This window comes from Nerophis lumbriciformis, linkage group LG06 (genome assembly GCF_033978685.3).
Source record: "Nerophis lumbriciformis linkage group LG06, RoL_Nlum_v2.1, whole genome shotgun sequence".
Taxonomy (NCBI): Eukaryota; Metazoa; Chordata; class Actinopteri; order Syngnathiformes; family Syngnathidae; genus Nerophis; species Nerophis lumbriciformis.
Genome location: NC_084553.2, coordinates 38,571,793 through 38,705,364, shown reverse-complemented (window position 1 = coordinate 38,705,364; position 133,572 = coordinate 38,571,793). Strand labels below are relative to the sequence as shown.

Sequence of the window (133,572 nt, the reverse complement as noted above, 5' to 3'; positions counted from 1 at the left end):
CGTGCCCGAAACACCTCCCTAGGGAGGCGTTCGGGTGGCATCCTGACCAGATGCCCGAACCACCTCATCTGGCTCCTCTCGATGTGGAGGAGCAGCGGCTTTACTTTGAGCTCCCCCCGAATGACAGAGCTTCTCACCCTATCTCTAAGGGAGAGCCCCGCCACTCGGCGGAGGAAACTCATTTCGGCCGCTTGTACCCGTGATCTTGTCCTTTCGGTCATGACCCAAAGCTCATGACCATAGGTGAGGATGGGAACGTAGATCGACCGGCTCAGCTCCTTCTTCACTACAACGGATCGATACAGTGTCCGCATTACTGAAGACGCCGCACCGATCCGCCTGTCGATCTCACGATCCACTCTTCCCCCACTCGTGAACAAGACTCCGAGGTACTTGAACTCCTCCACTTGGGGCATTATTTTTTTGTATGAATAAAATTTGCTGAAGAAAATACCCCACTATTTGGGTATGATTGCAATTTGGTAGTCAGAATGTCATACAGGAATGTTTTTTAAACTGCTAGTCATTGATCTGTGAAAATAAGTATAGTAAAAATGAAATGCACATTTTGAAAGTCTTTGCAGTTTTCAATAATCTTGCAAACAAGGTACAGTTACTAATCGATAATTTAGCAAAGGCATTCATAAACAACTTAACATTGTGCATTATTTACTCTTCTTGAGTTTAAACAGTTGAAATAAACAAGCTTGTTTACCTTTTCCAGATGACAATGCTGATCTCTTTATTTGGTACAAACCGACCCCAGGTAGTTGTGATTACTTACAAATGTCCAATGTTCTCCAGGAAGCAAAATCAATTCACATTTAGTCTGTAGTTGCAAGTTGATGCTCTTGTTTGTGTAGTACAGTTGTTTCATTTTGCTGTAATTGCGCCTCTACAAGGTATTGTACGACAGATCAGCTGTGGTGATATGACTGACATCTTCTTGCAGGACTTGGTATTCACAGATGTTCGATGTCCTTTATGCGGTGGCTGACCGTTTAGCAAAGGCATGTGTTTAACTTAACTCTGGTACTTTTGTTGACAACATTGAATCAGTAAACTTTGCCAGCGTAGCGTTCTCCTCTGCTTCTTGTCGATGTAGCAAGCATTCATGTATCATGTAGATATCGGCGAAGCAGGATCCAGCTGACCGACAGCAGCCGTCACTGCTCGCTGAGGACGGCCACTGCTGCTTGCTTTCACCTCACAGTCTCCAAGACACAAAAAAGTCTCCCATATCCACGGGAAAAGTCACTAGATTTGTCGCTAGTAGCTGTTGACAAAAAAAGTGGCCAAGAGCATTGGCAACACTGTCAGTGTCATCATTGAGTACATGTTTCGCTACAGGATGGTATTTTAAACTTGATGTGCACCGATGATAAAAACATTTGTCGCTTTAATACCAACAATTTACCTTAGTTTTATCCAAAGTTCTATTTTGAAGCGAAATTAGTCACCTCTCATTGTGATCACAGACTGTGTAACAAATGCGCACGTTTGTGATTAATGTGATTAGTGATTAATCATCATTCATATTTGATAACGCAATAATTAATTTTTTATTAATCCTGTGCGCTAACATGTTAAGGTTGACAGCCCTAGTTTACACACGCACACACACACACACACACACACACACACACACACACACACACACACACACACACACACACACACACATATATATATATATATATATATATATATATAATATGTAGGGATGTCCGATAATGGCTTTTTGCCGATATCCGATATTCCGATATTGTCAAACTCTTTAATTACCGATACCGATATCAACCGATACCAATATCAACAGATATATACAGTCGTGGAATTAACAGATTATTATGCCTAATTTGGACAACCAGGTATGGTGAAGATAAGGTACTTTTTAAAAAAATTAATAAAATAAGATAAATAAATTAAAAACCTTTTCTTGAATAAAAAAGAAAGTACAACAATATAAAACAGTTACATAGAAACTAGTAATTAATGAAAATTAGTAAAATGAACTGTTAAAGGTTAGTACTATTAGTGGACCAGCAGCACGCACAATCATGTGTGCTTACGGACTGTATCCCTTGCAGACTGTATTGATATATATTGATATATAATGTAGGAACCACAATATTAATAACAGAAAGAAACAACCCTTTTGTGTGAATGAGTGTGAATGAGTGTAAATGGGGGAGGGAGGTTTTTTGGGTTGGTGCACTAATTGTAAGTGTATCTTGTGTTTTTTTATGTTGATTTTAATAAAAAAACAAAACAAAAAAAACGATACAGATAATAAAAAAACGATACCGATAATTTCCAATATTACATTTTAACGCATTTATCGGCCGATAATATCGGCAGGCCGATATTATCGGACATCCCTAATAATATGTATTTATATATATATATATATATATATATATATATATATATATATATATATATATATATATATATATATACCTGTTAATCAAATTCATTAACAGGTTTTAAAAATGGGTTAAAATCAAGTCGCGGATTCAATGTCAAAAAAACAAACATGTGCAGCAGATCATAAGCAATAATTGTTTGACCAGTCGACTAATTGAAAAGATATTCGCTGACTAGTCGACTATTACAATAATCGTTAGTTGCCGCCCCTTCGATGTTTCTCTCCTGTTTTCGTGGTTTTTTAACCTTATTTTTAGCTGACTTTTTGTATCTGCAATGCAAACACATACTTTTCCCCGGTGTATAGAAAAAACGAGGTATAATGTCGTTACATTCTTCTCAGTGATGTAATGTAGCAGAAGGCGGCTAGAAATACGTTAGTGGTAACATTTTATATGAAGCGCTCTGTCATTCAATAATTGACATTTTACATGCGCTTCTTCATGCAAAATGGGGCCATGGATCGCGGGATTGTGGGCGCAAAATTAATGTTTTTCAGTGGGTGCAAATGTCCTGCTGGTGCCTTTGCACAGAAAACATAAACAATCACTTTATTTGCACTTATGAGCAATTTGAAGTTTTGAGTTACCATGCATGTTTTTGGTACATGAAAAAAATCAATGCAAACACATGTAGACTCCACACAGAAAACCACAAACCATCTGGGTGTGATCAACCATCCATTTTCTACAGCTTGTCCCTCTCGGGATCACGGCGGAGCTGGAGCCTATCCCAGTTGCACTTGGGTGGTACACCCTGGAGAAGATGCCACACTGATGCAAACACTGATAGAGAGACAACATTCACACACTAGAGCCCATTTTAATCAAAATGGATACATTTGTTTTCATTTAAATGCAACGCAAAGTGCTTTATAGAATACACAAATAATGACGCCCCTTCCTTCATACACACCATCACCAAACACACTTGTGATGCCATGCTGCCTCAAATTGTACCTTAAAATAAAGAAGGGCTGTCAAAATTAACGAGTTAACTCATATAAATAATCACAAAACAGTATCACATTAATCATGTACGCACTTAGCTTAATTATGCAATTTGACCGTAAAAGCTCTTTGTGATGATGTCTCTGGCTCGGGTTCTTCTTGGACCACCAGAAAAGGCACAACACTCTCAAATGCAGCTTTTCCAATTGTTTTAATTTTTCCTCACGCAATGTCTTTTGACTTTTCAGCTCTTTCTCCCATCCGATGTCTCTCCTGGCTTTTCAGCTCTCTCGCTCATGTGTCCTTGCTTTCCAGCTCAACCCCCCTCATGGTCTCCGACGCTGCTAATAAAAGGAACAGGTGATTAGATAACTCGTTCCAGCTGAGTCATCCACTCACCTGTCTGCTGCTTCATGGCCGGCCTCCGCACACACCCCGCCCGCAGGGAACGCGTGAACCACGCCCCGCTCCACATGCCTCCACCGCCAGTTTCAGGCCGGGCAGCCGTCCGGCCGCGCCCACTCCCCCCTATCCCCTATAGCCGGCCGAGAGAGGAAATCGGCCACGGCCATCTGCGCGCCCGGCCTGTGGACCAAGTTGTAAGGCTGTAATGCCAGATACCACCGGGTGATCCGTGCGTATGTCTTCATGCGGTGGAGCCACTGGAGCGGTTTGTGGTCTGAGCAAAGACTGAAGGCACGCCCCAACAGGTAGTAGCGGAGGGCCCCGACCGCCCACCGGATGGCAAGGCACTCCCTCTCCACCGTGCTGTACCTTGCCTCCCAGTCCGAGAGTTTCCGGCTGATGTACAGCACGGGGCGGTCGACGTCCCCCACCCGCTGAGACAGCACCGCCCCCAGTCCCCGGCCCGACGCGTCCGCCTGCAGACAGAAAGGGATGTCAAAATTAGGCATGTGCAGCACCGGCTCCTCGCAGAGTGCTGTTTTTACCTTCTCAAACCCCCGCTGGCACTGCTCCGTCCACTGGACCAGTTCTGGAGCACCCTTTCGGGTGAGGTCAGTCAGTGGGCCGGTCAAGTCCGCGAACCGGGGAATGAACCGCCGGTAGCCCGCCAGTCCCAAAAACTGCCTCACCTCTTTTTTTGTCTTGGGGGGTGGACAGGCCGCGATTGCCGCTGTTTTGTCTACCTGCGGCCGCACCTGTCCCCCTCCCAAGTGGTACCCCAGATACTGTACCTCCCTCCGGCTAACCGCGCACTTCGCCGGGTTGGCGGTGAGCCCCGCCCGCCTCAAGGACTCGAGCACCGCCCCCACCCGCCGCATGTGTTGTTCCCAGCTGCTACTCTGGATGATGACATCATCCAGGTAGGCAGCCGCGTATGCAGCGTGGGGGCGCAGCACTCGGTCCATGAGACGCTGGAACGTGGCGGGCGCACCGAACAAGCCAAACGGAAGTGTCACAATTTGGTACAAACCGTCCGGAGTGCAAAAGGCCGTTTTTTCTCGGGACTCTGGTGACAAGGGAATCTGCCAGTAGCCCTTGGTCAAATCCAGTGTCGTGAAAAATTGAGCAGTGCCTAGCCGATCCAGGAGCTCGTCGACCCGAGGCATTGGGTACGCGTCAAACCGTGATTGTTCATTCACCCTGCGGTAATCCACACAGAACCGCACAGTCCCATCCTTCTTCCCAACCAGAACAATGGGACTGCACCACGCGCTGTGGGATTCTTCTATTACACCCAACTCAAGCATGGTTTTTAATTCCTCCCGAACTACTTTGCGCTTGTGTTCGGGAAGCCGATATGGCCAAGACCGCACCGCAACCCCCGGGCTGGTCTCAATATGATGTCGGATGAGATCCGTGCGACCGGGCCGCGAGGAGAACACATCAGAGAAGCGCTGCTGTAACTCAGCCACATCCGCCCTCTGCGCTAATGTGAGCTGGTCGTCACAGGACAGCCGAGGGGCCGGGCCAGAGCGCGGGACCTCCGGCCCCAACTCCTCCTCCTCCTCCCCCACTACTATCACCATGGAAACAGGCTCCGCCTCTTTCCATGCCTTCAGCAGGTTCAGATGGTAAATCTGAGTGTCTCCGCGTCGGTCCGAGCGCCGAACCTCATAATCGACATCACCCACTTGCCGTGCGACCTCAAAGGGTCCCTGCCACTTTGCAAGTAATTTGGAGTTTGAGGTTGGAAGCAATACAAGTACTTTTTCTTCCGGTGTGAATTTGCGTAGTTGGGTCCCCCTGTTATACGTGCGCCGCTGACGCTCTTGGGCACGGAGCAAATTCTCTCGTGACAAGTGCCCCACCTTGTGGAGTTTTGCTCGCATGTCCATGATGTACTGAATTTCATTTTTGCTGGAGCTTGGACCCTCCTCCCAGCTTTCTTTAATGACGTCCAGCACTCCGCAAGGCCTCCGGCCGTACAATAACTCAAAAGGTGCAAAACCAACGGAGGCCTGGGGTACCTCCCGCATCGCAAACATTAGGGGGTCCAACCATTTATCCCAATTCTGTTTGGCCTCGTGCATAAACTTACGGATCATGGTTTTCAGCGTTTTATTTAATCTCTCCACCAGCCCATCCATTTGCGGATGGTATACGCTGGTGCGGATCGCTTTAATTCCCAGTAACCCGTAGAGTTCCTTTATCGTGCGCGACATAAAGGACGTGCCTTGGTCAGTCAGAATCTCTTTCGGGATTCCAACTCGGGAGATGACCTGAAACAGCGCTTGCGCAACACTCTTGGCAAGGGCACTGCTTCGGGATAACGCGTCGCGTAATCCACCAGGACTAACACAAAGCGGTATCCCCGTGTGCTCGGGTGAAATGGTCTGATGAGGTCCATCCCAATTCTCTCGAACGGGACCTCCATGAGCGGTAATGGGCGCAAGGGCGCCTTTGGGGTGGCCGCTGGGTTCACCAGCTTGCAGTTCGGACAGGCAGCGCACCAACGGCGCACGTCTGCTCGGAGGCCTGACCAATAGAATCGGACCATTACCCGATTAAGTGTTTTATCATACCCTAAGTGGCCAGACATGGGATTAAAATGCGCCGCCTGGAAAACCATTTCCTGGCGGCGTTTTGGCACCAACAATTGGATGTGTTCCTCCCCGGTTTGAGTGTCACGGTCCACTCTGTATAATCTATCCCGGATAATTGAAAAATGGAGGAATACCCGCGCTTTCCCCGGGCGCACCAGCTGACCGTCAATATAATCCACCTGGTCCCAGGCCTCGCGCAAGGTCTCATCATGGGACTGCTCGAGGGGAAAGTCCTCAGTAGGTTGCCACCGGGGGGGGGGGGGGGGGCTCCCGCGACGCCCCCACCGGTTCTCGCTCGGCAGTACCGGATGAAGCCGCGTCGCCGCTGAGAACCGCGCGGATACTCCCCTCGCAGACTGTCCGTGAACGCACCCCCACACATTGTGTCACCAAATGGTTAAATCCCGGCCAATTCGTCCCTAGAATTACGGGGTGCGCAAGTTGCGCGCTTACGGCAACCTTAACCTTATGCTTTTGTTCCTTATATACAATTTCCACTGGCACCATAGGGTACTCGTGCACACCCCCATGAATACACCTAATTTTCACCCGTGTCGCCTGCCTCAACGCCCAGGGCCAAACCAGGTTTTGGTGGATCATGGACTGTTTGCAGCCCGAATCCACCATCGCCCGATATGTACCCCCTTGTACCCTTACCGGGACACAGTACGTCTCCCCCAGATCGGGGGCGGGTGCTGGAGGCCCGACAACCCGCATCACCTGCCCCACCTCCATCATGGAGCACTCCCGGGGCACGTGTCCGGGCCGTCCGCACCTCCAGCACACCGGCCCTGGGGTTTGAGGTGTCATCTGCGAGGGAAGCCCTCTCCCCGCAGCGCCGGCACCCTGGAATGAACAAATCGGAGATATTTTATGACCCTGTGTCCCCCCCTTGTCGTCTGTCTCTGGGTGGGTGTGGGTGCGTGTTCTTTTTTTATGTCCGTGTGGGGAACCTGTTCGCTGGCTCTGGGTGGCTCAGGCTGGCGTGGTCGCCGCTGCAGATTAGATAACTCGTTCCAGCTGAGTCATCCACTCACCTGTCTGCTGCTTCATGGCCGGCCTCCGCACACACCCCGCCCGCAGGGAACGCGTGAACCACGCCCCGCTCCACACTCTTTTACCCTAAGTCTACAACCGGTGGCTCTTCTACCTCCTTGTTGTGGCTCCCTCAGATTTGTTTTAACCCCGGAGTGAAAAAAAGTTTGCATTTTTAAAAATAGTTTTATAATTTCCGGTTGTCTGTGAGGTCATGAATGCACACAGGCTGAATCCTGAGGCGCAAGGAAGGCAAGTAAAAGAGACTGAAAGCTTGTGTGTTCAGTTCAGCTTCTTGTGTGTGCAACCCCTTGGGTAAGTACCGTATTTTCCGCACCATAAGGCGCCCTGGGTTAAAAGCCGCGCCTTCAATGAACGGCATATTTCAAAACTTTGTCCACCTATAAGCCGCCCGGTGTTGTAAGCCGCATCTAACTGCGCTAAAGGAATGTCAAAAAAACAGTCAGATAGGTCAGTCAAACTTTAATAATATATTAAAAACCAGCGTTCTAACAACTCTGTTCACTCCCAAAATGTACGCAAATGTGCAATCACAAACATACGTATATCAACATGGACAGAGCTGCGTGAAAAAAGCCACCCGGCCTCTTCGCGTAAACTTAAACTTACCTTAACCACTCGCTCATCTTTTCTTCATCCATCCCTTCGAGTTAGCTTTTATGATGACGCCGGCTGGAAAGGTCTCTTTTGGCAAGGTCTTCCTTTTGAATATCATCATGGGTGGAAGTTTCTGGCCAATAGCATGGCAAGCTAGAACCACAGTGAAGGATGACTTCTCATTCCCTGTGGTGCGAATATTCACCGTACGTGCTCCCGTTGTATCCACAGTGCGTTTCACAGGAATATCAGTTGCTGTGAAATAGTAATCCGTGTGTGGATGGAGAGATTGCGTCTTTTCATGAACCGGATCCCTGACGCTTAGTAGGAGCCATTTTGTGGTCTTTACAGATGTAAACACACAAAGGAAATGAAACGTACGGTGATATCCGCGCGCTTTTTCTTCTTCTACGCGGGCGGGTGGTTGCTTACAGTAGAAGAAGAAGCGCTTCCTGTTCTATGGGGGCGGGTGCTTACCTTGGCGGTTGCTTGCGTAGAAGAAGAAGCGCTTCCTGTTCTACCGGGAAAAAAGATGGCGGCTGTTTACCGAAGTTGCGAGATCGAAACTTTATGAAAATGAATCTTAATATTTATCCATATATAAAGCGCACCGGGTTAAAAGGCGCACTGTCAGCTTTTGAGAAAATTTGTGGTTTTTAGGTGCGGCTAATAGTGCGGAAAATACGGTAAGCTAACCATGAATACTAACCAAAAAAGAAAAGGAAAACAAGTTTAATTTCACATGGAAAGGTTGCTTTTCCTGTAAAAGAAAAAAGATGAAAACTTTTAAAGTGTATAAGCTGTGTTACGTTTTGTGACTGCTATTTTTCTTTAGTGGAAGAGGCGGCAAAATGTCATACGGTTATACGGTCAGTGATAAGATAAAAGTATACGGCGGTACAAAAATGATTGAGGAAACGAAACCCAAAATACAGCCTGAAATGAATTTAGATAAAACTGTGGCTTCCTCCCACCTCCAAAAACATGCACCTGGGGATAGGTTGATTGGCAACACTAAATTGGCCCTAGTGTGTGAATGTGAGTGTGAATGTTGTCTGTCTATCTGTGTTGGCCCTGCGATGAGGTGGTGGAGACTTGTCCAGGGTGTACCCCGCCTTCCGCCCGATTGTAGCTGAGATAGGCTCCAGCGCCCCCCGCGACCCCGAAGGGAATAAGCGGTAGCAAATGGATGGATGGATGGATGGATGTTACTACTTTTTGTGCAAATAAATGTTGTACATTCAAATAAAACATTTAAAACGCTCCTGAAAGACATTTTAACAATAAGATTGCATTTGTGTATAAATATCGGGGTCTTTTCTTAAGGGGGTTCGGCGTGGGTCGTTTGGTAAAGCGGCAGTGCCAGCAATTTGAGGCTTCCAGGTTTGATCCTAGCTTCTGCGATCCTAGTCACGTCCGTTGTGTCCTTGAGCAAGACACTTCACCCTTGCTCCTGATGGGTCATGGTTAGCGCCTTGCATGGCAGCTCCCACCAGCAGTGTGTGAATGTGTGTGTGAATGGGTGAATGTGGAAATAGTGTCGAAGCGCTTTTAGTACCTTGAAGGTAGAAAAGCGCTACACAAGTGTGGAAGGGGGCGTGGCCTGCGGGCCTGCCGCGGAACGGGGCGTGCCAGAACCGGCCTCGAAGACAGCGACAGGTGCGTAGATGGCCCAGGTGGGCCTTGTTATCTAATCACCTGTCTCCTTTATTAGCAGTAGCCGGGATGAGACACGTTGTTGGAGCTGGAGCGAGAGCGAGAAAGACACGAACATGAAAAGACAGTTGCTGGAAAGCAAAACTCCTGCACTAGTTTATAAAAATAAAACAGAGTTGTAACGCTCTCATGGCAGTGCATGGTGGTCTGAGGAACCCACTGGAGGGCAACCTCCACAACAAGTATAACTCATTTACCATTTAAGCATTAATTTAATTATGCAGATGAGTAATCTGTGGTTAACCTGTGGTTAATCATGATTTCAAAATGTGATTAATCTGTTAAAAAAATTATAATTTGACAGCCTTAAAATAAAGATATTGTCTTTATCATCTTTGTCATCTATTTTACAAATAACCTGATGTCCTACACTTCACTACTATAGGGTGAAAATCTCCCTACTGCTACTTCAACGGGTGCCAGCCTTGATCAACTGAATAATCAGCGTATCAAAAAGTCTTGTAATTATCTAGTAGAAAGGGAGGGGTAAAAGGTCAATTTGATCAACTATTCTGCTGTTTTCTTTGAATAATTAGAGCTCATTAGCCCCGTCCAATCCAATTATCTCCTTCTCTTTCCGTCTGGCTCGTGCACTGTCTGAATTTGGCAATGACCTTTGTTGTGTGTGTGTGTGTGTGTGTGTGTGTGTGTGTGTGTGTGTGTTTGTGCGTGTGTGTGTATATTCATCCATCCATCCATTTTTTACCGCTTGTCCCGCTCAGTAACAAAGAAAAAGTGAGGCTTTGAGGTAAGTGAACAGAGTAGTGTTAAAATGTTGCAACACAACCTGAGTTACGGTCTGTCTGGACTCACAGGAAGATAAATATATCATGGACTTTCACACTCTGTTAGACACAGTTTATAACCTCTGAGCCAATATAATTTTTTACAACACTATTAACTATTTGTCCATTATTTCAATGATTAGTTTAACCAAATACATGTGCTGGTATTCATGTATAGGGCACTCATTCAAACACAATTAACATTTAGTCTACGTCAATAAAAAGCTACACATCCACAATAATAAACATATTCTTTATTTCATACTTATCAAAATAGAGCAGTTACAGAAAACAAAGTAATATTACAGCTGTTAAAATGTTTGCCTCCCTTGAAAAACTGTCTACACAGGACTACATGCATATTTGAAAGGAAGTTCACTTTTATTATATTAGGATTTTTGCTGAGATCTGCTGACCAATTAAGGAAATTGCAAGTCACTTTCTATTGACTAGTTTTCAGTAGGGGTTTGGCTGTCTAAAGTGTCCATTTTATTTATTTAAAAAAACAAAAACTATTGTTATTTTACACTTTTCCTAGATGGGGCCCCTGTAGTGGCTGCTGTTGGCAGGAGCTCTGTGCTCTTGTGTCATCTTTTGTGTTTCATGTGTTATTATATATATGTATATATATATATATATATATATATATATATATATATTTATTTTATTTTTATTTTTTTTCTCCTTTTGGTTGGGGACCCTTTGGGACTGTGTGACAAGGGGTGGCACTTTCGTGACTTCTGCTGTGCTTTTTTGTGGACTTCTGGATCTGCCTCCCGGGAGCCTTTTGGCCATGGAGACCAGCTGCTGGGTCTCTGCCACGCCAGAGTCCATTTGGAGAGACTGGAGGGGAGGAGATGCAGATGAAGAGACAGGGCTGCGGAGCTAGCACTGAGCGCCGGGACGGACAGGCTTCACAGTGTCTTGGCTGAATGAGCAGGTATCGGACACCGCGGTCTCTGTAGATGCATCCTCGCTCATCTATGCAGACTGGACACTGGCCGAGAGTCAGTGGGCGGCCGAGGGTGGAGTCGGCTCTCTTGGTTGCTTTGTTGGGTCTGCTCCTGTCTCTGGCCATGCTCCCCCCACCCCAGCAGACGATGGCGTGGAACATCGCAGAGGCCACCACAGCATACTTGCCAACCCTCCCGAATTTTCCGGGAGACTCCCGAAATTCAGCGCCTCTCCCGAAAACCTCCCGGGACAAATATTCTCCCGAAAATCTCCCCATTTTCAGCCGGAGCTGGAGGCCACGCCCCTTCCAGCTCCATGCCGACCTGAGTGAGGATAGCCTTTTTTCACGTCTGCTTTCCCACGATATAAACAGCGTGCCTGCACAATCACGTTATTCCATACGAGGCGTCCGGCATACCCCCGATGAGCATGGTGCAGATGGAGAAGATCTTCTCGGCGTCCGTATTGGCGCACACGTTGCCAAAGCCGATGCTGGTCAGGCTGCTGAGGGTGAAGTAGAGGGCGGCGATGTACGAGCTGCGCACCGACGGGCCGCCGACCGTGTTGTTGACGTAGGGCATCACCAGGCGTTTGCCCAGCTCATGGAGCCATCCTTGGGGAAGAGACGGGAGGACAACAGGGTGACAAGAACTAAATCATCCAGACTAGAGATAAATTGTATTATTATGTTTATCTTACTTAAAAACAAATATATTTATTAATTAAAAATAAAAATAAAAATACATTTTTACTATATTTTGCTAAAAACATCACAATTAATTATATTTTTATTTGTATTTTTTCTGAGTCCTTATTACATCCAGCCATAGAATTATACATTAAAATAAATATATTTAAAATGATTAATTTTAAATGATCATAATAATTCATTTAAAATGACCATATTTAATTATTAAAATAATTGCTTGTTTATCAACAAAATTAGCATTTTATTCATTACATTTTGAAGCTCTCAGAAGCCAAATTATGTTATATTCCTTAAGATTTATTTATGCAAGTTTGAAGTATCAATTATCTAAACACAGTTTTGTTTGCATATTTTCAGGATGTAGATATATCGATATATATATATATCTACATCCTGAAAATATGCAAACAAAACTGTGTTTAGATAATTGATACTTCAACTATATATATATATATATATATATATATATATATATATATATATATATATGTATGTATATATATATATATATATATATGTATGTATATATATATATATATATATATATATATATATATATATATATGTATGTATGTATATATATATATATATATATATGAAATACTTGACATATATATATATATATATATATATATATATATATATATATATATACATACATATATATATATATATATATATATATATATATATATATATATATATATATACAGGTGAGGCCCCGCCTCACCTGCCATCATGGAAAGAAAAAAAATATAAAAAGAAAAAAAATTAATTAAATTGTTATATGTATCCAGTGATTATACTATAAAGTTATTTTCCATTTAACTTCACCAGTTTTAGATTATTTTTATTCAAAATCGCTGAATTTTCACATTTGCCGTTCAAATACTGAGAAGAGACGGTGCGGTGATCAGCAGCCAGTTGAGGCACGTCACTCAGTTGTGCCTCAACATGGATTGCGGACTTGGCTAACTGCTGGCCTGCTGTGCAGTGAGACCGTATTGCTATATGAACTATATTATACATTTCCATAGTTTAGTTAGCTGAGGTATATAATGTACAGTGTATTTTGTCAACAACAATAACAATAACGTTTTTCTTGTGCTGAACAATCATAAAACTGCTGTGAAGACTCACTGGCTGAGGCTCGCAGTAATCCCGCCTCCTTGTGCCGGTTAATGCACCCCCGCCGTAGAATGCACCCCCCGACGGGAGTGCCCCACCAACCAAAGCCCACACCCAAACCCCCCACGTGCAAGACCGAACCCACTCAAAAAAGTCACCCAACAAGAAGCCAAAAAGTGCAAAAACAACAATGCTTGCGTTGGAGGAGCCGCGAACGACTGCAGGGCCACAACATTAGGTACACCTGCAGACTGCAGCACGGATTTAATATTTCATTCATTCACAACTCCTCCAACACGAACATTATTGTTTTTGCACTGGCTTCTCATTAAATAACTTTTTTAAATAGATTCAATCTTGCACGTGGAAAGTTTAAGTGTGGGCTTTAGTTGATATAACACTCCCGTCGGGGGGTGCATTCTACGGCGGGGGTGCATTAATCCAGCACAACCATAATGACGTTTTTTTTATTAAATGTGCTTTTTTGTGTGCTACAGTTTGTATGTGTAAAGTTAAAGTTAAGTTAAAGTACCAATGATTGTCACACACACTAGGTGTGGTGAAATTTGTCCTCTGCATTTGACCCATCCCTTGATCACCCCCTGGGAGGTGAGGGGAGCAGTGGGCAGCAGCATATATACTGTATATATATGTATATATACAGTATATATATATATATGTATATATATATATATATATATATATATATATATATATATGAAATACCTGACTTGCTGAATTCAAGCTGTAAATATCCTCCTCCCCTCTTAACCACGCTCCCAACCACGCCCCCCCCCCCGACCACGCCCCCCACCCCCCACCTCCCGAAATCGGAGGTCTCAAGGTTGGCAAGTATGAAACTTTGGAGGGAAAATTTGAAATATGACATTATTTTATTGACCTATTATGATTAAACAAAAGACATTACGGCCAACTATATGTCAAATTATATTGTTAATGGTGGATAGGACATATCAAGTTGTCTTTTATTAAATGCAAAGTGAGCTAACAAGCAATTGATCAAAAACAAATCCTTCTTCATTCTTCTTTTAAAAAACACTGATTGATAACTGCTGATAAAAAAGGGCTATATCACAAGGACTATTACATTCACCCTCGAGTCCGGAGCTGTAAAGACCCACTGCCAGGTCAAGTGGAGGGTGTTACCCCCGAAGTACATCGGCCCTGGAGGAATGTCTCCCCTGGACCCCTGCGCTCCTTGACTACGGTCTGGAAGCCGGAAGCAGGAAAGGTGTATCATTACCGTTTACCAGAGGTGTGGACTCGAGTCACATGACTTGGACTCGAGTCAGACTCGAGTCATGAATTTGATGACTTTAGACTCGACTTGACAAAATGTAAAAAGACTTGCAACTCGACTTAGACTTTAACATCAATGACTTGTGACTTCACTTGGACTTGAGCCTTTTGAATTGACATGACTTGACATGACTTGCTACTTTCCCCAAAACCCAAAGATGAAAAAGTTATTCGGGAGCGCTCCGTATTTTTCATTGTGTACTTGTCTATCAGCGTTGCGTGTGTCAGCTGGTGTGGTCTCAGTACAACAGTCAATCAAATTAGATCTACTTTGTTTTCATCACACAGCATTCATCCAATCAAATTGCAGGACAACCAACGAAGAAGACATGTCCAAACCACACGCCAGCGAACAAAAAATGATACCTAAAATAATTTTGTTTGGGTATAAAAATTACGAGGTGTCAACACAAAACGGTTTGCAGTATGCAACACATGCGGTTCGAAAATTACTGATGGAGAGGCAACAACTTCCAACTTCGTCCGGCATTTGAAGTTGCACAAAGAACGGTAAGTTTTGAATGTAAGATAACGTTTATTGGCTAAGTAACGTGACTTTTATTTGCTGTGTAGTTAAATCAGTGAGGCTGTAAACTCACTGCTAACGTTATAACGTTATTGCAAACACGGGAATCTGTTGCAGTTCACTACCTTATTCATACTTTTTGTTCAGTGATATTTTTAAGCAGGGTTACGTTAGTCAATATATCACACGTAACGTTAGACGGCGGTCAGCAGCACCGCGTATTTTAGCCACCTAAAAAAAGACAAAAATAGTAAAATAAAGGTCAGTTAAAATGTATACTATATTATGAATATGTGTACCGTTTTAGCTAGCTTTCTGACATACTGTTGGTTGTTTACCTCTGTGGTCCCCAACCACCGGGCCGCGGCCCGGTACTGGTCCGTGGATCGATTGGTATCGGGCCGCACAAGAAATTTTTATTTTTTATTTTTATTTTTTAATTAAATCAACATAAAAAACACAAGATACACTTACAAGTAGTGCACCAACCCAAAACAACTCTCTCCCCCCTTTTGTTCTGGGCATTGAACATGAAGACTCTTCCTTCACTGTTCCGAGTGGCCATGAGAGTCTTGGCAGTGCCTGCCTCCAGTGCTCCAGTGGAGCGAGTTTTCAGCCATGGTGGCATCATACTACGCCCCCATCGTGCACAAATGACTGACAGACTCTTGGCTATTTTGGTCTTTTGCAAATGCAATGCAGCATAGGGCCCTGACATATAAAAAGTACAACTTTTTTGTTATGTTCACGTATATGTCATGTTTTTTCAATGTTAACACTTTTGTACAAATAAGTACATTTGCACTTTATTTTTCAATGTGTTTGTTCTGTAAAGGAATGAGTTAATGTTTAAAATGACTGGTTAATAGTGCTATTATAAAGTGCAATGTCAGCACAATTTTCTTTCCTGCAATTTAAAATGCACTTGTTTTAATAAATAAATACAGCGTTTGAAAAGCATACACAATCTGTGTTAATATATTAGTCTGTGGCTAAAAGGACTTGAAAGGACTCGAAGCTCAAAATGCAGGACTTAGGACTTGACTTGAGACTTTCCAGTCTTGACTTTGGACTTGACTCGGGGCTTGCCTGTCTTGACTCGGGACTTGACTCGGACTTGAGGGCAAAGACTTGAGACTTACTTGTGACTTGCAAAACAATGACTTGGTCCCACCTCTGCCGTTTACCATCATGTTGTGACGTGGGGTCGCATTTTACTGCGTGGGTTGGTCTCCCGGGATGCAGACGGAACTCCGGACGGCAGGTGGGAGTATGATTTATTGTCCATAAATCATTCAATGAGATACAAAATACAGGGAACATTGATTGATTGATTGATTGAAACTTTTATTAGTAGATTGCACAGTTCAGTACATATTCCGTACAATTGACCACTAAATGGTAACACCCGAATAAGTTTTTCAACTTGTTTAAGTCGGGGTCCACGTAATCAATTCATGGTCATTCAAAACAAACAAAAGGGATGTGTGCTGATTGCACGCGGAAGATAAGACAAAAACTTAGCGCAGGATTCTTCAGTCAGGAAACAAGAAATCAACCTACGTGACTGTTGCATACAGCAAACAACGAAGCCAGACCGAGTGTGGCGCACAATGTGAATAAATAGCTCTCTGATTCGTGCCCGGCAGCAGGTGAGCATGCCGAACACTAATCAGAGGCAGGTGAAACCAATCAGCACCCATGGTAACCAAAACAAACCCAGGGGTGCACAAAACAGGAACTCAGGGAGTCCAAAACTAAACAGAACATGACTAAACAAAACATGACGGATCATGTTTTGTTTAGTCATGGACTCGGATGTTTTGTTTAGTCAAGGGAATAAGCGGTAGGAAATGGATGGATGGATGGATGTACTCGCAGGTAATTGTCTTGTGGTGTATGAGGTTGGGTTGAATAATATTTATTAAATATTATTTAATCAAAGGACATTTTTATTTGAATAACATTAAAACATGAATTAGGAACATGATTATAACATTATTATAACATGATTATACAAACACACACATTTTTATTTATTTATTTATTTTTAAACTCAAATTGAAGCAGTTTAATAGTGAACGTTTTTGCCAGAAAAAATGTGTACAATTCCGACGTAAACATTTTTAAATAATAAAAAAATGTTTAGATGTCATTCGAAATACAGTACCGTATAGTTTCCGGACGTTGTGGTGACGTCATTTCCGTGTGCGAAACTGGCATTCTGGCGCGCGAAAGCAAACTGACAAACATGACAAGAAGCTAGCTAACTCGTCGTTAGTTGTTTCGTTGGATTGCTGTTTAGGTCCTCGCTAACCGTACAAAAATAACGTTCGCGATGTTGGCTAATCAAGCATTGAAATAGTCTTGTCATGCTAATTGCATACATACGAAGAAACAACCATTGTCATCATGAACAGAACCAAACTGAAGATACCTAAGGTGGGTTCACATCTGCGACTTAAACTCATTTTACAACACCACTTATGTCTTTCTTATTATAGTTTAGAGGAACGTTACTGTTACTAGTCACAGACACTAGCTAAGAGAGTTGTCAATATTCACCTGGACTAACGTGCTATTTTTTTTTTTCTTAGGTGACAACAAGGGGGCAGAGAAACATCTCTACCTTTTTCGTCTGTCCAAATAAGGTGTATATTACTGCATTTATACTGAAACAACACAATTTGTTTGCGTACTGTGACTGTCCTTGTCAGCAATATTTTTCATGGAGTTACATTATACATCAATCATCAATCTAAGTTTATTTATTTAGCCCTTAATCACAAATGCCTCAAAGGGCTGCACAAGCCACAATGACAAAGAAGACACTTCGTTGAATCATGCACTTCATGAAAATGTTACTGTTTGTATTTTTATAATAACTCGTTATTTAAAAAATAACGAGTTAACTCGTGATTAACGACAAAAAATAGCACATTAAACATGTTTATACGCAGATTAATCACACAATTTATTTTGATCGCACATGCTCCTCTGCCTTAATTGTGGCTCGTTACCTGAAAGGTTTGCTATATGGTCAATGCATGCGTCAGTGCAAAGATGAGTGAGGAAACTCACTTCAAAATAAAATCTGATTGGATTTTAGCTAAAACTTACCATCCATCCATTTTCTACCGCTTGTCTCACGTTTTTCGCAAATAAATCAATTATATTTATGTAGTGAAGTGAATCATATTTATATAGCACTTATTCTCTCGTAACTCAAAGCGCTTTACATTGACAAACCCATTGTCTACATTTAAGCTACATTCCCACCGGTATGGGTGGAACTGGGAGCAAGGTGGGTGAATTGTCTTGCCCAAGGACACAACGGTAGTGACTAGGATGGCAAAGGTTAAGTTTATGACCGGCTGTTCCAGACGCACATTCAAGTAAAACATTTAACAAGGTTCCAGGATGAAATTGCATACAGTTAGTATGTGCCCAAACATCAGGATCTTTTTTTTAAAGTTAATTTAAATTATATAAGCGAGTGATTAATTTAATTAATTTGAAATTCAAAATAGTGTTTAATATGATTTTGAAATGAATCATTTGACAGCACACAATATAATCAGTTTGATATGATTTCAGGATTTGCCCCCTAAGTCACCAAGAAGCAGCTCTGTGCTCTGCAACAATGACATGCCAGCCAAAGATGAGGGTGTCTTCGTGAGTGCATCTTGCGCTCCTTTAAAGAGGACAATCCTCAAGGATCTTGAGAATCTTCTTCCATCCTCTCCGGACCTCCTCGTGGTTCCTGAGACCCAGACGAGTCAGGTTATACCTTCATCTCCCAGAGGAAGCCAAAATGATGTGAAACCTGAACCCAGGAGAGAAGCATCAGTCGTCAGAAAACCTGTCCAGTGGTCCTCCATCTGTCCAAGTCCTCGCTCCAAAGGACTGAGTGTAATGGCCGAGAGAGAGACGGGTTCATCAAAAAGACTCTTCAGCCCTTCTGATGAGCTCCATGATGCAAAGAGGCAAAGAACCGCTAACACGCTGTCGCCCAGCCCTGAGACAGACGGAGACAAAAACAAGAGAGAGGCTGTCTTTACAGCCATAACGAGGCAGAAGGTGACGGAAAGCAACATTGTCACAGGCCATGTGCACACGCCTGATGAGCAAGCTAGCAATGCTGCAGCCCAGAAGCATGTATCGAATGGAATGGTCGAGTTAGTGGAGAAAGAAGCTCTAAAAGCAACCTTGCAGTCATCAGACGGAGACGAGCATCAAGTGAAAAAATCTTCTGATGAGAAGCAAGTTGGAGGTAATTAATTTTATTCTTGTGAAGAGTACAAAAATGTTTTTTAATTGTCCTTCCATTCGCTGTGGGGTTGTTGTTCTCCAAATTAAGGTGACGCAGGCACCACATCAGTATTTCCTTTGGAAGAAGGGTTGGATGAGTGGTGGTTCACAGAGCAGATGGATCCAAGTGAAAGTGTTGTCTCGAAAGAGAAACCCCGGTAAGAAAGAGGTGTATACTGTACGTACAGACAAGGCCGGCCCATGGCATAACACACTATGCGAAATGTTTTCTTTCATTTAAATCCGTCAGTTATGAAATACAACATCATAAAATTAAGATAAGTAAAGATGCTGTCAAAGTTCAATTGTAAGGTTTTTTTAATAATATAAGGAATGTGCAACACAACATGCACCCCATGCAAAAATGTAAAATGGTTAATTCTGATAGCGACATACCCAGCATGGAACACTTCACCGTTCACTAAACGCAGACGTCATAATGTCATCAAGCTCACATTTATCCATTCACACAGCACCAATATTTGGTAACCTGGATGAGGTGATAGAAGAAATGTAAAAAATTATAAATCTATCAGACAAAGTTATGTTTTAGCAGTGATGGGCAAGCTACTTGAGATACAAGTTAGTCTCGATTAAATGTAGCTAAGCAACAGGGGACGCTATCTCCAGAGAATTGTAGAAAGCTGCACTACATGGCAAAAGTGGCTTAAAGTTAAAGTTAAAGTACCAATGATTGTCACACACACACTAGGTGTGGCGAGATTATTCTCTGCATTTGACCCATCACCCTTGATCACCCCCTGGGAGGTGAGGGGAGAAGTGGGCAGCAGCGGTGGCCGCGCCCGGGAATCATTTTGGTGATTTAACCCCCAATTCCAACCCTTGATGCTGAGTGCCAAGCAGGGAGGTAATGGGTCCCATTTTTATAGTCTTTGGTATGACTCGGCCGGGGTTTGAACTCACAACCTACCGATCTCAGGGCGGACACTCTAACCACTAGGCCACTGAGTAGGTACATCAAAGCATTGTCAATAATGTTTCTTTTTTTTTTTAATTGTCAGCTTGAAGCGTCCCTCTGTCTCCGACTCCCTTGTCATCATGTGATATGAGTGCATGTCTGTTATGATTGATCCGTAATGTTTCACCCTAACCTTAGCCAGTTGTGACTCACCATACGAACACCAACAAATCATCATGGATTTTCTTTGTATGTATGGATATTGTCACCGATTCTGTTCATAACTTTTATGGACAGAATTTCTAGGCGCAGTCAAGGCGTTGAGGGGATCTGGTTTGGTGGCTGCAGGATTAGGTCTCTGCTTTTTGCAGATGATGTGGTCCTGATGGCTTCATCTGGCCAGGATCTTCAGCTCTCACTGGATCGGTTCGCAGCCGAGTGTGAAGCGACTGGGATGAGAATCAGCACCTCCAAGTCCGAGTCCATGGTTCTCGCCCGGAAAAGGGTGGAGTGCCATCTCCGGGTTGGGGAGGAGATCTTGCCCCAAGTGGAGGAGTTCAAGTACCTCGGAGTCTTGTTCACGAGTGAGGGAAGAGTGGATCGTGAGATCGACAGGCGGATCGGTGCGGCGTCTTCAGTAATGCGGACGCTGTATCGATCCGTTGTGGTGAAGAAGGAGCTGAGCCGGAAGGCAAAGCTCTCAATTTACCGGTCGATCTACGTTCCCATCCTCACCTATGGTCATGAGCTTTGGGTTATGACCGAAAGGACAAGATCACGGGTACAAGCGGCCGAAATGAGTTTCCTCCGCCGGGTGGCGGGGCTCTCCCTTAGAGATAGGGTGAGAAGCTCTGCCATCCGGGGGGAGCTCAAAGTAAAGCCGCTGCTCCTCCACATCAAGAGGAGCCAGATGAGGTGGTTCGGGCATCTGGTCAGGATGCCACCCGAACGCATCCCTAGGGAGGTGTTTAGGGCACGTCCGACCGGTAGGAGGCCGCGGGGAAGACCCAGGACACATTGGGAAGACTATGTCTCCCGGCTGGCCTGGGAACGCCTCGGGGTTCCACAGGAAGAGCTGGACGAAGTGGCTGGGGAGAGGGAAGTCTGGGCTTCCCTGCTTAGGTTGCTGCCCCCGCGACCCGACCTCGGATAAGCGGAAGAAGATGGATGGATGGATGTATGGATATTCTCATTCATCCAGATCATTGTATTTTCTCCGTAATTTCTTTGGGCCTGGATTCGCAGTCCATTTTCTCTCTTTGTAGCTTTTAGCTTTGATGTAAGTTACCACGCTACATGGGTCTAAAAAATAGCTAAAGTAAAGGGCATTTCTACTTGCTCAAAAAGTCGCCAAGCTACGGGGAAATGTAGTTAAGCTACGTAGCTTTGCTACATGTACCTTGTTACTGCCAATCACTGTGTTTAAGATTTTACTTTTGCATCTCATAGCAAATAATTGTGGTGCGTTCAAGAAACCTTGATTAAAGTTTAAAACAGCAACATCACATCTTTTTAAAGACGGTTAAGGCTTACCACCAGTAGAAGCATTAATAATTATAATAATGATGTTTCAATAATGATTATTGTTATCCATCGATGACAATTTGACATTAATCAGATCATCTTTATTCACACTATGACATAAAGGTAAACTCGACATATTTATATACATTTATGTGAAAAATGACAGGTTGTATGATTGTTAAAACTCACATTATGGCAACTTTTATATTAAATTTGTTGGCACTTTTGTTAAATATCAAGCAAACAAAAAACAACACCAAGTAATTTAGGGAGGTTTAAGGATATTTTAGAGAGTCTTTAGCCCCCATAAAAAGATATACTTAGTGTATTAGAGGCAGTGACGTTAGGTTTAAGGTTGGGTGGGAGGCCCTTCAGGAGTCTAATAATAATAAGAATAAATATTACAGACCAACATGGGGCCACATAAAGCCTCCGTACAGACAAGTATGTTGTTGTTTTTTAAACTTATTGCCCATGTGTGTTTTCTCTGCAGTAAGTTACCAGATCATGTGATTCTCTGTGGCGGTCTAAACAACCGCTACTGGGTTTTAAACGTGGACGAGAGGCAGGATCAAAAACTGCTGACCATCACACATTATAGATCTTTGCATCCCACTGAGACGTGTCTTCTGAAAGATGGATGGTAGCTCCTCTCTTCATTGTCACGTCACATACATGTGTGTCAATATTCTAACCTCCTTTGTTTTGGTCCCAGGGAGATGATGCCCATTGGCCGTGGCGATGTGGTCCATTTGGAAGGTCGCTGTGATGCCGGATTCTGGTTGATAGACAGGGAGCAAGGCCTGCTGGTTTTACGTCCTGATACGTTGGTTTCAGGCACCAGCATCTCCAGCTCTATTCGTTGTATGAGGAGGGCCGTGCTCGGAGAGATGTTTAAGGTACATTATTTAAAACGGTTGCTTTTAACTCTGTAAATATCATTAGTTATCTTCAAATATTCCGAAGAAAGAAGGGTGTGAGCTACGTATAAAGCCTTTATTCACAGCAGTATATCAAATATTGCATAAAGGCTTTTGACTATACAGCTAAATTGCCTGGGTACACGGTATGAACATTTCTTAACACGGTTATTGTGACCAAAATGATCTCGGTTTCATGGACTCAAGTAGAAATTGAATGTGCATATGAAAGCAACAAAAGCATTATAAACAAAGTAATATGGCAGAAAAAAAACAAAAACATAAATAACTAAAATATATCTAAACATTGTGCAAGATAGCACTTTATGGACATAAGAGATTCAAAAATAAAAACAAATGTAAAAATGTTGAAAGATGGCACCTGATGTCGATAAGACGTAACTGCACTTTTTGTCCATATTGATAAAAACAGTGTTCATGTATGAGATCTAATCTTATACATGGGGCTGCCAATTATGGCCAAAATAATAATTAAGATTGTTAGGTAAAGCAGTGTTGGGGTGAGGTGTGAACATAATACCATCATTTAATTTGTAATGTCTAATAAAAAGGCTATAGATAAACGTTATCCATATATCTAGAGACAAGTATTTGTTTTTTTGTTCATTAATAATATCAACGTGTCAGCTTTTTCTCATTACATTGTGTCTTTATCTCTATTTTGATAGAAGGGGGGTATTTTTATTATTATTAATTTTTTTAAGTTATGTATATTTATATGTACATGTAGATGCTGTATTGGGACAGATCCATTAAGATTTTGAGCAGAAATATGTCGTAGAGGAATGAACTATACACAATAAAACATTAACAAAATGCCGTGTCACATGAATGGTTTTTAAAGTAATACCTTTGTGACATCAAAAAAACACAACTAATGTCCATCCATCCATCCATTTTCTACCGCTTATTCCCTTTTGGGGTCGCGGGGGGCGCTGGAGCCTATCTCAGCTACAATCGGGCGGAAGGCGGGGTACACCCTGGACAAGTCGCCACCTCATCGCAGGGCACAACTAATGTAAAAAAAAAAAAAAATCATGGTGTTTACTTTTCGGTATCAATATAAAATTCAAAGCAGTTTGGCTAATGAAGATGAAGTCTAACAAAAACAGGAGTGATACCCCTCACATCGAATACACGATCTTCACAGCCTGGATTCAGTTTGATGTGATGACAAAACATTATAGATAGTATTGATGTTATTTGAACACTGATACAGTTTGCAGTTAAATAAAGGACGAGTGAGCATTCTAGTCAACAAACTGAATACTTTATAAACAAGTTGTGGCAACCTTTCCGACACATCACCTGCTGCATGTTTCCTCACATCATTAACATTTAGCAACAGCAGCTGATGGATGCTATATTGAGAAAATAAAAGCAACATCAAATAGTTTTCTCCTTTGCTGTATACTTTTAGTGTGGGACAAGTGCGTCTGTCTCTAATATTGTCCACACTTGTCTCCATCTAAAAACAGCAGTGCTCTCTTAAACGCACGCTGAGAAGCGAGGGAAAATTAAGTTAAAACAAGCGCTTGGCTCTGTTTGCTACGAGGCGAAATCTCCGGAGCAAAGTCAGTGTAGTTTGTCTGCCATGATTTTCAAGCCAAACGACGTTAGTGCGCATGCGCCTGTCTTCGTTTTAAGGATGTAAGCAATGTCGCCTAAAAATGCTTTAATAAATGAATTTTTTTCTGTAATTACAAGTTTATATGGTATAACTAACCGTCCGGAATTCTACTGCTGTTTATCATAATACCGTTTACTGTTACATCGCTACTGGGTACATTTTGTAAGTATATATTAAAGTGTTGTATTGTATTGAATGTCAATGAAGTGACTTTGATGGAATACAATGTGCCGATATATCAACCAGTGTTCAGTGTTGGCAGATTTTAGCGAAAAAGTATGTAATTGCCATTGCCGATATTTGCCTTTTATTGCCGATCACAAACAGACACCCTGTATTTATTTTCGACAAGCTAATAGCTAATTGTAAGTGTGTCCATACACAGTGTGGAGCAGCTCCCCTTAGCTAATAATTAATAATCACCTCGATTATGGCAAAAGAAATTGCATTTATTGGTATCTTAAGTACAGGGTATCTGCAGGGTCTTATAAAGTCTTAAATCCAACAATTTGAATTTAAGGCCTTAAAATTTCTAAAATCCTCCTAAAATCTCATGTACGGTCAGCGATGGTAGAAATTTGGAGTAAAAAGATGATAGCAAAACGAAATGCTCTGCTAATATTTGGCATCAAGCCAAGCAGCTGTGTGCGCGCCTACGTATCTACATGTGCACAGCAGGGGAGCTGGTTAATTATGGTATGAGAGTAGCGTATTTGGGTTTGTGAGAATGGCAACGTGTTGGCTGAGTGATTTCACTGAGTGAGTGGGCGAGTAAACAGAGAGAGAGGGAGTGCGTGCACTACGTAGTAGAAAAATTAATGGGTCCGGTTGTGTCCTGCAAAACTAATAATAAAGCTACCAGATTGTCACAAATCGGTGGCCTCAAATTCTGACTGGAAAGCGGAGCTTGGCAGACACATTGAAGGGTGTTACCCCCGATGAAAACATCCGCCCTGAAAGGAACGTCTGCTCTGTGTTCCTCGACTAGCCGAACAGCAGGACAGGTGTAACAACTACATTATTACCTGTCACTCTTTATAACTACTTGTGCAGATCTGAATAACTCATTAGTTAGATGTTTACCAACGTTTGAAGCAAAGGTGGTAATACTAATCGCCACATTTGGCGATGCGTGTTTTAAAGCAACAATTGAAGCGGCGCGTCCTTGTTTAAAGCGCCACCTTTATTGTTAGTTTTGAAGCCCAAATACTTCCATATTGTGCTTCATCGCCCTCTTTATTAACCAGTAGAATGGTTGTTTTTTTGCCATTCTTCCTCTCCAAGATGTTATTGCTTGTATGCACTGTGTGTGTGCGCGTTTTGACACACTCAACAGCATGCGCCTTGGCACAGCAGCATTCAGATGAAAGAAAGGTACCGGTACTTTTCAAAGGCAGTATATTCCAGATTTCAATCAGTTGGTATTGCGATACTTTATTAGTACTGGGATACCGTACAACCCTAATTTCAATATGGTAAAAGACGTGCACATGAAGATGCAGAGCCTTTGTCCCGACAGTCCACACTCACTGAGGTGTTTGGTGAACAAGGTGAGTGCAAAAGAAACAGCGCTAAGGTTGTGTGCTCACAGAAAATGTGGTTTACTACATCGCCAAGATGCTGCCCTTTAACACTGTTGAAAAACTAGAATTTCCAAAAAAGTTGCAAACGTTGTCAAGTTGTTTCCTCACTAGGAATATGCCAATGTTTTTTTTGTATATGACCTGTTAATAAAGGCTTCCTCCCACCGCTAAAGACATGCACCTGGGGATAGGCTGATTGGCAACACTAAATTGGCCCTAGTGTGTGAATGTGAGTGTGAATGTTGTCTGTCTATCTGTGTTGGCCCTGTGATGAGGTGGCGACTTGTCCAGGGTGTACCCCGCCTTCCGCCCAAATGCAGCTGAGATAGGCTCCAGCACCCCCCGCGACCCCAAAAGGGACAAGCGGTAAAAAATGAATGGATGGATGGATGGATGGACTCTGCACTTTGTTTACAAAGGTCCTAACCTGATTGTCAGTTAAGTAATGTACAACTCTACCTCTGTCAACTTGTTTAGTATTAAAGTGCAAATTTCTTTGTCAATACTTTATTTAGCCATATTCTTGATTGTACTGGTTGTGTTGTGTATATTTGAGGGTCGCCCCACCCCTCCCCTTTAACAAACAACTATTTTATTGCTTTTGGTTGTCAGAGTTTATTTTATTATTTTTTAATTTTATTAAACTTGGGATATTTAAAAGTTTGCATACCAACTACAATGTTATAATATAAGAGTAACACAAGTTAATTGCATTTTAAGGGTATACTTGTATTATTATTATGTATTATCATTACATCCGTAGTTATCTTGGTCTCAAAATAATTTTAAACAATAGTATCGTTTATCTGCAATAATTTGTAGGTCAATATATTGTCAAGAAAAATTAGTTATCGGCCTAGGCCTAGATGATGGGACTCGGCAGCATAAGACATTTAACAGAAAACCCTTGATTAAGAAAGAAATTAAGATCGATCAGCAACAAAAAATGTAAATGTAATATATCAAAAATGGTGTAGCCTTTTTAAATAATAAAATAATGTGTGCTTCCCTTCTTTACACTTAATAAAAATAAATATAATACAGTACTGTTATAAAAATCTAAATATTTCATTTTTCTGAATTTGTTTTATTTTTCTTAGAAAACGCAAGCCAGTAATTTTCATTTTTTCCTTTTATTTTTTAAAGCATGCAAACTATGCTAAGGCATAACTAGATGTGATGCATTCTGTGGGAAATTAATTACCGGTAGATAGAAAATACTGAATCACAAAACGTACAGCCTTTTTGAACCATATACTTCAGCCCCTAAAATCTGTAATCAGGGGAATTAAAGCTGAAATGGTAAAACGTTTGTTTTAACAATTTCCCCTAAAGTACGCATTGAGGCTATGTTTTTTCCGATTGCTTGATTATTCGAACAAAGTAATGGATAGATTACTAAAATAATCTTTAGCTGTAGCCTTAGTGTGAATGACCTAATGGGCCTAATTTGCAAAACTTCTAACCGCTGACATTCTCTCCTGTTTGCTGTGATGCAGAGTTTTGACGGCGGCTCCAAGCAGATGCTGAACGGTACCATTGTCCACCAAGTGTTCCAGGCAGCAGCCACAGCTAAGGACTTCTCTCTGGACACATTGTCCAAGATGGCCGACGAGGCTCTGCACAGTCCCCAGCACTTGGGTGACATGTAAGAATTGTTTTTGGCCACCCAGAAAAGGCATATGGCATAAAGTGAGAAGTGTCAAGCAGGTGTGTGCGTGTGTCTGCAGGTACAGTTTGGGTGTAACTCAGGAAGAGATGAAGCAGGAGCTGCATGATTATCTGCCCTCGCTGGAACATTGGGCAAAGGAATACATCAGCTCGCCAACGCCAAAGACCATCAGCCTGCAAATGTGTGAACACGCAACACTGACAAACATTTTGAAAATCATTATTCAGAAATTAAATAAGCCTGTTTTGTAATACTCATATGTGATGTCAGACCAAACAACATTGGAGCTGCAGGCAAGTTGCAGGATGTTGCTAGCGCCACAATTACAGAGCTGGGTGACATTGAAGAGAATGTGTGGTCGCCGCGATTCGGTCTGAAAGGGAAGATTGACCTGACGGCGCGAGTTCGAATCCAAAGAGCAAGAAATGTGAGCTGCAAGCCCTCTAAAGTGGAAACCATCCCTTTGGAGCTGAAAACAGGAAAGGAGTCCAACTCGATAGAACATCGCAGTCAGGTTGGAAGGAAACTATAAAATCTTATTTAAAACATTTACCGGTACTTGTGACTTTCAGGCAGCTTTTTTTCCAGGTGATTCTGTACACCCTAATGACTTTGGAGAGATACAACCCTGCAGCTGGTTTTCTGCTTTACCTGAAGACTGGAAACTTGCATCCTATTGTGGCCAAGCACATGGACCGCAGAGGTGTGTAACGCTCCGCCCAGCTGACAATGTTAACTCCTAACAGGACTCGTCATTAGGCACACCTACATCGAAGAAGATCCAGTACAAGAGCTGCATGAAAAATTCTGCCTTTTAGAAGAGAATACTGTTCACTTTTGATAGTAATTTTTCTGTAATTATTGTTACAACCATGTACGCTTAACAATATCACGGCACATGTTAACATTCATATTTCCCTCAATGAACCACATCTCTCCTGTGCTGGCAGCACTCATGCAGTCCCAGTAGTGGTGGAAATTGATGAGATTTTTCCGTTTCCGATTCCACTTTCAATTCTGTTTAACGATTAGGTTTTTTATCGGTTCTCTTATCCATTCCCATTTGGATAACATGATAACAAATAAGTTGATTAGCGTTAACTTTGTTTAGTTTAAAAGAAACATGAATGTACGAACTCAACTGTAAGGTCTTATGAAGCTGACAACCTCCATGAGGCGCCACGGTCGGGGTTCCCCAAATTTTTAAAAACATTTTTAAATAACTAATATATTAATACAATCAATAGTTTACTGTAGAAATAAACTAAATATTACACAAATGATTATTTTTAAAAGCATGAGCTGACCACTCAGAAGTTGAACTACGTCTGTTGGTGAGAAATACAAGCAGGGCAAGTCCAATAAAAATGTGCATTGTGCAATTCTTCAACCATCAGCTAGAAACATAAACCATAATTTTGCAAAAAAATACGCATATCTTTTATTTTCAGGAAGGATATGAGATCTGTCTGACTAATTACGGTGTTTCCACTTTGGAGAACAATTCTCATACAAGACAGGGAGCCTGCCAGTCAGATGGTGTGCATGAGAGTATTAATTTCATGTTTACAGTAAATAATAGCAGCTTTTACAATAAAGTACTAACCAGACAGGCAGTGTTAGTTAGTTAGTTAGTTAGTTACCTAGTTACCTGCAGCACATCGCTGACATTGCTGCCTTTGCTGCTGGTAAAGATTCGCTTTTGGCTCGGACAGGTATGAAAACGTGTCATTCATTCAAAGTTTTCACATTTGGTGTGTGCTAATGTTTCTGGTAGTATTTCCTCTCTTTGAAGAAATACCCACTTTGCAAGTATTGCAAGTTGTCCTGTCCATCCTTTCTCGTAAATGACTCCAGCTTTTGTGCCACTTTCGTGCCGTGCGTGGTTACGTCATGCGGGTTGATAAGAGAATCATTAACAAAACTGGCAAATGATTCCCAGGAATCGAAACACTGGGAGCCGATTCTAAACAAGAACTGGTTTTCGATTCCCATCCCTAAGTCCCAGACCGTGACACTATGACCACAATGCTTGACCGTAGACACAATTATTGTGGGACTTACTATATTTTTTGGACTATAAGTCGCAGTTTTTTTTCATAGTTTGGCCGGGGGTGCGACTTATACTCAGGAGCGACTTATGTGTGAAATTATTAACACACTACCGTAAAATATCAAATAATATTATTTAGCTCATTCACGTAAGAGACTAGACGTATAAGATTTCATCGGATTTAGCGATTAGGAGTGACAGATTGTTTGGTAAACGTATAGCATGTTCTATATGTTATAGTTATTTGAATGACTCTTACCATAATATGTTACGTTAACATACCAGGCACGTTCTCAGTTGGTTATTTATGCCTCATATAACGTACACTTATTCAGCCTGTTGTTCACTATTCTTCATTGATTTTAAATTGCCTTTCAAATGTCTATTCTTGGTGTTGGGTTTTATCAAATAAATGTCCCCCAAAAATGCGACTTATACTCCAGTGCAACTTATATATGTTTTTTTCCTTCTTTATTATGCATTTTCGGCCGGAGCGACTTATACTCCGAAAAATACGGTACTTGTGTTGCCAGCTATTTACATAATAATGGCTGTGCGTTGGCCATATCACAGTAACAAGTAAAACAAGTAAAAGCAATACGAGCAAAGTTAAAAAAATAAAATAAAAAAAACTATGATAAAGATTACAAAACCGTTCACAACTTCATTGTCAAGCCTAGAAGCGTGTTCACGGCCTGGAAGAAAACTTGACAGAACTGCATAAAGGGTTAGTCAGATTACAAAAAATAGCAGAGCAGGTAGGAACCCCAACACTAACAAACATTTGACTTGCACTGGAGCTCCTTCAAGCTTCATGCTGTCATTGTAAGCCACTAGGTAAGGTAGTCTATACTGCTACACAAATTGTACACCGACAACTCTAAAGCCAGAGTCCTTAATTATATTTGACTAAGGGACATACTTTTTCTCAGCAGACACCGTGAGGGCCAGATGGTGGGTTGCGGTGTCGGTGTAGATGACAAGGTTGTATAATTTGTGTAATTGGCCATGAAACACGTGCTTGCAATTAAAAAAAAAAGGCTGAAAAAACAGAGTACCGGTAGTTATATTTAAAGGCAAAGCTTTGTGAACAGGTTTAAGTTGTCTTATCTGTGTTTTTTTCTTGAGTTATAGTCTTAATGTTTCCCTTTACAGGTCTTAAACGTCTTTAAATTTGATTTTGAAAAATCTGTGGGTCCCCTGAAGCTAGTGATACTATTAATATCCCTTAAATTAAATAAAGCAAAGTTTTCTGTTTTTGGTCACATTAGAGTTGCTGAAGCTAAGGAACACCATGGTTCATTACGTTCACAATTGCACGCAGAAAGGAGTGGAGGGAAGTCGCCTTGCCAGACTCCCAAACATTTTGACGGACAAAAAGACTTGTCAGTATTGCCCTCAGAGGAGAAACTGTGCTCTGTATGAAAGGTAAACCCCTTTTCTTGGAGTCGCACAATGATGACTGAATTGTACTCTCTTATTATCTTCCTCCATCCTTTCTCACCAGAGTGTTAGAAGGCGCCTCTGCAGACAGCAGTGATGACTTTCTGCAGGAGGAGACAAGTCACTTAACTGCCACGCATTTAAAATATTTTGCCCACTGGATGCTGTTGTGTAGTCTCGAAGCTGCCAGCATGAAGGCCAGGAATGGCCGAAAGCGGGTGTGGCTCCAGACGCCGGAGGAAAGGTAAGCAAGCTGCTGTTAGTCATAATAGCATCCAAACTCGCTTTGGTACATGTTCTGAAATAGGGCTGCACGATTTTGAGAAAAAAACTAATTGCGATATTTCTTTCCAAAATTGCGATTGCGACTTCATTTGCGATTTTCATATTTGATACATGAAAATGCATAAAACTGCGAAAATAATGAGTGAAGGAAGACATGTTACTTTTAGACAGTCAACATATTCTTGTCTCAAGGTGCTACACATTAGAACAGCATGCAATAATTTACTTTAAAGATATTTGGCTTTATGCAGACAGACTCAGAGCTTTTGTTTACATTATGCTCTTAGACTGAAGAAAGAACAAGTACAAACTATACAGTGTTTATAATGTAATGTTATCAAAATGTATAATAATGCATGTAACCATTTAAAAGGATATCAACTTGTGTTTCTCATTACTGTAGAATTGTAATCCATTGTACTGTAATTGGAAGGTTAATACATTTTAGTTATCCTAAATTAATAAGTTAAAATTGACTCTCATTTCTGTAAGCAAAAAATTATTGGCAAAGTTCCTCTTTTGTGAGACAAATGTTTTGTTCCTTTGGCCAGGTTATCATTTTGCAACTGTGGTTTCTGTTAAAACAGTCATTTATCCTGTGCCATTAGAGTATATATTATGGTGTTTATCTATCATTATTATTGTTTCACTGCCTTTTATCTCATTTGTTTTGTGTGTTTTTTCCCTCATTTTGTACATGGTATGCAATTTGAAAGAAATGTTAAGCCAGACAAATGTCATGTTTCTAGATAGTGTTTATTTTAATAAACAATCAAACTGAGCATTTTTTCTCTTGTTTGGTAGAAAGTTGTACATTACGTTATATATTTATCAGGGCTGTCAAAGTTATCGCGATAATGCGTTAACTATAAGTTCATTTAACAGCAATAATTTTTTTAATGCACGATTAACAGTTTTGACCCTCGGCCCGTTCCCTAGTTTGGGAAAATGTGTAATGGCATCCAGTTACTCTTGAGCCACAGGCTCGAAAATAGCTAGCAGGACAGCACATAGAAAAGGGGACCTTATGGAAATCTCAGATCCAAAACCATGGCAAGACAGTTTTACCTTCAGTCGCCATGAGACGACATCATTGGAGCGAATGCTGAGTGTGCATTGCTGCTTAAAGTGAGGAGAAGCTTCACGTCCCTTTTTGGATAACATTTAAGTGCATTAAAAACATAACATGTTGATTGTTACTCTAACTGCTTTAGTAAGATGGAATACAAGCTCAGCAGAAACAAAGACGGTAGAGAAAAAATCTAAAGTCACTTTTACTGGAGATTTTCGTCAAAACATGTCAAGTCCGATGTTCCGATACCAATATTTTGGTATCGGGACCAAAATGTATATACCATATTTTTCGGACTATAAGTCGCAGTTTTTTTCATAGTTTGGCCAGGCTCCAGTGCGACTTATATATGTTTTTTTCCTTCTTTATTATGCATTTTCGGCAGGTGCGGCTTATACTCCGGTGCGACTTATACTAGGTACTTTTCTAAATAAAGGGGGCCACAAAAATGTCATTATTAGCTTCATTTTAACTGAAAATCTTACGATAAATATAGTAATATAGTATGTTTCCTATTGCACTGAAAGAACAATTTTAGAAGGTTAAAATAAAAAAGTAAAAAGCATTAGACACATTGGGCTTATTTTATTGCACTCAAAGAACAATTTACAAGTGTAAATATTACATATAGTCTACCATAATCTAGGATTACCGTAGGTTGTAATAGAATAAAAAGCTTTATTGACATTGTATTAAATCCTTCATGATTTAGGTTGCAAATCTTGTCAACCAAGTAGCTGAAAGTACGCATACAATCATTAGCAAATACTCAAAGAAATACTATGGCTAAAAGCACACATGGAGCAGGTAAAACACACATTGTAAAAGATAAAACACAAATTGTAGGAATTTGTTACAACATCCAGTCATTTCACTTGCATTAGTTTACGTTACGTGGGCAGTGCCGGTTTGGACTGCGCTAACAACAAGCCACACAGCTGTGTGTGTGTCTGCGTATCTGTATGTGCACAGCAGGGGAGCCAGTTGACTCCATTATTACCTGTCGCTCCATAAATCCCTTCTGCAGATCTTAGTGCTTGTTATTTAAACGTTTGCCTAAGTTTGAAGCAAAGGTGGTAATACTAATCGGCACCTTTGGCAAGGCATGTTTTAAAGCCACACTTGCAGCACAGCGCTTCCGTGTTTAAAGCATTACTTTTATAGATAGTTTTGAAGCCAAAATACCTCCATATTGCGCTTCACGCACACTCTTTATTAACCAGTAGAATTGTCGTTTTTTTCCATTCTTCCTCTTCACGCTGTTTTTGTTTGTATGCGCTCTGAGCTCTCGGGTCTGTGCGGGCATTTTGACACACTCAACAACATGCACCTCGGCTCTGTACATCACCGCTGCACGGCAGCATGTGGATGAAAAAAAGCACCAGTATTTTTCAAAGGCAGTATAGTATAATTTTTTATTCATTAGTACCGCGGTGCTTTATTAGTGCCGGTGTACCGTGCAATCCTAGGTGGGACACAGCATCCAGTGCAGACCCAATGAACAGAGAGACTTTCCCGTCAAGACGTTAAGGATTACATGTATCTGTTGTCATTGTCTCAATAATGTATCTGTTTCCAAAATACCTGTATATAACTATATACTTTGTAATATATCTCTGCCTAGTCCTAAGTAAAATCTTTTGCCATGTAAACATTGAGGTACAGCTGTGGTAAAGAACGTCTGGACTCGGCTCATCAGCTGATTGCCGTTTAGTTAAAAAAGGCAAATATCGGCCCCAAATCCGATCTAATGATCGGGACATCTCTATAATTACATGCCTCCTCCACAACTCCTGGTACTACAGCCAGAGATTAACAGTGACCAAAGCGCAGCTACTGCCATCTTGTGGAGTTAATTAAAAAAAAACAAAAAAAACCTCAGCAGGTAGCCTACAGCCACAGCTGTTAATGTTTTTTGTAGACTCGGTGGTTATTTGAATAGTGGCATTATTGCAGACTTTTAAAAAAAGCATTAAAAGGATGACAAGTTTACTCACGTAGTAAAGTCTGGAAGTATTTGGCTTCACTTTTATGGTTATTGCTTCGAGTTCATCCAAATGGCTTTAAAATAAAAAAAGCTGTCTGGGACTGTGGGTGAAAATTTGCACTTTGCTAAATTTGTCATATTTGCTGCAGTTCCAAACAGTTTAAGAGGTTTCACAAAAATATTGTATTTATTTTATTAAGGAGACATAATGCAACATTTCCTAAATTCCTTGATCTTAAAGTCTTTGTACAACTGTAAATTCACAATCTGAGTCATGCATTTATCAAAAGGGTATTAGAAAGGAAGAAATACAGCGCCATCTGCTGGATCACCTATATTTAAAAGCGTATTGATTTAGGTTATCTGCTTCTAGCGAGAAGAACGGGACTTGTGTCGGCAACCTTCAGCTGAGTGACCACGTGATCGTGCAGTCGGAGGGAGTTTTCCTTCACCGTTTCCAGCGAGCCAACCGGTCATGCAACACAAGCGGCCTGACCACCGGGGATCGCGTCGTCCTCAGTGACCAGGGAGGTCGTTATGTCGCGGTGGCAACAGGCTACCTGTGTGACGTCAGCACGACATCCATCGGTTGTACCCTGGACAGGTGAGCACTCATACTGCACAGGTCTGCTTGTCCCTATATGGTCTGCAGCCCAGTGAAGGTAGAATGTCTATCGCAGGGATGTGTCTGCGCTCGGAAAGGAAATGTTTCGTCTGGATTCAGATGAAGGAGTAATTGACCTCAGCACTCACCTCACCAACCTCTCCAAGCTGATGGAGAGCAGTCAGCACAGGTAGCGGCTACACTTTTAGCATCATTGTCTACATGAACTATAACCCTCTGATTGTGTCTGTGTAGTAATCGTCTAAGGGAGTTGGTTGTTGATCATCGTCCTCCGGAATTCATTTCCAATCTCAGTTCGGTTCTGCCCAGAGAGGCCAAGGACACTGTGGCAAACATACTTAAAGGTTTTTCTTTCTCTTCATGGTCACTTCTACTGTCACATCATTGCAGCTTCACTCTTTAAACTGAGTATCATGTACCCAGCACTAGCAAATTTCTGATTAGACCGGTTTGTGCAGCACTTGGGACAAAACACTGGGTTTAATAGTTTCTGCAACCTTGCATTATTATTGGTGATATTTATTTTTAGTATTACAGTACTTTCATCACTGATGCTCATGAAACTGCAGTTGAAAAAAATAATCTGAGCTATTTTATCACTTCTTGCCCAGTTTATGATTGGGTTCCTGCTTTCAACCAAGTGTTCCATGGAATTATAGATGAATTTGATAGGTGTCAGGTTTCCAACCCCTAACTATACAGTTGTGGCCCAAAATGTGACTTAAATATTGTGCTTTAATAACTAATACATAATAAACGGTGTATTTTATATATTTTTTTAATTTTGTTTTTGTTTTTAATAACACTTTAAATATCTCAGTGTGATTATCAAAACATTTTTTGCACATTCACAGTGATCATTTTGGTCACAATAGCCGCAATATGAACATTTCATATTATAGCATCCCAAATACAAAAAGAGCGAATTTGAGTGGGAATCAAAAAAGTAAGGATTGAGCACATTTATTAATTTATTGAAGCACAAAGTAACCCCCACATTATTATTGATGTTGCTATTATTATACTTTTTATTATTAGTTGTAATCACATTTTAATTGTCTCTTGCTTGTCTCTTCTCCACTCTGTGGAACTTTGAGATTGCATTGTGTTATAAATTAAATTCATTATTTTATTCTTCTGTAGAATAGGCGGTTCACAGACGACATGACAGCAGACAGCACATCATGCACTGTCTTGATTAAACCAGCTTTCTTCTGTGATCATTTTAACATCTCCTTCATTCCTGCCTAGCATGTCCAGGGGATAATAATAATATGAAATGAAAAAGCATTCAGTGGAAGCTGTCATGCCTCAGCAACTTTCTAATCTAATACATTGTGATAAAATACAACTACCACATTTGTATGCATGTGTTTGCAGGGCTGAACAAGCCGCAAAGGCAGGCCATGAAGAAGGTGTTGCTGTGTAAAGACTACACACTGATAGTTGGCATGCCCGGCACAGGCAAAACCACCACCATCTGTACCTTGGTAGGCTTCTAAACATCATTGCTATTAATAACTCCGCCCCTTTTTATCATCTCTGACTGACTTTCTTCGCAGGTTCGCATTCTTCATGCGTGCGGCTTCAGTGTGTTGCTGACCAGTTACACTCACTCTGCGGTGGACAACATCCTGTTGAAGCTCAAACGCTTTAAAGTTGGCTTCTTGCGTCTCGGGCAAGGGCGTAAGGTTAGTTTTGGAAAGGCCCGTTTTGATCCAGATTTTAGTGCTCCATAAGGCTACTCTGGTGTACCTAATGAAATGTCTAATGGTCCTCTAAAGGTCCATCCAGACATCCTTCCGTACACAGAGGAAAGCATCCGGAAAAAAGGAGTTCATACACTGTCGAAACTTGAGCAGCTTTATAACAAAGAGGTAAAGGGACACAAACGTTTCGATTTGATGCTTTGACAGTTCAATTGAATTTATTTTGTCTGATTTATATTTATCTTTTTCCCTACAAGCTGGTTGTCGGGACCACCTGCATGGGAATCAAGCATCCCATTTTCTCACGGCGGTGCTTTGATTTCTGTATCGTGGACGAAGCGTCTCAGATTAGTCAGCCCATCTGTCTGGGCCCGCTGTTCTACGCCGACAGATTGGTCCTGGTCGGAGATCACCAACAGCTGCCCCCCATTGTGCACAACCAGGAAGCAAGGTACCATCACAAACCCTGGGCCTGCCATCTGTCAGTCTTGAAATAATCTAGGTTTTTAATCTTTTCTTTTTCAAAAGATCACTAGGGATGGATGAGAGTCTGTTTAAGCGACTGGAGCATCACAGTGAAGCTGTGGTCCATCTCAACGTCCAGTACCGCATGAACAGGTACCCATGCAACCTTCAAACGGCAGTTTTGACTATCTATTGAGTTGTCAATTCTCTACCAGGCTGTTTTCTAATTAATTAAACACGTAAAAGTGTTGCTTATGACGAATAACTACGTGTTTGCAGGCAGATCATGTCTCTCAGCAACTGTCTAATGTACGATGGACTCTTGGAATGCGGCTCTGAGAAGACGGCGTCGGCCCTCCTATCTCTGCCCGCGCTGCCGTCTGTCCAGTCAGCGCTTGGTTCCTTCTCCGAGACGCATCCCCAGCAGGATCTGGCGTGGATACAAGATACACTGTTACCGAGCAACCCTGTTTGCTTCCTGGATTGCTCAATGGTAAACTTAAAATTCTCTTTTTTTTCCACATATTTTGAATTCATGTGCTTTGCCAGCACATTTGTCTTCACCGTTGCTTGAAATTTATGAAAAACAATTGCACACAGACAACTACAGTGGAATCTTGATTTACGAGCTTAATTGGTTCTTGAACATGGTTCATAAACCGATAAGTTTGTATAGTTAAGCAGAGTTCTTCATAAGAATCAATGTTAACATGAATATCTGGGTCTTGCGTGCGTGCGTGCGTGTGTGTGTGTGTGTGTGTGTGTGCGTGTGTGTGTGTGTGTGTGTGTGTGTGTGTGTGTGTGTGTGCGTGTGTGTGTGCGCAAAACTAGTGAAGTTGGCACGTTGTGTAAATCGTAAATAAAAACATAATACAATGATTTGCAAATTCTTTTCAACTTATATTCAATTGAATAGACTGCAAAGACAAGATATTTAATGTTCGAACTGAGAAACATATTTTATTTTTGCAAGTAATCATTAACTTAGAATTGGCTTTTGAACTTTGCGCCTATAACAGTCCGGATGGTTCTTTTCTTCTTTTTCTTCCAAAAACAATTTGAAATATACACTCGTCAGACCTCAGAACACTTTTCCACTTTGCATCAGTCCATCTTAGATGAGCTCGGGCCCAGCATAGCCGGCTGCATTTCTGGGTGTTGTTGACTAATGGCTTTCGCTCTGCATAGTAGATTTTTAACTTGCACTTGTATATGAAGCAACAAACTGTAGTTACTGACAGTGGTTTTCTGAAGTGTTCCTGAGCCTATGTGATGATATCCTTCACACGCTGATGTTGCTTTTTGATGCAGTACTGCCTGAGGGATCGAAGGTCTGTAATATCATCGCTTACGTGCAGTGATTTCTCTAGATTCGCTGAACCTTTTGATGATATTACGGACCGTAGATGCTGAAATCCCTAAATTCCTTGCAATAGCTCGTTGAGAAATGTTGTTCTTAAACTGTTGGACAATTTGCTCACGCATTTGTTCACAAAGTGATGACTCTCGCCCCATCCTTGTTTATAAATGACTGAGCATTTCATGGAAGCTGCTTTTATACTCAAACATGGCACCCACCTCTTCCCAATTAGCCTGCACACTTGTGGGATGTTCCAAATAAGTGTTTGATGAGCATTCCTCAACTTTCTCAGTCTTTTTTGCCACTTGTGCCAGCTTTTTTGAAACATGTTGCAGGCATCAAATTCCAAATGAGCTAATATTTGCAAAAAATAGCTAAGTTTACCAGTTTGAACGGTAAGTATCTTGTCTTTGGAATCACTGGATCGGTTCGCAGCCGAGTGTGAAGCGACTAGGATGAGAATCAGCACCTCCAAGTCCGAGTCCATGGTTCTCGCCCGGAAAAGGGTGAAGTGCCATCTCCGGGTTGGGGAGGAGACCCTGCCCAAAGTGGAGGAGTTCAAGTACATAAGAGTCTTGTTCACGAGTGAGGGAAGAGTGGATCGTGAGATCGACAGGCGGATCGGGGCGGCGTATTCAGTAATGCGGACGCTGTATCGATCCGTTGTGGTGAAGAAGGAGCTGAGCCGGAAGGCAAAGCTCTCAATTTACCGGATGATCTACGTTCCCATCCTCACCTATGGTCATGAGCTTTGGGTTATGACCAAAAGGACAAGATCACGGGTACAAGCGGCCGAAATGAGTTTCCTCCGCCGGGTGGCGGGGCTCTCCCTTAAAGATAGGGTGAGAAGCTCTGCCATCCGGGGGGAGCTCAAAGTAAAGCCGTTGCTCCTCCACATCGAGAGGAGCCAGATGAGGTGGTTCGGGCATCTGGTCAGGATGCCACCCGAACGCCTCCCTAGGGAGGTGTTTAGGGCACGTCCAACCGGTAGGAGGCCACGGGGAAAACCCAGGACACGTTGGGAAGACTGTCTCCTGGCTGGCTTGGGAACGCCTCGGGATCCCCCGGGAAGAGCTGGACGAAGTGGCTGGGGAGAGGAAAGTCTGGGCTTCCCTGCTTAGGCTGCTGCCCCCGCGACCCGACCTCGGATAAGCGGAAGAAGATGGATGGATGGATGGATGTATTCTGTTTTTATTTACAATTTACACAACGTGCCAACTTCACTGGTTTTGGGTTTTGTATACATGTATGTGTATAATGGCCGTGCCCGTGTGTACAGGAAGTGATGTCATCAAAAGGGCAGCCTCCGATGGTTTTAGGGGCATGCAAAATGAATGAATGAAGTGTTCGCACACAGGCATATCGAAAAGGTCGTAAATAGAGTTTGTAAATTGAGGTTACAGTGTATTAGACACATTTTTTTTTTTTTTTTTTATACATAAAACCGAGGCTTGTATCTGCTATGAAATGCATTAACAGGGCCTAGACTTTTGGTGGCCCTAAACAAGATTTTGTTTGGGGCCCACTTTGGTCTTTAAAATTACAGAAGAAGCTGTTACAGAACCTGGAGGCTGCGGAACCTCTTTCTAGAGTCCAGCAGTGAAAACAGTCCTTGGTGGGGGTGGGAGGAGTCTCTACAGATTTTCTGAGCCCTGGTCAGGCAGCGGCTTTTTGCAATTTCCCGGGTAGGAGGAAGATGGTGATCTTTTCCGCCGTCCTCACCACTCTCTGCAGATACTTCCAGTCTGAGGCGTTGTGTGGACATGGCCTGAGGAACTGGCATGTTTTGTTAAACAACTACTGTGCTAAGCCGGCTGGGGTACATTGTGATGATCATCATTCATGTCTCTGCTTTAAGGTGCCAGCTTTGGAGTCAGTGGAACAAGGAGGAATAAGCAATCGCACTGAGGCTGCCGTCATCCACCTTCTGCTGTCTCTCTTGTTAAAAGTCCGCATCCACTACATATATTATAATAAAGACTCCATCAATGTGCTGCTGATTCTATTACTGTGTTGTAGGCGGGCTGTAAGGCCAGCGACGTGGGCATCATCGCCCCCTACAGGCAACAACTGAAGACCATCTCGTCCCTGCTGCAGTCGTCTGCTTTCAGCAGCGTGGAGGTGAACACGGTGGACAAATACCAAGGACGGGACAAGAGTGTCATTGTTCTCTCTTTTGTCAGGAGCACCACAGAAGAAGAACATGTAAATAGTTGTGTTCCCTCTTGGAAGGATGGAAACATCAAGTTGACTTGAGTCTTTGATTCCCAGCTAGGAGAGCTGCTGAAGGACTGGCGCCGCCTCAACGTCGCCATCACCAGGGCCAAACACAAACTGCTGATGGTGGGCTCCGCCTCCACGCTCAGACGCTACGCTCCTGTGGAGAAACTACTCAATCGTCTGGAGCAAGAGAAGATGATATCCTTTTGGTCTGACAACAGCTTAGGTTGAGGTTACGTGACAAGCTTGCTTGAAAAATACATATTCCAATTAAGTAACATTTTTTAAAAGTTCTACATTGATCTCGGTCTCAAAGTAAGTAACTAAGCTAAGCGGTTACCATGGAAACACAAATGAAACCACTCTGCCCCCTGTACTGCGTCAGGCAGTTTGAAAAACTTAGTGGAAATTGTACTTCATCAACTTTGCCACTAGGTAGAGCAACTACAGCGCTTATTGAAATGCATGGGATCAGTACGGTGGTACAGGGGTTAGTGCATGTGCGTCACAATACGAAGGTCCTGGTTTCGATCCTGGGCTCAGGATTTTTCTGTGTGGAGTTTGCATGTTCTCCCCGGCACTGCGTGGGTTCCCTCCGGGTACTCCGGCTTCCTCCCACCTCCAAAGACATGCACCTGGGGATAGGTTGATTGGCAACACTAAATTGGCCCTAGTGTGTGAATGTGAGTGTGAATGTTGTCTGTCTATCTGTGTTGGCTCTGCGATGAGGTGGCGACTTGTCCAGGGTGTACCCCGCCTTCCGCCCGAATGCAGCTGGGATAGGCTCCAACACCCCCCGCAACCCCGTGAGGGACAAGCAGTAGAAGATGGATGGATGCCTTAGTGGCATCAGATCTACAGTAACATAGTAAGCTTAAGTATTCATCAACAACAAGGCAGAGGTTTTATTTAACAAGTATATTTAATATTTTTGGCCACTGTTACATTACACACAGTTTGAACAGTAACACTGTTTAAAAATAGGAAAATAAATCACTGTTCTTCAATCGTGTAATCACTACCTTAGCGTCATATAATGTGGCAGCTGACACATGTTAACTGTTAACATGCTATTTTGCAGGTATGCCTCCGAGTCATACAAGTTAGTACCGGTACTTGACATATTAAATGTTAGCATGCTAACGTTAGCATGCTAGCTTTGTTTTTTTTTAACTCATTATGCAGTTATATGCCGTAGGCTTAGAGTCGTATAATTTGGCAGTTGAAATACGTTAACTATTTGCAGGTACACACCTCTGAGTCATATTTGTTGTTACATCTGGCGAGCATGCTACAGTACCTGATAGCATTTCACTTCAGCTTCAGCTTTTCAGCATTCGTATGCAATCTCCTCCAAAATGGAATATTCTCGTTAGCTGTTGAGTAACATCCACACCAGCAGGCAGCATTATTCCGATAGAAACAGGAATTCAGATCACTTGAGTGAGATGTATACATCGTATAAGCTAACTAGTAAATCTATTTTGTTGTTTTGTTCAGTTGTTGATCAAGGATACATATTGGGAAATTAATTAAGAAAAATAAATCACATTCTGGTTACGATCATGCATTTATTTAGAATTAATAATGAATGTAATAATTTTGACTGTACTTCCTTTACTTTGACACATTATTCAGCTACCTCCAACTGGCCACAAAGCCTTACCCATGATGCTCCTGTGACAGGAGCAGTCCGGATGTCTTGACAATGCCTCTCATTCCTCAATTAAATTATATTTTTGTAATTCTTCACTGATTTTGCTATAATATTTCCATGATGAAACAGTATGGGTTTTTTAGTAACATAATTTAACTTTGTGGTAATGTAATATATTTTTGTATCTATTATGTAATCATAACATTTAAACTGACAAAAGACGCAGTCTTAAAAAATTACTGATCAGTGTTGTCTTATTCAATGGATCAACTGCAAAAAAGACATGCTTGAATACAATTGAGTGAGACAAGTTGAGCTATAGATATTATTTTGCTAATAAACAAAAGGAATGACAAGAAGTATACTTTAGGAAGTTTATTTAGGATAAACATTCAATATAAAGATACAACACTAAGATGACATTGATTCTTGAGGCAGTAATTCCAAAAAATGTATTTATTAACTTGTGATTTTAACTTTTTTTTTTTTCTTGTATTGGCTTTTCGTCTATGATTTTTATGTGTTGCATTTTTTTTCTTGTGCGTGTGACCTTGCTTACTAATAAAACTTGTGATGAATTGGTCAATGTTTCTCAGGCTGTGTGATTATTTCAGTGTGATCGTTCCCTGCAGGACAGTGACGCCCTTCCCTGCTATGTTGATCCTGCCGTTGTCTTTCACCTCCAGGCCCAGCTCACCTCCTCGACTGGAGCACTGGAAGGCTGCTCAGGTCAGGATGGAGGAAAAACAAAATGTCAACGTGATGAAGTAGGCATGACTTTTTTGTCACCGACCTAGCATTTTCTTCTTTCCCAGTTCCTTGGACCAGTAGCTCCCTAGAACAGTGTGTGCAGAACCTGCAAGACAAAATGTGCAAAATTAAACTATATATGGTAATCGAATAAGTGTGTGTTAATGATACATATGAATCCATTTACCGTATTCTTCGGACCATAAGGTGCACTGTCGAAACAATCTTTTTTCATACTGAATTAAATTAATTAACTCGCATTGTGTTTTGCATATGGGGAATGTTCCATTCATCTTGGAGAAAGCAAACCAACAGGTTAACTAGTAGGTATTTCACTTTGGGCACATAATAACTTAGGGCCTTATAGTACTGACCTTTGTGTGTGGATTGGATTAGTTCTCGCGGAAGAAAAGGCAATTCAATTGGACCTTGCTATGCAAAGATGATGGCCCTATCCGTGAGAAGAGACTAAATGTTTAGCTTGATGTAAACATCTAAGATAGGACCTGCATCTGTTGTCTTTCCAGACATTTACACACAAACGTCTTCTTTTATGGTCAGGGTGTGCTCTCCTGACCCAGCGCACACACGCAGACAGGAGGTAGGAATATAAGACTGTTGGTTTGGCTTCTCCAGTTTAGGAGTTCTTCATTTTTTGACCTATGCTCCTCCAGGTACTGCAGGCCTGTTTAAAGACGCTCAGTTGTAATAAAGCAAGTTTTTGTTCAACAAAGTGTCTCCTCTTGCCTGGGAGGGGGTGACAAGACCAGAAATACACATCACTACAAATTTTTTTCTTCGCTTAAAATATTTCCTTGTAGTCTACATCAGTGTTTTTCAACCACTGTGCCACGTAGTGCCGTGAGATACAGTCTGGTGTGCCGTGAGATACAGTCTGGTGTGCCGTGGGAGATTATGTAATTTCACCTAATTGGGTTAAAAATATTTGTTGCAAACCAGTAATTATAATTCGCAAATGTGCCCTTGTTGAGTGTGTGTGCTGTCTAGAGCTCAGCAAAGTAACCGTGTAATACTCTTCCATATCAGTAGGTGGCAGCAGGTAGCTAATTGCTTTGTAGATGCCGGGAAAATGGTTTGTCATGATCACAATATGCAGACGACAGCGGGAGGCAGTGTGCAGGTAAAAAGGTATCTAACCCTTAAACTAAAAATAAACAAAAGGCGAGTGCCGCTAAGAAAAGGCATTGAAGCCTAGGGAAGGCTATGCAAAACAAAACTAAAACTGAACTGGCTGCAAAGTAAACAAAAAGAGATTGCTGGACGACAGCAAAGACTTACAGCGTGTGGAGCAGACGGTGTCCACAAAGTACGTCCGTACATGACAATCAACAATGTCCCCACAAAGAAGGATAGCATCCGCACAACTTAAATAATCTTGATTGCAAAGTAGATGCGGGAAATAGCGTTCAAGGAAGATGTTAAACTGCTACAGGAAAATACCAACAAAACAGGAAAAGTCACAAAAATCGGAGCGCAAGACAAGAACTAAAACACTACACAGGAAAACACCAAAAAATTCAAAATAAGTCACGGCGTGATGTGACAGGTCGTGACAATACACCTACTTTGAGACAAGAGCTATATTGATAAATGGTTGGTTTGAATTCATATCGAACAATTGCGAGAAAGACTTTTTATTGTCAATATCGCCTACTGAGTTTCATTTTTTTATGTTTTCTGCTGGTGGTGTGCCTCAGAATTTTGTCAATGAACAAAAATGTGCCTTGGCTCAGAAAAGGTTGAAAAACACTTGTCTACATAACACGTAATGGTGGCTCTTTGGTCAAAGGGTTGCATAAATTATGTTTTACAGATCCCCTATAGCTGCTTTTCGAACATCTCTTCAGGATGCGCCGTTTTGTGGGCGGTCTTATTTACGTGGCAGCTGGTTCTCACCATTTTTTGTTGCAGTTTTTAAAGCTTCCATTGCAAGTTTATTGACAGATAAGTTTGAACTATATACTACTTTGTATTCAAAATGGCACCAGTAGAGAATGCACGTCAGTCTGCCCCACAAGAGGATTTAGAAAAATTATCTTATTGACTGCGGACTCACGCAAGGCACTGTGGGTATATTTATACCATATATGGATAATCTGGTGATGAGGAAAACAAGATTGTTTTATAAATATCTCCGTTATGCCTCCACGGTTTGTTTTAATATTTTCGGGACTTATGCAAACCCCAAATTCACAGCAGTAGGTACCAATATTTGACAAAAGTTGGTTTTAGATAAGGTGAAACAAAACACCAGATAATGTCCTAATAGGTGCCATTTTGGGGTCTTTATACACACACACGGAGGTGGGGAAAATAATCGATTTTTACAAGCATCACAATTCGGACATAGACGATTATAAAATCGATAAGTAAACGTCGATAATCGATTCATTTATTGTAAATAAAGTAATGCAGAGAGCTCTAAAATTTGGCTGACTGCAGAGAGCGACCTCAATCACCAAGAGATCCGACTAGCTCCTTTTATTATAGGGCACTTATGTTCCAGTTTTGCATACATTTCCATAAACTTAATACATGAGGGAAGTAATTTAACTGTTCCTTATTACAAATGCACTGTTAAAAGTTGCAAGTGATAAACGCTTATTTAGTGAATCGAAAATAAGTGTAAAACTGCAAAGATGTACATAAATTAAAGACGCATTAAAAATCGTAATCGAATTGTGAAGTGCTCAAAGATTCCCACCTCTAATAATTATACCCATAGATTGAAGCACAATAGATTGAAGCACAGCACGTCTGACTACAGTAGCCATAACACTCCAACAATCCATCAAGCGGTGCGGCTTCGTGGCTTACCAAAATCGTACTGAAACATTTTGAAAACATTTTTGAGCGCCGTGTGTAATGTTCTATATTCTCAATGAAACATCAAAGTTTTGGTCTTGCTTGCTTACCGGTACTTACTAGCATCATTCATTGAACAGGTGTCAACCTGCAGTCCCTAGGTATCTCTTATGTGTGACTGCCCTCTACTGATCACACTTATCATTACACCATGTACCACATAAAATTTGTTCAAGATCAGAAAACACAACGAGTATTAATACATACCTAAGGCGCACCAGATTATAAGGTGCATTTTGAGAAAAAAGTGCACTTCATGGTCCGACAAATACGATATATAAGATAAGACATTGTAGTAGAAAGAATCCAAACCGGTGACAGGATCTTCTGGGATTCCGTTCCATGGGGAAAAATATCTGGAGCAGAAGTCGTACCTTGGCTGACTGTCTGAGGGTCCTTGAGTCAAACATGCAAGCATTTTTTTAAATTACTTAACACTACAATAAACACTGCAACTGCAAACCTTTCGAAAACGGAGTGTTATCTTTATTACGGCGACTTGTATTGATCTGCATGATTAACATAGTCAGGTTTAGAGATCCTTGCAAAAGGTACCTTTCATGGTGACGATGAGCCCTTTGATTCTCCCGCTCGCATCGCTGCTTAGAAGGGCTGCAGGGTTGACTGTGAGACCGGTGAGTACTGACCTGGAGACACATGCAGCATTCTAGGAAGTCTTCTATATTCAATATGCATTCATTTATCAATACAGTATAAATGTTATAGCAACCTGTCACAGGTGTCAGCCAGTCGAAGTAACAGTTTTTTAGTGGTGGAGTCAAGATAAACATCCTCCACTGGGTGATCTCCTACTGCAACCTGATAAGACACTTAATAAATGCCCACACTAAGCTGTTACTGTTTTCCACTCACCTTGATCAGGTGTCTAAAATCGTCTGGGTCCTATGTGAAGAAAACGAGCAAGCACTTTATTTTCCTAATCAGGACATCTTAAAACATCCTGCTGTTACATCATGAAGTTCTGTTTTTTAATGTGATAGGGTAATCTTCATTGTTCTAGATACAAGTGTCAAACTCAAGGTCCACGGGCCAGATTTGGCATGCCACATCATTTCATTTGGCCCATCGTAATATTTTATGTGGCCTGCCACAATATTGTATGTCGCCCACCACGTCATTTTATGTGGTCCGCCACATTATTCTATGTGGTCCGCCACATCCTTTTACGTGGCCCGCAACTTTTTTTTAAAAGACACATGCCATTGGTTTATCTGGCACGCCATATCATTTTATGTGGCCTGCAAAACGCTGGAAATAATTAAACACTTTCTGGCTAAGTGTGTTTGTGCGTGTTATCAAAATAAAATCTTTACCTGCTTGTCACCCTGACTTATGTTTTCAAAGCAAGTTATTCACCTCTAGTATATTAGTGAAACATACAATAATCAAAAACAGTCGCCTTTGCAAATTGTGTAACGAAGCTATCATATGTTTATGTTTATATATGTTCACTGTTACAAGCGGCCCTTTTAAAAACGACCATGATCGCGATGTGGCCCTCAATAAAAACGATTTTGATACCCCTGGTAGCGCAACTTCCCATAAGTTATGGGTGTCAAACTCTGGCCCGCGGGCCAAATTTGGCCCACCGTGTAATTTCATTTGGCCCTTGAGGCAATATCAAATTAACATTAGAGCTGGCCCGCCGGTATCATACAGCGACGGTGCCGCTGTAACACCGCATTCACCGCTAATACTCATACTTGCCAACGCTCCTGATTTTCAGGGCTCCTCTCGAAAGTCTCCCGGGGCAACCATTCTCCCGAATTTCTCCCGATTTGCACACGGACAACAATATTGGGGGCGTGCCTTAAAGGCACTGCCTTTAGCGTCCTCTACAACCTATCGTCACGTCCGCTTTTCCTCCATAGAAACAGCGTGCCGGCCCCTGTCACATAATATATGCGGCTTCTACACACACATAAGTGAATGCAATGCATACTTAATCAACAGCCATACAAGTCACACTGAGGGTGGCCACATAAACAACTTTAACACTGTTATAAATATGCGCCACACTGTGAAACCACACCAAACAAGAATGACAAACACATTTCGGGAGAACATCCGCACCGTAACACAACATAAGCACAACAGAACAAATACCCAGAACCCCTTGCAGCACAAACTCTTCCGGGACACTACAATATACACCCCCCCAATATACACCCCCCCCCCCCCCCCCCCACCCCCCCGCTACCATCAAGCCCCGCCCCCCCCAACCCCGCCCACCTGAGCCCCGACATTAATGAACTAGCATCCCAGAAATGATGGCAGGTATCTGGCTTGGGCACATCAGATTAGATCAGTGTGTTGCAAACTGAGCAGTAAAAATGCCTGAATGGTTGATTTATTCATTGTTATTTTATTTTCAAATTTATTAGCCTGTGGAAAAAGTTAATGTTGATTTTTATCCCAGAAGCCTGCAAATAGAAAAGAGGCTTTCAATTTATTATTTAAATTGTATTTGATATACCATTGATGTTTTTTCGTTTGTTTTTTGAAAGTTGATTTTGCACTATTAAGTTATATAAGCGTTGCTTGTTCCATATTCAGTGTTAAAGCAAATCAGTGTAGCAAACTGATCAATAATTAACATTTTATTCATGCACTTGCTCTTGCTACTTCAAGGCTCGAATGTTTGATTCATTCATTATTGTTATTTTATTTTCAAATTTATTGTTAGCCTGTGGAAAAAGTTTATTTTGATATTTACCTCAGAAGGCTGCAAATAGAAAAGAGGCATTCAATTTTTATTTACATTTTATTTGATATGCCATTGATATTTTTGAATTATTATTATTATTATTATTATTTGAAACTCGATTTTGCATGTCACTATAAAGTTATATAAGCCTTGCTTCTTCAATATTCAATGCAAAACTTGTTCGGGTCCCTATTAAAAGGTTAATTTGTTCAACATTGGCCCGCGGCTTTGTTCAGTTTTAAATTTTGGCCCACTCTGTATTTGAGTTTGACACCCCTGTCTTAAGTCTTTGGGACTGAATCAACAGCGCCTCTGCTGGTTTAAGACAATTATGTCACTTCATTTGGCTTCTTTAAAACGTGATTACATGCAAACAATTCAGTTACATTGGTGTCCAATAATAAGTATATTAATGAAGATTTTACACTGAAGCCACAGCCTGATGGATACCTGCTTAGTGGGTGGGTTGAGAGGAAAATCCATCACCAAGTCCTCCCCCTGCTGGACAACAGACAGATCTCCACTTTTGGTCTCAAACACTACAGCAGAGTTCACATTTTCTGAACAGCAAAAAAAAGCAAAGAACATAAAGGTTTAAAAGGTCAAGTTTGATGCACAATGTTTAAAAAGTGGCTTACTTTTCTGGTGAAAGAGCACAGCAGCAGAGGCCAGAGTAGCGTGACCACACAGGTTGACCTCAATGGTCGGCGTGAACCAACGAAGGCGGAATTTTGAACCTGGTCAATAACACAATTTTGATGAATATAGGAAAATAAAGAAATGTTTATAAAATTCAAGAACCAAAATGCTTGCCGTGCAATGCTTTTCAGGGGTTACATTTACAAATGAGTAATACTTTCCTAGGTAAATAAATTCCACCATGTAAATACAGTCGTCCCTCGCCACATCAAAATTTCAAATATCGCGGCTTACCACCTCGCAATATATATCTTAAGCATATTCTACAATTGTTGGGGTCGTAAATTAAGCATTTTCAAGCATAAAAATGGCTACATTAACCAAAATATCAATACCACAGTATTGGCCACTAGGCTAGACCAAACAAATTGTGCTGTTCAGTATCGTGGCCACTGATTGGCTCAGCCTCAGGAAGCATTACTGTAATGGAATAAAAGAGTGTAAAGTTGATTTCAGGGTGTTATTTGATGTCTAAAAGACTCCTAGTGCCAGCAATCGGCGGGTTGCTGGTTACTGGGGTTCAATCCCCACCTTCTACCATCCTAGTCACGTCCGTTGTGTCCTTGGGCAAGACACTTCACCCTTGCTCCTGATGGGTGCTGGTTAGCGCCTTGCATGGCAGCTCCCGCCATCAGTGTGTGAATGTGTGTGTGAATGGGTGAATGTGGAAATACTGTCAAAGCGCTTTGAGTACCTTGAAGGCAGAAAAGCGCTATACAAGTATAACCCATTTATCATTTATTTATTATAATGTTGACAATTGTATTTAGAATGGACGTATTCAACAGGGGGTCGGCGCCCCCTAGGCGTCCGCAGAGATACTGCAGGGAAGTTGTGAAATTTCTTTAATGTATATTTTATATTCCACCTGCAGTTTTTTTTTTTCACAAATTTCAATGTCTTTAAAAACACATTGGTTTATAAATGGCAGTCACATGGCCACCCTACGCACTTTACCTTGAGTGTTTGAAATAAAAACATGAATAAATAATTGTATTGTATTATTTTAATAATCTTAGCATTTAAGATGGCTAGCTATGAGCTCTCTTGTTGCCAGCCAGCTATACTGTATTGCTTAATGTACCTTCAGTATCTGTTTAATTTAAAACACAATTGTATACAAGATACATAAGTAGGGGTTCCCTGCTCCATTTTTCTATCAGTTTGGGTGTCCTTGGCCTGGAAAACGTTGAAGGCCCCTGATTTAGAAGGTAAACATTTTTTTACGCTTTAACTATGAAACTTTTTGATTATGAATGATTTCTACTTTGCGGAAATTCATTTATTGCGGTCATGTCCGTAACCCAATTAACATATACGAGGGATTACTGTATTCCCAAACATACAATATTGTATTAAAATAATACAAATGTCATGAAATAGCAAAAGCGCATCATGATGTTCGCTCTTTCCCCCCCAATAATATCACTGATTTCTGCTCACTGCAGACTTAATGAGAGCCAACAAACATAAGAAAACATCACTTACTATGCAATGTCTGCTGTCATTAGGATGCTAACTTTGACTCTTGGTATGTTCCCGTTTAGATGGAGGATTACTCATTATCCTCGCGAGGAAAAGGCGGATGGAACAAAGCGTCTTTTTGAGTCGTTCTCCCCAAATTCCGGGTCTAAATTGGCTGCCAAATTGTACCAACTTATTGAATGACATCCTTGTCCTTCTACAACCCAGGTAAAGGGAATTATTTATGATCAACAGTAAAATAAACTTCCACAAGCAGGGAAGCAAGGAAGCAGCAGACCACTCAATGATGTAAACATAGGCACACACGCTAGTGATCACGGCGCCACTATAAATCGTTTGTCTGCGTTAGCGCTTATAATAACAATATCACTAATACTTGGTTATTGTTCAAGTCACGAAATGTAAATGGAGTATTGTGCTGGGTGCTGCTGTAAGCCCCTCTTCCATCTAAAAGCGCTCAAAATGACAAAAAGTGTTGTTTGTAGTTAAACATATTTGTTTTGCTTTTCTTGTTTTTTTTTGACAAATGCGTCATTGCCAATTATTCAAATGTGAAGATTAATTATGTCACCTACCTCTGCAACCCACTATCATCACAAATGGATTGCAGAGCTGTGGGAAATTGCAGTATATTTTCATTGTCATTTCCTTAACAATGATTGCATCTATATTTTAGAGAAAATTAAATATATGTGGTGATTGGTGAAGGACGACCATAGTATACTGTACATCTGTCTTGGCATGTCACTTTATAATCATATACTGTATTTTTTAAATATTTCAAACCATTTGTGAAATCCTCAGAAGGTTTGATTGTAGTGATGAAGGCAGTTTCTGACAGGTTGATCTCAGCGGCTATCTTCTGATACACTTCTTCCCTCAGCTCCTGGCACAAAAAAGTACAGGCATGTCAAATGTTGCTAAGAATACAAACTAACTTTACATTTGGGCTGTTTGAGCTTTTGTAAAATGATTGTATGTTTGTTATGTACACTCTCGCCTCTGTGTCATTTACATATATATCTATTTATGTATATATATATATATATATATATATATATATATATATATATATATATATATATATATATATATATATATATATATCTATTTATGTATATATATATATAAATGTGTGTGTATACATAAATGTATACACTTATATATATATGCAATATATATACACTAATATATACTGTATATATTTTTTTGTACAAACCCCGTTTCCATATGAGTTGGGCAATTGTGTTAGATGTAAATATAAACTGAATACAATGATTTGCAAATCATTTTCAACCCATATTCAGTTGAATATGCTACAAAGACAACATATTTGATGTTCAAACTGATAAACATTTTTTTTTTGCAAATAATCATTAACTTTAGAATTTGATGCCAGCAACACGTGACAAAGAAGTTGGGAAAGGTAGAAATAAATACTGATAAAGTTGAGGAATGCTCATCAAACACTTATTTGGAACATCCCACAGGTGAACAGGAAAATTGGGAAAAGGTGGGTGCCAAGATTGGGTATAAAAGTAGATTCCATTAAATGCTCAGTCATTCCCAAACAAGGATGGGGCGGGGGTCACCACTTTGTCAACAAATGCGTGAGCAAATTGTTGAACAGTTTAAGAAAAACCAAGGAATTTAGTGATTTCATCATCTACGGTCCGTAATATCATCAAAGGGTTCAGAGAATCTGGAGAAATCACTGCACGTAAGCAGCTAAGCCCGTGACCTTCGATCCCTCAGGCTGTACTGCATCAACAAGCGACATCAGTGTGTAAGGGATATCACCACATGGGCTCAGGAACACTTCAGAAACCCACTGTCAGTAACTACAGTTGGTCGCTACATCTGTAAGTACAAGTTAAAACTCTCCTATGCGAGGCAAAAACCGTTTATCAACAACACCCAGAAACGCTGTCGGCTTCGCTGGGCCTGAGCTCATCTAAGATGGACTGATACAAAGTGGGAAAGTGTTCTGTGGTCTGACGAGTCCACATTTCAAATTGTTTTTGCAAACTGTGGACGTCGTGTCCTCCGGACCAAAGAGGAAAAAAATCATCCGGATTGTTATAGGCGCAAAGTTGAAAAGCCAGCATCTGTGATGGTATGGGGGTGTATTAGTGCCCAAGACATAAGTAACTTACACATCTGTGAAGGCGCCATTAATGCTGAAAGGTACATACAGGTTTTGGAGCAACATATGTTGCCATCCAAGCAACGTTACCATGGACGCCCCTGCTTATTTCAGCAAGACAATGCCAAGCCACGTGTTACATCAACGTGGCTTCATGGTAAAAGAGTGCGGGTACTAGACTGGCCTGCCTGTAGTCCAGACCTGTCTCCCATTGAAAATGTGTGGCGCATTATGAAGCCTAAAATACCACACATCAAGCAAGAATGGGAAATAATTCCACCTGAGAAGCTTAAAAAATGTGTCTCCTCAGTTCCCAAACGTTTACTGAGTGTTGTTAAAAGGAAAGGCCATGTAACACAGTGGTGAACATGCTCTTTCCCAACTACTTTGGCACGTGTTGCAGCCATGAAATTCTATGTTAATTATTATTTGCAAAAAAAAATAAAGTTTATGAGTTTGAACATCAAATATGTTGTCTTTGTAGTGCATTCAATTGAATACGGGTTGAAAATGATTTGCAAATCATTGTATTCCGTTTATATTTACATCTAACACAATTAAATCTGATTAAGATTGGACAGCCGATTGGTGCCCAGGAGTTAAAGGTCAGAGGTGGACACAGAACCTCACACTCTCTCTCTGCCTATTGGCACACCCGTGTACGCTGCCAATACTCTCTTAGCGCTAATATATAAAATATAATTTTTTACTTTGCTTTTGTTAAATAAATTGTACAAAAACAACAAGACCAAAGCATCCGTCTTTTATGTTACGCCTCTCTTTAAAATATAATGGCCCGGGGACCGTAACAAACATGTTGATCATTTTATCGTGTTTCATTTGTGGATTGTTACTTACATTTTTTAAAAGACATACAGCTGCCGGGTTCCCTTTGAATGGCAAATTGGTGAACGCGTCAACTGTAAAGACTGGAATGTCCATGGTAAAAAGGCTTCAACTTTAACTGGAAGGTATCTATGTTGCTTTTTGGACTTTGACCCGAGTCGGTTGGTTTTACTAGTACGGTCCCAGTCACGTGCGTCAGCCAGGGTTGCAACATAGTGCATCTTTGCTGTTAATATGTTGCTTAGAACGACTTATTTTCTTTAAAATTATCACTTTCAAGTGTGTTCAATATAGCAGATAAGTTTTGTCTTATTAGGATATGTATTCAGATAGTGGTGTAGAATACAATACGCTGGATATTCATTTTGCATGATACATTTTGCACTTTTGATTGAAACATTACAAAAAAGTAATATTGCCTTTCGGGGGTTGACGGATCGATCCAATTTTCGATAGTATCGATACCATCAATAAATCTTTAATTGATTTGTGAGCCAACAGAAGTTGTTGCCTATTTAAAGTTAACTTTCACTGATTTAATTTTGCCAAAACAACTGTATTGATTGATTGATTGAAACTTTTATTAGTAGATTGTACAGCACAGTACATATTATGTACAATTGACCACTAAATGGCAACACCGGAATAAGTTTTTCAACTTGTTTAAGTCGGGGTCCACGTAAATCAATTCATGGGAACGAGGGAGCCATTATGTTAGTTCCTGAGTTTTGTTAGTCAAATAACTGTCACACCAGCACACATGAGACACACAAGATTGCTCTTAATGTCAGTGCAGTCATAATTAGTGGTTTATAAATTTTTCACAATTAAGTTTGTTGCTAAAATAGTTATCTGGTTAAAATCTCTTTGCACGTCGACATCTCAGAGTGGGAGGCAGGATTACGGCTGTGTCAGTCTTAGACATCACGCAGGAAATTCGGCCGCCATCTTGAAATGGGCATCTACTCTTTGAACAGCAGAAAGAACAAGGCAGAACATATCATTGTGCTGTGTATTCTTGTACCAATCCGCAAACCGTGGGAAACAGGGCACAGGATTACTTCTCAGAAATAAGGGTGAACATTACTCTTGGTAGTATTTTGTGAATTGAAGAATATTGTACTTTATTTATGACCACCAGTGAAATTTTTGCCAGCTATAAGCTTAGCTACTCTATGTTTAGTGCCAGTGTTCCGGATATGAACTGACACATTAGTCATATTCCATAACACTGACCAAGATTACAACTGACACAATTATTACCATTGTAGATATAAAACAAATAATATTAGTATAACATTTACCAGCTAATTTTTTACTGGAGTCACAGAATGTCTTCACATGTAATTCACCAACAATAAATTACCGGTAGCTGTCATGTCTTAATATTCATTTACTTGAAAACATTTGACAGTACAATAGTTTGTTATCAAGCTAATTTGGCTGTTGATGTATTCACAACTTTAGCAGCTATGCTTCATTATCAACAAATATGCATCAAAATAGGAGTTTTGTTACATTTTAATGGACTAGTATAACATGTATGCTGAAATGATGCTCATTTCATTGTGCTTCACTGTTCTGTTTTGTTGGTCTTATATGAAGTGTGTTTCAGGTCCGAGATACTTGTAAATGCTAAGTATTACACAACATCAATAGATTTAGATTTAGACTTTCATATACCTACACAAACTTTAATGATCCACAAAGGAAATTGTTGCACAGTAGCTCAGTTACAAACGATGGAAAGGATAATGCACATAAGGGCACAAAAAGAGGGTGAAAAAAAAGGTAAAAAGTACCATAATATATAAGATATAACATATTTTATATATATATATATATATATATATATATATATATATATATATATATATATATATATATATATATATATATATATATATATATATATATATATATATATATATATATATATATATAAATCACAATTGCAATTTACAAGAATACAGTATATATAACAGCTGCAGCAAAAAAAAGAGAAAAAAAGAGAAGCATAAACATATAGGAATAGATTAAATAAAGGTAAATACAACAGAAAAAATACATTATAAACAAAGTTTGGCCGGCTTTTCGGATCAGTTCGTCTATCCGGTTTAAGTCCATTTTGCTGGTGCTGCTGCCCCAGCACACCACTGCAAAGTACAGGGCACTGGCCACAACATACTAATAAAAGATCTCCAACAGCTTGCTGAATACATTAAAGGACCTGAGCTATCTCAGAAAAAGAGTCTGCTCATGCCCTTCTTGTATACAGCTTCGCTGTTGTCCTTCCAGTCCAGTCTGCTGTTCAAGTGGACTCCCAGGTACTTATATTGTTATTGGTGCTAAGTATATTTATGTAATGTTCTCATTTAAATATGTTTCAATATGCAGTTTTGTTATTGTTGGATTGCTACTGTATTCAGTATTTAGATCAGGGGATGTTGATATGAGTTTGTGAAGCCCTTTGAGACACTTGTGATTAAGGGCTCTATAAATAAATTTTGATTGATTGTTTCAGGTCCTACATGTTTCTAAGGTGTATGTGTTACACAATATCAAGTACCGTATTTTTCGGACTATAAGTCGCAGTTTTTTTCATAATTTGGCCGGGGGTGCGACTTATACTCAGGAGCGACTTGTGTGAAATTATTAACACATTACCGTAAAATGTCAAATAATATTATTTAGCTCATTCACGTAAGAGACTAGACGTATAAGATTTCATGGGATTTAGCGATTAGGAGTGACAGATTGTTTGGTAAACGCATAGCATGTTCTATATGTTATAGTTATTTGAATGACTCTTACCATAATATGTTACGTTAACAAACCAGGCACGTTCTCAGTTTGTTATTACACTTATTCAGCCACATATGCGGTCCTCTCCAAGGTTTCTCATAGTCATTCACATCGACGTCCCACTGGGGTGAGTTTTTCCTTGCCCTTATGTGGGCTCTGTACCAAGGATGTCGTTGTGGCTTGTGCAGCCCTTTGAGACACTTGTGATTTAAGGCTGTATAAATAAACATTGATTGATTGATTGGATTAAAAAAAAAATACAACAAATATAAACTTTATTTTTTACATGTGAAAAGTAATCCTCTGTGCTCTGTTTTTCACGGTCCGCCGATTGGTACAAGAATATTCAGCACAATGCTCTGACATCTTTTTTCTTTCTGCTGCCCAGAGTAGATGCCCATTTCAAGATGGCGGCCGAATTTCTCGCGGCCCAGCACAGAATGATGCGTCTATTCGTATAGTATGTCTTTGAGTCAGTGTCACCTGAGGCTCGAGACCGGGGAGGTGATTAGAGGCGTATGTACGACAATTTCGTCATTTTAAACGTATTTACAGTACTGGGATTACTTTTATGCTTAGTGACACATGCTGGTATAGAGTGACGCGGCATAACTTCGTATAAATGTAGAGAGATCGCGTTGTGTATAAGTGTATTTGACCGCTGACTATAGTTAGCGGAAGCTAGCCGCTAATGCTATCAAGCTAACGTGAGCACGTCAGAATAACCTTAGCATGTCATGCTAGGTTCGCCCGGGCTGGCTGTGGCTTTTAAATGTTCTTTTTCGTGTGTTTATCAAAGGAGACGTAATTTACTTTTGAGCGTTGTTATTGTTGTGGTTTCTGTAGGAACGTGTTCGTGTTGTAGTTACCAGTTGTTCGAGGCAATTATTTTTCCAGTTTCGAATGTTTTTGTTCGCAGAAGCTAGCATATACATTATCCGTCAATATCGGGACAGCAACTTATTTTCGCAACTGACGTTTTACTTTTGGTACTGGAGATGACTCATGTGGTTGCTATTAATGTTTACTTCCTTTCTCAAAAAGAGTAAGTTTTGAAGTCCAGTCACTTACTTACTGCTGTCGTTCCAGTGTGCCAGGATGTCTGTGACCGAAGACGATTATGTGGTGAGGATCAGAGGACTTCCATGGTCTTGCACCCAGGATGAGGTGGCCAGTTTCTTCTCTGGTGAGCACAAGTATATACATAATCACCGTCAGGGGATAAAAAGTCATCTGACCTGGCCGGGGTGGTCAGGGGGTTATGTTCAGGTTCAGATATCATGGTATCAATGTCTAAATATATATATATTTTTAAGTACATAATATGTAAGTAAATGTAAATGTTCTCTGCAGACTGTGACATCATAGGGAAAGTCAATGGAGTGTGTTTCACCTACTCAAAAGAAGGCCGCCCCAACGGAGAAGCATTTATTGAGTTGAAAACATCAGAGGATTTCAAGAATGCTCTTGCTAAAGATCGTAAATACATGGGACACCGATACATTGAGGGTAAGAAACATTTTCAAAACCTCAATTACCTCTGATATGTTTAGTATTAAACTATTTTTGTTTCTTATGAAATAATGTGCCACTATATATATATATATATATATATATATATATATATATATATATATATATATATATATATATATATATATATATCAGTGACGTGCGGTCACTAGAGGCAGGTGAGGCGGGGCCTCACCTGCCATCATGGAAAGAAAAAAATGTAAAAAGAAAAAAAAAAAATTAAATTGTTATATGTATCCAGTGATTATACTATAAAGTTATTTTCCATTTAACTTCACCAGTTTTAGATTATTTTTATTCAAAATCGCTGAATTTTCACATTTGCCGTTCAAATACTGAGAAGAGACGGTGCGGTGATCAGCAGCCAGTCGAGGCGCGTCACTCAGTGCCTCAACATGGACGGACTCGGCTAACTGCTGGTCTGCTGTGCAGTGAGACTGTATTGCTATATGAACTATATTATACATTTCCATAGTTTAGTTAGATGAGGTATATAATGTACAGTGTATTTTGTCAACAACTGTATGTGTGTAAAGTATTTCTTGTGCTGAGCGATCATAAAACGGCTGCTAAGACGCACTGGCTGAGGCACGCGTAACCACGCCTCCTGGTGCTTAAGACACGTTCGCCGCAGACTGCACCCACCGACGGGAACGCCACACCAACCAAAGCCCACACCCAAACCCTCCACGTGCAAGACCGAATCCACCCAAAAAAAGTCACTTAACAAGAAGCCAAAAAGTGCAAAAACAACATTGCTCGCGCCGGAGGAGCCGTGAACGACTTCAAGGACACTACATTAGGTACACCTGCAGACTGCAGCACGGATTTCATATTTCATTCGTTCACAACTCCTCCACACCGAACACCACTGTACCCGCACTTATAAGTAAAGGTAAGACCATAATAACGTTTTTTTTTATTAAATGTGCTTTTTTGTGTGCTACAGTTTGTATGTTTAAAGTTAAGTTAAAGCAGGGGCGTCACTAGCTTTTAAGGACAGGGGGGGCTTTGCCCCCAGGAGATGCACAGGATGCGAGCGAATGTTACGCACGAGCACAAAACTTCACAACTGGCTAACAAAGACTTAGAAATTATTCATTGTTATTATTATTATTTAAAAAAAATGCACGGGACGAAATGAAATGCTCCCCGGGACGATGGCTTTTAACCATATATTTTCTTTTTCTTTTTATGTATTTATTCATTTTACATTTTATATTAAATGTCTTGGTTTTTCCTCCCTTTGAAAATCCTATTAAATGTTTAACAAGCCATCCTATGATAAAAAAACAGCTATTAATGTAACAATACAATAAAACAAATATATTTAATGATGTTTTTTTCATTATTTTAACAATAGGCTTATGTATATTACTTTATATAGATTCTACAAGAAACACAAAACTTAAAAAATAAATGATTTACAATTGCACACACAAGGTTTTGTGCAGCTTCACTCATTGTAAAGGAAGATAATGTGCTTCGTACACCTGTAGGACCGCAAGCAAGGTCGCAGAGAAAATGCGGGCTGGAATTTGAGTGATGTGGGCATTTTCTATATGAACAAGTGGAATGGATTGGATACCGATGCACGAAAGGGGCTCTCTACCTTACGTTACGAAGTGGGGGGAAACTGAGTGAATAATAACAGGTTATATGATTATTTATTTAAACTCATATTTGGGCCACTTTATAATGAATGTCGGCATTTATTTGTAAAAAAAACCCCAAAAAACCCCAAATTATTTAGGGGGGCTTAAGAATATTTTAGGGGGGCTTGAGCCCCCCTAAAATAGGCCTAACAACGCCAATGAGTTAAAGTACCAATGATTGTCACACACACTAGGTGTGGTGAAATATGTCCTGCATTTGACCCATCCCCTTGATCACCCCCTGGGATGTGAGGGGAGCAGTGGGCAGCAGCGGCGCCGCGCCCGGGAATAATTGTTGGTGATTTAACCCCCAATTCCAACCCTTGATGCTGAGTGCCAAGCAGGGAAGAATGCTGGTATGAGCTTTTAAACATAACCCGTTAACTGCTGCCAATCAAATGGTGAATAAGATACTCTTTAGGGTTCACATGTTTGTAAATCTGACTGTGATGAAGTCAGTGCCTCACCAGTCATGAACCTCACCGCACGTCACTGATATACTGTAAATAGTAAATGGGTTAGACTTAGACTTCGACTTAGACAAACTTTAATGATCCACAAGGGAAATTGTTCAACACAGTAGCTCAGTTACAATGATGGAAAGGACAATTCAGGTATAAATAGACTAATATAGCGATTACATTTTTTTTTTAATATATACGAATAATTCATATTATGTGTACAGAATAATATATGTACAGATATATTATATTATGTCTATAACATATATACTATATATACCAATGACCATGTACAATATTACAGTATATACAGTATATGTGACAGCAGCAGCATAAAATAGAGAGTAGATCCAGCAGAAAATAGAAAATAGACGTTAAAAACAAAGAAGTAGCTAACATGTCAGGTGTCAGGTAATAGGCAGATATCATCTATTGCTGTATGGCGAGTGATTATACAGCTGGATGGAGTGTGGAATGAAGGAGTTCTTGAATCGCACAGTGCGGGAAGGAAGCTGGAGGAGCCTGTTGGAGTATGAGCTCCGCTGTCCCTTAATTGTCAGGTGGAGTGGGTGGGCAGGATTGGTACTTGTATAGCGCTTTTCTACCTTTTTTAAGGAACTCAAAGCGCTTTGACACTATTTCCACATTCACCCATTCACACACACACATTCACACTCTGTACAGTGGTTTCTCAACATACAAGCACAGTGCATTTATGAGCGAGCTGGTAACTTATTAAACTCGCATTCCAAAGCCCGTTGAAATAAATTGAAAACAATTTTAATGCGTGCTCGGCCCTACCAAAATAATACCGCAATGTAACATACCTTTTAAAAAAGAGACGCAAAGATTTATACAATAAAGATTTTTTGAAAAACATTACAACAGCATGTACTACCAACAACTACAATAGTTTTGTATGAAGTATTGTAGGTTTGTGCTGTATGGCCGAAAAAATAAAATCTCCAAATTTTCACAAAATAGTTTTCCGATTTTTTCCCCCCCTACTTTTTAAAGAAACCAATGAATACAAATGACAGAGATAAACAAGTTTAAAACAAGTTTTTCTTATTTTGATCGACTAATAGTTTGAAAGGGCACTGCATACACTGCATCTTACTTTTGGAATAATTACATTTGAATAATGCCGTTCTTTTTACACCAGATATAAATCATACGTTGTATGGATACATTTCTAAGCAGTAAATTAATAGTTTCCTCTGGGAAGCAATTCTTTAGTATTAAATAAAATACTTCTGTTAACAAAAATAGCATTGCTCTTTGCATGCAGATAAATAATAACCTCCAACATTGAGATAAATAAAGTGAAAACTTCAAACTTTTGTCTTGAATAAAAAACTTCTGCAAATAAAAATGTTGTATTATACATTGTATGCAAATAAATAATCAAGTAAAATATTGAGAATACTATAGTTTCAGTAAGTGGATAAAGGCAGGATTTTTCATTCACACATCTAGGCGGCATTTTGAAGAATGTACATGCCGATTTATCGACGCTTGAAAAACTTACCGACATCATTTTCATTTATCGTTGGTTAAATTGACTTATTGAATCTCGGCCCAGGCCTACACATCACTGTCTAACCAACACTTATATTTGTTTCTTGTTTAAACAAAGCAGGAACAAACAAGTAACAACATATTAACTCTTTATTGCACGGCACTGTTACAATTATTACTTCAACCGACTGTGAAAATGCTATTAACCTAAAGCAAAACAAAAAGCAGAGACAGCTCGTACTCGTAATTAGTCGCCACTTAATCTAGACACTGTTACAATTATTACTTCAACCGACTGTGAAAATGCTATTAACCTAAAGCAAAACAAAAAGCAGAGACAGCTCGTACTCGTAATTAGTCGCCACTTAATCTAGAGGTTGTAAATAAAGCTTTGATTATTTTTTACTCGCCTGTTGTCTTTATTGAGTTTAACGTGTATGCCCACGCGTCTTCTTTATCCTCAGGAGGACTTCAATAGTGCAACAATAGTCTTCTGATGCTGTTCACACTTGTTCCACAAATTTTCAAACAAACAGATGAGGGAGTTTTAATTCCAAAAGTAAAACAAAGTGCGGTAATAAATTTGTTTGCCTCTACTCTCTTCATTCCACCACCAATAAACCCAACTCAAACCAAACTCAAATGTATTACCTGTGGTATGATAGCTGTCATTGCCTCTTAAAGGCACAGTACACACTCTTTCACCAATACATTAAATCCAACAATTTGCACACCAATTCTACCCCACTTTAGCAATCTTCTTTCCAAATTAATTTACTAAGTTTTAACCAAAAACTAATCATGGCAACTATAGCCTTTGGCCTCAACAGTAAAGGTACCATTGTACGGTATATTGTAACTCAAATTTTGCACCCAATCGGTTTCAGGACATTGGTCAACTTCCAATTTGTTAGATTAGAAAAAAATGTTTTAACCACTATACAGTCAGGTTTGAAGTTATATTTTTAACTATCATACAAGCTTAAAAATAAAGTACCTTCTGTTGAATAATGCACAAAGCTGTGAATTCTCGCTGTATCATTGATGTCCGCTTGTTGCCAACTTGCAGAATAGGTTATATTCTCCATCACTGTCACTCTGTTTTGTGCAAACAAGTTTTATTGTTTGTGTGTAGTCTTGTTTCTCATGTACTGTTATTTAGTTAAACTGTAAATAACTGTTGTGTGTTTGTAAATTAGTATTCAAGTCAAACCATAGCGAGATGGACTGGGTGCTGAAGCGTAGCGGCCCTGAGGACTATGACAGCTCCAGTGGCTGCATGCTGAGACTCAGAGGCCTGCCCTTTGGCTGCAGCAAGGAAGAAATAGTTCAATTCTTTTCAGGTACAAATTTTTGAAGATACAATGTCACAAGAACCACATACCTAACCCGTTCTCATATTGCACTTTTTATATCACATTGTTTAGCAACATACGTGTAATGTATCTCAACACTCTTTAACCAAACATGCCTGAATGCCTAAAATACACAAGTTCCACAGGCTCACACTAACTTACCCAGCTTTGTAATATTCAATTTGCTGTGACAGGGAGGATTGCATGTGTGCATACAAGTGTTCATGTCTGTCTGTGCTTGCAGTATGTTGACTAGATATAACCTTGTTTTAATATGTTAGCATGTTAATGGAAAGTATTTATGAACTATGCAAAAAAAAAATTGAATAGGCTGGCTAGATCAGGGGAAACAAATGATGCACGACACTGATCTGGGGTCAGCTCCATTGCCATCCAAAAGTGATGCAACATTCATACCTGTTTCGAGAAGAATGACTGAGCCTCCCGAGTCTGATACAGAATTGGACATCCCAAACTACACTCACTTCTTTAGGTACACCTGCAGAATGAGCTAATGATGTCTTTACAAAGTAGTAAGAATGCTCAGTTTAAGGTGTGCCTAATGTTGTGGCCAGTCTGTCAATTGCTCATGAGATACAACAATTGACCTCCTCTGTGGCGTTTGCTGACTCCAGGCCAGTGTTGAGGGCTTATTCCATGTAGTAGTCATGTCAGACAATGTACTTATTTTGAAGAGATTGTAATAGCGCTGATAAAATGTCATGTCCTCCACCTGAAAGCTCCAGCAGGTGTTGTCTGCCTACCGACTTATGTATTTATGTGTGCTTGGGTTGAAGGGTTGAGAATCGTGCCAAATGGGATTACTCTGCCAGTGGACTACCAGGGGAGGAGCACAGGGGAAGCCTTCGTGCAGTTTGCCTCAAAGGAGATAGCAGACAAGGCTCGGGGAAAACACAAGGAAAGAATAGGGCACAGGTGGGACAGACGGCAAGGGGGACGGGCTGCTTCTATTCTAGTCTATATTGGGGAATGTGTAATGTTAAAGGGTCTGCTAGAATTACTATCATTTGTTATGGGTCAAGTTTGTTTGTATTTATTGGTCAAATCTAAAACCTAATGTATTGTATTAGAACATCATACCAATCATTCTTTAATTGGGGGGATTAGCAGGGCATAGTGGAGGCTGTTGGGTGAGTTGGAGGTATAAAAAGTTAAAACAACCCTAACTGCAGGTCTATTTGTCTTGTGCTTATCTCTTTTTTTGTGTATGTGACTTGTCCAACATGAGCCATGTCCTCCTCTAAACCCTCTTGCCTGCCCCTTAACCCTCACCTTGCAGATATATAGAGATCTTTAAGAGCAGCCGTGTTGAGATCCGATCTTTCTACGATGAGCCCCGGCGGGGGATGGGGGGCCAGAGACCTGGGCCCTATGACAGACCCATAATGGAGGGGCCCAGGGGTGGATACTTTAACTCTGGGCCCGGACGTGCTGGCTCAATGGGGGACAACATGAGGGGTGGAGGCGGCTATGGAGGAGGTAAGCACTTTGCCTTGGAGTGTGCTCAACATGCAGCTGGGAGACTGTATAAACGTTTGATTTAAGGTAGAACATGCTTACCGATGCTAGTGGAAATTTTAAAATCTTTGAATGTAGCGGTAGAAAATGGATGGATGGATGGGTTGTGATTGAGTATGGGATATATATGTTTAGTATTAGTATTAGTAGTAAGTATATGGAACCAACCGCTGACTGTCCAATCAGAATTAACCCTTGGGCAACCCTAGGGCCCAAAACCGGCATTCAATGTGTTCCTTATGTCAGTGTTTAACCATACGGCTGCCAAAACATTTGTTTCTCAGCTGTAATCCGTATGGGCAGCAGCGGTACTGAGTTGTAATACACTTTTCCGCCACAGATGTACAGAACTGAACTCAGTTTCTAAAGCACAAAAATTAAGACTAAAGTCATGAAGCTGTGTTTCATTTGCACTTTAAAAAATATTGACAGTTAAACATATTTTTATGTATTATAATTTTAGTTAGAATTTATTTTAGCACTAATTGTATGTAGATGTATTCTTCATTTGTTTGTATGAGCCCATTCTGCAGTATAATTGATTAGTATTTATTTTTGTAATCAGCCTGACCTAATCCTTGATAATCTTTGATTAACACATGAGGCCCTTTTCCACCAAAAGTTCAAGAACGTTTTGTTCCTGGAACATTTTGTTCCTGGAACATCTCGTTCCTGGATGTATAGGTTCCTGAAGAAGTGTGGTTTGTGTTTCCACCGCATTTCACAGTTCAGGGTAGTTTTTACAAATCAGGCTGATGATGTATGGAGGAGTGGTTGACCATATTTCTATACTAATACTATGTAAATAAACAGACAATATTAATAATAAATAATAATGGATTAGATTTTATATGGCGATTTTCTATAATTAGATACTCAAAGCACTCACAGAAAAGTGGGAACCCATCATTCATTCACACATGGTGGTGGTAAGCTACATTTGTAGCCACAGCTGCCCTGGGGTAGACTGACGGAAGCGAGGCTGCCAGTTTGCGCCTACGGTCCCTCCGACCACCACTTATCATTCATTCACCAGTGTGAGCGTTACTGGGGGCAAGGGTGAAGTCTCCTGCCCAAGGACACAACGGCAGTGATTTAGATGTCAAGTTTAGGTCACAGTTCTTTCCCTAAAAAGTAAGTAAATGAAATACAAAGCAATAATATATAAAACGATGTAATGTACACGTCAGGCTTTTTGTCCGCGATGTCCAACAGTGAGAAAGTCATCCTCTCGGTAAATGATGAAATCATGAGGGTCAGGCAAATCTTTTGGGTTCATTTCAGCTGTAAATAACAATCTATAAATAATAAATGTCAGGTTTTATCTCACGCCGACAACACGAACACGTTGTTTTAGCTTGTTAGACATTCTGTTCATTCGGTTTGAGGCTACCCAAAATTGGTTGTTACTGACTACAACATGTAATAAAGTAAATAATTAATATTTGATGTTATTTACCTTTGTTCTACTCATGTGCTGCCTCCTTTATTTTCCAGTTATCCAATCAAATCTCAAGAGTAGTAAGCCGTTCAGGTCGTTACTTCGAGTCCGGCTTACTCCCTGTAAATATGTTTAAAAGAGTCCATCCACTTCTCATAGCTTCGCGTATCAAAATGAAATTTGTAAAAACTAATAAACAACAATAAACTGCATGTAGTTTAAAGTAGGGATGTCAAAGTTAATGCTGAAATATTGTGTAAATTATTTTATAGACATATTCTGGTTGAGTCCTCAATTACAAATGATTACCAGACTGAATATTACATTTAATTAATTAATAGGGAAGGTTCAAACATTGCCATGCATCAATATAAAGACCATTAACTTGTACAACATGTAATGTACAGAATATCAGAAGCATTTATTCAGGTAGAAATATCATAAATTACAGCTGGAATAGGCTCCAGCCCCCTGTTACTCCAAAAGGGACAAGCGGTAGAACATGGATGGATATTACAAAAACATCTTCAACAATGAAAGCGTGATCATAACAATCAACATTTTGTGTTATTTATGCGTAAAACTTATCTAAACGTGGAAGCGTAGCTCCTCCGCTGAATGCAAATGCTCCTAAAGCAGGAATACAAATTCTGTATTTCTACAAAATCTGGCAAAACACCAATACACAGTAGGCATTTTTTAAATTGTCATTAAATCATGTTTGCTCTGTTTGTGTTGAGCTGTTTAAAACATATTTCAATAAAGCATATTAATTGTCCGTTTATGGTGTTAAAATTTGAAAATTATCTGTCTAGGGTACTTATTAATGATGAAAGATTTGGGATAGGCTACAGCACCCCCCGCAATGGACAAGCAGTAGAAAATAGATGGATGGATCTGCGATAAATTTTTAGTTAATTATGAACAAAATGCGATTAATCGCGATTAAATATTTTTATCATTTGACATTCCTATTTTAAAGACTATGGCTGAGTAAAAACACTCCCAAGATAGTTTCCTGCATGTCGAAAGCTCCTTTCGTTCTTCTTTCTCTATGTTGTCAAGTTTGTTGTAATAGAAATACACAATAAATAAGAAATAAACAAGTCGCTGCGTATATTCCATTGGCGGTTGTGTGTTTGAAAGATAAGTTTTAGGAAGACCTCCAAGTTTGTTCAACCAATCAGCGTTCGACAGCAGAGCCCGCCTCCTAAAAGGTTCCGGGGCGCTTCCAAAAGTCGCACCCAGCAGGCAGGAACTCCGAAAGGTTTCTGAAGAACCAAATCTACCCAGGTCATTTTTGGTGGAAACACAGGGGGAACTTTATTTACCAGGGTAAATGGGAAAGTTCCTGTAAAAGTTCCTGCGGTGGAAAAGGGCACATGGTTTCATATTATTTGAAAAAGTTAAAAACTGTAAGTAGGTTAAATATGAATATGAATGAAATCAAGAGTAAAATTACTAATTCAATGTTAATATTTGATTGGACCCTTCTCTCGTGGAAAAGTTGGGCCCTGTGGTCAAAAACTTAATATTGATAGAACAATCTGAAGTTGGTAAAAGATTTCAAAGATGACAGTTAAAAAAAATAAGACACTTAAAGGGGAATAAGAATTTTTTTTTACCTATCGTTCACAATCATTATGAGAGACAAGAACACAAGAGGTCTTTATTTTTTTTGCTTTCTAACATAAAAATCAGCTTGTTCTGAGTGGCTAGCAATGCAGCTAATGAGAGCAATCAATTCTGCCTCTAAATCACTTTAAAAATGCATTGAAAAACTGTAATACTTAATTTATGTTCCCTACCCTGTTTAATAACCAAACTGTAGTGACATTGTTATTGTAAGAGCGAACACTGAGGAAATATTTTCTATTGTAGTAACACATCACCATGCTTTGGTATTAGCCATAAAAGCTAACTACGGCCAGAGATAAGGTAGCTTCTATAACAACACAACGCGTTTGAGTTGGTAATGCACAACACTGCGATACAACACCAAATTGCACTGATTGAAAAACATGAACAAACATTACAGTATCTGTAAAGTATTAGCCCACATTTCATGTTTTTTTGTACACAGCTGAGCTAGCCCCAGAGCGTGTGTACTGTAGTTGTAATACCACACATGGCGTGCTGTGTGTATCATGGTCAATATTAAAATTGACTTACTCGATGAATAGTTGTTGGTTTCCTGTTGATTTTGGGTACATAATCCATTTATGTTGAAATAGTTTGGCTCCAAGTACTATATTTATAGCGTCAAAATCGCTTTTATCTCCCTTTCCTGGGTTCCGTCTGCTCCAACGTCTCACTCTTCCTTCATGCTCACTTTTATAAGCAGCAGTATCTTTAGCCTCAAAAGTGTAAGGTTGTAAATCCTCATTTGTTCAAAAATAGTCGTCTTCGTTGTCTGTTGCCAAGTCTGCCATGATTGGAAAACACTCGTGTTTGATTCCGAAAGTAGAACAAACATGTGTTGCCAGAAGTCAGACGTGCGCTGCTATGGAAACAAATCAATGTGTGGTATAAATCAGTCGGTTTTAAAAATGATCAAAATACGCTAAATATTGAACATATTACATATTGTTAAGAACGTGTCTGTTACTACATTATATATAGACTTGCAGTGTGTGTATAAAACGTTGACTCCATTAACTGCATTTTCAAGCATTTTTATCATCTTTAAAATCCTAAAAAAAAAAAAAAAAAGGTGATGTAAGCGATCGGCAAAATTCCAAAAAAAAGTGCAGTCCTAATTTAAATGAGCAGATCCCTTTTGGATCCTAAGCGGAAGTGTGTACAGTCAAGCACAAGAAATGGTGCATCATAATTAATAATATCCATCCATCCATCTTCTTCCGCTTATCCGAGGTCGGGTCGCGGGGGCAGCAGCCTAAGCAGGGAAGCCCAGACTTCCCTCTCCCCAGCCACCTCGTCCAGCTCCTCCCGGGGGATCCCGAGGCGTTCCCAGGCCAGCCGGGAGACATAGTCTTCCCAACGTGTCCTGGGTCTTCCTCGTGGCCTCCTACCGGTCGGACATGCCCTAAACACCTCCTTAGGGAGGCGCTCGGGTGGCATCCTGACCAGATGCCCGAACCACCTCATCTGGCTCCTCTCGATGCGGAGGAGCAGCGGCTTTACTTTGAGCTCCCCCCGGATGACAGAGCTTCTCACCCTATCTCTAAGGGAGAGCCCCGCCACCCGGCGGAGGAAACTCATTTCGGCCGCTTGTACCCGTGATCTTGTCCTTTCGGTCATAACCCAAAGCTCATGACCATAGGTGAGGATGGGAACGTAGATCGACCGGTAAATTGAGAGCTTTGCCTTCCGGCTCAGCTCCTTCTTCACCACAACGGATCGATACAGCGTCCGCATTACTGAAGACGCCGCACCGATCCGCCTGTCGATCTCACGATCCACTCTTCCCTCACTCGTGAACAAGACTCCGAGGTACTTGAACTCCTCCACTTGGGGCAAGATCTCCTCCCCAACCCGGAGATGGCACTCCACCCTTTTCCGGGCGAGAACCATGGACTCGGACTTGGAGGTGCTGATTCTCATCCCAGTCGCTTCACACTCAGCTGCGAACCGATCCAGTGAGAGCTGAAGATCCTGGCCAGATGAAGCCATCAGGACCAAATCATCTGCAAAAAGCAGAGACCTAATCCTGCAGCCACCAAACCGGATCCCCTCAACGCCTTGACTGCGCCTAGAAATTCTGTCCATAAAAGTTATGAACAGAATCGGTGACAAAGGGCAGCCTTGGCGGAGTCCAACCCTCACCGGAAACGTGTCCGACTTACTGCCGGCAATGCGAACCAAGCTCTGACACTGATCATACAGGGAGCGGACCGCCACAATCACACAGTCCGAAACCCCATACTCTCTGAGCACTCCCCACAGGACTTCCCGAGGGACACGGTCGAATGCCTTCTCCAAGTCCACAAAGCACATGTAGACTGGTTGGGCAAACTCCCATGCACCCTCAAGGACCCTGCCGAGAGTATAGAGCTGGTCCACAGTTCCACGACCAGGACGAAAACCACACTGTTCCTCCTGAATCCGAGGTTCGACTATCCGGCGTAGCCTCCTCTCCAGTACACCTGAATAGACCTTACCGGGAAGGCTGAGGAGTGTGATCCCACGATAGTTAGAACACACCCTCCGGTTCCCCTTTTTAAAGAGAGGAACCACCACCCCGGTCTGCCAATCCAGAGGTACTGCCCCCGATGTCCACGCGATGCTGCAGAGTCTTGTCAACCAAGACAGCCCTACAGCATCCAGAGCCTTAAGGAACTCCGGGCGGATCTCATCCACCCCCGGGGCCTTGCCACCGAGGAGCTTTTTAACTACCTCAGCAACCTCAGCCCCAGAAATAGGAGAGCCCACCACAGATTCCTCAGGCACTGCTTCCTCATAGGAAGACGTGTTGGTGGGATTGAGGAGGTCTTCGAAGTATTCCCTCCACCGATCCACAACTTCCGCAGTCGAGGTCAGCAGAACACCATCCGCACCATACACGGTGTTGGTAGTGCACTGCTTCCCCTTCCTGAGGCGGTGGATGGTGGTCCAGAATCGCTTCGAAGCCGTCCGGAAGTCGTTTTCCATGGCTTCCCCGAACTCCTCCCATGTCCGAGTTTTTGCCTCCGCGACCGCTGAAGCCGCACACCGCTTGGCCTGTCGGTACCTGTCCGCTGCCTCAGGAGTCCCATGAGCCAAAAGAACCCGATAGGACTCCTTCTTCAGCTTGACGGCATCCCTCACCGCCGGTGTCCACCAACGGGTTCTAGGATTACCGCCACGACAGGCACCAACTACCTTGCGGCCACAGCTCCAATCAGCCGCCTCGACAATAGAGGTGCGGAACATGGTCCACTCGGACTCAATGTCCAGCACCTCCCTCGTGACATGTTCAAAGTTCTTCCGGAGGTGGGAATTGAAACTCTCTCTGACAGGAGACTCTGCCAGACGTTCCCAGCAAACCCTCACAATGCGTTTGGGCCTGCCAGGTCTGTCCGGCATCCTCCCCCACCATCGCAGCCAACTCACCACCAGGTGGTGATCGGTAGAAAGCTCCGCCCCTCTCTTCACCCGAGTGTCCAAAACATGAGGCCGCAAATCCGATGACACAACTACAAAGTCGATCATAGAACTGCGGCCTAGGGTGTCCTGGTGCCAAGTGCACATATGGACACCCTTATGCTTGAACATGGTGTTCGTTAATAATATGTTAAAGTCTAATATTTGCGTCGGTTAAAAAAAATAAAAAATGGAAATACCTTTATATTATATAGGTCCAGGTCTGACCCTTGAAATAAACGGACCCCAGCATTGTTGTTTATTAGAATATTTCAGTGGTCTGCTGTGCTTTCTCTACTGATCCTTGCCTTGCGTGTTCAGGTTACGGCCACAGCTTTGATGGCTACAACGGATTAAACAGTTCCTGCAGCTTTGGAAACTGCATGTTTGACGAACGAGTGAGAGAAGAACGTGGCTCAAGAGGTGAAGTACACTTTGTATGGAACACCTGCAGTAGTCCTCACCTAAAATGAGTGTGTTGTCCATTCAGAAGTTCCTAATACACACCAGTCAAAGTGATCAAAGCTAAATGAGACAATGTGATGGTTTCTTCGCTATAATCACACACAGGTGCATTCTCAAATAAGTTAATTGTGTTTGCTTCAGGGATGGGAGGCCACAGTCTCAGTCGTTTGGCAGACGGGGACTCAGCCTTCCACGGGGGCCATTTTGTCCACATGAGGGGTCTGCCTTTTAGGGCCAACGAGGGAGACGTGGCTAAAGTAAGAATGCACTCACACATTTCCTTGTCTTACCAGATGCTGGATTACACTTTGTTTCCTTTGCAGTTCTTCTCGCCTTTGAACCCACTGAGGGTCCACATTGACGTCGCTCCAAATGGCAAGTTGACAGGAGAGGCGAATGTAGAGTTCCGCTCTCATGAGGATGCAGTTGCGGCCATGTCCAAAGACAAGAACCACATGCGTATGTCCTATGTCTTCTCGTATTTCATCCAATTATCATCAGGATGGGAATTAGTACGATTTTTACGATTGCAATTGCAGAACGATCCAGTTCTTTGATTCTCTTGTCAATTATCATTTGGAAAAAAGGACACCAAACTGGTCGATTAGCATCAACTTTGTTTAGTTGAGAAGAAAAATTAAATTGATTCCAAGTTATGCCAATGTTTCTGCATATTGGTGGTATTTCCCCCCTTTTGATGAAATATCAACATTGCAAATGTTGTAACTTCATAATTCTTTCTCGTGAAAGTTAACTCAATTGTTTATGCCACTTGGGTGCCGTGTGTGATGATGTCATTCGTGCTCACAGGAGCCAATAAGCGATTAGTTTGGCATACACCAGGAACGATTATTGATTCCCATTCTGAGTTATCAATCCATGAAACTGATTGACCACTTTCTCTACAGAGCATCGCTACATCGAATTATTTCTCAACTCAACTGCCAGTGGAACCGAAATGAGTAAGTTATTATTAATAATCAAATCCACTTTTAGTGTTCTGTTGTCTGTTAGTAATTGAGGTTCTTTTGGCATGTCTCAGGTCGTGGAAGTTACTATAGTAACTCAGGAGGAGGCTCACGAATCAGTGGGCTGCGAGGCCTATACTGATATTATTCAAAACTTCCTCTCGTTCCTCCCCCCAAAAATATTTTCCCAAACTTGTGAGCCCAACTGACATTTATGCCTTCACCTCCAATTCTGAAGCAGTCGCACTTTTCCTTAAAAATGTTTGCCCTTGTTGCAGTCGTGACACTACATGAGACGAAGACGGACATGATTACGGTCTGATTTACTAGGAATCTTCTGTTTTTCCACCTGTTGGGGGAGTGAACCTTACAATAATCAACACATTTTAATTTAATGCATCAATGTCAGGACCAGTCACTGTCACCTTGGATCACATATTTCTATAACTCTTCAAACAAGAAGCCTTTGTTTGGCTACTTATGTTTAAGGCTGATTCCAGATTTGGTTTGCTCCTAAGGTTCAACAAGTTTGTGTTTTCTTTTAAACTATTAATCTTTGCCAGTTGATGATAGAATCTAAGTTAGTTGTTGTATTTGGATGACCAAGAATGAAAGTGGAAGTCTATATTTCAACTGTAGGACATCCATGCAATTGTTGTACATTTGGCCTAATAAATTTTATATGTAATACTGACCTGTCATGTTTCTGGTTGCATGTACATTTTGCATTAAGTAATGTTAGGGTTGTCAAAGATAATGTGAACGCATTGAGCCACAAGCAGGAAAATAATGATTAGAAATCGACAAAAAAAAGGTACATCATGGAAATACCAGGTCCAAAGCCATGACAAGTTCTTACAATTTACTTATTTTTTTTATTTTTTTAAATACACGATTTGCTGGAGCAACAGCCGGAGGCCGAGCATCCATTCAGAGGTGGGACGAGCTTCACATCCGTGTTCGGATTAGTTTAATGACAATCAAAATTAAGAACATAAAAATGTAGATTGTTACTGTAACTGTTTTAGTAAGAAGGTATAGAAGCTCAACAGAAAGTAAAGACAATGGGGATGGGCAGGAGGTCTCGTCACTCTTTAATCAGACTTTCACGCCTCAAATCAATCTCACTTCCAGCTTCACAGTAATAATTACATCCATCCAGTCTATCTACAGAATATGTATAACAATACACTCATGCTTTGTCAAAGATGTTTTGTAATGTATTGTGATTTCTACCCAAAAAAATGCTAGTACAAAACCCAAAACCAGTGAAGTTGTCATGTTGTGTAAATCGTAAATAGAAACAGAATACAATGATTTGCAAATCCTTTTCAATTATATTCAATTGAATACACTGCAAAGCAGTGGTGTGCCGTCAGGGCCAGCAAAGCCTTCTCTGCTGGCCTAACATAACCAGAAATCATGAACGTAATTAATGATAAAAGTAATTTTTTATTTACTTTCCCTAAATATCTAAAAGTATTTATATTCTCTTCATACCATATTATGCTCCTTCCAGTGCTGTTTTTAGTTTACAATTTGTATCCAATCAGAATTCAGCTAGCTTATGTTGCCATGCTGTACCAAATCTGCCCGGAGCTTTCAGAATCAACAATGCTGGCGTCTGCACTCTTAAGTGAACGGGCACAAAGGCGATGGACAATTGCGATAGCCAATCAGATCACGAGTTGTCAGTACACGAGTTGTCAGTAAGGTCTTCTAGCTGGCCTAACGCTGTGATTGGATACTCGGGAGTCCCAAGTGAGTATCTAATCCCAAATTCCGAAAGCAGGAAGTGGCACCGGACCCATACGAGCCATAGAAAACCACAGCAAACTCACCGGTACAATAACCACAAAGATTAAGTGTTTGTCTTACACCAAGTAATGCAGGTTTAGCGAGTGGTGTGTGCTCCCGTGAAGGAAATACATTTTTGGCAGGCAATCACATTTTGGTACAACCCCAGCGGCAAAGTGGTTTCCCCGCCACTTACAACGAATCAACCGACTACTTTGACGGTACCACTGGCTTATACGGCGTCGGAGGCGTGCTACAAATTGGGATTTGAAAGATTGTAATTCTTTATTTTTTCACGTTTCATTTGTTTTATACAATTCTTTTAATTTTGACAATACCACATAAGATATGTTTTAATTGCTGAAGCGGGTTTATTGAATGTTAAATGCGCCAAAAAATAGACACTTTTGTACACTGTTGAGGGGTTTCAATACCCAGTACCATGCAAATGTGTTTCTGTATATAATCTCCAGCCGTGTCCATGTGGTGACATAAATTACGGTATTTTGAGAGGTGAAGTTGGACTAAGTAGAACATCACTGAAGGCCTAGGTGAGAAATGCACGGCCGGCCACTGCTGCAAAGACAAGATATTTAAGTTTAGAACTGAGAAACTTGGCATTTATACCACTGTATTACATGGCCTTTCCTTTTAACAACACTCAGTAAACGTTTGAGAACTGAGGAGACCGAATTTTTAAGCTTTTCAGGTAGAATTCTTTCCCATTCTTGCTTGATGTTCAACAGTCCGGGGTCTCCGTTTCTGTTGCGGAATTTTAGGCTTCATAATGCGCCACATATTTTCAATGGGAGACAGGTCTGGACAACAAGCAGGCCAGTCTAGTAGCCGCACTCCTTTACTACAAAGCCACGTGGCATGGCATTGTCTTTTTAAAATAATCAGGGGCGTCCATGAAAAAGACGTTTCTTGGATGGCAACATGTTGCTCCAAAACCTGTATGTACCTTTCAGCATTAATGGTGCCTTCACAGATGTGTAAGTTACCCATGCATTGGGCACTAATACGCCTCCATAACATCACAGATGCTGGCTTTTGAACTTTGCGCCTCCGAATGGTTCTTTTCCTCTTTGATCCAGAAGACACGACGTCCAAGGTTTTCAAAAACAGTTTAAGATGTGGACTCGTCAGACCACAGAACACTTTTCCACTTTGCATCCATCTTAGAAGAGCTCGGGCCCAGCGAAGCCGGCTGCATTTCTGGGTGTTGTTGATAAATGGCTTTCGCTTTGCATAGTCGAGTTTTAACTTACACTTACAGATGTAGCGACAAACTAATTACTGACAGTGGTTTTCTGAAGTGTTCCTGAGCCCATGTGGTGATATCCTTTATGCACTGATGTCGGTTTTGGATGCAGTACCGCCTGAGGGATCGAAGGTCACCAGCATTCAATGTTGGTTTTCAGCCTTGCCGCTTACGTGCAGTGATTTCTGCAGATTCTCTGAACCTTTTGATGATATTATGGACCGTAGATGGTGAAATCCCTAAATTCCTTGCAATAGCTCGTTGAGAAATGTTGTACTTAAACTGTTGGACAATTTGCTCACACATTTGTTCACAAAGTGGTGACCCTCGGCCCATCCTTGTTTGTGAATGACTGAGCATTTCATGGAAGCTGCTTTAATACCCAATCATGGCACCCACCTGTTCCCAATTTGCCTGTTCACCTGTGGGATGTTCCAAATAAGTGTTTGATGAGCATTCCAAAACTTTCTCAGTCTTTTTTGCCAGTTGTGCCAGCTTTTTTTAAACATGTTGCAGGCGTCAAATTCCAAAGGAGCTAATATTTGGAAAAAATGCTAAGTATCTTGTCTTTGCAGTCTATTCAATTGAATATGTTAAAGGCTTTGCAAATAATTGTATTCTGTTTTTATTTACCATTTACACAAAATGCCAACTTCATTGGTTTTAGGTTTTGTATATCTACTGAAGAATAGAAATAGGACATTTTCTGGCAGATTTAAATAAAGTGTACATTCTTTTATAACCTGTTCTGGTTGATAGTCTGCAATTACATAAATGTTTAGCGGGCAGAATTACATTATTAAGGCAGAAGGTTAATATTTAGTCACGCAGAGAGGTGCATATCATTACCTTTTACAATGTATAGAATTTCAGGTAGAAATAGCACAGATTACATTACCTAACATTGACAGTCAAAGCATGGTTGTAACAATACACATCTGTGTTATTAATGCGTGAAACTAATATCTAAACAAAGAAATGTATCTCTTCTCCGGAATGCAAGTGCTTCTACAGCAGGAATACAAATACAAAGTCTGGCAAGACACCAATGCACTGCAGGCATTTTTTGTATTGTCATTAAAAATGTGTTTATGTCCTTTTTGTGTTGAGCTGTTTAAAAAAGCATAATGTTTAAAAACATTTCATTAAAGCAAACAAATTGTCCAGTCATCGTATTAAAATCTTAAAAAAATAATCTGTCTAGGGTACACTTATTAATGATGAAGACTTATGCTACGATATCGCAATTAATTTTGAGTTAACTAACAATCTGCGATTAATAGCTATTAAATATTTTAATCGTTTGACAATCCTAATAATATCCATTGGGGGATCAGGAAGTAGCAACAACGTTTTTGTTTGTAACTTGATTTAATCATAACTACCACAAAGGCAGTGTACTGTTGGCAATATTCAACAATGTCATCAAATATTAACACCCACTTTAACAGTATTAATAACAAAACAATGTACAAACTCTATTGAGAAATGGGACTCAATAAGAGCAACTCTGTACATAAAATGAGGCATGATTGTATTTCACAATCACTAGATTATATTACAGTGAGCAGTAGGGATATGACCAGATTATCCGTTTTAAAATAAATACTTAAAAAGTATAAACTGTACATGTACAACAGCAGAATGTGCAGATTGGCATGTAGACCTAAAAGTGTCAACAAAAGACAAAGAATACATAGAAATACAAATATATAGAAAAAACTGCTAATAAATTTAAGAAATAGAGATGATTACAACACATGTTGGTGTTTGTTGGTCCTCGAAGCAGCATATTACTATTGAGGCCTCAAACATAATATTAAACCGACTGTCATCATCATATTTTGTATGTACCAAAATGATAAATACCTGTACATTGCTCATTTTGGCACCATGAGATGAGAGTATTTACACAAGCTCAGGCGGCACCACCAACATCGTGTGAATACATTGATGTATGACAGCAGCAAACAGTAAACGTACAAGTATTCAATTGAGGTTACAAAAAGTTGGTACTCAACCTTTGTCGGGCACAGGCACAAGGTGGCACAGTTCTGCTCTGACGTTATGTCATTTAGAAAATAATCATGCCTGCTGAGTTGGTGTGAATGTATCATGTTTAAACAGGCAATTCACAGAACTGAAATGTGGGGAAAAAAGTCAGCAACATCCCACAATGTTGTGACATCCACTAAAAGATGCTGACTACTAGAAATGAATCCCACTGCTTATGTCGATATTTTCATGCACTCCTAATACTAGGCGATGCAAGTTGAATGAGTGCAGTTGTGCCCCCTAATGTGCATGTTGGTGAAATGCAGTTTAATGATACATTTGTAAGATTAAAAAAAAAATGCAGTACTGCATTTCCTCAAAGTAGCAAAAAGGGTGTAATCAATCCACCGCAAACTGTACTAGGTGGAGGGAAGGCCTTTAATTGTAAAAATTGATCAATTAGGGTAAAAAAAAAAAGTACTCTTAAGTATTTGCTTACTTAAATCCAATCTTTTTATGAACAGGCAGTGTAAACTTGTCTCTGTCCAATGAAAAACATCTAACTCCAAATTTGATGAGTTAAAAAAAAAAAAAAAAAAAGCCTAAAAAATAACCTTTTCTTGATGATTCAAATAAAAGCAAAGAATTTTTTTTTTTTTTTTTCGATCAATTTGTTGTAGAGATGCTAAGTCTGCACATCTACTGAGCCACAGGAGAGCTATTTCCCCATAGAGATAATAAAGGACATGTCTATCTTAATTATTTAGTAATTGAGCCATTAGAGCACCGGCCACTACTTGAGGAAAGACAGCAAGTTATTAAGGTGTTTTGATGATGCATTAGTAAGAGACTTTTCAAAAATGTGCCTTTGTGGAGAACAGTCGTCGAAGAATCGGACACCGTGTTAGTGCAGCTGGAGGTCACCTTCAGGTGGGGTTGGAGGAGCATCTCTGGAGGAGGAGGGCGTGGCAGGTGTCGCACACACGCACTGGTTTCGGAGACGCGGGCAGGGGAAGCTCGTTGTCGGAGCAGCTGTTGCAGAAGATCTCGCCGCAGTTCCTGCAGTGGTGCTGGACACGCAACATGAAGGAAGTAAGTAAAGCTCCATCAGGATCCGTTAGGAATGTTCTCACCTTGCGTCTTGACATGGAAAACTCCTTCTCACACAGCTTGCAGTGTTTGACTTCCTTATCCTTCAACCACACCTGTCCTCCCTAGATAGTTTGTGCACATCAGCGTATATTCCAAAAATATCATGTCTTGTTTACCTGAAGAGCTTTGTTGGCTTCTTTGATATCCTCGATCTTCATTTTGGATCTGTTTGACAAAATGATGCAACAAAGTAAAGACATTTTACTTGACCTTTAGCTGGCCTTGGTAAACGCTAACATGACGTACTCGCTAAGTTTAGAGCCCAGTTCCTCAAGAGCTTGCTCTTGGTCCTCACAGATACTCTTCAACTGGAAGTTCTCATCCTGGAGGCGATGGAACTCCTAAAAAAAACCCAAAAAGACAACACAGTTATAAAAAATAATCTGCCTTTAGAGTTGTAGCATTTGTAAAGGAGTTTCTACATTGAAACAACTATTCGTATGATGTGATAGTTTCATCATGTTTGTCAAATGAATACAAACTATAAGCACAATAACATAACCTCTTAATCTTTATTCTAACTATCGCCATCATATAAACCTTTTAATACAAACTGAACAAAAGATACCCCCCTCAGTCTTCCCAGCCTTGTGCAAATCTACAATTCTGTTTCTGGTGTTCTTCGACAGCTCTTTGATCTTGGCCATGGTGGAGTTTGGAGTCTGACTGTTTGAGGCTGTGGTCAGGTGTCTATGATGCAGATAATGAGCTAAAATACTGTAGCAGCTACAGCGTGTGCAGACCTGGTGAAATCCTACAGGAAACATTTGACTTCTATCATTGTCAACAAAGGTTACACTACAAAATGTTGAGCTGAACTTTTGTGATTGATCAAATACCTATTTCCCACCATGATTTGCAAATACTTTAAAAATCCTACAATGTGATTTCCTGGATTTTTCCACAGTCTGTCTCTCACAGTAGAAGTGTACCTATGATTAAATTACAGACCTCTGTCATTATTTGAAGTGAGAGAACTGCCACTATGGGTGGTTGACTAGATACTTTTTTACCCCCGCTGTATATATAATGCTGTCCTCTGACCTGACTCTTATCTCCACAATACATATCAATATTTCTGTTAATGGTTTTGAAAGTCAAATGTTAATTGATTGTGGTGTTCTACAAGGTTCTGTTTTAGACCCAATTTTTTTTTTTTTTTTTTATTAATAATTTGCCTCATCTGTGCTAATTCTGTCATGTTTATCTCTATGCCCACACAACACTGTTATTTTTTACCATTTAACTTCTGATATATCACAAATCAAATTTAATTTGAATAACAGCAGGCTTGTTCTTATTGTGAAAGAATCATGTGCTATAGTGTTTCACACAAAATGTGGTTTATCTCACTTACCTGAGTTGCTTATTATTTTTAGCGATGGAACGAGTTAATGTATTCAAATACCTCTTACTTTCAAACCACATATCACTTTTATTTGTTATAAGACATTTATGGCTGGTTGGGTTCTCTCTACAAATCAATTCATTGTTTTTAATTGTAAGTTTGAAAAATAATAATTTCACAGTTGTTACTTCTCATACTCAATTATGCTGATGTCTACCAAAACACCGCTGACTCTATTCTCAATTCTCTTATGTAACTCCTTGTGCAGATTTGTCTGGAGATGTCCCTTCAGAAGTCACCATTGTGTCACCAAAGTGACACTAAAGCCAGGTGTCACTTTCACTGGGTCTCGTTTTATTTTTAAATGTTTACACTTCAGGATTGTAACAATAAAGGGTAATTATCATAACTGCAGTAAAACTCCCGACAGTTGGTATTACAGTTTTTGAATAAAGTGATCAAAAAACTGATTGATAACTGCTTTTTGATAAACTCACAGACTGACATGCAAAAGCTTGCAAGCTTAAATGCTAACATGGAAACAAGAAACAATAACTTCTCTCCCCATTAAGAAACGGCATACACTAAACTAAACTTTATGTAAATGCATTGCTGTCTGAACCACTAAGCATTCAATTGTGCACTTTGAATCAACAAGCTGTGCTTCCTAAGAACAGACTGATCGTTTTTTATTGTGAGGAATACGAGACGGAGGTATTTCAACGCACCGCTAAACAGAGTAGGACGCCATTGAAACAGATAAAACACGAAGTTTAAATACTATCAGTGAAGCCTACGAAACACAAGCCGTGTAAAATAGTGGGTTTTCTACCTGTGTGTCTATTTTAGTTATTCAAAAGAATAACTTGGTCAAAATATTTCAGTGTGAGTTTAAGTAACTTTTGAGCACATTCAACAATACCGCGATAATGATAACTGTGATATAAAATGTATTGTTAGATCCCTATTACACTTTACATGTTCCACCGTACCTAAACCAGCACAATACTCTCAAGACATATGACTAATAAAAAAAATTGGTCGCAAGTCATTCAATCAAAGCCCATCTGAGTGGAATAATCTTCCTTCTCCTTTAAAGTCCGATACAAATGTATTTCCCACTTACAAACAAATAAATAAAAATCAGATACAAGAACATCTTAACACCCTCCTCTCCCACCTTTGCCCCACTCTGGAATGCCCTTCCAGCAACGGTTAGAGATGCTACCTCAGTAGATTCATTCAAGTCCAGCCTTAAAACTAATTTATATACTCCAGCCTTTAAATAGACCCCTTTTCTGCTCTCTGTCCCCCTTCTACATACCAGGTGGCTACGGTTAATTTCCAGTTCTCCAGTCTGGAGGAGGTGTTAGCTGACCCGAGTTGCAACTCGAGATGGCCCATTCATTGGACCACTCTTCCATGCACAGCTATAGACACTTTTACGTAGCTGACTGGATGAGCCTGGAAGAATTTACACTCCACCCCATGACTATCAGTTGGTTTCCCGATGAACTGGACTCCTGCTTTATCTACTAATTCAACAATAATAATTTAACAATTCAATAACAACCCACTTGACATCTATTGCAGTCGATCACCATGTAAGGGGGCCCTTATTTGTGCGATCCCTTCTCAAGGTTTCTTCCTTTTCCCCATCCGTTTTTTTCCCGTTGCTCCGATGTGGGTTTAGATCAGAGGATGTTGTTGTGAATTTCCATTCCAAATTTGCAGTTCTTTTCTTTTTCTCCTGATGTTGTATTGTATTGCACTGCTTTGGATTATGTGTACAGTATGTGAACGAGCGAGTGGGATGTGGAGGGCTCTGGAAGTGGTAGCGCTGTGTGTTTGTTGTGTTTTATTGTAATGTATATGTGTTTCTGTTATTGTGTTAGGGATCTCACAACGAGATGCTGCATCCTTAATGAAGTGAAATATGTCACATGACATTAGGTTGTGCTGATTAACTATTTTGTGACTATGTTAATACTTCATGCAGACTTTTGTTACCATCTTGAGGCCGTTAATCTGAAGTGCTTGTGTCCTAAGCTGAGACACCGTCTCTTTTTCCCGGTGCAGATCATTCTGCAGTGTTTGCCTCCATTCTCGCTCTATCTTCAGGTCTGTCTCCAGCTGCAGGCTGTGGGAACAAACAGAATCATGAGCACAAAGGAATTTACAACATTAAGACAACAAGGACACGTGCGTTTAAAGGTCGTGGTCGCTCAGCTTACAGCTGCTTCTCTCGGTGGTCGATCTGTCGCTGCAGGCTGTCAGCCTTATTGGCGAAGTCCATCTTGAAGCGCCTGGTTCCTTCCTCGGCGGATGTGCGGTGACTCTCGGCCTCCTGTAATCTGCGCCATTATAACCAGGGACAAACTCAGGACCATGGAGGGAAAATAACTGGTGTAGGAGTGAGGAGGAGGAAGGCAAAAGGAAAAAAAGAACAAAAGGGATGTGCAAGACGTGGAAAGAAGATGGGTGGATAACAGCGCGGAAGGATGAAGATGGTACACATGCTAAAAACAAAAATGAGCAAGGAAATGATAAACCAGACTTGATGGAAAAGTGGCTAACATCTACACTGCCCTCACATGAGCCACTTCAAAACATACCAGCACTTTCAAAACACCAAACTTTATTGATAAGGTGGTAAACGACAGTGGCATTATAGGATGTATTTTATATATACAGAGTTTATAAGAACATCTATTTTAGTTTCCATCTATCAATATCACGCCGGGACGGGAAACTAAGACACAGTCAAGGTATTTAAACAAGCTTCATTGATTTACATAAAATGGATCTATAAGCACCTGATCCCACAGATAGCGCTGTCGTGAATTCAATACCACTGTATATACATTTCATATTTAATACAGCAAACTGATCTGCAATTTTAACATGTGAATAAACTGGTATTTAGGGCTGCCAAACAATGACATTTTCAAATTACCGGTAGAATAATCACAGGGTTGCTGGGGATTCATTTCATTTACCGGTAATCACAATTATATATAATTCATTTTTAATCTATATTAATCCTGTAGTTTTGACAGCCTGATTTGTCTTATTATCCTGATGGTGATAATAGATAGAGTCTGACTTTTGTCTCTTGTCCACTGCACTGGACTCTGCTAGGCTCTCCAAGACACGACTGACAATTACAACGTTTCGAGGTACTTCCTGGTACTATTTCTAGCATCTGCTGAGCAGAAACTATACTATGAATGCCAAAAACCACTGCTGCTCACTCTGTTTGATACACAACGAGAAATGATAAAAATAAACACATATGCCAACTCTGTTGCTGTGCCTTAGCTGTAAACATCCTGGCTCTCCTTACAAAGGCCAACACACTGGGAATAAAAAAAGAGTCTCCTTCATTGTTTTTGTTCTAAATTATGTGTTCAAGGTGGCAAGGTTTTTCCAATTACCTTACTATTTTGAAGGGGAAAGCTGAAAGCCCCAAACTGAGGCGAGTAGAGCTCAGCTGAGTCAAAGAGGCACTGCACAGCGAAAAAAGAATGTATGTTCCTGCAGTTTGACGTTGTCCTTTCTCTGTTGTGTGGGGCCGCAGAGCCCTCGGATACAAGTTGTAATTGCAAAAGTATTTTTTCCACTTACTTTTTTCTAAAACCACTGGGCTGTTCAAGATAAACTCTGGGGCAGGGCTCAATCATTATTGGAAATCAGTATTTCTGTGTGTAAAGTGACTACTAGAAAGATGAGGCATGAGTTATAAGAAAAAAACAATTGACAAAGGGATTTTCACACAGTCTATTCAAGTAGGCCTCGGCCGATAAGTCAATTAATCAACCAAATGAAAATTAACTCAAATTGCCATGTTTGTATGGGTTTGTTTACTTTGTCGCTTACTTCTAACAAAGGCGAAAGGGAGTTAACTCTGCATCTCTCTCAGCGCCTGAGTGCATTTGTTCTATAGCAGAATGAAATGAAGGAAGTGAACCCTATTATCATCCACAATCTTTGTCTATGTGGTTGGAAGTGAGACTGCAAGCTTTTGCAGACGACAAAGCCTTGCTAGTCGTTGGTGAGAAGCACCGCAATGTAACAAACATTAAGAGGGAAAAAAAATAACTGCAAAGCCAAATGTCCCATTATAGTAATATTTTTTTTTCAAACCAAATGAGCAAGATTAGTCCATCAACTAATGGAGAAAAAAACTGCTCTTCAACTGCTATCTTCAAATAGTCAAAGATTCGACAAATCAATTTGGAAGATTCTGATTCGAAATAAACCTTGCAGTCAAATCGGTAGACATTAAGGGCGGCAGAGATAAGTACCAGCAGAGGTCCCCCCCGCACAGCAGGTGTGTTGGGGGGATGGATTGATTATGTTCATTATTTGTTAAAATACTTTTGTGTGCAGACAAATAGTTTTGAGAAAGTAAGCCATAATTTGTATCTGCTATCAATTGTGGCTGTCACTAGGAGGCGATCACTACTTTTATGGAGCCAGAACACTTCCTGTTGTCACATGTCTGTAACAGCTTGCTGTTTGTTTTGGCCTCCCACATCTCTCTCTCTAAAACTATTTGTATGCACACAAGAATCTTTTATTAATTGTGTTGATAAGATGTTTCTACACATGGACACACTAAAGTCAGACAGGAAGTTTTCCGTGCCACCGTGGGCCTCTGGCCTGCTGAATGGAACTCACCAAACACGGCTTGTGACGGGATGCGCCACATCGTCCTGGAGGTGTAACTTTTTGCTGGCAAAGGTAATGATCCTTCTGCAGGTTTACATACAGAAATCTTGTTCTGATTTTTGCTTCTTCTACTAGGTCAAGTTTGATGTCTTAGCCGATGACCTCACTAAACAATCCAATCTGCATCCATCCATCTTCTTCCCCTTATCCCAAGTGGGGTCGCAGGGGCAGCAGCCTACGTAGAGAAGCCCAGACTTCCCTCTACCCAGCTACTTAGTTCAGCCGACTAGATGCCCACACCACCTCATCTGGCTCTTCTCGATGTGGAGGAGGAGCGGCTTTACTCTGAGCTCCTCCCAAATGACAGAGCTTCTTACCCTATCTCTAAGCGAGAGCCCCGCCACTCGACAGAAGAAACACATTTCGGCCGCTTGTACCCGTGATCTTGTCTTTTTGGTCATAACCCAAAGCTCATGACTACATGTGAGGATAGGAACATAGATCGACTGGTAAATTGAGAGCTTTCCCTTCGGGCTCAGCTCCTTTTTCACCACGACGGATCGATGCAGGGTTCACATCACTGCAAACGCCGCGACAATCTGCCTGTTGATCTCATGATCCATTCTTTCCTCACTCATTAACAAGACCCTGAGGTGGAGATGGCACTCCACTCTTTCCCGGCAAAAAACATGGACATGAACTTGGAATTGCTGATTTTCATCCCAGTCGCTTCACACTCAGCTGCGAACTGATGCAGTGAGAGCTTAAGATCATGGCCAGATGAAGCCAGCAGGACCACATCAACCTCAAAAAGCAGATAGCTAATCCTGCAGCCACCAAACCCAATACCTTCAACGCCAGACTGCATCCAGAAATTCTGTCCATAAAAGTTGTAAACAAAATCGATGACAAAGTCCAACCCTCACTGGAAACAAGTCGGACTTACTGCCTGCAATGCGGCACAAGCTCTGACACTGATCATACAGGGAGCCCAAAGACTTCTATGAATAGACAAGAACAGGAACACAGTTTTCCCTCGCACAGGCGCAGCTCACTGGAGGTGAGGCTCGATGGCTGGAGGTGAGGCTCGATGGCGAGCACCTGGTTGTAGGGCCTGCCCCCATGGGGCCCGGAGAGGGCTCACCACCCATAAGTGAGGCCATAGAGGTTGGGTGTTTTGTTAGCTGGGTGGAAGTCAAAAGCAGGGCCTTTGGTGGTCTGATCTTTGGCTACAGAAGCTAGCTCTTGGGACGTGGAACGTCGCCTCGCTGGTGGGGAAGAAGCCTGAGCTGGTGCGCAAGGTGGAGAAGTTTCGGCTGGATCTAGTCAGTCTCACTTCGACACACAGCAACGGCTCTGGAACCAGTCTTCTAAAGAGGGGCTGGACTCTCTTCTATTTTGGCTTTGCCAGCTGTGAGAGGAGACTGGCTAGGGTCGGCAATACTTGTTGCCCAGCTGCTCAGAGCCTGTACGTTGGAGTGTAACCCTGTGGACGAGATGGTGGCTTCCCTCCGCCTACTAGTGGGGGATGGTTCCTGACTCTTGTTTGTGCTTACGCACCAAACAATAGTTCTAAGTACCCGCCCTTAATGGAGTCCCTACAGGGAGTACTGGAGAGTGCTTCCTCAGGTGATTCCTTTGTTCTACTGGGGGACTTCAACGCTCACGTTGGCAACGACAGTGAAACCTGAAGAAGCGTGAGTGGGAGTAACAGCCGCCCGAATCTAAACCAGAGTGGTGTTTTGTTACTGGACTTTTGTGCTAGTCACAGATTATTCATAACAAACACCATGTTCAAACATAAAGGTGTCCATATGTGCAGCGATTTTGGACCACCATCCCGAGCCTCGGGAGGGGGAAGCAGTGCACTGTCAACACTGTGTATGTGGGGACAGAGTGCGGCTGACCTCGACTAAGGATGTTGTGGATTGGTGGAAGGAATGCTTCGAAGACCTCCTCAATGCCACCTAAATGTCTTCCAATGTGGAAGCAGTGGCTGGGGACTCTGTGGTGGGCTATCCTGTTTCTGGAACTGAGGTTGCCGAGGTAGTTAAGAATCTTCTCGGTGGCTGAGATCCGCCCAGACTTCCTTAAGGCTCTGGGTGCTATGGGACTGTCTTGGTTGACGAGACTCTACAGCATTGCGTGGACATCGGGGGCGGTTCTTCTGGATTTGCAGACTGGGGATGTGATTCTTCTATTTAAAAAGGGGAACCGAAGGGTGTGTTCCAACTATCGCGGGATCAAACTCCTCAGCCTTCTCGGTAAGGTCAACTCAGGCGTACTGGAGAGGAGGCTATGCTGGATAGTTAAATGTCTGATTCAGGAGGAGCAGTGTGGTTTTCGCCCCAGTCGTGGAACTGTGGACCAGCTCTATTCTCTCGGCAGAATCTTTGAGGGTGCATGGGAGTTAGCCCAACCAGTGAAGATGTGTTTTGTGAACTTGGAAAAGGCATTCGACCATATCCCCCAGGAAGTCCTGTGAGGAGTGCGCAAAGTATGGGAATCTGACCACCTAATTGTGGCGGCCCGCTCTCTATTCGATCACTCCAATCTCAACTGTGTTTGTGTATCAGAGTCTTTCAGCTTTTTTTGATGTGGAAAAAGTTGAAAATTAAATGTCTGTTTTGTTCACTTTATTGAAAGCCTGTATTCCTTTTAGAAGGTGAAATAATCACCTCATAATGGCTAGATTTACATCAATCAATCAAAGTTTACTTATACAGCCCTTAATCACAAATGTCTCAAAGGGCTGCACAAGCCACAACGACATCCTCGGCTCAGATCCCACATTAGGGCAAGAAAAAACTCAACCCAATGTGCATAAGGAGAAACCTTGGAAGGGACCGGTGCAATGGATGCCGAGTGGATACGGTTAATAATGTGAGAGTCTAGTCCAGTGGTTCTTAACCTGGGTTCGATCGAACCCTAGAGGTTCGGTGAGTCGGGCTTAGGGGTTCGGCGGAGGTCAAAACACACCCGACTCATCGTGTAAATAAAAACTTCTCCCTATCGGCGTATTACGGATACGGCAACAGCAGAAGTCACACTGAATTGCAGGTGTGTAATTTGTTGTGAGTTTATGCACTGTGTTGGTTTTGTTCTTTGAACAAGGTGATGTTCATGCACAGTTCATTTTGTGCACCAGTAAAAAAACATGTTAACACTTTAGTATGGGGAACACATTCATCATTAATTAGTTGCTTATTAACAAGCAAATTAGTAACATATTGGCTCTTAACTAGCCATTATTAAGTACTTATTAATGCCTTATTTGGCATGGCCTTATTATAACCCTAACCCTCTAACCCTAACCAAATAACTCTAAATTAAGTCTTTGTTACTTAGAATATGTTCCCCATACTAAAAATTTACCAAAACATATCACTTTGTCTTGAATTTGAAAAAACCCCCCAACATTTTATTATTCACTTAAGAAGGGTTCGGTGAATGCGCATATGAAACTGGTGGGGTTCGGTACCTCCAACAAGGTAAAGAACCACTGGTCTAGTCCATAGTGGGACCAGCAGGGGATCCTTTTGCATGTAGACAAGTTGGGGCGGCGAGACATCACCGAATGCTGTATAAGGACATCATGTGATGTAATATAGACACCCAACCACCTGACCAGTCAGTATACACTATCTTCACAATAATTGTTTTTCCTAAAAAAACAACAACACTACAGATTCGACTGATAGTCGACTATGGGCAAAATCAAACAAATCAGATTCGACTATTGAAATCCTTAGTCGAACACAGCCCGTCAGAACATATTTAAGTGCAATTTTTTCTAACAGAGACTGAAAGTGCAATTTTAGTGTTTGCATACTTGTACTTTTACTTTCCAATTACGATGTTAAAAAATACAAAAGAGGAATATAAGTTTGTTGCATTTAAAAGGGTTGCTTGCATTATTATTATCATTACATACTACGATTGCATTAGTACTTACATTGGTCTTAAAATAATGCGGACAATAATATTGTTTAGCTGCAATAATCTGACAGAGAATATATTGTCCACCAATTTTTTTTTTATCGGCCCAAGCCTATATTCAAGTAAAATTTGGAGTGTTTTTAAGAGGTGTTTAAATTAGAAAGGGTGTAGGTGACAATGACAGAAAATGAGAGGCAATATGTTGGTTACAAACTGCACAATCCACTGCAGCCCCACAAAAACCATGTCGGCGAAAAAGAGAAAAGGGGTGAACTATTGAAATAAAGTTGTGTTAATTCATCCAGTCCGTCCCTGTGTGTGAATTTGTGCTCAGAAGGAGATGTCCTTGACGAGCTTGTACTGGTGTTCAGTGTTTGTGCTGGCACACTTGACAAACGACATGGCCAATGTTCTGGTCTGACTTAACAGATCTTTATCGCTGCGCAAAGGAGCAGGTACCGAACGCAAGGCAATGTGGGTAAAAATGGATCAATGGGTGATTTTCATGGCATAAAAACAAAAGAAAAAAAGGGCGACAGAAGGGGGAAAAGGAAAATAAATAAAAGGAAGGAAGGAAGAAAGGATGTCAATACATCAGTATTCTAATTGGCCCTAATTACACTCAAGACAAGAAGTGCTGAAGTTGTCAGTAAGACAATGAGTGGCCCTTATTTTTCACACTGTCATCTTCATGAACTTTTGGTTGTCTTTGACTTTTAGTTCAGCAGAAACACGAGGAGTCACATGAGGCTAAGTACAATGTCGCAGCAGAGAAAAACATTCAAAACCGATCACAAACATGATGCAGCAATTTAAACTAAAGGGTAGGTGACTGGGAGAGGAGACAGGAGCTATGGGAGGTGCCCACTAAGGAACAATTCTCATGAAGCACACAGCTGCTGCAAGAAGCTGAGCCAACTAAACTTATCATAAAGTGGTCAACATTCTTTGAATTAGCTTAGATGAACATTAATGTCTCCCAGGATATCAAATGTAAGAGCTAGACAGATACTTAAATGGGACAGTGAATGCTGTTGAATGTAGCATTTACCCACTGACCACAACATTAGGTACACCTGCACAATCTAATGGTACTCTATTAACATTATGCCTTTACAAGCAAACAAAACAACCTAGACTAACAAAGTTGTCCAAAAAGGAACATTAATGGGTGTATTCACGTAACAAAGTCCATATACAATATTTAATCATTAACTGGAGACAACGTTTGAGCAAAGAGATGACTTGATTGTGTTATACAGCCATGACAAATGCTGTTCAGTTCAGGAAATCTTTGTCTTTCCAACACAGGTGATAAGACACTTGTGGCCGTTTTCCTTGGGAGAAACCCTGACATTAGTGACTGGAATGAAGACCTAAATCATTTTCCTCTTGATCTTCTCTGCAAGGTTACAGTCAGGACAGCCTGATTATAAAATAGCATAATTGGATAAACAGTGGGTGTCCAAACCTTTTCCAGTGAGGGCGACGCACAGAAAAATTGTGGCTCAGTGAGCAAAGCAGGCGACAACAAGTAAGCTAGCTAGATGATGCTAACTCCCAAGCTTGTTTTGTCTCCCTGTCCTGCAATTCAGTGCAACGTTTAGGCAAGAGGAAAAGTGAGTACCTGCGACTGAGGGGAGCGTTCAAAGGGAGTAGTGATATTTTGACGCAAACATGAATTCTTAAAAACGTAGATTTCGGCGTTTTCGCGGACATTTCACATGTTTGGTATTTACAGTGGATTATAACGTTTTCAGCTGGACTTCGAAGCATGACTTTTAAATCATATTGTTTTGTGTTTTTATATTTGTTCAATTTCATTTACTTACACTGCAGGGTCAGATATCCAATTCAGATTTGTTTGTCAAAATCCAATCTTTTTATGTGGCAGTCCACATTACAAAAAAATTAGATTTCTAATGTGAATGCAACCTGACTTGTATGCAGACATGACGTCGCATGCACTGCAGTGTTTATAAAGGTAAACACGACTTTAATTCCAGTTGGTCTTAGCATAAGCGCATTTGTTGTAATTTCAAGGATTTTGTGAATTCAAGGTCAACATTTTCTGAACGAAATTATTGCACGTAGAAAGATAAGAAGTAAGAGGACAAGTATTTTGGCCCTCGCAGTTTTACAGGATATTTTGCTTCGATGACTGCTTGAAGAGCAGTTTGAGACAGTAGTGGTGGAACTTTCAAGTGAGTTCCTTAAGCATTTTGTTTTCACTTGTTTTCTGCTCAGTTATCAATTTATTATTTTGTAACCGTAATTTGCCGAATACCGTATTTTTCGGACTATAGGTCGCAGTTTTTTTCATATTTTGGCGGGGCTCCAGTGCGATTTATGTATGTTTTTTTCCTTCTTTATTATGCATTTTCGGCAGGTGCGACTTATACTCCGGTGCGACTTATACTCCGAAAAATACGGTAATTACTATACCTATCGTTTTTTGATGACGTTCTGGTCAGATGAATGCGACCTGAGTGCGAGAGCGTTCACATTGAGGACGCATCGCATACATATCCGATTTAGTTCCACATAAAAAAAGAGGCCTGGGTCGGATATGAAAAATACGGAATTGCACTGTTCACACTGACATGAACAAATCTGATACAGGTCCCATATGGACAAAAAAATCGAAATTGACCTGCAGTGTGAACAAGGCCTTTGTTCCAGGAACTAAAACTTCCTGGAAAAAGGCCTATTTAGTACATTAGGGATACTACAAACAATACAACAGGGGTGCCCATTACGTCGATCGTGAGCTACCGGTCAATTGCGGAGGGGTGTGTCAGTCGATTAAAAAAATAGACCTAAAAATTAGCAATCGTCAATTTTGTCACTTGATTGACACTCGCGGCACCCAAGGATCTTGTGAGATCAGTATTATAAAAAAAAACGACTGACAGGAAGGCGAGAAACACTTTTTAGTTCAACAGACTCTCGCGCCGTACATGCTGTCAAGAGCCTAAAGACCGACCGCACAGTTCTTGTCTTCACAATAAAAGTCCTGCTCCATCCTGCCAGCGCTATCAAAATAAGAGTCTCAAAAAGCTAGGAAGCCGGAGTAACCGGAGGAACCCACGCAGTCACGGGGAGAACATGCAAACTCCACACAGAAAGATCCCGAGCCCGGGATTGAACCCAGGACTACTCAGGACCTTCGTATTGTGAGACAGACGCACTAACCCCTCTTCCACAGTGCTGCCCATATATATATATATATATATATATATATATATATATATATATATATATATATATATATATATATATATATATATATATATACACACACGCACACACACACACAGTCGTGGTCAAAAGTTTACATACACTTGTAAAGAACATAAGTTCATGGCTGTCTTGAGTTTCCCATAATTTCTACAACTCTTATTTTTTTGTGATAGAGTGATTGGAGCACATACTTGTTGGACACAAACAACATTCATAAAGTTTGGTTCTTTTATGAATTTATTATGGGTCTACTGAAAATATGACCAAATCTGTTGGGTCAAAAGTATACATACAACAATGTTAATATTTGGTTACATGTCCCTTGGCAAGTTTCACTGCAATAAGGCGCTTTTGGTAGTCATCCACAAGCTTCTGGCAAGCTTCTGGTTGAATTTTTGACCACACCTTTTTACAAAATTGGTGCATTTCAGCTAAATTTGTTGGTTTTCTGACATGGACTTGTTTCTTCAGCATTGTCCACACGTTTAAGTCAGGACTTTGGGAAGGCCATTCTAAAACCTTAATTCTAGCCTGAATTAGCCATTCCTTTACCACTGTTGACGTGTGTTTGGGGTCATTGTCCGGTTGGAACACACCTAACTGCGCCCAAGACCCAACCTCCAGGCTGATGATTTTAGGTTGTCCTGAAGAATTTGGAGGTAATCTTCCTTTTTCATTGTCCCATTTACTCTCTGTAAAGCACCAGTTCTATTGGCAGCAAAACAGGCCCAGAGCATAATACTACCACCACCATGCTTGACGGTAAGAGCATAATACTACCACCACCATGCTTGATGGTAGGATGGTGTTCCTGAGATTAAAGGCCTCACCTTTTGTCCTCCAAACATATTGCTGGGTATTGTGGCCAAACAGCTACATTTTTGTTTCATCTGACATCACATGGACAAAGATAAGACCTTCTGGAGGAAAGTTCTGTAGTCGATTATAGAATTGATTAGTACACGTCAATAATCGATAATCTTGTTATTTCTTGTAAATAAAGTAATGCAGACAGTTCTAATTTGGCTGACTGCAGCGAGCCACCTCACCAAGAGATCCGACCGGCTCCTTTACTTTCAGGCACTTATGGTACAGTTTCGTACACATTTTCATGAATTAAATAAATGTGGGAGTTAAATTAACTGCTTCTTATTCCAAATGATTTTTTTTTTAAGTTGCAAGTAATAAACGCATATTTAGTGAAACGAAAAGAAATGCATCAATAATTGATTTTAATCGAATCATGGCTCTTGAATCGTAATCATAATAGAATCGTGAGGTTCCCAAAGATTCCCACCTCTAAGTGAGACACACAGGTCGTCGACCATTTTGGTTATCAGGTCCCATTTTTAGGGGGATATGAGCCGGCTCCATTTATTTATTTGTGTTTAGTCCCGGGACGTGTCTGTAGAATGTTTTGAGGCCAATAAATAACGATCCGCAATGGCCTCTGGGCCGCACTTTGGACACCCCTAAGATAAATGATTTTATAGTCACATTTGTTACGAAGATTATTTTGTGACTGCGTTATTATTTACAAGCTGTAATACACTGAAATAATTGAGGAGATAGAAGAGGATGAATGACTTTCCTGTTCTGATTAGTTAATGCTTGGTCAGGAAAGCAAATGTTGCTCACCTCTGCTCCAGCTGCTTCATAGTTGCAGTGATCTGATTGGTCTTTTCCTCCAGACGGCTGATCATGTTGTTCTTCTTCTTCATCTCCTCGTCAGAGGACTACAAGACAGGAATTCTAGGCTTAAAAGTCTGACAGAAGACAAACATTTCCCTTTATAATATAGAGGCCAATATTTTGGTGTTTGCAATCTTGTAGAGCTTCCTCCAACCACCCCATATTTGTAAATAAGTGACCATACTGTTCAGTTTTGAATTTTATTTTTATTTTTATTTTACTTAGAACTTACTTAGTACTGCATTTCTATTTTATCTTAAAATCTAGCTGTAGAGTTAAATAGTTGCCTCCCCTACTATTTAGATTTCTGACAGAATCTTAATATTTAATAATAATAATAATAATAATAATATGCACCTGTAATGTATCTGATAATCAACTGATTGTGTATGGGAGTTTTAGAATTAATTATAACATGCTTTACATTTCAAAAACATTATACAATACAAAAAGAACATCAGGAATCAGGATATATATAATTCTAGTTTTACGTAGTATTCAACTAAACTGTTATGGGAGTCATAGTTTCAGAAAGCTAAGGACCTAGGGGCCGGACTTTTATCTTGTGTATTTTATTACATTTTGTACATGTAATGCAAGACGTTTATGTTTTAATTTCATCAATTGAACAATACTGTTTAGTCAAAAAGTATTTTTTTATGCTCGTTTGTAATCCTGCTTCGATCACAGAAATAACATAACACATTGACACAATATTTATGTTGTTATTTTCACAATTTTACTGACAAACTTGAGTATTTTTTAGCCTCACAAAAACGCAATCCGGGAGTTTTTTTAATTCAGTCGGTATGTCGAAAGACAAGTTAAATTCCCGGAAGCGTTCTGGAGAATCCGTAAAAGTTGGCAGCTGTGCTTTATTCATTCACTCATGTGTAACATACCTGCACCTTCTGGTACATCTCTACATTGATGGCTTTGACCTCATCCAGTTGGTGTCTCAGCCCAATCAGTGTGTCCTGTTAATGAGAACAGTTGCACAAATCAGTACAAATTTCTAAATGTATTTACTGTATTTTTTGGAATAGAAGGCAACCTTAAAATCGTTTCCTTTTCTCAAAAATCGACAGTGCGCCTTATAATCCAGTGCGCCTAATGTATGTATTAATTCTGGTTGTGCTTACTGACTTCGAAGCATTTTTTTTGGTACATTGTGTAATGATAAGTGTGACCAGTAGATGTCAGTCACACACAAAAGTGTGGACTGCAGGTTGAATCCTGTTCAATAATGTAAATGACGCTAGCAAGTACACATAAGTAAGCAAGCCCAGAATATATTGAGAATATAGAACATAGAATGCTCAAAAATCTGTCAGAATGTTTTAGTATGACTTTGATAAGCTATAAAGCTGCACCGCTTGATGGAACTCGGAGCATTACGGCAACCGCAGTCAGACTTACTGTGCTTCAACATACGGGTATTATTATGGTGTGTGTATAAGGACCCAAAAATGGCACTTATTAAGAGACATTATTTGGCATTTTGTTTCACAATATTATGAAAAACCAACTTTTCTTACCTACTGGTATCTGCTGTTGTGTATATGGGATCTGCGAAAATCCCGAAAATGTGTGCGCATCCGCCATTGTAGTCCGCGCCATAGTCAATAAGCTCCTTCTTTTTCTCTATCCTCTTGTAGTGGGACAAGCTACTGAACACTACAGATTAATTTGGGAAGCTACTAGTTAAACTGACACATTGAAAGTTTCAGGATGTTGCTGCACTGTTTGCATTAAAACCAACAAAACTAAAGACAAGTTTCTGCTATTGACTTGATAAATAATGATATCAGTTTCTCTTCTCACTCTATGCAGCATACTTGCCAACCCTCCCAATTTTCCCGTGTGACTCTCGAATTTCAGTGCCCCTCCCGAATTTCTCCCGATTTCCACCCGGTCAACAATATTGGGGGCGTGCCTTAAAGACACTCTCTTTAGCGTCCTCTACAACCTGTCGTCACGTTCGCTTTTCCTCCATTCAAACAGCGTGCCGACCCAGTCACATAAAATATGCGTTTTTTAAACACACATGAGTGACTGCAAGGCATACTTGATCAACAGCCATACAGGTCACACTGAGTGTGGCCGTATAAACAACTTTAACACTGTTACAAATACGCGCCACACTGTGAACCCACACCAGACAAGAATGACAAACACATTTCGGGAGAACATCCGCACCGTAACACAACATAAACACAAAAGAACGAATACCTAGAATCCCTTGCAGCACTAACTCTTCCGTGACTCTACAATATACACCCTCCGCGACCACCAAACCCCGTCCCCCCGACCTCGCCCTCCACCTCAAACCCCCCATCTCCTGAATTCGGAGGTCTCAAGGTTGGCAAGTATGCTATGCAGAGAATCCACAATCAGACAGAAAGACGGCGAAACCAAACATGATCGTTGATACTGTTATGTAATTTGCTGTTAGCGTGTCCCTCCCATTTCTCAGTGATATTTACTGTTAGAGGTGGGGGAAATAATACATTTTTAGATGCATCGCAATTCGGACATAGACGATTATAAAATCGATTAGTAAACGCCAATAATCGATAATTGATTTATTTATTGTAAATAAAATATTATAGACAGTTCCAAAATTTGGCTGACTGCAGCGAGCCACCTCACCAACAAATTCGACCAGCTCCTTTATTTTAGGGCACTTATGTTACAGTTTTGCACACTACTAATTTAATAAATGTGAGAATTCATTTACCGGTAACTGTTTCGTTTTACAAATGCACTGTTTTTTAAAGTTGCAAGTGATAAACGCTTATTTAGTGAAATGAAAAGAAATGAAAAGAAATGTAAAACTGAGTGAATAAATCGTAATCTTAATCGAATCGTGAGGTGCCCAAAGAATCCCACCTCTACCGGTACTTACTATTTCCTGTTTTGCTGGGTTCCCAGAAGGTTCGTTGCCTTCATGCAACGAACCTTGCTTCGTAACTTCTGTTTTTTTCCGAACAAAATATTTGGGTTGCGAAACTTTGGGCACCACACAATTCGATTTGATTTTTGGGAGTAATGAATCGATTCAGATTCGATTCTCCTATCAAAACGATTCTGGATTCAATATCAATACTTTTTTAATAACATTGGGTGCCAGTTCTATGATTAACTACATTCCTCCATAAAACAGATAACGGCTCTGAGACGTTTCTATATTCCTTAAAAGAAAACTGGTTTTGTTTAATAAAAATTCTACCCAAATAATTAATAAAGTCAAATAAACACAAACAAGGCAACAAGAGAAGTATAATCTGTACAGCAGATTTGGGCATCTACATCAACAATAGGATTGTCCTGAGTGGCTGGACAAAACAGATTTTTTTTTAAATAATCAGAAATATGTATTTATTTATTTATGTTTTTAATAAATAATTTAAAAAAAAATATTCGAATAAGAATCGTTACAAGTAAGAATCCTGATTCATTCAAGAATCGATTTTTTACACCCATAATAAATATATATCAAAAGTTTATAGAACGCATTTTATATGGATATCGATTATGTGCCTATCACGATATATATTGATATCGTTTTATCGGCTCAGCCCTATCGACTGTATGACGGCAGCGCACAAATTTCTACTGTAGCCAAATTCATATCGTTTCTACCATCATACCGTGTTTACACCGCGGAGCCCTAACAGGCACCTTTTTATAAGTGTGTCTAAAACTGCGGATCAAAGGAGCATCAACATTTGAATTCCAAAATTTGGGAAATCTTTTGGGAAAATTGGTAAAAATATGAGATTTCTCTACGTCACAATAACACGTCATCTACCCAATCTTATAAAATCTTATGGTAGTTTACGGATTTAATAAATTGTAAGGTTTCCTCGTGAGGAATTTTGAAATATTGCCAACATTTAAATCAAATCAATTCTAGGCTCCTTCACGTAGATTATAGGCGAGACGTTTTTCAAGCTGGCTGACATTATTTCTTCCTGATGTTACAAAAAGTATGAGAATGCTGCCTCTTCTTCTTTACTTGTATAATATGTCTCATAATTGACAAAATATTGACACAAAGTTTGGATATTTTGGCTGATATATATTTTCTTTCATCTCAATGTCCATCCATCTCTGTCGAGTTATTTCATTCAATCACGGAACATGGATGAAACTCGCCGCATTCCTTTAATGAGATCACACACACGAGTGCTGCGTACGGAGACAGATCTTGCGACACAAACAAAACAGAACCGGTAAGTTGCTGGGAAAGAAGAAAAAGACTTGCTTTCCCAATAAAAAAACTGAAGTTTTGAAAGCTAAGCAGAAGAGAGGGGGCAACACTTCCTATGCTGGGAAAGTGGTTAATATTTATCTACTTCACTTATTATTTATTCTTTTAAATACGAAATACTGGTATTACATGTGCAAGGCTGGTCGGTATAACAGTTGATATCGGTGTACAGTATTTTAGAAAGATATAGATACGTACCGGTATATATATACATTTGAGACAATCCCGCCATACCAGTATCTTTTGATGTGCCTTTGCTACAGCCGTTTACGGCCGGTGTGGCGTGCCGCCGCCGGCAGCCCGGCAGGCACTATAGCTGACAAAGTGTCCGGCATGCGGGAAGGTTACAGCACGCGTCCGGAGTTGCTACCACGCATTGCCGACACCCCGCCACATTTGCCTTTGCGCACATTCGACGTGTGGTTTAATGTACCTGTTTCTCATGAATATCTTTCTCAAAAAGTTTCATAGCCAACTCCATTTCTTGCTTCATTGACACCTGGACCACAAGCTCGTTCTCCACATCCTGAAAATAATAGCACACAATGAACACACAAGATACACATACATTTTGGGTCACACCGAAGTGCGGTCTTACCTGTCTTAGCTGACACTCCTCCTTCAGCTGTCTTTGTGCCTCATTGTACATCTCATCCAAACCTTGACGGGATTGTTTGTATGTGTCTCGCTCCAGGGACACGTCACCTTGAGACAACTGTATGGGAAACCAACAAGATACTGATATTAGCGTGTTCTATATCGTACTGCTCGATAATCAATCATACAATTAATGCATCCTCAATAAATCAAAGTCATTAGGTATTGTGTGTGAGTGTACCTCTAAATGTTGTTGTGCCTTCAGAATAATGATGCTGTTTTCACTCCTTAGTTGCTGGTTTTCTTCTTGTAGTTTGATGATGTTGTTTTTGGCTATAGCTAACTGCAAACACACACAAAGAAGACAAAGACTGATCATCTCCATCGTGAACACAAAACACCCTAAGAGTGAGTCTCACCTCTTCTATGAGTTTAGAGTTTGACTTTTCCAGAGAGTCTACTCTGCCTTGAAGTCCATGAACTGTAGAACTGGACAGCATTTAAAACAGCGAATGATTCCTTTTATTACCTTATAAAGTGTGTTTTTCATTAGAAAAATGTCTTACTTTAGTTGCCGATTGAGCTCTTCTACATAGTTCTTTTGATCCAGGATGGATGCTATTTGGCTGTTCCTGTTGTCATGGAAACAGGCATTACAATTTAAGGGGGCCTTAAATATAGAAGAGGGACATAAAATAATATAAAAATGTACCTCTCCTCACTCCTGTAATCATCAATGTCGTTCTTTAAGTACATGGAGAAGTCAATCACCCCAACCTAAAAATAGACAATGACAATGACTTAATAAATTCACTAAGGACCCTTTTCTACCAGAAAAAGATGTGCAGTGTTTTCCCTCTCGACGTAAGACTGTCAGTCTATAAGTCTTCATCCAAATGTGCGCACTGGGTGAAGGTACCCTAAAATGTGAGCGTTCTAGGGTTGTACATCTCTTTGTGATGGACGATTCAATACGCATCTAGGTACATGGCATACAAGACAAAGAAAACCCGATATATTTTAAAAACAGAACAATTCGATACAGTTTTTGAACGATTTGATAAAGTTCAATAAAGAGTATGAATGATTCCAGTGTTAAGATTTGTTGATGGACAAGTTATTTTTTACACCACATAAGAACGAAAGCATTCCTTAATGCACATACGCTTCGCCTCCTGTTAGAGGACAAATAGTTAGAACCTTGGCACCAAGCACTCAGACTAGCTCAGTCAAATCTAAGTTTATGAGCATGAACTGATGAAAACTACTCAGGTGAGAGGCCAAACGTCTTCAAAGACAAACTGTGAACAGTCAACTGATCAGTTGAATGTCCCGAGAATAACAACAATAAACTGTATAAATGGGGCGGAGTGGCTCGATTGGTAGAGCGACCATGCCAGCAACTTGAGGGTTGCAGGTTCGATCCCCGTTTCCGCCATTCTAGTCATTGCCGTTCTGTCCTTGGGCAAAATACTTTACCCACCTGCTCCCAGTGTCACCCACACTGGTTTACATGTAACTTAGAGAATGGATTTTACTATGTAAAAGCGCTTTAAGTCACTATAGAAAAGCGCTATATAAATATAATTCACTTCACCCACAGGCACAATAATCTTAAACTACAAAAACATGCACATTCTCTAAAAGTGACATGTATTTTCACATTTGTAAAAGACAGCATATATCCCCAAAGATGCAAAGATAAAGTAAAAAGACAAACCATAGAATCCCATGCCAAATATATTTATTTTTAGATATGGACCAAATACACATTTTTTTTGATAGGTTTATACAAAAATTGTCACATAAATGTATGACTAACAAAGTACAGAAGTCTAGGCTTTTAGTACAATCAATAAAAAGTAAATATCCATATTTTAACTATAAACTGTAAGCTGATTGCTCGTCTCACGCGACACCCCGTCCATGTATTGAAATCTATTCAGTCTTCAGTCACGTAAGCTAACGTAGCAAGCGTGTGAATCTTTTTGCGTTGTTTCAAAGACAAAAACAGTTAACTTATTTTTAGTTTCGTGCGATACCCGGTCTATGTTTCTACACTCAATTGATCTAAAGATTCAGAGCTAATTCTAATCGATTGAGGTGGCTGCTACCGACACACTTGTAAAACCAGATAGCCAGTCATATTGGTTTACCTTTCACAACCTTAGAGCATTCCATGTCAAATCTGGCTTTGCCTTATTTTTTTTTCCATCGACTTAGGTACTTATGCCTTTACGCACTTTCGAAGCTGCATTAAGTCCAGCGCCACAGGAAGGTGAAGCATTATATTGCACTTATGTTTGTATGCAATGTACACCATGCATATTAATATGGTAAAAGCGATTTCCATAAAACTATCAAATCTTTTCTGAACACTTCAATTGGAGACGCCAGTAAACATTCAATGATTATAAAAGGCTGACAATGCCATTCGAAATCAAAAGTTGTAGGCGACTGAACAAAATTCTTAAAGGGGAACTGCACTTTTTTGGCAATGTTGGCCATCGTTCACAGTCATTATGAAAGACATAACATATGGATAAAAAAAAAAAGAAGCATTCTAACTCGTAAATAAAAGTCCGCAATGGGAGGTCCTCTATTCCACCCATATAACTCAATAAATAACAACTAAAAACTGCCAACAATACTCCATTTACATTTTGTGATTTGAATATTAACCAAGTATTTGTAATATTGTTATTGTAAGCGCTAAAACAGACAAACTATCTATGGCGGCAACGTGATCACTACTGTGTGTGCCGATGTTTACATCATTGAGTGATCTGCTGTGTCCTCGCTCCCGTGCTTCTTCAAAGTTTGTTGTAGATAATAAATCATGCCAATTACCTGGACAGAAGAAGCCTGAGAATGTATTCGGGCAAGTTGGTACTCTTTGACATCCAATTTAGACCCAGGAATGGCAAGAACGACACGAAAAGACGCTTGGTCTTTTGGATGCCTAGAAGTCGGCATCCTAGCGACAGCAGACCTTATACAGTAAGTGATGTTTTATTATGTTTGTTTGATCTCATAAAGTCTGCAGTGAGTAAAAATCAATGTGTATATAAAACCTTAATGGAGGTGTTTGAACGTTTTTAAGGGCTGTATAGGCAGAATAGAGCAGCTCCCATAGGATCCACTGTAAGAAGATTTTTTATCAAATGTATTTAATATTTAGAATGCATAAAAAAAAAATACACGCACCGTCATGTCTTTCATAATGATTGTGAACGATAAGCAAAATTCCCAAAAAAGTGCAGTTTCCCTTTAACATCACACAGAACATCAAGGTGGCTACACTATACAACAAGTCTATGGAATTACATCCAGCCAGGAAAAAGACATTGTTGTAGCGTGCATACACACAATAAATCACAGACGAGCACGGCTTGGATGGATACTGCCTTTTTTAAATTGAAAGGGTTATCTATTTCACTCATATCAATGATATTCACAAGTGTTAGAAAAAACCCAAAATTTTCACACAGCCAAAAATTAATGACATGTGCCCGCCTTCATTCACAACAAAAATAAGAGCACCAATCTAAAAAGTGCGGTTTGAGATAGTTTAGAAGATTAGGTGAGAACACTCTCAACACTGTCTGGTGCGTAGTTAGTTACCTGAGAGTCCAGGTCTTCGCCTTTGACACACAGATTGGCATCAATTACGTTCAGGCCCACCAGCAGACCCACTATGACGGCCCCCTCCTCCTCCAGCATCAGCGCTGAGTTCTCATAGAAGTCACTGCAGCAGAACAACAACTCACTTTTTTTCTCTTCACTACATCATGCTGAAAACTACTCACTCATGTTTGTTAATTTGTGTGTGTGCTTGCAAGTACCAGAGCAGGTCTTTTCTAGAAATGAGTAGTCGCAGATAGTCGGCCAGCCGCTTCTGCATGAGGGCCAATCTCAACCACGCACGGGCCCGTCCTAAAGGAGTTCTGAGTGCAGAGAAATTGTTCATTTTTAATTGTTCCATTTTTAGGCAGACTCAAAACACCCAAAAGGAAACAGACACATTTCCACATTTGTCGGTCCAGACAAGTAGTAAAAATGTCCATCCTTAAAAAAATATACATCTGCCAAGTGCCATTATGCATGAGTTCTGAACCCTTTAAGGCATTTTTTCAAGAGTATTAGTTAAAAACACATATTGTACACTTGTGTGTATTCCTTACTTGAGTCCTGGCAGATCTCGTACTGAGGCTGAGATCTCCGCTGCTTCAGGACACAGTTTTTCCACTAGCTCCAGAGGACCCCACAAAGACTTATTAAATCCCAGAAAGGACTTTTTCACTAAAAAATATCAAATGAGACACTACAGACACATGCCATTTATTTGGAGAGAACCGCATTACGCGCATACAGAGCCACAGCGGCACGACTGACAGCCTTACCTCGCAGACCGTGTTTGAGGCAGTGCTCCATGACAACAAAGAACTGCTGCAGTGGTGGGTAGTCCGAGTCCAGCGTTCTTCCAAAGCTCAGAGCAGACTCGATCAGACCTTTAATACTTAGCTTGGCCATGTTGAGCAGGTTGGCTCGCTCCATGGTCATGGGGTCCCGCAGGGCTGCACCACAGACAAGATTGTCATTAAAAACATGCTCTTGGTTCAAGGATATACCATAAAAAATGGCTGGCTGGTATGGCAGAATACCTTCTGACTTTTCTTTGCTGTTTGTCAAATGAGCAAGAATGATGATGTCACATACTTCCTTTCATATAACATATTACACAGGCTGTAGAATGTTACAATGTATATTTTTGGAAACATTATATTGGCTAAATGCTGAGAAAAAGAAATAGGCATAAGTTACACAACCCAGTTTTTGAGAGATTGCACATTCAGAAGTGAGGTGCTTTTTGACTTGTCTTTGATTTGTATGAAATGCAATTTGATTGATTTTTTCCTAAGAAAATGTTTAAAATGATTGGAATCATACAAAAATACATGTAAAACATATCAGTGGACAAAAATGTATATTTAATATAAAATGCATACATTTAATAATTGTAATGTCTGCTTATGAAGAAAACATTTGAGTGCATGCAACATTGTGTGATGTCTATCAGTATTAAAAGACAGTACACATTTTTAAATGTCAATCTCGGCTCCTTCCGTCCCTAAAGAAATAGTTGGGTAAATTAAGCTACAGAATTACTAAAATAAAGACGTAATTACAAATAAATTGATTGAGTATGAGAATAATGTTGTCATTTGTTGAAAATAACTGCTTTTGCGATTTAAAAAGTTGTATAATCTTAGAGATCAAAAATTTATTTTACAAGAATAAATCAGTATTATGAGGGGAAAATATACATTTAACAAATATGAAGTCATAACCAGTTTGCGTAACAATAAGCAATATTACCACATATCAAAAGGCAATTATTGCTAATAATAACGGCTGTCAAAGGATTAAACTATAATCACGGTTAATCGCATGTTATCAATAGTTAACTCATAACTAATCACAAATATAAAGCTTTATCTTTAATTAGTAAAACTTATTAAAATGTACACCCAACATGGGACTGGGCAATTTGTTTCATTTATGCAGATGTTTGTTAAACATTATGATTTCTTTAACAGCTCAACATAAATGGGCACACACACACGCACGCACTCATGTTTTGGGTTATTGTGGGGACTAGACAAGCAAGACCAAAAAAACACAACTTGTGACTTCGCAAGCGACTTTTGAAAAAAAAAAAAATACTGTAATAAGCGGACTTGGCAACATTGCTGCTAGCAGTTAGAAACTCCGGTGATAACTTGCAGTGATGTGGATGGAAATAATTTGGGGATGTGGAGAGAGTGACCTGCCAAGGCATCGAAGCTCAACCTGCAGTATACTATTTTTTCTGTCTTTTTATGCTGTCTATCCCTTTCTTTGACTCAACATCAGATGAAACGCTGCTAATTTTCCACAGCTCAGGCATGGATTGAGGGTCACATAGGACGCACGTTAATCACACTATTACAAAAATAGTGCCGTTTAAGGAAACTTTTGTTAACTCGTTTTAATCGCGTCAACTTTGACAGCCCTATCAATAATAAAACTTAATTCATTGCTTTTCTTCTTCAATTGACCAAATACTCATAATATAATCCTAATCGAATGGAACATCTTGTGAATATATAATGCATTGTTCCATAGAGCAAAGGAACGACAGGCACTACATTTAAAAACCCAAGCAACAATAGCATTGTGATAAAGGGTGCAACACAACCGCATCCCTTTAGACCAGTGTTTTTCAGTCGCGGCACACTAGCGTGCCGTGAAATACAGTCTGGTGTGCCGTGGGAGATTATGTAATTTCACTTAATTGGGTTAAAAATATTTTTTGAAAACCAGTAATTATAATCCGCAAATGTGCCGTTGTTGAGTGTCTGCACTGTCTAGAGCTTGGCAGCGTAACCATATAATACTCTTTCATATCAGTAGGTGGCAGCAGGTAGCTAATTGCTTTGTAGATGTTTGTCGTGATTACAATATACAGACGACAGCGGGAGGCAGTGTGCAGGTAAAAAAGTATCTAACGCTTAAACCAAAAATATACAAAAGGCGAGTGCCGCTAAGAAAAGGCATTGAAGCTTAGGGATGGTTATGCAAAATGTAACTAAAACTGAACCGGCTGCAAAGTAAACAAAAACAGAATGCTGGACGACAGCAAAGACTTACAGCGTGTGGAGCAGACGGCGTCCACAAAGTACATCCTTACATGACATGACAATCAACAATGTCCCCACAAAGAAGGATAGCTTCCGCACAACTTAAATAGTCTTGATTGCGAAAACAAAGCAGTTGGGGGGAATAGCGATAAAGGAAGACATGAAACCGGAACAGGAAAATACCAACAAAACAGGAAAAGCCACCAAAAATAGGAGCACAAGAAAATAACTAAAACACTATACACAAGAAAACACCAACAACTTCAAAATAAGTTACGGCGTGATGTGACAGGTCGTGACAGTACACCTACTTTGAGACAAGAGCTATAGTGATGCATGTTTGGTTATGGTTTGTATTCATATCCAACAATTGCGACAACGACTTTTTACTGTCAATATCGGCTGCTGAGTTTCATTTTTTTAAGTTTTCTGCTGGTGTTGTGCCTCGGGATTTTTTCAATGAAAATAAATGTGCCTTGGCTCAGAAACGGTTGAAAAACACTGCTTTAGACGACAGTACCCATATTGGCTGCACATTTGACAGTATGACGTAATGATGGCTGTCATAATCATCCTTGGCCATGCTTGTCTGGTGCCCTCGGTTATGTGTACAATCATGTTAGCCAAGTGACACTTCCTGCAGATCGACATGGTACTCTACCTTGCACGGTCCACTCGCCAGGCATGGATGCTCTGTTCTCTGACACTTTAGGCAGGACATGAATGCTCCCTGAAATGGTTTCGGATGCTTTCCTGGCTAAAGCGAAGATGGGAGCTTGCCATCGTCCATCTCCTCCTCCCCCGCCGCCGCCTCTCACGGTGCCGCTTATGTTGGGCTTATCCCCGCCGCTAGATTTCTCCTCTTGTAACCTCAATATTCCAAACACCTGCGTTTTCTCTTTGCTGCTGTCGGCTTCAGACAGAGCCAGGTCGTGCTCGGCGGGAGATGCCATTTTTTGGTCACCTCTCGTGCTATGCTAGCCGATGGTCTAGCGCTCTTAGCGCGGGTTTAAGCTCACTTATACGGGTTAGCTCGACGCTTCGCTCACCCGGCGGCCGCGGTGACAACCGTATATTAGAAATAGCGGCGATAGCATCGGCTAATTAATAACAGGTGAGTATCTGCAGGCGTCGGTGGTCTACATAGTGAGCACCCGTACAAATAGAGGCAAAGAACAATGCTGCTGCTTCTCCTCGGGGATGTTTTCTGTTCCGCACATGTTGTCGCGGTGGAGACGCGTATATACCCGGGCAGATGTGACCGTCAGACCGCTAGTGACGGTGTTCGTTGCAGCTCCGGAGGGGCGGTGTCAACAACACACTCACGAGACACACAAAAGGAAACACTACGTCATGGCTGTTGTTGACGCTCTACCGCCTCCCGCTGGTTACAGTCGGAAACGCACGGTGTGGGCAAGCCCGTTCTCGCGAGACTGTAGGAACTTGCAAACATAAACGTGGCCACGGGTTGGGCCACATACACTATATCAGTGTTTTTCAACCTTTTTAGAGCCAAGGCACATTTTTTGCGTTGAAAAAATCCGGAGGCACACCATCAGAAATCATTAAAAACGAAACTCAGTTGACAGTAAAAAGTCCTTGTCGCAATTGTTGGATATGACTTTAAACCATAACCAAGCATGCATCAATATACAGTAGCTCTTGTCTCAAAGTAGGTGTACTGTCACCAGGGGCGCCGAAAAGGGGGGGGGGGGTAAAGGAGACGGATTCTAGGGGCCCATGATGGAGGGGGGCCCAGAGAGGCCCCTAATGATGATGAAATTATAATACAGAAAAAATAATGACACTGTGTTGGGGGCCCTGTAAAGATTATTTTCATGGGGCCCAAAATCCCAAGCGGCGCCCCTGACTGTCACCACCTGTCACATCACATCCTAACTTATTTGTAGTTTTTAGCTGTTTTCCTGTGTGTCGTGTTTTAGTTCTTGTCTTGCGCTCCTATTTTGGTGGCTTTTTCTCTTTTTTTGGTATTTTCCTGTAGCAGTTTCATGTCTTCCTTTGAGCGATATTTCCCGCATCTACTTTGTTTTAGCAATCAAGAATATTTCAGTTGTTTTTTTCCTTCTTTGTGGGGACATCTTTGATCGTCATGTCATGTTCGTATGTACATTGTGGACGCCGTCTTTGCTCCACAGTAAGTCTTTGCTGTCGTCCAGCATTCTGTTTTTGTTTACTTTGTAGCCAGTTCAGTTTTAGTTTTGTTCTGCATAGCCTTCTCTAAGCTTCAATGCCTTTTCTTAGGGGCACTCGCCTTTTGTTTATTTTTGGTTTAAGCATTAGACACCTTTTTACCCGCACACTGCCTCCCGACATCTACAGAGCAATTAGCTACCTGCTGCCACCTACTGATATGGAAGAGTATTACACGGTTACTCTGCTGAGCTCTAGACAGCACCGACACTCAACAACAACACGTAATTTGCAGACTATAATTACTGGTTTGCTAAAAATATTTTTAACCCAAATAGGTGAAATTAGATAATTTTCCACGGCACACCAGACTGTATCTCACGGCACACAGTGTGTGCCGCGGCACAGTGGTTGAAAAACACTGCACTACAGGTAAAAGCCAGTAAATTAGAATATTTTGAAAAACTTGATTTATTTCAGTAATTGCATTCAAAAGGTGTAACTTGTACATTATATTTATTCATTGCACACAGACTGATGCATTCAAATGTTTATTTCATTTAATTTTGATGATTTGAAGTGGCAACAAATGAAAATCCAAAATTCTGTGTGTCACAAAATTAGAATATTACTTAAGGCTAATACAAAAAAGGGATTTTTAGAAATGTTGGCCAACTGAAAAGTATGAAAATGAAAAATATGAGCATGTACAATACTCAATACTTGGTTGGAGCTCCTTTTGCCTCAATTACTGCGTTAATGCGGCGTGGCATGGAGTCGATGAGTTTCTGGCACTGCTCAGGTGTTATGAGAGCCCAGGTTGCTCTGATAAACCAAAGGGTTGGTTTGGTTTGCATTTCCTTTGGAAATCGAGGTCCCAGAGTCTGGAGGAAGACAGGAGAGGCACAGGATCCACGTTGCCTGAAGTCTAGTGTAAAGTTTCCACCATCAGTGATGGTTTGGGGTGCCATGTCATCTGCTGGTGTCGGTCCACTCTGTTTCCTGAGATCCAGGGTCAACGCAGCCGTCTACCAGCAAGTTTTAGAGCACTTCATGCTTCCTGCTGCTGACCTGCTCTATGGAGATGGAGATTTCAAGTTCCAACAGGACTTGGCGCCTGCACACAGCGCAAAATCTACCCGTGCCTGGTTTACGGACCATGGTATTTCTGTTCTAAATTGGCCCACCAACTCCCCTGACCTTAGCCCCATAGAAAATCTGTGGGGTATTGTGAAAAGGAAGATGCAGAATGCCAGACCCAAAAACGCAGAAGAGTTGAAGGCCACTATCAGAGCAACCTGGGCTCTCATAACACCTGAGCAGTGCCAGAAACTCATCGACTCCATGCCACGCCGCATTAACGCAGTAATTGAGGCAAAAGGAGCTCCAACCAAGTATTGAGTATTGTACATGCTCATATTTTTCATTTTCATACTTTTCAGTTGGCCAACATTTCTAAAAATCCCTTTTTTGTATTAGCCTTAAGTAATATTCTAATTTTGTGACACACGGAATTTTGGATTTTCATTTGTTGCCACTTCAAATCATCAAAATTAAATGAAATAAACATTTGAATGCATCAGTCTGTGTGCAATGAATAAATATAATGTACAAGTTACACCTTTTGAATGCAATTACTGAAATAAATCAAGTTTTTCAAAATATTCTAATTTACTGGCTTTTACCTGTATATTGCCAAAAGTATTTGGCCACCCATCCAAATGATCAGAATCAGGTGTTCTAATCACTTGGCCCGGCCACAGGTGTATAAAATCAAGCACTTAAATAGGCCTGGAGACTTTTTCTACATACATTTGTGAAAGAATGAGCCGCTCTCAGGACCTCAGTGCTTTCCAGCATGGAACTGTCATAGAATGCCACCTGTGCAACAAATCCAGTCGTGAAATGTCATCGCTCCTAAATATTCAAAAGTCAACTGTCGACTTTATTATAAAGTGGTAGGCCACGTAAACTGACAGAGGGCTCAGCGGAGGAATTATGGTGTGGGGTTGTTTTTCAGGAGTTGGGCTTGGCCCCTTAGTTCATGTGAAAGCAACTTTGAATGCTCCAGGATACCAAAACATTTTGGACAATTCCATGCTCCCAACCTTATGGGAACAGTTTGGAGCGGGCCCCTTCCTCTTCCAACATGACTGTGCACTATTGCACAAAGCAAGGTCCATAAAGACATGGATGACAGAGTTTGGCGTGAATGAACGTGACTGGTCTGCACAGAGTCCTGACCTGAACCCGATAGAACACCTTTGGGATGAATTAGAACGGAGACTGAGAGCCAGGCCTTCTCGACCAACATCGGTGTGTGACCTCACCAATGCGCTTTTGGAAGAATGGTGGAAAATTCCTATAAACACACTCCGCAACCTTGTGACCAGCCTTCCCAGAAGAGTTGAAGCTGTAATGGCTGCAAAAAGTGGACCGACATCGTATTGAACCCTATGGGTTAGGAATGTGATGGCACTTCAAGTTCATATGTGAGTCAAGGCAGGTGACCAAATACTTTTGGCAATATAGTGTATTTGCTTTCTGTGTTATTACAAAAAAAATGCCATTTAATGGATTTGTGCGGCAGGTGCAAAAAATAAATAAATAATTGTGATAAATGTCAGGAGCTGATGTGGGTGGATACAGTACTCTTCTAGGTTAATCTATCCATGTAATATTTTAGTATTTCTCTACTTGTTTAGCTGAATGACCCACGAACACGCAACATTAGTCATCACTGCAAACAAGGTGACATATTTAAAAAATAGTTTGTCAATGTCTTAATAGTTTTAAAGAGTATAGTTTACAGCAGAGGTGTCCAAAGTGCGGCCATGGGCTATTTGCATCTCACAGCAAATTTTCTTATGGCCCACAACACCCTCCATCCATCCATTTTCGACCGCTTGTCCCTCTTGGGGTTGCGGGGGGTGCTGGAGCCTATCTTAGCTGCATACAGGCGGAAGGCGGGGTACACCCTGGACAAGTCGCCACCTCATCACAGGGACAACACAGATAGACAGACAACATTCACACTCACATTCACACACTAACATTTTCAAAAATAATATTACAAAAAAAGCATAAGAAATTTAATAAAAGTGCAAACAGGTGTAATGTAAATAGAAAATGTTGCAATATTGACACTAGTAACACACAATTGCCATGTAGGCAGTTGTTTTTACTTTAAAACTGGCATTGCTCATAAAATAATAAAACTTTCGATCGTCTGAAGTTGATCTAGAGATGTAAGCATTGAAAGGAAAAATAACATATATTGATATATGACTTATTTTTAACAGTTTTATGAGTGGGGGCCTTTTGGATTGTCGTGACCTTTAGTCTGATGTGTGTTTTTTATCTCATTGCTAAAAAAAATACTAATAAATCAAAAACAATGTTATGAATGTTTTTTTATTTAGGGCTTCAATTACATCAACATGTAATGTAAACATTTTCATTAAGCATTAAAAAAAATGTTATGTCAACGGATAGATCTGAAGTTGGTCCATAGATATTTAAGTCTTGAAAGTAAAAAGAAAGTGCAATATTGGTCATTAAGAGGTTATGGTAAATGGGTTATACTTGTATAGCGCCTTTCTACCTTCAAGGTACTCAAAGCGCTTTGACGCTATTTCCACATTCACCCATTCACACACACATTCACACACTGATGACGGGAGCTGCCATGCAAGGCCCGAACCACGACCTATCAGGAGCATGGGTGAAGTGTCTTGCTCAAGGACACAACGGACGTGACTAGGATGGGGGAAGCCGGGGATCGGAACCCTCAGGTTGCTGACACAGCCGCTCTAACAACCAAACTACGTCGTCCCCAATTTATACTACTAAAAAGGGTAGCAGGTGATGTAAAGTACAAATGTGTACAACACTAAGCATACCTGCTCTATTAAAAATGTGTTTTGCTTTCAAATAGGGCATATTGACGCATTATAATTATATTTAAATGGGACCTTACTATGCAAAATCAACTTTTCTAATCTATTGGTACCTGTTTTGTGTATTTGCAATCTTCAATTTAAAATCAAACCATGGAGGCATGCTGGAGATATTTATAAAACAGTCTTGCCTACCTTCATACTTTCTCCAAACGAGCCATCAGGAATTTGCAAAATTAGTGATGTTTTTCTTAATTGTGACGTCAACAGATTATCCAAATATGGCATATCCCCGAAGTGCTTTGCGCGATTTAGCCAGTGACTACGTTTCCATGCACTAAATTAGTCAGATTTTTCAAATAGTTCAACTGTAAAGAAGCATTTTAAAACCCACGGACATACCTTAATCTGAACATGTTTGGCTTTTGAGAAACCGGACAAACACACCTATATTACGAGCTTGAAAACCTGATCTCTCGAGTGGGTCTGGGCTGCCAGAGGGGACCCTTCCTATTGAGCTAGGCTGTAAGGAGCCACATATGCCTTGTTTTGGTATAACATCAAAGGTGATACATTAATCCGCGCTAAAAGGAAATAAGCGCCTTATTGTGTTTAATTATGAACGCAACACATTGCTGGTGTGTTTACCATGCTGATAGTGACTGTGAAATATATATCAATTCTTGGTGCATAAACAAATTAATGCATTAAGGGAATGTAAGAACATATAATAGAAGCTGTGTAATGTCTAGACTAGGTCTGACCAGTCTAAGTCTATGAGCATGAACTGTGTTATGTGTTTTATGATGCACGATTGCAGCAAGAAAAATTCCTAGTTTGTGAACCCGTTCTCAAACAATGGCAATAAAACTATTCTGATTCTGATTCTGATGAGGTGTTGACACCAGCCGCTAGATTAGATCTGACCAGTCTAAGTTTAAGACTAGATCTGACCAACCTAAGTCTATGAGCATGAACTGATAAAGCCTACTTGGATGAGAGGTGAAACGTATTCTAAGACAAACCAAACAGTCCAGTTACGATCGATTGAATGCCCTGAGATTACAATGACCTGGATGAATGAGGACATTCATAGACCTGTGTAATGTCACACGATACTGAAATCATTATAGTGAAAGCTTACCTTGGCTGTAGGCTAAGCGCTCCATGCTCTCGCTGTGAGTGATGCCCCATCGATGGAGGCTCTGAGGGGAGTACATGGCCAGCGACAGCCTCCTTAAGTTCCTCGATTGTTAGTCAGGCTTACTGTGAAGTCTCTAAGTAGAGAAAGATGTGTGTTCTTAGCCCTGCAATGCAACACATACGTGATATACACTGAACTTTTTGCGGTCATAAAAATCAAATCAATGTTTATCTTTGAGCTGAAGCTTTAGAAATCGTCCAGTCGCCTCATTTTATGAAAGTTAACCCACCCAGTGATAGCATTAAGTCCCCCTTACAATACACAATATGGCTGCAGGCATTAGTAAACAATGATATGCTCTTTCCCCCCCCTCGGTTGCATTGACTCTCTATAATGTGCAGCTTAGCTCTCTCTCCCATTCTGCCTCTCTCTCACTCTAATAGTTTATGGCTGACCAGGGATCATATGACGGGGTTACTTGCAGATCCTTGCTGATTGACTGTGTTATAAGTCCCTGCAAAGAAAAAAAAAACATGGCTCATGGCTTGATATTGCCTACCACTACTCCCTCAGACTGACTTTAAATCATCAGCATGTTGGGTAACTGTAACTTTGTAACTGTATTTTGCCTGGTCTGCAACACAAGATTCAGTAGTGTGGGAGCTCTGCAATGACCTTCCATGTTATGCCTTTGGGTGATGACAGTAAATTTGATATGTGTATTTGGACATTAATACAACATTTGAGTTAAATTCACAAGCTAAGCAATGACGAATACATAAACGGCAAAAGGCTTGTTCAGTAAGATATTGATTTGACCACTAGTTTTCAAAGTTCAATGGCGCTTCTACTAGGGGGGACTAGAAGACATGTGGGGAGTGGCAGCAGATTGAGGAAAATAAAAAACAAGATTTCATTAAATTTAGGAGATGTTAAACTGAAAAATATATATATTTAAGGCCACACTTTAAAGCGGAACAGTACTTTTTTGGAATTTTGCCTATTGTTTACCTTAATCTAATCATGAGGGACAATAACACCCTTTTTTTTTAGGAATCTAAAGATGATTAAAAAAACCTATGCAAGATGCGGCTAATAGAAGTCAACATTGTTACTTTCAAAGCCCTCTAAAACAACTTCAAAACCCTCCATCAACGTTTTAAATACACACTGTAAGTCTATATATAATGTAGTAACAGACACATCCATAACGAAATGTAATATGTACAATACTTTAACGTATTTTGGTTATTTTAAGCAATAAAGTTAAAGTTAAAGTACCAATGATTGTCACACACACACTAGGTGTGGTGAAATTTGTCCTCTGCATTTGACCCACCCCCTTGTCCACCCCCTGGGAGGTGAGGGGAGCAGTGTGCAGCAGCGGTGAAAATAAACTAAACATTTTCTACTTTCTATAATTTTCATTCTATTTTTTTCTAATCAATGCAGATCATCAACATTAAAATGTCACTTTCAATATGTGTACATTAATATAAAATAAAATATATGTATATATCCGCTGTTCGCCACCACACAGATCATGGCACTCACACACCATCATCTATTGCAGTGGCCATGCGGAAACTATGTCCGCGTATTTAAAGTTCCAGGCATTCTTTGTGGTCCGGATTTGATCCATTTTAATAGGTATACTCATTAACCCTTGTGCACCCTTAGGGCCAAAAATGGGTGTTACATGTGTTTCTTATTATTATGATTTTTCAGTTTGAAAGTTAGCAATCTGAACTTTTACCAGGGAGTTTTTCACAAGTTAAAAAAAAAAAAAATAGCATTGTTTTTTCGATAGCAAGATTGTTAAAATAAGATATAAACATTAAGTATACAAATTGTCTCTTAAGTACTCTTTTGACCACACTGACTCCCATTAAAAGTTTTATTTTGAAATAGACTGTAATCCAGGTATATTACTATGATTTTTCCATGAAAACCAAATTAAACTAATTCTTGCCATTTGAAAAACAAGATAATATTGTTTTGGTGTAATTGCCTTCCTCAACCACCTGATAGTGCCAGAAAACCATGAGCAACATTTTCAGAGCTTTGATCAACGTTAATGAGTTAAACTGCTATTAAAACACTCAAATGTAATGAAAATGATCTTGGAGCAATTATATATATATACAATAGCATACACACGCACACAAACGCACAAACGCATGCACACACACGCACACACACACACACACACACACACACACACACACACACACACACACACACACACACACACACACACACACACACACACACACACGCGCACACACACTGTAGGTAGTGTAAGAATAATTGTTGGTTTGTCTACTTGTCTACTGTATCAAAATCAATGGTGTCGTGATTTATTGAAACTCTGAAACTTATTTTGTTCTAATATTGCATATTTTGCAAATTCCCATAACTACAAAAACCTGTTTGTTTTTTTTGTTAAAGTTTTTGATAGAAATAAAACAATGTAACATTAATATAACATTTATATTAATGGATAGATTTGAAGTTGTTAAAAGATTTCAAGCAATTAATGTAAAAAAAAACATTTATTGTTGACTTATGACACTTTTATAAGCGGTATGTTCAACCACTGTATTTACACATATAGAACTCCTATTTCTTGAACATTTGTTTTGGTTGGGTGTTACTATGCATCGCCTGGTTGTGGTTACATTTGATGATATCATATCCGGTGTTTAGTTGCATTAGTGTGTGCGTCACACACATGCATCGTTGCTGGCAGATTGAGATCTATTACTTTACCCATCGGTTTGGTCCTTTGACACACTTTTGACCAAACAAATCGTATCAGCAGAACTAACTGACTAGAGTTTATTTAAACAAGAGCAAACCAGTGTGAACGCACTCTAAAATATCACTTTTTTATGCCTAAATCGACTAAACATTTTCAAACTCAACAATAAATAGCAAAAACATCACATTTATAGTGTACTGTATACAGTATGGTGAACATTCAAACTTTTTTAAAAGACCGCTGCTAATATTTGTTAGATTGTTGGTTTGGTCTTGATGAGCTATTGATACCAGATATCGGACCGATATCAGCAAAAAAAACAAGTATGGGAGGTATTTATAATGTCCGATATACTGTAATATCCATTACAAGCAGCTGGGCAGCCAGTAAATATCTAAGTGTCCTCCAATTTGCACACAAGTTTGGTCTTTTCTTGTATTCTAGTCAAGTAATTTACAAAAGGTAAACATGCTAGGCTATAGGCTACTTGGAGCTAGCGGCCATAAAACAGCTAAGCACACAATAGCACACAAGCTAGACGTACATAAATGGGTTCCTTAATTGAACAATATTGTAGTCTAACACACAACATTTGTTAATACAAGCAAATGTCAAATAAATATAGCTGCATATCTATAGATACAAAGTCTCCACAGCAGAAGAAAGTGTACAGTAACAAACGTGTCCGCATCATTCATCTTACTGCGTCATGATCTTAACGTCATGAAATATTGTGGCCACTTGGTGTCACCAAAACACAAATGACACTCCACTTCTTTTGTTTAGTTTTTAATGTCAATCATTGTTCTCTGTTTGACTAATATCACTTGATAACACCTTTTCTAACACTCCACATTATAAAACAATAAAGGTATGTACTATGACTCCTGCTGATATCGTATCGGATTATTATCCTTATCCGTCAACACTCAAGGCCCCAATATCGGCATTGTATCGGAAGCGAAAACGTTGTATCGGCCCTATTCTTTCACTAATCTGTACTGCAGTTTCTCACACTTAAAGCCGTCAATAATTGAAAAAAAACATTCTCTATCTTCTGTCCCCTACAACCACTTCTCTCTTAGCCCCTCCTAAATGTTACTTGCACACCGACTATACAATTGTACTTTACAAGCGTGACACAGCTGTCCACCACACCTGGATCCGCCAACTAATCAATAACGCTCTGTGAAAAGCTGTTTAGTACAAGCTTGCCCTCCTCCGTGATGCAGAGGTGGAATGCATCTTAGTAGTGAGTGAATATTGCAAGTTTGAAAATCATCATTGCTTACTTTCTCTCACCTTAGGATCTCAGCAATGAGTGATGATGGTCTGTTCCACTCCTGCAATGACTGTGTAAAAATTGTCCAAGGGGCTTGGTTCTACTTCCTGGAAACACAAAGCAACAGATATCACTGTATGATCGATCTACGTATCTACATACATGCATACATCTATCTTTCTATTAATCCATTTGCAGTTGTTTTGCATCAGTAAGCCTGTATACGCTGTGGAGACATCACAGACAGAAACCACAAGCATCACCCCACACAGCACCCAATGAGAGAGAGAAGGGGGAGGGCACATCCAGGGAGGCAAAGTGAGGGATGCGGGAGGAGGGTGGCTGAAAGGTCCATCTACACCGGAAGGCAAGCAGCGGAGAGTTGGGATAGGTTTACGGTTTATGGGCTATAAATAAATGAAGATGTGAATGAGTGCAAATGCAATGTACTTCCTGATTGGACAGACAGGAAGGAGCTTGTAGGAATGAATGACTTTCATAAGATAAAAAGAAATGCACAAAAATAAAAACAGTGTGCAATCTGCACTACACTGTAAAAAAAACAAAAAAACAGGATTTCACAGCATTTAACAGTATTTTTTCACGGTAAAAAACAATCAAAATTGACTCTAACATTACAGCAAATGACTGTAAAAAAATGTATATCCTTATAATTCACAGCAATTATTTCACAGTAAAATACTGTAATCACAGTCCTCTAAGTTCCCAACAAATTACTGTAAATTCAAACAGATTTGTCTCTTAAAGGGGAACTGCACTTTTTTGGGGGGGCATTTTGCCTATCATTCACAATCCTGAGGTAAGACAAGAACACATATTTTTATTTTTTATATGCATTCTAACTTGTAAATAAATGTGAGCAAAAGTCCGCTTAAAATGGAGCCAATGGGAGTCGCTCTATTCTGCCTATAAAACGCTTAAAAAACATCCAATCACTTCCAACAACGTTTTATATACATTAGACTTTATATACATTAGACTTAGACTTAGACTTCCTTTTTATTGTCATTCAAATTTGAACTTTACAGCACAGATAAGAACGAAATTTCGTTACATAAGCTCATGGTAGTGCAGGATAAAAAAGCAATACGGTGCATATATAAATAAATAAATATATATAAATAATATATAAATATATATATAAAATAAATAAATATATATAAATAAATAAATAGATTACTATACAGATACATATATTGCACTTTTTCACATGCGTCCACGTTTATGGATGTATGTTATATTGTCTTTTTTATTCCAGCGAGTTAATCCATTTTGGGGGGAGTTGAGGGGATAATTTAATTATGATGCGTTCGAGAGTCTTACGGCCTGAGGGATGTACATGATGTAAGTATATGCAGTATGTAATGTAGTAACAGGCACATTTATGATAACATTTAATATTTACGTACTCTAAACATTTTAAGAATACGGCGGCACATTCATTTAAAAAATGCATCACGTTTGCATTTTCCCTCGACAACATCACCGATTATTGCTCACTGCAGACTTCACAAGAGACAACAAACATAATAAAACATCTGTATAATGTCTGCTGCCATTAGGCTGCCAACTGATAGAATCTTGTTATATTCCCGTTTAGATGAAGAATGACTCATAATCCTCACGAAGAAAAAAAAAGGGGGGGGGGGGGAACCAAGCGTCTTTTTGTGTATTTCGTGTCGCCATTCCCACGTCCAAATTTGATGCCAAAGTTGACCAACTAGTCAGATTATGTTCTCATCCTTCTACTATCAAGGTGAGAAACATTATTTATGAGCTAGAATTTACTTTCACGAGCTCTGAGGCGAGAAAGCAGCTCACCAGGCGATAATGTCAACATAGCCACACAAGGTAGTTAGCTCTCTGTGATCATGGCACTGCTATAAATAGTTTGTCTGTGTCAGGACTTATAATAACAATATCGCTAACAATTGGTTAATATTGAAGTCAAAAAATGTAAATGGAGTATTGTTAGCGGTTAATGGATGGTTAATTAGAGAGCTTTATGGGTGGAATAGAGGACCTCCCATTGAATCCATTATAAGTGGACTTTTAATTACCGGTTAGAATGCATTAAAACAAAAATAAATCAGTCTTCTTGTCTAATGATTGTGAACGTTAGGCAAAATTCTAAAAAAAAAAAGTGTAGTTACCCTTTAAGGGGTTCCGTAGACTATGTTGCAGTACTGTACAGTAGGTGGCGGTACGCTGTTAAACCGAGAGAGCAATTTACTACAAAAAATACATTTGTGACGTTACAGCATTCAGTTGTAATTTCATTGTAATTAACTGTAGAATCACATCTCTGCAGTTATAGTACATTGTTGTAAAGGTATTCACAGTAACGTACTGGAAATGTTGCTGTGAAAGTAATGCAAATATTAGCCGGCAAATTGCTATGAATTTTCAATGATTTATGGTTACATCATTTAGCTACACCAGTATCCAAAGTGCAGCCCGGGGGCCATTTGTGCCCTGCAGCTCATTTGTTTTAACACCCTGCCGGGGCCGGATTGCTGCAGTGGTTGTCGTGATCCCAATGTGCAGAAAGCAGCAGGAGACAGTGTGCAGGTAAAAAGGTATTTAATCTATGAACAAACAGAAGATGAGTGCAGCAGAAAACGCACTGAAGCATAGGGAAGGCTATGCAATACAAAAAAAATAAACAGGCTATAATGTAAACTAACAGAATGCTGGAGGACAGCAAAAGTTTAGCAACATGAAGCATTCACAGAAAAACAATGTTCCAACACCAGCCAGCAGCAAAAGCTGAACTTAAATAGTCTTGATTTTAAACAGGGAACAGCTGGCAAAGTCAAGGTGCTGCATAACCAAAGTGACAGGAAGTGCAACCAAAATTAAAGCACAAGACATGAACTAACACACTAAACACAGGAACACACCTACAAACTGAAAATAAGACATGATCTGGTGTGCAAAGATCATGACAGAATTCCCCCCCCCCCCCCCCCCCCCCCATCATAAGGGAATCCAGATGTTCTAGAAGTCCAAAGTCACAGGAGGGCGGAGGGAGGACACGGGGAAGAGTCAGATGGCGAGGTGCGCGTAAACGAAATGGCCACATCCGTGGACGACGAGGAGGGGGACGTGAGCGGCACACCAGCAGCCATAAAGGTCTTGGGGAATGCTGATGATGGCGCCTCGGGCATCCATGAAAAAGCCACATTTGTGGTTGATGAGGAGGCTGGCCTGAGTGGGGACGGCGCTCCAGCGGCCATAAAAGTCCACACCCAGATCCTGGGCGTTGCTGCCAATGGAGCGGAGAGCGTCCATGCATCGGGCACATTTTTGGCCGACAAGAAGGGGGTGTGTGGGTGCCAGACAGGTCACTGGAGCAGCAGGCGGCGTCCGCGGAGGAGACACTGGAGCAGCATATTAGGTAGTGTCGGCGGCCGTTCAGGAGATAACAACCTCGCTGGACGTAGGATTGGCGGCGGCGGCCGTTGTAGACAACGCTGTGCCTCCCCAGTTGCACAGCTACCAGGGACCGGGCTTTGACTGGTTCCCTTGGGCCTTGACTACCCTGGATAACCGGCCAAGCCGCGTAGAGTGGATCCCAATGTACATTTAGATGATTGTACTCAGGTTGGGGTGGTGGAAAAAGTTTGGACACCCCTGAGCTAAGACGTTGGCTACAAGTCAAAAATATAGGGATTTCCCCATTTGCGATAGAAGATATTAAAGTTGGCATATTTTTTTGAAGTGAAACAATTTTTCTCATTGGAGTAAAGATTTTGAATTTTTAGTTAAAACTTGTAAAAAATAATAATAATAGGAATGCCGCCAAGCTATTATTTTTATTATTTGAATTTAATGAAATTTGATAACACGAATTTGTTGTTATTATTCTCTTTTATTTTGTATTGTCCTTATTTTACTTTAATTTTCTTTAACACATGTTGTTTGTATGTGGATTCTTTATACGTTATGTTTTGTATTGATATGTGAATTTTTCAGCCTGATGTCAATTGTTGAGTTGCATTGAAAGTGCCTAATTTTGTTTTGTATTTTCTTGTTCAAAATGTTTTTTTGTTTTTTTTAATAAAAAGTCCAGATATCCGGGGTCAGACGCATTAGCCAATCGTCTTCCCTGTTACTCAACTTTTTTAGCCAATGGCCGCTAATGTAGCTCGTTACTGTTTTTAGTAGAGTAATACTTTTCACATATAAGAGGAAACTTTTATTTCATGTATAACATAAGGCTTATTTTTCGTTTTGAGTTCGTATCATCACCTTGTTTAAGACAGACGTATAAACCTTTTGGTAGAAAGTTGTGTGTTGTGATTCTGTTCAATCTACGCTAGATGGCGCAACTCCTCTTTTTTAACACTTTCATCATGCATGTATTTCAATTAGCCAGCAGATGGCAGTAAGAATTTCTTTTCAGGTGAACACTGCTTGTCAAAACAATCTAAACTATCATTACAGCAGTATGCATATGTATAGTAATACTGGAGTATTCAAACATGTAATACTTGTTTAGAAATATGTATAAAAAGTATAATAGCTCAACAATGACCATTTGTTTGATCACAATAATGTCTAAAGCTCTTCAGTCAGGGATGAGATGATCAATGGCTGGAATTTAAATAGAGGGTGATTTGAATAGTTTTTAAATGGTAACCACATAAAGACTCCAGGCGAGTGTGAAGAGTGTTTTAACATCCCTGCATTAAATATCATTTACATGAGAAGGCCATGTGTCGACACATCAAACGTTGTCTGCAATGGGAGGGGGAGTTGCGTAGATGCCCTCATCAAGGTCATCAAGGTTTATTTTGGAAAGGAGAATGTGTGGCAAAAACATTTCTGTCTTTGATGCGTTAAAACATTTATTTTGTTCCTTCTGGTGATAACATTCTGTAATAACCTGTTACACTTAGCAAAGGTTATTACAAAATGCAGGTGCTGCACTTCTTTACGTAAATAAAATGTAAATTGGGTTCATTATGTAGTAAACCGTTGAATTTGATGCATTACTTAGAAAAAATATAAGAGAAACATAAATATGAAAATTGATTTTGAGAATCTTGTCAGTATACTGTATTTGGATAGTCAAAACTGCATAAATGTAACGTTTTAGGATTTTAGTGAAGAATGTGATTGCAAGCAAGCAAGAGACAACACACACACACACACACACACACATACAAACACACACACATACAAACACACACACACAATCTTGTATTTCTTACCTTCTTGAGACCTTCGAAAAATGCATACCTCTTTAGGACCACCCTTTCTAGATATATAAAGATTTGTATTTACAACATCAATAATATATACATACTATGTAAATATAAAAAAGGTAAGCTTTTAGTTGTTTTTTTATTTTTTTGTTTGTAATTGGTATTTAATCTTCATTATTTACTTCAAGTTATTACAGTATGTCTCTATATATATATTTATTTTATTTTTTAAATACATTTTGGCCAAAGGGGACACATTTCAATTTCTTACACACACTTGTTATTCCATATGTTGGCCAGAGGGAGAGCACTTCAAATGTTTACACACACTTGTTATTTCATATGTTGACCAGAGGGGGAGCACTTTTAAAACCAACACAAGGTCAATTTGAAAAATCCCTCCTTTTTGGGACCACCCTAATTTTGATCAGTTTCACCACCAGGGGTGCAAATGAGACATTCTTATTAGATACAATGGTTTTCCATACTGGGACCATGATTTCAGTCCTAACTTATTCACCATGTGCAAGTACCTCATATGCAAGGTACTTTTCCTTGTTGATGTCTCAAGAAGGGCATAAATACAAGAACACACACACACACACACACACACACACACACACACACTCACACACACCCACACAATCTCGGCAACCTGAGTGATATATTTATCAGTGAAGGAAAAGGAGGAGGATGCGCAGGGTGAGACAAGCTTCCTAAAAACAGACGTCAATCAGGTAGTCCCAGATAAACGATCAGTGAATGTCTCAATCACGGAGCAGCTCCAAGACTATCAGTCTATTAGTGAGTGCTAAAAGCCAACATGTTAGTTCGTCGTGTAGTTTGCTCTTGTTGTGACCTGATATGATAAGGGGAGACGCTTTCCAGCCTTTGGTATGTGTGTGTCTTTCCCGGACCAGTGAAAAGTGTCACCTCAGTGGGGGCTTTGACACCTGGGCTGGTGTAAAAGGGAAAGAGGGGGGAGGCGTACATGACAAATCCAGGCTTCACACCTCATTGACGGTAGGAGATGATCCTCTAACTAACCTCCAAATACGCACGCAAACACACCGTCTCATTTGGGACACCCTCTGTAGTGGCTGCTTTAAATAACATGTGTTATTCCTATTGAAGCATACAAGTCACATGACTTCCAGGGAAAATACTGGTAGGCCTACTAGGGAAAATGGAATGTGTTTTCAACAATGACGGAATGATGCACGGAAATCTCAGGTTATTTTAGTAACTTTTAAACTTTTGTCCTGATCTACTAAAGGTTTGTATGAACTAAAACACGTGCAAACTTGATAGCACACGCAAAGATAAATAAATAAATGATAAATGGGTTGTACTTGTATAGCGCTTTTCTACCTTCAAGGTACTCAAAGCGCTTTGACACTACTTCCACATTTACCCATTCACACACACATTCACACACTGATGGAGGGAGCTGCCATGCAAGGCGCTAACCAGCACCCATCAGGAGCAAGGGTGAAGTGTCTTGCTCAGGACACAACGGACATGACGAGGTTGGTACTAGGTGGGGATTGAACCAGGGACCCTCGGGTTGCGCACGGCCACTCTTCCACTGTGCCACGCCGTCCCAATGATCTACTAAACTTGTGCGCAGAGGATTGTGCCTCTAAAGCATGGGTGTCGAACTCTGGCCCGCGGGCCAAATTTGTAATTTCACTTGTTATACACCCCCCGCTACCACCAAACCCCGCCCCCCCAACCCCGCCCGCCTCAACCGAGCACGGAGGGAGGGAGGGAGGGGGGGGTGGTAGCGGGGGTGTATATTGCAGCCCGGAAGAGTTAGGCCTGCAAGGGATTCTGGGTATTTGTTTTGTTGTGTTTATGTTGTGTTACGGTGCGGATGTTCTCCCACAATGTGTTTGTCATTCTTGTTTGGTGTGGATTCACAGTGTGGCGCATATTTCTAACAGTGTTAAAGTTATTTATACGGGCACCGTCAGTGTAAACTGTATCGCTGTATGTATGCGTTGCATTTACATGTGTATGCGTGCTGAAGTCGCACATATTTCGTGATCGGGCCGGCACGATGTTGGAATGGATGAAAAGCAGACGTAACGACAGCTCGTGGAGGACGATAAACGCAGTGCCTTTAAAGCACGCCCCCAAGACTGTGGTCCGGGTGGACTACGAGATATAATGACTGATGAACAACTTTGTTCGATAATGAAAGATGCCTCAGCTCAAAGCCTGAGCCCCGACATTAATGAACTAGCATCCAAGAAAAGATGGAAGGTATCTGGCTTGGGCACATCAGATTAGATCAGTGTGTTGCAAACTGAGCAGTTTAAAGTCCTGAATGGTTGGTTTATTCATTGTTATTTTATTTTCTAATTTATTAGCCTGTGGAAAAAGTTAATGTTGTTATTTACCTCAGAAGGCTGCAAATAGAAAAGAGGCATTCAATTTTTATTTAAATTGTATTTGATATGCCAGTGATATTTTTTAATTATTATTATTATTATCTGAAACTCGATTTTGCATGTCACTATAAAGTTATATAAGCCTTGCTTTTTCAATATTCAATGCAAAACTTGTTTGGGTCCCTATTAAAAGGTTAATTTGTTCAACCTTGGCCCGCGGCTTTGTTCAGTTTTAAATTTTGGCCCACTTTGTATTTGAGTTTGACACCCCTGCTCTAAAGTGAGCAGAATAAGGAGTGCAATCCATGTAGTGTGTCTGTCTTCATGAATATGCAGAAAATATGCTGATAATCAGAACAGCCACATTACTGGAAGCTGGAGGTGCAAATACAGTATAATTACTCAGCATGCGCAATTTGATTTATCAAGGCTAAAACTGCTCTGCGTGCGGTATTTTGCATCTTTATTTAACATGTCCGAAGAGTACGCGCAAACTGACAAGGTTACACGGCTGTGAGAAAGGAGGTGATTGTGTTGTAAAGACAGTCGATAGACTAAGAATCTTCCATACACGTGTGTGTGTGTGTCAACATATTTGGACTGTCAGAAATAAAAATATTAGACATATTGTCTATTCAGCAATATCATTTTATATATACTTAGAAGTATTAGTAGAGTGGAAAACACAATTTACCTCTATATTGAAGCTATTATCATATATATCTGATTTATGACACCAAAAGACTTTGAAAGTTTGTGAATAAAATAGATATGATCAACACAGTAACAATCTCATGGAGATTCCCCGAGCCATTTTGAGAGTTAATGAGGAAGCCAGTCACGTGCTCCGTGACGTAGTGTTAGGAACCACAGATCCCTTCCCCATCAACAACAATGCTAATCAAGCAGACTTTGTGAGAGCCAACAACGATTACTTTGGGACAAATTATGATCCAGAACCTTATGTTTTTGAGCCTGAATACAAGGAGGATGAGCAATAAGTTTTACAAGCCCATTGCTAAACGGATGCAGCTTTATTGTAACACTATAGCAGCCCGGATAATCACCAGAACCCCTTCAATCTAGCACATCACCCCTGTTCGGCAGCAATTCCACTGGCTACCCATCAAACAGCGCATCCACTTTAAAATAATTCTCCTCACTTTCAAAGCCATCCATAACCTCTCTCCATCATATCTCTCTGACCTGATCCATGTCGCCACGCCCTCACGTTCCCTAAGATCCTCTTCATCCATCCATCTCACTGTCCCTTCATTTAAACTGTCCACCATGGGTGCCCGAGCTTTCAGCCGCTCTGCCCCACATCTTTGGAACTCTTTACCACCAGACCTTCGCAACGTAGATTCAATATCCCTCTTCAAATCAAGACTCAAAACACACCTATTCCTGACTGCTTATTCATTGTAATCATCTTTTCTTATCTCTTTGTTGTTGTTTTTTTTTTAATCCAATTTGATTTTATTGTTGTGATTTTGTACGGTGTCCTTGAGTGCCCAGAAGGGCACCTTATAAATAAAATGTATTATTATTATTATTATAGCATCAGCAGCACTGCTAGGTGCTAAATATACAAACTAACCATTATAAACCATAATAAAACAAACACTTACTGTAATATTTCCACTCCTGCTGGGATGCCGACCGACGGGACGCTCACATAATTTTGTTTAGAAGAAGATTCAATTGCAATACTCACGAAGGGTTGAAAAAATGTTGGCGGAACTATGACTTTTTCAACCATCTCAAGGGATGTCGAAGTTGACAAACCTCTCTGTCCATGGCCACATTTGTCTACCACCAGGTGAGAGATGCATGAATTATAATCAAGAATTTACTTGTAGCAATTTTGAGACGAAGCAGAAGCAGCCGTCGGCTCAGTGTGATCAACAATAGCATTCTAAGCTAGCATTAGCTCACAGCTTTCAATGCGCCGCTAAAATAGGCCGTCTGCGTTGGCGCTTTTAGTAACAGTAACACTCATATTTTGTTAATTTTCAGGTCACGACATGTAAAGGGAGTATTGTTGGTGCTTTCCGGATGTTTTTAGACAGGGTATAATGGGCGCAATAGGGGACCCTCGATCTGTTGAATGAATTGTTAGCTATTTATTTAAGATTTTGAGTGCATAAAAAAGACAAACATATGTGTTATTGTCTCACATAAAGATTGTGAATGATAAACAGCACATCTCTTTCCAATTTCTGCGTATTTCCAGTACGACTGATCTGATAATATGGTCAGAGTGCAGAAGCGTTAATTCAGTGACGTAGAATCCACGGCAATTGCCGAAGATATTTGGACCGTAATCTTCAAAATGGCAGAATGAATTTGTGGCCTTTTGTGATGTTTAGACGGCATTTTCACAAATTTTGTGGATTTGTAAATACAATTGGATATAGTTTAATGGATACAATGAAACACAATTAAGCATATAAAGTCAACTTGTGTTTCCACTCTACTGGTACTTTAAGGGGATGATTAAAACAAATTCAAGTGCTGAGTTTTGGTGTCTACTGGCGTTTTTTTTTAATGCCATTTGTTTTTTCATTTAGGAAATGTATTATTATAATATCCATCAATTTCCTACCACTTGTCCCTTTTGGGGTCGGAGGGTGTGTGTGTGTGTGTGTGTGGGGGGGGGGCAGGAGCCTATCCCAGCTGCACATGGGCGGAAGGCGGGGTACACCCTAGACAAGTCGCCACCTCATCGCAGGGCATTATTATAATATACCTTATATTATAAAAACGTATTGCAATATGCATTTTCTTTCGTTTGGATGATTCCAGATGCATGTGTTGTGATGGTTCACTCTTTTCTTGCAGAACACGCGTCAGCCAGCTAAAACTAGTTTTTGTTGTCGAGATTTTGATTCTCTATTGCAGAAAAGGTGTTACAGATAATAGATGTGTGCTGCTAGTTCAACAAAATCGCACACAGGTGACTGTGGTGGAAAATGAGTGTTTCCATGGCCACGTATAAATAAGGCGGTCTGCAGCAGTTATACATTGTATACCGTATTTTTTGGACTATAAGTCGCAGTTTTTTTCATAGTTTGGCCGGGGGTGCGACTTATACTCAGGAGCGACTAAAGTGTGAAATTATTAACACATTACCGTAAAATATCAAATAATATTATTTAGCTCATTCACGTAAGAGACTAGATGTATAAGATTTCATCGGATTTAGCGATTAGGAGGGACAGATTGTTTGGTAAACGTATAGCATGTTCTATATGTTATAGTTATTTGAATGACTCTTACCATAATATGTTACGTCAACATACCAGGCACGTTCTCAGTTGGTTATTTATGCCTCATATAACGTACACTTATTCAGCCTGTTGTTCACTATTCTTTATTTATTTTAAATTGCCTTTCAAATGTCTATTCTTGGTGTTGGGTTTTATCAAATAAATTTCCCCAAAAAATGTGACTTATACTCCAGTGCGACTTATATATGTTTTTTTCCTTCTTTATTATGCATTTTCGGCCTGTGCGACCTATACTCCGGAGCGACTTATAGTCCGAAAAATACGGTACGCAGTCTTAGTAAATCACACGCAACGCGTCTACTAATAGTACATACAGAGCCTAATTTACTAAGATCCATATACCTCGTGCTAAACAGTGTGTGTAATATATAGAAAAGTGTGTAATATTAGTGGGCGTGCTGCGTGCGATCTACTAACATTGTGTGTGCAATACTAAAGTGGTGAAGACCGCCTTATTTAAAGTGTAGTATATGGGGCTTCACCACAAAGACACTCTTATTTACTGCAATTTCATGTTATCATGCTCCTCCTATCTGTGGTGTTTTGTTTTCAAACAATCAGGAGACGTACTACTTTCTATTGGCCTATGAGAAGCAGCCGTGCAGTGCATCTACATTGATTTTTATTACCGCTAAAGGTGCATGGGAGGGAGCTGCACTACTGTGCTCAAGACGCAAAAAATGCATACTTTATGAAGTTTTTGTCATATAGGATATATAATAAAAATATTAGATTTGATTTGTATTACACTTCACATTTGAACACCAAATCTCAACGTGCTACAGAGTAAAAACATCATAAAAGCATTCAAACAAGACAGTAAAAAACAATATTAAAAATGAACTATATGCTTTTCTTTTTTTTTTAAAGGTAGGTTTTTAGCACTTTTTTAAACACATCCACAGCCTTTGGGGCCTGAAGTGGTCAGGGAGGGCGTTCCACAGACGGGGAGCAGCAGCTTCAAAAGCTCTGTCCGCCACGGTCTTGAGCCGTGTCCTGGGTCCGTGGAGACGGTGCTGTTGGCCTGACCGGGTCCTAACTGAGGTGTGTGGTGTGAAGAGGTCAGCGAGGTAAGTGGGGGCATTACCGTGCAAACAGTGGTGGGTGTGCAGGAGGACCTTGTTCTCAATGTGGGTGTTGATGGGGAGCCAGTGAAGATTGCAGAGGATGGGGGGTATGTGCTCATACTTCTGCACCCTCATCAGGACCCTGGCAGTGGTGTTCTGAACATACTGGAGCTTTTGGAGGTAACTGTCAAGGATCCAGATGAGGAGTATGTTACTGTAATGTCCATTCATGCAGGTCATTGTCATCTCAGGGCATTCAATCAATTGCAACTGGACTGTTTGCTTTGTCTTAGAAGACGTTTCACCTCTCATCCGAGTAGGCTTTATTCAAGATTCAAGATTGTTTCTTGTCATATGCACAGTTAAACAGACAGTTTGCCGTACAATGAAAATCTTACTTTGCTAGTCCACCCTTCAACAAGTCACACGGTACTTAGCTAAAAATTAAAAATTAAAATAAAAATGTATATACAAGGCACAGTAACATAACATTATTGCACATTGACAGTCGACAGTATAAAAATGGAGGTGACATTTGGTCACAGCAGCAGTTAAAGTGTCTTTAGTGATCAAAGGTGAAAAGTGTCTACAGTGATGGTTCACAGTTCGGGGGTGGTCATGTTAGCTGTCTTTTGTTCAAAAAGACAAAAGTAAAACGGGGGGGGGGGGGGGGGGGGGGTTAGCTAGCATTCACAAGTTAGCATTCACAAGCCTGATGGCCTATGGGTAGAAATTGTTTGTCAGTCTCGTAGTCCTGGATTTCAGGCTCCTGTATCGTCTGCCTGATGGTAGGAGGCTGAAGAGACTGTGCTGGGGGTGTGTACTGTCCTTTATGATATTGTGTGCTCTCCTGGTGGCCCTGGTAGATTACATGTCCTGTAGTGAGGGGAAGGCTGCTCCGGATATGTACTGAGCAGTTTTAATCACTCGCTGGAGTGCCTTCATGTCCTTAGCAGTGCAGTTTCCATACCAGACCGTGATTGAGCTGGTAAGGACACTCTCAACCGTACTTCTATAGAAGTTGCTGAGAATTTTGGGTGGCATGCCAAATTTTCTCAGCCTTCTTAGGAAGTACAGTCGCTGCTGGGCTTTCTTTATTGTTTGTTGGGTGTTGTAATCCCAGGTGAGGTCCTCGCTGATGTAGGTCCCCAGGAATTTAAAGGTTTTCACCCTGTCCACCTTTGTCCCCCCTATGTACAGAGGTGTGTAGTGGGTACTCCTTCTCCGTGGGTCAATAATCATCTCCTTGGTCTTGTCTGTGTTCGTGCTCAGTTCGTGCTCACAGACTTAGATTGGTCATGTCTAGTTACAGTAATCCAACCTGGAGGAGACAAACGCATGGACAAGCTTCTCTGCAGCTGGAGGAGAGAGGAAAAAGTGGAATTTGGAGATGTTACAGAGGTGAAAGAAATAGGTTTTGCAGATGTGGGTGATATGTTTGTCGAAGGAGAGGTGGGTGTCAAACTTGACCACAAGGTTTGTAACGGAGGTAGAGAGTGGAAAGTTGTGGCCAAAAAATTAAACTGAGGTCATGTAAGAAGAACAGAGTTGTCGAGGAGTAACGGTCTGGATGGCTTCTGTTGGAAGGCAAAGCATTTCTCCCACTGTTTTTGTAAGTTGCTTTGCAGTGGGGCGGTTGGGTGAATAAACTTGTTTTGCATTCAAATGCAGCTAATATAGGTGATGGAAGCTAACTTGCAGGGCAAAACATGGCTGTGATGATGATTTGGTGATGGTGGGGGGTTTGGCATACAGTCCCAGGAGAGGATCCCTTTAGATCAGTGGTTCTTAACCTGGGTTCGATCGAACCCTAAAGGTTCGGTGAGTCGGCCTCAGGGGTTCGGCGGAGGTCAAGACACACCCGACTCATCGTGTAAATAAAAACTTCTCCCAATCGCCGTATTACGGATACGGCAACAGCAGAAGTCACACTGATTTGCAGGTGTGTAATTTGTTGTGAGTTTATGCACTGTGTTGGTTTTGTTCTTTGAACAAGGTGATGTTCATGCACGGTTCATTTTGTGCACCAGTAAAAAAACATGGTAACACTTTAGTATGGGGAACATAATCACCATTAATTAGTTGCTTATTAACATGCAAATTAGTAACATATTGGCTCTTAATTAGTCATTATTAAGTACTTATTAATGCCTTATTCTGCATGGCCTCAATATAACCCTAACCCTCTAACCCTGGCCCTAACCCTAACCAAATAACTCTAAATTAAGTCTTTGTTACTTAGAATATGTTCCCCTAGTGTCCAAAAAACTCTAAATTAAGTCTTTGTTACTTAGAATATGTTCCCCATACTAAAGTGTTACCAAAAACATACAACTTTGTCTTGAATTTGAAAAAAAACTAAATTTTATTTTTCACTAAAGAAGGGTTCGGTGAATGCGCATATGAAACTGGTGGGGTTCGGTACCTCCAACAAGGTTAAGAACCACTGCTTTAGATGTTGACAGATGTTTGATATCTCTGCCTCTGCTGATTTGACTTTTGCACACATCACATACCGCTTTGGTTTATATCTGCAACACTGACCGTAAAATGCTTCCACACAGAACTTGGAGGACCAAAAGATGGCTCAGCAGCAATAGCACTCTTTTCTATTTGGTTGCCCAAATCTTTATAGAGAGTTTTAGCTGAGTTAATGAGTGACGGGAAAGCTATGCTAAGGCTAACTACCCCATAGCCTACATCTTGCTGTCTGCAAAAGACAAGAATAACTTAAACATACTTAATAACAAGTGCATACAATTCGACACAACTACACAAGCCTTCTTTTAACCTTTTTATCAGAACGCTAACTTTACTCTGTCAACGGTCTGTTGTCTAAATTATCGAGCTAACAGAGCTACGTAAACAGAGTGAACTCGACTGCAGATGCATAATGGAATAATCTCCCGATCAAACTCCGCTTCCGAAAGATAGAAACTGCCTCTGGAACCCAGTTAAGGTACAAACATCTATTCGACAAAAATAGTGATGCAGTTAAATCTTTTGTCGCTTCGCCGAGCTTTCTCTGTTGTTGTGTGGAGCAGCCTATGTCAGCCACCTCTTTTACTCCCCCCAATTGTTTATACATATATATATATATATATATATATATATATATATATATATATATATTCCTCACGCACTAATTGACTAAAAGAGTGCACACTCGCCGCATGTTGTCACGTTATCAATGGGAAAATGCATTTTTAGAAAATGATTTGTCTCAGTGGCTAGGAGACCCCGAGAGTACAGTTGGGGGAGTAATATATATATATATATATATATATATATATATATATATATATATATATATATATATATATATATATATATATATATATATATATATATATATATATATATATATATATATATATTCTATATGAAAATCATTAAATGACACCAAAACGCATCAATTGAATTTGTTTTAATCAGCCCCTTAAGTCATCCAGCAGCTATGAAATTATAAAAGGATGTTGCTTAATAGACAAGGAGTCTAACATTTATTTAAATTTCTGACTGTTCAAAAATGTTGACACATACACATACGACAATCATCTTTGCACCTCGGGCACTTATACTGCATGTCCAAGTGATGTGAGGTACTGTAAGTTTGCACTTCCCTTTCAAACGTGCAAGGGCCACCCCATAAGAGCGATGAGTGTTGATACATCACATTGCGTGAACTAAATAATTATATTTGCATCTTCTCCTTCCACTATTGAAGGTGTTTTGATGATCAGCAAATATCCATCCATCCATTTTCTACCGCTTTTCTCGCTCGGGGTCACGGGGGTGCTGCAGCCTATCTCAGCTGCATTCGGGCGGAAGGCGGGGTACACCCTGGACAAGTCGCCACCTCATCATCACAGGACCAACACATATAGACGGACAACATTCACACTCACATTCACACATGAGGGACCATTTAGTGTTGCCAATCAACCTATCCCCAGGTGCATGTCTTTGGAGGTGGGAGGAAGCCGGAGTACCCGGAGGGAACCCACGCAGTCACGGGGAGACATACTTGCCAACCTTGAGACCTCCGATTTCGGGAGGTTGGGGGGTGGGGCGTGGTTAGGGGCGTGGTTAAGAGGGGAGGAGTATATTTACAGCTACAATTCACCAAGTCAAGTATTTCATATATATATATACTGTATATATACTTTCAGTCAATTCTAGCTATATATATATATATTATATATATATATATATATATATATATATATATATATATATATATATATATATATATATATATATATATATATATATATATATATATATATATAAATAAGAGAAATACTTGAATTTCAGTGTTCATTTATTTACACATATACACACACATAACACTCATCTACTCATTGTTGAGTTAGGGGTTGAATTGTCCATCCTTGTTCTATTCTCTGTCACTATTTTTCGAACCATGCTGAACATGATGATGCATTCTGTGTGGCACGCACAAAAGTGCTTTCATCAAATGCACTAGATGGCAGTATTTTCCTGTTTAAGAGTGTCACAACATTGCTGTTTACGGCAGACGAACTGCTTTACGGTAGACGAAAACGTGACTGCTGTTGTTGTGTGTTGTTGCCACGCTGGGAGGACGTTAATGAAACTGCCTAACAATAAACCCACACAAGAAAGCAAGAACTCGCCCTCCATCATTGTACAGTTATAAC

At 40.4% G+C, this 133,572-nt stretch overlaps 4 protein-coding genes across 10 annotated transcripts; 2 read left to right on the top strand and 2 right to left on the bottom strand.

Annotated features, from left to right (window-relative positions):
- Positions 1-17,379: 17,379 nt before the first annotated feature.
- Positions 17,380-43,221, top strand: dna2 (DNA replication helicase/nuclease 2). Its single transcript, XM_061964263.1, has 25 exons — positions 17,380-17,621; positions 17,777-17,830; positions 18,777-19,452; positions 19,540-19,648; positions 22,427-22,576; positions 22,649-22,832; positions 27,587-27,735; positions 27,818-27,940; positions 28,030-28,273; positions 28,348-28,462; positions 31,084-31,240; positions 31,320-31,499; positions 34,973-35,203; positions 35,280-35,393; positions 35,459-35,568; positions 36,605-36,714; positions 36,787-36,915; positions 37,009-37,101; positions 37,191-37,384; positions 37,462-37,551; positions 37,678-37,891; positions 40,617-40,706; positions 40,778-40,963; positions 41,030-41,178; positions 42,610-43,221. Exons 1-25 carry the CDS (start codon positions 17,592-17,594, stop codon positions 42,659-42,661), a joined length of 3,933 nt encoding a protein of 1,310 aa, XP_061820247.1. The 5' UTR covers positions 17,380-17,591; the 3' UTR covers positions 42,662-43,221.
- LOC133608758 (phenazine biosynthesis-like domain-containing protein) lies at positions 43,077-54,326 on the bottom strand. The gene is made up of 10 exons (XM_061964269.1): positions 54,188-54,326; positions 51,970-52,069; positions 49,638-49,736; positions 49,450-49,559; positions 47,145-47,174; positions 47,002-47,090; positions 46,827-46,918; positions 46,584-46,667; positions 43,429-43,491; positions 43,077-43,356 (listed from the first exon to the last, which is right to left on the bottom strand). The coding sequence occupies exons 1-10, from the start codon at positions 54,269-54,271 to the stop codon at positions 43,241-43,243; spliced, it is 867 nt and encodes a 288-aa protein (XP_061820253.1). The 5' UTR covers positions 54,272-54,326; the 3' UTR covers positions 43,077-43,240.
- A 3,058-nt stretch (positions 54,327-57,384) lies between these two features.
- On the top strand, positions 57,385-73,694 carry hnrnph3 (heterogeneous nuclear ribonucleoprotein H3 (2H9)). 4 transcript variants are annotated; one of them, XM_061964265.2, is made up of 11 exons: positions 57,385-57,496; positions 58,070-58,166; positions 58,334-58,489; positions 63,350-63,493; positions 64,303-64,441; positions 64,806-65,005; positions 71,889-71,990; positions 72,174-72,289; positions 72,356-72,491; positions 72,941-72,994; positions 73,075-73,694. In XM_061964265.2, exons 1-11 carry the CDS (start codon positions 57,443-57,445, stop codon positions 73,140-73,142), a joined length of 1,266 nt encoding a protein of 421 aa, XP_061820249.1. In that variant the 5' UTR covers positions 57,385-57,442; the 3' UTR covers positions 73,143-73,694. The 4 variants fall into 4 exon arrangements, with proteins under 4 accessions (XP_061820249.1, XP_061820251.1, XP_061820252.1 ...); XM_061964267.1 differs by having other exon boundaries at positions 57,463-57,500; XM_061964268.1 differs by lacking the exon at positions 57,385-57,496 and adding an exon at positions 57,616-57,687.
- Positions 73,695-78,718: 5,024 nt separating this feature from the next.
- On the bottom strand, positions 78,719-117,094 carry rufy2 (RUN and FYVE domain containing 2). Of its 4 annotated transcripts, none has more exons than XM_061964260.1 (20): positions 116,921-117,094; positions 112,855-113,017; positions 103,381-103,554; positions 103,162-103,279; positions 102,823-102,924; positions 102,602-102,725; positions 99,690-99,754; positions 99,544-99,609; positions 99,397-99,466; positions 99,219-99,320; positions 98,979-99,095; positions 98,814-98,906; positions 95,007-95,081; positions 94,051-94,148; positions 82,791-82,910; positions 82,567-82,696; positions 79,455-79,549; positions 79,325-79,373; positions 79,190-79,270; positions 78,719-79,126 (listed from the first exon to the last, which is right to left on the bottom strand). In XM_061964260.1, the coding sequence occupies exons 2-20, from the start codon at positions 112,928-112,930 to the stop codon at positions 78,983-78,985; spliced, it is 1,899 nt and encodes a 632-aa protein (XP_061820244.1). In that variant the 5' UTR covers positions 112,931-113,017; positions 116,921-117,094; the 3' UTR covers positions 78,719-78,982. The 4 variants fall into 4 exon arrangements, with proteins under 4 accessions (XP_061820244.1, XP_061820245.1, XP_061820243.1 ...); XM_061964261.1 differs by having other exon boundaries at positions 112,855-112,987; XM_061964259.1 differs by lacking the exons at positions 112,855-113,017; positions 116,921-117,094 and adding an exon at positions 106,322-107,004.
- Positions 117,095-133,572: the final 16,478 nt, after the last annotated feature.

What these genes read in the sequence shown, in the direction of transcription:
- hnrnph3 (XM_061964265.2), top strand. Translation starts at nt 57,443, where the DNA reads ATGTCTTTGAGTCAGTGTCACCTGAGGCTCGAGACCGGGGAGGTGATT. An exon ending in AAGGAAAGAATAGGGCACAG is followed by an intron (nt 64,442 to 64,805) that starts GTGGGACAGACG and finishes CTCACCTTGCAG; the next exon opens with ATATATAGAGATCTTTAAGA. An exon ending in TGCCAGTGGAACCGAAATGA is followed by an intron (nt 72,995 to 73,074) that starts GTAAGTTATTAT and finishes GGCATGTCTCAG; the next exon opens with GTCGTGGAAGTTACTATAGT.
- dna2 (XM_061964263.1), top strand. Translation starts at nt 17,592, where the DNA reads ATGAACAGAACCAAACTGAAGATACCTAAG. An exon ending in CGATAGAACATCGCAGTCAG is followed by an intron (nt 28,274 to 28,347) that starts GTTGGAAGGAAA and finishes CTTTTTTTCCAG; the next exon opens with GTGATTCTGTACACCCTAAT. An exon ending in ATCGGTTGTACCCTGGACAG is followed by an intron (nt 35,204 to 35,279) that starts GTGAGCACTCAT and finishes TGTCTATCGCAG; the next exon opens with GGATGTGTCTGCGCTCGGAA.
- LOC133608758 (XM_061964269.1), bottom strand. Translation starts at nt 54,271, where the DNA reads ATGGACATTCCAGTCTTTACAGTTGACGCGTTCACCAATTTGCCATTC. An exon ending in TTCTGAGGATTTCACAAATG is followed by an intron (nt 49,737 to 51,969) that starts GTTTGAAATATT and finishes GTTATTGACCAG; the next exon opens with GTTCAAAATTCCGCCTTCGT. An exon ending in TGTGCTCTTTCACCAGAAAA is followed by an intron (nt 49,560 to 49,637) that starts GTAAGCCACTTT and finishes TTTGCTGTTCAG; the next exon opens with AAAATGTGAACTCTGCTGTA.
- rufy2 (XM_061964259.1), bottom strand. Translation starts at nt 106,613, where the DNA reads ATGGCATCTCCCGCCGAGCACGACCTGGCTCTGTCTGAAGCCGACAGC. An exon ending in CCTCAAACACGGTCTGCGAG is followed by an intron (nt 103,280 to 103,380) that starts GTAAGGCTGTCA and finishes GATATTTTTTAG; the next exon opens with TGAAAAAGTCCTTTCTGGGA. An exon ending in GATTACAGGAGTGAGGAGAG is followed by an intron (nt 99,610 to 99,689) that starts GTACATTTTTAT and finishes CCATGACAACAG; the next exon opens with GAACAGCCAAATAGCATCCA.